The 144,179-nt window shown below is 37.2% G+C and overlaps 1 protein-coding gene across 1 annotated transcript; it reads left to right on the forward strand.

Annotated features, from left to right (window-relative positions):
* The first annotated feature begins 9,361 nt into the window (after positions 1-9,361).
* Positions 9,362-88,546, forward strand: APLF (aprataxin and PNKP like factor). The gene is made up of 10 exons (XM_064363783.1): positions 9,362-9,382; positions 16,153-16,224; positions 33,081-33,253; positions 42,050-42,197; positions 42,517-42,649; positions 52,189-52,370; positions 66,080-66,405; positions 70,964-71,089; positions 86,892-86,938; positions 87,681-88,546. The coding sequence occupies exons 1-10, from the start codon at positions 9,362-9,364 to the stop codon at positions 87,884-87,886; spliced, it is 1,434 nt and encodes a 477-aa protein (XP_064219853.1). The 3' UTR covers positions 87,887-88,546.
* The last annotated feature ends 55,633 nt before the right edge of the window (positions 88,547-144,179 follow it).

A 144,179-nucleotide genomic window follows, 5' to 3' on the forward strand; every position in this document is an offset into this window, starting at 1 on the left:
GCCCACCATGTCCGGGGGCTTCGAGCTGCAGCCGCGGGACGGCGGTCCCCGAGTGGCCCTGGCGCCCGGGGAGACGGTCATTGGCCGCGGGCCGCTGCTGGGAGTAAGTGTGGGCAGGGGCTCCTGAGTTTCCTGAGGACTGGTTCCAGTCTTGCCCCGATTCCCCACAGCGCCGGTCCGCCTGTCTTGATTTTAAAAGTTTGGAGCCGCACGTTTTTCAGTCACCTTTAAGCAATTCATAAACGTTTCTTTATGTTGCTTTTAAAACACCAGGGGTTGGCAAACTAGAGTCTGGGGGCCAAATCCAGCCTGTTTTTGTATGACCCCATGAACTAAGAATGATTCTTAAATTCTAAAATGTAAAATGTAAACAAGAAACCTACTAATTTTTCGGGGAAAATAGTTGCTCCAAGGGTTGAGGGTATTGCGGCATGTCTTGTAAAGCCTAAAATATTTACAGTAGTGTCTGGCCCTTTACAGAGAAGTTTGCCAAACTGTGATATTATGTCCTCTAGGCTAATTTCTTTTAAGTTTTGGTCTCCTTTGCAGGGCTGTGTGGACCTTACTTGTTTATTTATATTATTTATTATTTACAGTAAAATGAGTAACCCTTAATAAGTAATGTGTATAGCATTCAAGTCATTGATCTAAGGAGACTTTACCTACCTATACCAACATCTCTGTTTCAAAACCCTATCAGTTAGGTGTTTTTATTGTTCTTATTGTTCAGATGAGAAAATTCAGCTGTACGTGCGTTATTTAAAGTCCGTGCATAACATTTTGGACACATAATGCCACAAAGCTAAATATGCTCTACCTTCTTTGGGAGGTTTAGGAATGAGAACATTTGCGTATTGCATTCTGGAATTCTATATCTCTCTTCTTAAGAACATCTAGTTTTTTGTTTTTTGTTTTCTTTAACATTCAGCATTTCTTATTTAGTGCTCACTACGTAGAACATTTTTCAGATCCTAGCACTGTGGGGCACACAAAGATGATTGGAACATGGGTCTTTACCCGCTAGTTTTCTCTTGGGACTGGAGAGACAGACCTGTGTCAGTGAGTTAACACCAACGAGTAAGGAGTGTGTACTGTTATCCTGGTTAACTTCCAGAGTCTAAATGGGGCCATTGGTACTTGCCGTAGGTCCCTTGGGAGCAGGGAAAGGAGTGGTAGGTTAAGATTGTATTATGGAAGTTGGTACTAAAGGGGTTTGTGTGTGTGTGTGTGTGTGTGTGTGTATACATGTACGTGTACATGCACATGTGTATGTAGTAAGGTTATTGAGGAAGTAGATGGTCCCTTGCTGTTCATTTTTTTTTTACTGGGCAAGTGATTATTTAAATGTTTAAGTAACATCATTTCTACTTTTTTTCCGTTAATTAGCCTATACAAACACCAGAAGGAACTGTCTGGAGGCTTTCTTTTTCTTTTTTTCTTTTGAATGCATAGGTTAGAAACTTAAGAGTATGTGCTTCATCTAGTAATCATATGTCTGATGACTAACGAGTTTTGACTTGTTTAAGAAGTTGTCACCAGTAGAGTACTGAGTCGGATTAAAAGATGGATGAATTTAGGCCCCTGTTTTAGAAACATGGCAACAGATGGCAGACCCTTTCATTATTTGTAGCTTGCTCTTTGGATTGTCTGCTTGCTAATGTGCGATGAGCCTATTTGATATCTGTTTTTAAAAATGGTAAGGATTAGCTGGGCAATTATCTGGTCAAGATTTTGCTTTTCCTTTTGAAATAATATTCAGTGATGAGATTCTGTTGTGAAAGTTGGCAGGTATCAGAAGTGGTTATGAATGACATCTTAAGTGTATTGAAGGAAAAATTTGGAGAACAAACAAATCACCTTGTGGTTTTTTGATTTTGGAGCTGACAGATGCACTCATTTCTTCTCTTCAGTAGTTAAAACACAACATAAGGGCTTCTGTTTCCAACAACAGCAATTCCAGTGAGATTTATTTTTATATTGTGAGAGAGTGAAGACTGAATTCTAAGTGGAAAACTCAGGAAGTTCGCTGTAAATTGGTATACATTGGAAATGATTAGTATGAATAAGGGTGATTTTGAACTTTCTTACTTAATTGGCCATGTTTTTCTGAGACAAGCTTCGTAAACCTTGATGGCCACACAAACATAAAGGTTTATAATCCCACTGTGTAAAATAGTCTTGGTAGTAAAACGGTTTGACAATGAGAATGTTTTTATATTTTTACAGTGGTAGGAAAACACAGCAGAGAAACCTGTCACAGAGAACAAAGCACAGTGAAATTTAATCTTTCTTGTGCCTTTTGCTTTCATGTGAGTCATCAGCGAACCCCAAGTCTTTGTTTACTAGATTTTGATTCTGCTCCAAGATTGGCATCAGAAGGTTTACAGCAGGATTAACCTTCAGAGAACTTCAGAGTTAAAACAGCCAATCCAAAAGATTACATATTGTATGATTCCATTTATATAACGTTATTAAAATTGCAAAGTTACAAAAATGGAGAACAGATTAGTGGTTGCCGAAGGTTAAAAAATTAGGCAGCAGGGCAGAAGGGAATAAATATGGCAATGAAATAACAACACGAGGGATATTTGTGGTGATAGAAATGTGCTTTGTCTGGACTGTGTCAGTATCAATCTCTTTGGTTAATATATTGTACTATAGTTTTGTAACATGTTACCACTGGGGGAAACTGGATAAATGGTACAAGAGATCTTTCTATATTATATCTTTCAACTATGTGTGAATCTACCATTATCTTAAGAAATTTAATTTAAAATGGTTTTACAGTACAACATGTCAAGCCTTGTTAGGCCAAAAAATTTCCTTTATGGTTTTTCTTTGATTAAAGCTATTACACTCTTAAATGAAATATACTATTTCTGATTTCAAATTTTTCTTATTTTGTTTTGACAACACGGATTATATGACACATTTCTTAATGATCGATTTTTCTTCTAGGGAACAAGATAAGGCAAGATATCTAGTGAGACTTTCTCAATGTCGATGTAATTAAATTGACTGCTTTGATTAAAAAGAGAAGAAACCCCAGTTGGGGGAAGAGAGAAGGTCATAGACTTCATATAGACTCTTCAGGTGACATCAGTTCACCCCTTCTAAAAGTGTTATAAATGTTCTACAAAGTTCACACAAAGTAACCATTCCTGGACCTGGCAGCCCAAGAGTTTAACTGCTTATTGCAGAATCCTCCTGGCTGTCCTGAAATGCTCTTCCTACCTGCTCCAACACAAGTTTCTTCCCTGACACTTGTTTTATTTCTAGATTTGTCCTTCACTCGTTTTAATTATTTAGTCTACAACCAGTGCCTAGTACATAGTAGGCCTTCAACACATGATTTCTTTCTCGCATTCCTTCATCTCAGCCTCTCATTCACTCTACCCTCAAAAGGAACCTAATTGTGACTTAGATATGAAAAAGGGTTTCACTGAGTTTCAAAGCGAATTTAAATATAGTAAAGATGCAGTCCTACCAACTTCTAACCTTAGGAAGTAACATTCATAATGAATTAAGTGTTAACATTTTTCCTATTTGTTGATTGATAATTCACCAAATTCAGGAAATAGTTGATGAACATATACTATAGTTGGGTGGGAGGAAGTATAGGATAAATAAAGATGAATGAGAAACAAATATTTACTCTCAAAAAACTTACAGTTTTGGGTTTGAGAGACGAATAAGTATTAATAACTAAACAAAGCTACAGCCGCACATGGGGACTGGAGCCAGGAGTGAGCGAAGTGGGAGGGAAGAAGAAAAACAACACAGGGACAATGATAAATGACAGCAGTTCTGCCTCAGTGTTGGGAAGGCCACATGGGGAGGGTCTCTATGCAATCCCTGCTACTTTCCCCTATTCCCATCTGGTAACAGTGTCATATTGTTTTTTTAAGAATAGTAAGAAATTTGAATTTTTAGATATAATTCCTGATTTTTAAAATGTCACATTTAATGAAAAGTTTTGGTTAAATACCATGAGCCTGTTGACAAAAAGAGTTAAATTTTATAAACTATTTCAAGAGATTTATTCTGAGGCAAATATGAGTGACCATGGGCCGTGACACACCCCTCAGGAGTCCTGAAAACATGTGTCCATGGTGGTTAGGGTACAGCTTGGTTTTCTATATTTTAGGAAGGCATGAGACATCAATCAAATACATTTAAGAAATATATTGGTTTTGTTCGGAAAGGTGGGACAACTTAACACGGGGGTTGGGGCTGGTGCGGGGAGCTTCCAGGCTATAGGTAAATTTAAACATTTTCTGGTTGACAGTTGGTTAAATTTATCTGAAGACCTGAGGTCAAAGGAAATGTTCAGGTTAAGATAAAGGATTATGGAGACCAAGTTTTGTTATGCAGAGCTCTCAGATAGCAGACTTTAGAGAGAGCAGGTTGTAAAAGTTTCTTATCAGACTTGAAAGGGTACCTGGCTCTTAGTTGATTATCTCCTGCATCTGGAAAGGAAGGAAGGGAAACAAGAGGGAAATGGGATTCTCTGTAGAATGTGGATTTTTTTCCACAAGGGACTTTGCGGGGCAATTCCAAGGTATGGCAAGGAAATATATTTTGGGTTAAAACATTTTGATTTTCTTCCTTGTTATGCCAGTCAGATTGGAAAGTAAGTCACGATATACAGGGTTAAATAACACTCATCTGATGAGAATTTATGATTTGTAGGGCATGACTCCCCAGCTCCCTTAGAAAGGAATTTGGGCAAGATGAAAAAAAAAAAAAAATCAGAGCTTAGTCCTCAAGCCAGAAAGAATGATGTCAACATGGAACAGAGAGATATAAGAAGGAACCTGCATTTAAGAGGTGGGATCAGGGAAAGAAAACTTCATGAACTTGTTAGCATATTGAGCTTGACTGTGTGTGTTTGAACAGTTGGAATTTTGGTAGGTGAAGAGTGAGTGGTGTAGGGAAGGGTTTGTGTGTTTTAAGGCTTTAAGATGTGGCATGTTGGATAATTGGGTAAGTGTTGACCAGACTTGTGGGATGATCACATTATGTCCATGATCCTGTTTATCTTTTACAAACATTGTTTTTTAATATATTAGTTTTTAAAGTAGACTTTATTTTATGGAGGAGTTTTAGGTTCACAGCAAAACAGTGGAAAGTACAGAGAGTTCTCATATATACTCTGCCCTCATACATGTACAGCTTCACCCGATATCAACATTCTACACCAGTGTGGTATGTTTGTTACAATCGATGAATCCACATTGACATGTCATTATTATCCAAAGTTCGTAGTTTACACTAGGGTTAACTCTTGGTATTGTGTATCCTATGGGTTTTGACAAATGCATAATGACATGTATCCACCACTGCAGTATAACACAGAATTGTTCCACTGCCCTAAAATTTTCTGTGCTCTGCCTATTCATCCCCCAGAGGTTCCCCGGGACCCCTGGCAACTACTGGACCTTTTACTTTCTCCATAGTTTTGCCTTTTTCAGAATGTCATAGAGTTGGAGTCATACAGTACATAGCCTTTTCAGGTTTCACTTAGTAATATGCATTTAAGGTTCTTCCATGTCTTTTCATGGCTTGATAGCTCATTTCTCTTTCATGATGAATAATATTCCATTGTCTGGATGTTCCAGTTTATCCATTCACTTACTAAAGGTCATCTTGGTTGCTTTCAAGTTTTAGTGATTGTGGATAATACTACTATAAATATTTGTGTGCATATTTTTGTGTGGACATAGGTCTTTAACTCATTTAGGTAAATACTAAGGAGCACAGTTGCTGGATTGGATAGTAAAGTTGTATAGTAATAGTATGTTTAGTGTTGTAAGAAACTGCCAAACTGCCTTCCAGAGTGGCTGTACTATTTGCATTCCCACCAGCAATGAATGATAGTTCTTGTTGCTGGACATCCTTGTCAACATTTGGTGTTACCCGAGTTTTAAATTTTGATCATTCTAATAGATGTGAGATGAATCACTTTTAAAATATATATTCTGAGTGAATAAAAGTATAACAATCAACACAGAAGACTCCTGTGATTGAATATGTGGTGATTTCTCCCCAACAACAAATAAGCAGTCACTTTTGCAGCAGACATCAACTGGATGTCCTCTAATTCAGTTTAATTCTGGCACCATCTCTCTGGAGATAGCATCAGCTCCCACAGGTTGAGGGCTCAGTTCCCAAGATATCCCCCCATTCTGATGCTAATTGCAAGGCCCAGGTTGTTTTACCTGTGCTTCTGGACCACTGGCTGTAAACTGGGAATCCCATGACCCTTTCCTTGGGCTCTGTTAATTTGCTGGAGCAGCTCTTAAAACTGGTTTGTTATAAGGGATATGACAAAGGATACAGATGAGGAGATGCATAAGATAAGCTATGGGAAAGGATGCAGAGCTTCCAAGCAATTGCTCAGATTTCATCACCACCAGGCCTGCCTTACAAGAGCTCCTGAAAGAAGCACTAAACATAGAAAGGAACAACCACTACCAGCCACTCCAAAAACGTACCAAATGGTAAAGAGCATCGACACAATGAAGAAACTGCCTCAACTAATGGGCAGAACAACCAGCTAGCATCAAAATGGCAGGATCAAATTCACACATAACAATATTAACCTTAAATGTAAATGGGCTAAATGCCCCAATCAAAAGACACAGACTGGCAAATTGGATAAAAAGTCAAAACCTATTGGTGTGCTATATCCAGGAAACCCATCTCATGTGCAAGGATACACATAGGCTCAAAATAAAGGGACGGAGGAAGATTTACCAAGCAAATGTAGAGCAAAAAAAAAGCAGGAATTGCAATCCTACTCTCTGCTAAAATAGACTTTAAACTGACAAAGATCAAAAGAGACAAAGAAGGGCATTACATGATAGTAAAAGGATCAATGCAACAATAAGAGCTAATGATCCTAAATATATACACACCCAATACAGGAGCACCCAGTTACATGAAGCAAGTTCTTAATGCCCTACAAGGAGACTTAGACTCCCATACAATAATCGTGGGAGACTTTAACATTCTACTGTTAATATTAAACAGATCAATGAGACAGAAAATTACCAAGGATATCCAGGACTTGAACTCATATCTGGACCAGCAAACCTAATAGACATCTACAGAACTCTCCACACTAAATCCACAGAATATACATTCTTAGCACCACATCACACCTACTCTAAAATTGACCATATAATTGGAAGTAAATGACTCCTCAGCAAATGCAAAAGAACAGAAATCACAGCAACAGTCTCTCAGACCACAGTGCAATCAAATTAGAGCTTAAGATTAAGAAACTAACTCAGAATCACACAACTTCATGGAAACCGAATAACTGGATCTTGAATGTTGACTGGATAAACAATGAAATGAAGGCAGAAATAAAGATGTTCTTTGAAACCAATGAGAACGAAGACACAATGTACCAGAATCTCTGGGACACATTTAAAGCAGTGTCTAGAGGAAAATTATAGCAATAAATGCCCACATGAGAAGCAAGGAAAGATCTAAAGTTGACACCCTATCGTCAAAATTGAAAAGAGCTAGAGGAGCAAGATCAAAACAGCTCAAAAGCTAGCAGAAGACAAGAAATAACTAAGATCAGAGCAGAACTGAAGGAGATAGAGACACAAAAAACCCTTCAAAAATCAATAAATCCAGGAGCTGCTTTTTGAAAAGATCAACAAAAAAGACCACAAGCCAGATTAGTAAAAAAGAAAAGAGAGAAGAATCAAATAGATACAATAAAAAACAATAAAGGGGATATCACCATAGATTCCACAGAAATACAAACTACAATCAGAGATTACTACAAACAACTCTATGCACATAAACCAGTAAACCTGGAAGAAATGGATACATTCCTGGACATTTGCATCCTCCCAAGCCTAAACCAGGAAGAAGTTGAAACCCTGAATAGACCAATAACAAGGGCTGAAGTTGAGGCAGCAATTAATAGCCTACCAACCAAAAAAAGCCCAGGTCCAGATGGGTTCACAGCTGATGTACAGAGCTGCCTTTCTGTACAACCATTCTTTTGGTTGTACAAAAAGAATGTTCAGAAATGAAAATCCTTTTTCTGAATTGGTTCTATCATTGCTTTGTCACTGCCTTTTAGAACTCTTTTGAAAAATGCCTCTGGCCAGAGTTCAGTAACGAAGATGCTGAAGTGGTCTACTTTCCCCCAAACACAGCATCTCTAATTTAGCTACTAGTTGAGGGAGTCAGAAGGACTTTTAAGGCTCATTATACACAGTACTCTATGGAAAAGATTGTCAGTGGTACAGAAGAGAATCTCCCTAGAGCGAGCATCACGAGTACATGTTTCTTTTGTTCCCGTATTGGTATCTGCTCATCTGGTGGAATAGTTGCCTCTTCTAATTTTATGGAGTAGCTTTCACAGGGAAAGAGCTATTCCTGTAGATTGGTCTTATGGTGTCTGATGGGTAGAGTGTGTTGGCTTAGGTTCTGAGTGAGCACAGTAGTATGGTCTCTGTGCAGTTACTTCAGCTGTAACCCATGTTAGTGATGTTTGCAAGTGCCTCAATGGCCTAGGCTATGGAAGTTTGTGGTGGTGGTGGTGTGACTTTGCCAGAGATGGTGCTTGCCAGGCTGGTTGTTGGGCCAGGGGTATGCATGTACACATAGTGTACCCAGTCAGCTGGGTCACTGGAGGCAGGGCTGCTAGGTTACTTCTCAGGCTGAGGGTGCTGGTGTGCAACTGGTTGGCCAGCTCAGGGACTGGCTTTCTGGGCTGTTTTTCAGACTTAGGGTGCAGATATGTCATGTTTTGGCTGCTCAGGGTTTGGCTCACTGAGGAAAGAGCCACCAGGCTTTTTAATCCAGCTAGAGGTGCATGTGTATAGCAGTTTGGCTGGTTTGTGGAGTATGTCTGCCTAGGGTGGTTCCACCAAACTGTTTGCTCACTTGGGCATATGGACACACAATGACTAGGCCAGTTTGTTGGCATGCCCACTGGGGGTGGTCAGCTGTTTCTCTGGCTGGCGTGTGAGCTCACAGTGGTTTGGCTAGCTTGGGGAAGGATGTACCAGAGGTGGGCTACTGGGCTGTTTCTGCAGCTGGGGGCGCAGGCATGTGGTGGTTTGGCCAGCCTGGGGTTGACTTCCCCATTATGCAGTACCAGAGTCATGGCTGTCCCTCTCAGTAACTGGAGTCATTGCATTACAGTCCTTCATGTGGTCTTTGTGGAATGATGGCAGAACCTCAAAGCTAGAGAGATGTGGTGGCTACTGGCCCCAAAGCAGGACACCCCCCAACAGTGGCTCTGGTTTCAAGAAGGTGCCATGCTGTAGCAGCTTAGGTCATGCAAGGGTGGGGAGTGCATAACACGAGCTCCTACTCTGGAGTAATGTCGCTGCGAAAATTCCAGGTAGCTCTCCAAACACCTCAAGGCTTGTAAGGACTGTGGGATTCTCCTGTGGTAAGGACTGTAAGTGTCTGTCGTTGGGGCCCTGTGCTTACCGTTGCCCTGTAAGAAGATATACCTCCTGGCTCCAAGCCAGTCTCATTGGGAAGATGGGACAGCAGAGGCAGGGTGCCCTGCACCTGCTTTCATGCTGCTTTTGTGCTCCACAGGGATCTTGCCACTCCCTTGCTGCACTTCAGTGCTCCTTCTCAGCCACTCCAGTTGAATTGTAGTTGTCGATTCTGTGTTTTGGTCCCTTTTTGTTGGGCAAGGGCATATGTCAGGCACCTCTAGTCAGCTATCTTTCTGATTTTATTTGTATAAAATAATTTTTATAAAATTAAATTAATGTATAAAGTATTATATAATTTTTAGCTTAACCTTTCCTTTGTAATATAGTTTATGCTGAAAAACAAAAAAATCTTGCCAATTTTCTTATTATTTACAGGAACCAAGTTACATGAGAACACTGAATTAATGTGATATATTATACCTGTCTATGATATTTAGAAACTTCTCTAGAAAACACAAGTTAATTTTACAAAAAATTAACTTGTGTTGCGTATATGTAGGCAAAAAATGAAGTGAAAGGTACCACCCTCTTCTATTTCAGGATCCTGTAGCTTTTCTGCTTTTACTTTATTCAGGTTTGTTCCTTTCATTTTTTAGAATTTTGAGAATTGCAGTCAAACAAACAGATCACAGACTTTGATTCAAAATAAGTATTTCTACTTGTCACATAAGAAAATCTCCATTTTGTTTGACTTCAATAAATATCAAAAATAAGTATTTGATAACAAATAGATCATAAACAGTTCTTTTATTTTTTCATGTCTTTATCTTTTCTTCTGGTATAATCTTCTTATCTTAAAACCAGAGAAGGGACCTGTATGTATATTATAGTGGATGAAGTATCCTATTGATATTTAAAACCAGAAAATCAAATATAAGGGATCCACAAGGTATCAATACAAAAGTGGTATAAGAATAGAGAGATCTGTTCTCATTCAAGAAACAATATTAAGAATTCAGTTTAACACCAGGCACGGTGGCTCATGCCTGTAATCCCAGCATTTTCGGAGGCCGAGGCAGGTGGATCATTTGAAGTCAGGAGTTTGAGACCAACCTGACCAACATGTTGAAACCCTGTCTCCACTAAATACAAAAAAAATTAGCCGGGTTTGGTGGCACATGCCTGTAATCCCAACTACTGGGGAGGCTGAGTCAGGAGAATCGCTTGAATCTGGGAGGCGGCGGTTGCAGTAAGCCGAGATTGTGCCATTGCACTTCAGCCTGGGCAACAGAGTGAAACTCCATCTCAAAAAAAAAAAAAAAAAAGAATTGAGTTTAAGGCCAGACGCAGTGACTTGTGGCTGTAAATCTCAGCACCTTAGGAGGCCCAGGTGGGCGGATCACTTGGGGCCAGGAGTTTGAGACCAGTGGGCCAACATGGCAAAATACCATCTCTAAGCCGCGCGGTGGCTCACGCCTGTAATCCAAGCACTTTGGAGGCCAAGGCGGGCGGATCACCTGAGGTCAGGAGTTCAAAAATACCATCTCTAAAAAAAAAAAAAGGCTCATATCAATGTAACAATTGTTAGAGGAATGTGTATTAATCACAGTTGCTTTTGACTACAAGTAACAGAAATTTGACAAACAGCAATTTAATCAAATAAGGCATTGATTTTTCTTCTATAAAATGTCTTATGTGTGTGTGTGTGTGCACATTTTTTTCTTTCCCCTGAACACAGTTGAACTAAGTACCCTGCAAGCATTATGGCACTTCATCACTAAATATGTCAACTTGTGTCACCTAAGAACAAGGACATTTCTACATAGCTATATTCTGTTGTTATATTCTAGGAATGTGTAACTGTGCCATCAGTTTTAATATTCTATACTCAGTTTTGTTCAATAATGTACATTTTGCATTTTTTTAAAAAATCAGGATCCAGTTAAATATGTTTTAATTTAATCTAGAATGGTTTTCTTGCCTTTTGTCTTTAATGACATCAATGCTTCTGTGGGTCCAGGCCAATTATTTATAGAGTATCCCACAATTTTGATTTGTCTGATTGCTTGCACATAATTTGACTCACATTAGGAAGCATATCTATCAGTTTGTCCTGTTGTGGTGATGTGGTAAGTGTGATCACCTGGGTAAGGTGGTGTTTGCCAGATTTCCCAGTTAAGATATCATTTCCTTTGTCAGTAATCTGTGGAGTGATTGATACTGAGACTTCATAGGTATTTTTTCCCAACAAGCCTTTTTCTGACAGTTAACATCCTTTAATCCTTTCCTAACTTAATTTTTACATTGATAGTTAGAAAATAGTGATTTTTCTGGTTCTACCATTTCTTCTACTTAAGCTGGCATTCTTTTATAAAGAAAAGCATCTCCCCCAGCCTTACCCTCCCATAATACTGGAATACAGCACACTGAATCCCAGAACAGTCTATGATTCAGACTCATGGATTATTTTGGGATTCAATATGTTGTATTCTAGTATTATCACTATTTATTTTGATGCTCAAATCGTTCTAAATTTGGTCAGCAAGAGTTTTTTCTCTATGGTTTCTCTGTCCTTCTGACATGCACCCATCCATTTTTGAGCATTCTTAGTCCTCTGGCACAAGAAGATATCCTAGGTCGACATTATGCTTTTTCTGCCTCAGACCTGTAATATGACATGGGTTTCTTTTAGTGGGGAATGGTATTTAGAAGCCAAGATCTGTACTATTGGATTTATTTTTTCTTCCAAGTGTCCTCCTTCTCCCTGAGAAATGCTGCCTTTTCTGAGCTTGCTATACCTGGTTCCACATATTTTTATGTCACTCTTTTGGATTCTCTATTAGCTTGGCTTCTGCAATGTTGGATCTGAAATGTGTTTTTAGTATTTCCCACTAACAGTGTGACTTAATTTTTCTGGGAGTGATACCAGTGCTTCAGCACCCCTAGATCCTCACTCGCTCTATCCTCTTTTTCTTTGAGTTGCCACCTGCTTTTCTCTGCTCCAGCATAGGTTCTGGGGCTTGATCTTCTGAAATTGGCATTCCTCATCTCTCTTACATATAAGTTAAAACTTTTAGTAATCTCCGTCTCCTAGTTTTGCATTAGATATGGGATGGGATATGTATTGTTTTATTTGCTCTGTTTGTTGATTTCTTTGATTTTTTTTTTGAAGAATATATGTTGTGATTAGAATTTAGGTGGCTATAGTTATTCTTTAAAAATTGGAATTCCTCAATTTAAGTATTTTTATGGCTTTCTAAGATGTGAAATGTCTGACTTTGAGTTGAAGTTTTGATTTAAACTTGTTGACTCTTGGTAAACTTGGGCAAGTCTACAGTATATTTTGAAGTATGTTATGCCGTTTGTCCTACCCTAAATGGCCTCTAGCCAGTGTATTCTGAGTCCTTGGGTTTCTTTGCTTTTTAGTAGCCTTTTTCTTTCCACTTGCAGACCAACATCAGCCATTTTCTCCTATTGTCAGTGTGCTGCCTACAAAACCTTATCTACTTTATGAATAGAGAATTGGGAATTTGGATGACATATCTTGTTAGACTTAGCTATGCCATTACGATCAGCAGGACCAAATGAAAGCCTGAGGGCCTCTTGGAGCTTTATTTAGGATCTGAATCTCCTCTGAAGTCTATTTGATTATTAAATAGCCACTTCTGCCTTGTTTTCAGTTCTTTACTATATTCTAGTTTAGACAGTTACACTGGATAAATAATTTTAAAAACTGAGGTTTTACTTTAGGTTTTGTGTAATAATACTGAGGGATGCAATACAACATTAAGAGCATGGATGGTTCTGGAATCTGATTCATTAGGTTCAGGTCCTGGCCCAACTACTTATTGGTTATGTAACTGAGTAGTTGCTTAAACTCTCTGTATTTCCATTTTCTCACCTATGAAGTGAAGTATAATAATAGTGTTTTCTTCATAGGTTTTGTGAAGACTGAAAAAGATGATACATGACAAGTCTAGAATGGTGCCTTGGTGTTGATAATTTATTGTTATTACAGTTGATATATTAATTAATAAATAATAAAAATGTGTTGGATATTCATTCTGTACAAGGAGCAGTGATAGGCTGTTAAAGCAGATCACCAGATCTTTAGGATAATCTGTATGTTACTTGCTCCCCACCCCTTCTCTGTATATCAATCCTGAAATTAAAATGTTTTAATGATAATTTATTAAACCTTTACACTTCCCATTGAGAAAGTGCAAATGGTTATTTTATAGCATATTCACTATTTAGGGGTTTACTTTAAGAGGAACATTATAAATGTCTGAGTGATGTTACTTGCAAAGACTCTTGATAACATTCTTTTTGTATTCTGTAGAGACACATAGCTTGTAATGAAATTACACTGTTGTAGAGTTATGTGTCCACTAGAGGTCACATTATACTTTTATATTACTTAAAATGTCTTTTATCTTAGTAATGTCAGTGAAGCCTACTTCAAAGAAAGACAGAGATAGGAAAAGTTCATTTATTGCTTCCTGCAAAAATACAGTTTTAAAAAGAAAAGAAAGAAATTTAAGATAGACTGTTACAGGAACCATCTTTATATGCCATAGTTTGATATTTGATAGCTATTACTCTGTTGGTTAGAAAATTGGTTTGTAGTATTGAAGTAACAATGAGATTTTGATACCCAAGCCAGAAATAGGAACTTTTTTACTCTCAGTTACAGAATAATGTGTATTTTTTGAAATTTTTGAATATTACATATAAGTATAGTCTCACTATGTTGCCCAGGCTGGTCTTGAACTCCTGGGCTCAGGCAGTCCTCCCACTTCAGCCTCCCAAAGTGCTGGGATTGCAGCCACCGCACCCTGCCTATTACCTATTTTTATTAAAAAGAGTATGGATTTGGAGTACTGCCTACCTGGAGTGTGACCTACCCAAGTTACTTCTCTGGACTTTCAATTTCTTTGTAAAGTGTGAATAATAGCTGTGGCAATGTTATGTTGAAGCACAACATTTAAGCTAAAATTCTATGTAAATGATGAAATGAGTCAACAGATAACTGCTGTTGTTTTTAGCCTACTAAGGTACATTCTGGGAAAAAGAAAGGAATCTTTAAATTTTTAATAGATTTTTAGTTTGTACTTACTTCTTGGATAGCCATTGTGGCTAACAATAGATTGTAAAAAATTCATTCACGTGATACTCATTCCGGTGCTTGATGTTACTCTCTGTATGTCACAGCCTTGAGTGTGGAACCACTGTCTGGTTAAAAAAGTGAGTACTGACTCCTGGCAGTTGTACATTAAAAAAAAAATTTTTTTTAAATTGCATTTTAGGTTTTGGGGTACATGTGAAGAACATGCAAGATTGTTGCATAGGTGCATACGTGGCAGTGTAATTTGCTGCCTTCCTCCCCTTCACCTATATCTGGCATTTCTCCCCATTCTATCTCTCCTCAACTCCCCACCCCACACTGTTCCTCCCCTATTTCCCCCCAACAGACCCCAGTGTGTAGTGCTCCCCTCCCTGTGTCCATGTGTTCTCATGCAGAAAGCAGAAACTGGACCCCTTCCTGACACCTTACACTAAAATTAACTCCAGATGGATTAAAGACTTGAACATAAGACCTAACACCATAAAAACCATAGAAGAAAATCTAGGGAAAACCATTCAGGACATAGGCGTAGGCAAGGACTTCATGACCAAAACACCAAAAGCATTGGCAACAAAAGTCAAAATAGACAAATGGGACCTGATCAAACTCCACAGCTTCTACATGGCAAAAGAAACAGTCATTAGAGTGAATCGGCAACCAACAGAATGGGAAAAAATTTTTGCAGCTTACCCGTCTGACAAAGGGCTGATACCAGAATTTACAAAGAACTAAGACAGATTTACAAGAAGAAAACAAGCCCATTCAAAAGTGGGCGAGGATATGAACAGATACTTTACAAAAGAAGACATACATGAGGCCAACAAACATGAAAAAATGCTCATCATCACTGGTCATTAGAGAAATGCAAATCAAAACTACATTGAGATATACCATCTCACACCAGTTAGAATGGCAATCATTAAAAAACTGGAGACAACAGATGCTGGAGAGGATGTGGAGAAATAGGAATGCTTTTACACTGTTGGTGGGAGTGTAAATTAGTTCAACCATTGTGGAAGACAATGTGGCGATTCCTCAAGGACCTAGAAATAGAAATTCCATTTGACCCAGCAATCCCATTATTGGGTATATATCCAAAGGATTATAAATCGTTCTACTATAAGGACACATGCACACGAATGTTCATTGCAGCACAGTTTACAATAGCAAAGACTTGGAACCAACCCAAATGCCCATGATGATAAACTGGACAGGGAAAATGTGGCACATATACACCATGGAATATTATGCAACCATCAAAAACGATGAGTTCGCGTCCTTTGTAGGGACGTGGATGAACCTGGACACCATCATTCTCAGCAAACTGACACAAGAACACAAAATCAAACACCGCATGTTCTTACTCATAGGTGGGTGTTGAACAATGAGTTCTACATTTCTTTGTGTGGACTAATAGGTTTAATTGAATTTTGTGTTGACTTGGTCTGTTTTTACTGATAAATTTGGTCCTCATGCAGATAATGCCAAAATTCAAGTGCTAAATACCAAGGTTACCAACAGATGGGTCAGGTAGTTATGTTGTTAGTGAAGTTGGTGCTTAACATGATCTTTTAAATTTTTTTTACTCTATAGATAACAGACAAGAGAGTATCCAGAAGACATGCCATTCTTGAGGTGGTGGGTGGTCAGCTGCGAATCAAACCGGTAAATGTGTTATTAATTATTTATTTTTACTTTTGTCTCTTACTCTTTCGGTTCCCAAGCAGAGGTGCCTATTTTCTAAGGTTATAGGAATAGGGAATTAATGTTAGAATATATCCTTCCCATTGCCAGAAAATAATTGGGAGATAAAGATCTAAACTATGAGAAAAATTATGTATTTTCTCATATGACAATGCTGCATTTACATAATTAGAATTTTAATGAAAGATAACTGCCAGTTCATGTATATGTTATGATTTGGTTTAAAACTGAATATTCCAAATAATATCCAATAAGAAAGCTCATAACTATGTAATGGTTGGTTTTTTGAGCCGGGGTAGTGACCAAAGTCACTTAAATGTTATAGGGTAATATTTTAACACATTCTGTATCACTCTGTGTAGAGTTGAATATTTCTAAAATTTAGACCTTGTTCAACTTTGAGATTTTAAAAATGATTTTAATTTGAAAGTTTTTGTTGAGGGCTAGAATTTTAATTGCTTGCTTTATAGTTTACTGCTGCAAAATCACTGATAATATGCAGGGACAGCCAGTTTCTAAGAATATACATTGTGGTTATTCCTTTTCATTTGCAGAGTCTATTGTGTAGGAGAATGAAATATGTGTATGAGGGTCCATTTATTTTAGACCAGATAGTACAGTGGTAACATTTTATGGAATTAAATTCATTAATTTATAACCTCTTTAAACCAATTTATATTTTCATCTGTTATATACAACTACCTGTTGTATTATTAGTTCTTTCTTTTACATAGCCAGTACTTGCTTTTATTATCCTATATTGAACTGTTTCCAAATTTAGAAAGCATCTTTTTAATTTTAGTACTTGGAAATTTTTTGAATAATGTTGTATTCACCTTATCTCAACGTTGAATAAATAATCTTTAAAAAGGTTTATATCTCATCTTCATTCTGCATTGTCTTAGTGTCTTGAAAGAGTGTTAATAAGTATCTGGAGTCAACACTCCTGAAGGAGCCACTTTATTTACCATCAGTTATTCATCTCTGTATCCTCTCCAGCTGTCTTATTCTTCTGAGATGACATAATGGATCATATGGTCCTCGAGTATAGGAACTTTGACTAATCTTTGTATCCCTAATGTTTAGCATAATGTCTAAGACATAGTAGGTATTTAATTAATATTTGTTGAATGCATGAATAAATGCTGTGGTGAGAATTATTTATGGCATTTCTAGGTGTGAGAACATGATAGATTTTTACAAATGTATGTTTTTCTCTGGTGCCCAATTTCTAACACCCTGCCAATAAACTACTGTGGCCTAAAATAAGTTTTTTGTTGTTACTGAAGCATATTAAAGGAAAGAATAGAGAGAGATCTTGAAATTCTTATCCTGCCTTTTCTTTTTTTTTGTTTTGTTGCGATGAGTCTCACTCTGTCACCTAGGCTGGAGTGCAGTGGTGCGATCTCGGCTCACTGCAACCGCCAGCTCCCGGGTTCAAGTGATTCTTCTGCTTCAGCCTCCCGAATAGCTGGGACTACAAGTGTGCACACAATGCCTGGCTAATTTTTGTATTTTTAGTAGAGATGGGGTTTCATCATATTGGTTAGGCTGGTCTTGAACTCCTGACTTACCTTGTGATCTGCCTGCCTTGGCCTTCCAAAGTGCTGGGATTACAGGCCTGAGCCACGGCGCCTGGCCTTATCCTGCTTTTCTAATAGAACATGTTATCAGTAGACTTACTTTTTTTCAAAATAGCAATTCTAAGTTGTCAAAAAAAGATACTTGAAAAAGCATAAAAAAGATCTACCTTTCTCCCATGTCTAAACATCACGTTTGTGGGAAAGTTTACCTTTTACTTTATTGTGAAGGCAAGCTCTTGATTAATACCTGTAACTCCTGTTACAGCTTTTTTTTTTCAGTACTGTTTTTGCTCCAGTGATATCTGAAAATATATGGTAGCACAGTATTTGTAAATGGTGAATGACTCATTTTAGGAACTCAGCATATTTAGAAATTAATATATTTTATTTTTATAGATTTAGGGGGTATAATGCAGTTTTGTTACATGGTCATATTGTGAAATGGTAAAGTTTGGGCTTTTAGTGTAACCATCACCTGAATAGTGCACATCGTACCCATTAGGTAATTTCTCAACCCTCACTCACTAGTGTCTGTTATTCCACTGTGTCCATGTCAGCACATTTATTTTGGGAGCAAGTTAATTAGTGGAATTGTGAACAACTCAATAGATATCAGGGTTTTTCTTTACACTCTTTATTTACTTAGTGATAAGAAGAAACCCTTCTTGTAACAAGATTGACGTGGCATTAAATTTTTGTATATCAAAAATAAGTCATTAGAAAACCTTCATATTTACTAATGCATGAATATTTTAAACATTTACATTTTTCTCAGTGTTAATCAAGGAAATTTATATTTTAGAAACTAGAATGTTTTACAAATTGGCTTTAATACACGTACTTAGTTGGATTTGTGTCTATACTTGGCTGAAAATTATTCAGATATATTTTGTACTTCTGTGGCTATTCAAAAGAGCACTAATAATGTAAAATAAATATGCCCAAATTAAAGGTGATTTCATTAGTTGAAGATCTTATCTTGAGTTAAATTTTATCCAGTATATAGTGAGCCAAATTTCTATGTGGGATTTTGGCAGTGTTCAGTTAAAAAAAGCCTCCTTTTTGAAAATACTCTTCACCTTTACCGCATCTTTAATTAGATGGTACTCAGATCGTAAAACAACTATGTATGACATTAGCAAGTGTCTTTCGAGCACAAAACTGTAGTAGAAATAATACTAGAAGCTAGAGCAAAATTCCTCATGAGACTATAGATAAATGATTTATTTAAGTTATATCTCTGTTTATGATCTTTTAAATATTATTTAGTGTAATTTTGTAAACTTTCCCATAAATGTAATGTTTAGACATGGGAGAAAGGTAGATATTTTTTATCCTTTTTCAAGTACCTTTTTTTTTTTTTTTTTTGACAACTTAGAATGTCACACTCTTCTGGAGAATGTCTGATCTTAAATAATTTGCAAATTCTAGACAGGGAATTAGAGCCTAGGCTCTTTGAACTCTGTAATATTTTGTTGTTATGTTTCTGAAGTCAGGATTCTCTTGGCATTGGGTGTCTGTTCTTTAAAAAAATTTCTTCAAGTTAAAACTAATTGATGATCTTAACAAGAAGTTTTAGTGCCTTCAGTTGAATAAAATTTTAGAACTGAAAGCAGCCTTAGACTTAGACTTACGTATGTGGAAATTTGATTGGGCCAGGGCTAGCATTATGTATCAGTGGGGAAGAGGAGTTTTTATCAGTGGATGGTACTGGGACAGTTAAATCTTTGGAAAAAAAAAATTAGACGCCTACTGAAGACCCAAAAATCTACTCCAGGTGGATTAAATGTGAGAGTCAAACTATAAAACTCTCAGAATATAATATAGGGGAAACCCCTCATGACTGTAGAGCAGGGAAAGCATGAACCATAGAAACAGTTTTAAAAAGCCAATTAAATTAAAATTCAGAAATTTTATTTCTCAAAAGATACTGTAATGAAAATGATAACTACAACAGGGAGAAGATATTTAAAACACATATAATTGGCAGATGAGTTGTATTAGGCCATTCTTACATTGGTATAAAGAAATACCTGAGACTGGGTAATTTATAAAGAAGAGAGACTTAGGCTGGGTGCAGTGGCTCATGCCTGTAATCTCAGCATTTTGGGACACGGAGACGGGCAGATCACTTAAGGTCAGGAGTTTGAGACCAGCCTAGCCAACATGATGAAACCCTGTCTCTACTTAATATACAAAAATTAGCCAGGTGTGGTGGTGTAATGTTTAGACATGGGCGAAAACTAGATATTGCCTGTATCTTCGTTACTTGGGAGGCCGAGGCAGGAGAATTGCTTGAATCCCAGGGGGACGGAGGTTGCAGTGAACTGAGATCGCACCGTTGCACTCCAGCCTGGGAGACAGAGTGAGACCCTGTCTCAAAAAAACAAAAAAAATTTAATTGCCTCATGGTTCTGCAGACTTTACAGGAAGCATGGTGCTATCATCTGCTACATTTCTGATGAAGCCTTAGGTAGCTTTCAATCATAGCCGAAGGCAAAGGGGGAACAGGCATGTCACATGTCGAAAGAAGGAGCAAGGGAGAGAGAGTGAGGGGAAGGTGTCACACACTTTTTTTTCTTCGACTTTTAAGTTCAGGGATACATGTGCAGGATGTGCAGGTTTATTACATAGGTAATTGTGTGCCATGGTGGTTTGCTGCGCAGATCATTCCATTCTCCAGCTGATAAGCCCAGGATCCATAAGCTGTTCTTCCTGACGTTCTCCCTCCTCCCACCCTCCACTCTTCAGTAGGCCCTAGTGTATGTTGTTCCCCACCATGTGTCTGTGTGTTCTCATCATTCAGCTCCCACTTATAAGTGAGAACATGTGGTGTTTGTTTTTCTGTTTCTGCATTAGATTGCTGAAGATAATGGCTTCCAACTCCATCCGTGTCCCTTCAAAGGACATGATCTTGTTCCTTTTTATGGCTGCATAGTAATTCATGGTGTATATATACCACATTTTCTTTCCAGTCTAGCATTGATGGGCATTTAGTTTGACTCTATGTCTTTGCTATTGTGAATAAGCCACACACTTTTAAACTACCAGGTCTCACGAGAACTCACTCACTATTCCAAAGATAGCACCAAGCCATGAGGGATCCCCACCCCCATGATTAAAATACATCCCACCAGGCCCCACTTCTAGCATTTGTGGATTACAATTCAACATGAGTTTCAGATGAGGACAAATATCCAAACTATATCATTCTGTCCCTGGCCCCTCCCAAATCTCATGTCCTTCTCACATTGCAAGATACAATCATGCCTTCCAATAATCTTCCAAAGTCTTAACTCATTCCAGCATTACCTCAGAAGCCCAAAGTCTCAGCTGAGACAGGGCGAATCTCTTTCATTTATGAGCCTATAAAATCAAAAGTTATTTACTTTCAAGAAATAGTGGGGGTATAGGCATGTGGTAAACATCCCAGTTTCAAAACAAAGGGGGTGTGTAGGACCAGCACAAGTTCAAAACCCATCAGGGCAGTCAGTAAGTCTCAAAGCTCCAAAGTAATCTTTGACTCCATGTCCTTATCCTGGGGCACACTGATGCAAAGGGTGGGCTCCCAAGACCTTTGGCAGCTCCACCCCTCTGGCTTTACAGGGTTCATCCCCTGAGGCTGCTGTCACAGGCTGGAATTGGTAGATCTACTATGTTTGGGTCTGGAGGTTGGTGGCTCTCTTCTCACAGCTCTACTAGGCAGTACCGCAGTGGGGATTCTGTGTGAGGCCTCCCACCCCACATTTCCTCTCTGCATTGCTCTAGTAGAAGTTCTCTTGTGAGGGATTTGCTGCTACAGCAGGCTTCTTCTGCCTGGATACCCAGGCTCTTCCATACATCCTCTGAAGTCTAGGTGGAGGCTGCCAGGAATCCACCACTCTTGCACTCTGTGCACCCACACATTTAGCACCATATGGAAGCTGTCAAGGCTTATGGCTTACATCCTCCAAGGTGGTAGTTTAAGCTGTATGTGGGGTCTTTTGAGCCATAACTGGAGCCAGAACAGTGGGAATGTGAATAGTATTGTCCCAAGGCCATGCGGGGCAACAGGGCCCTGGGACTGTCCCATGAGATCATTCTCCTCTCCTAGGCCTCTGGGCCTATGATAAGAGGTGTTGCCATGAAGGTCTCTGAAATGCATTTGAGGCCTTTTCACCATTGTCTTGGATATTAGAACTTGACTTTTTTTTTCTTTTTTCTTTTTGAGACGGAGTCTTGCTTTGTTGCCCAAGCTGGAGTAGTGGCATAATCTTGGCTCACTACAACCTCTGCCTCCTGGGTTCAAGCAATTCTCCTGCCTCAGCCTCCCAAGTAACTGGGATTACAGGGATGTGCCACCATGCCTGGCTAACTTTTTGTATTTCTAGTAGAGGTGGGGTTTTACCATGTTGGTCAGGCTGGTCTCGAACTCTTGACCTCAGGCTATCAGTCTGCCTCAGCTTCCCAAAGTATTGGGTTTACAGATATGAGCCACTGCACTCAGCCTGGCTTTTTTAAAGTTGTGCATTTATCTCTAGCAAGTGGTTGCTCCACAGCCTGTTTGAATTCCTCTCCTGAAAAAGTTTTTTTTTCTCTGCCATATGACTAGGCTACAAATTTATCAAACTTTTGCACTCTGCTTCCTATTTAAATATGTGTTGCAACTTTAAGTCATTTCTTCACTTATACATTTGAGTGCAGGTTGTTAGAAGCAGCTAGGCCACATCTTGAACACTTTGCTCCTTAGAGGTTTCCTCTGCCGGATCCTCTAAATCATCATTCTTTAGGTCAAAGTTCCATATATCCCTAGGACATCAACTGAATGCAGCCAAGCTCTTTGCTAAGGCTTAACATGCTTGACCTTTGCTTTAGTTCCCAATAATTTCCTCATTTCCATCTTAGACCTCCTCAGCCTGGACTACATTGTCCACATCACTATCAGCATTTTGGTCACAAATTTGCCAGTCATTTGGTCATTTAATCAGTCTCTGAGAAATTCCAAACTTTCTCTCATCTTCCTGTCTTCTTCTCAGCCTTCCAAACTCTTCTAACTTCTGCCTGTTAGTTGGTTCTGAAGTCACTTCCACACTTTTAAGTATCTTCATAGCAATGCCCCGTTTACATTCCCAATTTTCTGTATTACGCCATTCTGGTGTTGCTATGAAGAAATACCCAAGACTGGGTAATTTATAAAAAGAGGTTTAATTGGCTCACAGTTTTGCAGGCTTTACGTGAAGCATGGTGCCGGCATCTGCTTGGCTTCCAGGGAGGCCCCAGGAAGCTTACAATCATGGAAAAAGGCTAAGGGGGAACCAGCATATCACATGTTGAAAGCAGGAGCAAGTGAGAGAGAGTGGGAGGGTGATATGGTTTGCATTTGTGTCCCTGCCCAAATCTCATGTCAAATTGTAATCCCCAGTGTTGGAGGAGGGGCCTGGTGGGAGGTGATTGGATCATGGGGGCATTGAAATTTCCCCCTGCTGTTCTCATGATAGTGAGTGAGTTCTCATGAGATATGGTTGTTTAAAAGTGTGTAGCACCTTCCCCTTCTCTCTCTTTCTCCTGCTCTAGCAATATCAAACTTGCCTGCTTCCCCTTCGTCTTCTACCATGAGTGAAAGTTTCCTGAGGCCTCCCCAGCCATGCTTTCTGTACAGGCTATGGAACTGTGAGTCAACGAAACCTCTTTTCTTTATAAATTACACAGTCAAGATGGCCGCTTAGGAGGAAGTCAGGATTGCAGCTCCGAGGGAAGGCGCAGAGGGTGAGTGGACGCCGCATTTCCAGACGGATTTTTACTGCCCACAGACCAGGAGATTCACAGGAAGAGAAGCCCCATGGGTCGCCAGCGCCGCTGGTTTGAGCGGCGTGGCCACTCAGCCTACGCCCTGGGGCGGGGGGCAGTGGCTTCTTATGCAGCGTGAGAGAGACAGAGTTCCCTCTGAGCCAGCAAGGGGAGCTGAAGCAGGGAGTCAAGCCAGGAGACCCCCGGGCAAGGATGCGCCACGAATCTCAGAGCCGCTGCTTCGGCTGACGCAGTGGCACACAGGGCAGCGGATTTTAACTGCCCACAGACCAGGAGATTCACAGGTGGAGAAGCTCCATGGGTTCCCAGCGCCGCTGGTTGGACCAGAGCAGCTGCTCGGCCTGCACCGGGGGCAGGGAGCAGCGGCTCCTTGAGCAAAGTGAAGGAGACTGTGTCCCCTCTGGGCCAGCAAGGGGAGCTGAGGCAAGGAGGCAAGCCAAGAGATTCCCGGGCAAAGAGGGCCCCACTGGAAACACAGCTGAACCCGGGACAGTCCAGCTCTGTGGGGGAGGGGCATCCTCCATCGGGAAACAACCTGCAGTTCCCGGGGCAATTTGCTGTAACCAAGACAACCCACCACTACAGAGACTCCGTCACTACAGGGGCGGGCCAGCATAGCGGAAGCAGTTCTAACTACACCCATATAAACAGGACTGCAGGGAAGCTCACACGGAAGCTGGGCGGAGCCCACAGCAGCTCAGCAAAGCCTCTGCAGGCTGAGTGTGACTAGATTGCCACCTTGTGGGCAGGGAAAACGGTAGGAACACAGCTGAAAAGCATAAAGCCCTAACCCCCTGGGCCAGAACACCTGGGGGGAAGAAAAGGGGGTTTATGAGTTCAGCTGCTGCAGACTTAAAATTACCAAAATCAGAAAGACAGCAACTACAAAGTCAATAGGTGGATAAATCCACAAAGATGGGAAGAAACCATCACAAAAAGGATGAAAACACCCAAAACCAGAACACCTCTCCTCCTACAAGGCAGCATAACTCCTCACCAGCACGGGAACAAGACTGGACGGAGAATGAGTGTGATGAAATGACAGAATCAGCTTTCAGAAAATGGATAATAAGAAACTTCTGTGAGCTAAAAGAACATGTTCTAACCCAATGCAAAGAAACTAAGAACCTTGAAAAAAGACTTCATGAAATGCTAACGAGAATGGACAACTTAGAGAGGAATATGAGTGAATTGATGGAGCTGAAAAACACAACACGAGAACTTCGCGAAGCATGCACAAGTTTCAACAGCAGAATTGACCAAGCAGAAGAAAGGATATCAGAAGTCGAAGATCAACTCAATGAAATAAAACGAGAAGGGAAGATTAGAGAAAACAAGGTAAAAAGGAATGAACAGAGTCAACAAGAAATATGGGACTATGTGAAAAGACCTAATCTACGTTTGATAGGTGTACCTGAATGTGATGAAGAGAATGCATCCAAGTTGGAAAATACTCTTCAGGATATTATCCAGGAAAACTTCCCCAACCTAGCAAGGCAGGCCAATATTCAAGTCCAGGAAATACAGAGAACACCACAAAGATATTCCTCTAGAAGAGCAACCCCAAGGCACATAATCATCAGATTCACCAGGGTTGAAATGAAGGAGAAAATACTAAGGCAGCCAGAGAGAAAGGTCGGGTTACCCACAAAGGGAAACCCATCAGACTCACAGCAGATCTCTCAGCAGAAATCCTACAGGCCAGAAGAGAGTGGGGGCCGATATTCAACATCCTTAAAGAAAAGAACTTTCAACCCAGAATTTCATATCCAGCCAAACTAAGCTTCATAAGTGAAGGAAAAATAAAATCCTTTGTGAACAAGCAAGTACTCAGAGATTTCATCACCACCAGACCAGCTTTACAAGAGCTCCTGAAGGAGACACTACACATAGAAAAAAACAACCAGCACCAGCCACTCCAAAAACGCACGAAATGGTAAAGAGCATCAACACAATGAAGAATCTGCATCAACCAATGGGCAAAACAACCAGCTAGCATCAAAAATGACAGGATCAAACTCACACATAACAATATTAACCCTAAATGTAAATGGGCTAAATGCCCCAATCAAAAGACACAGACTGGCAAATTGGATAAAAAGCCAAAATCCATCAGTGTGCTGTATCCAGGAAACCCATCTCACATGCAAGGATACACAAAGGCTCAAAATAAAGGGATGGAGGAAGATTTACCAAGCAAATGGAGAGCAAAAAAAAGCAGGAGTTGCAATTCTCATCTCTGATAAAATAGACTTTAAAGCAGCAAAGATCAAAAGAGACAAAGAAGGACATTACATAATGGTAAAAGGATCAATGCAACAAGAAGAGCTAACAATCCTAAATATATTTGCACCTAATACAGGAGCACCCAGATACATAAGGCAAGTTCTTAAAGACTTGCAAAGAGACTTAGACTCCCACACATTAATAGTGGGAGACTTCAACACACCATTGTCAATATTAGACAGATCAAGGAGACAGAAAATTAATAAGGATATCCAGGACTTGAACTCAGACCTGGAACAAGCAAACCTAATAGGCATTTACAGAACTCTCCAGCCCAAATCCACAGAATATACATTCTTCTCAGCACCACATCACACCTACTCTAAAATTGACCACATAATTGGAAGTAAATCACTTCTCAGCAAATGCAAAAGAATGGAAACCATAACAAACAGTCTCTCAGACCACAGTGCAATCAAGTTAGAACTCAGAATTCAGAAGCCAACCCAGAACCGCACAGCCTCATGGAAATTGAACAACTTTCTCCTGAATGTTGACTGGATAAACACTGAAATGAAGGCAGAAATAAAGATGTTCTTCGAAACCAACGAGAACAAAGACACCACATACCAGAATCTCTGGGACACATTTAAAGCAGTCTCTAGAGGAAAATATATAGCAATAAGTGCCCACATGAGAAGAAAGGAGAGAACTAAAATTGACACCCTATCATCAAAATTGAAAGAGCTAGAGGAGCAAGATCAAAAAAAAACTCAAAACCTAGCAGAAGACAAGAAATAACTAAGATCAAAGCAGAATTGAAGGAGATAGAGACACGAAAAACCCTACAAAAAATCAATAAATCCAGGAGCTGGTTTTTTGAAAAGATCAACAAAATAGACAGACCACTATCCAGACTAATAAAAAAGAAAAGAGGGAATAACCAAATAGATGCAATAAAAAATGATAAAGGGGATATCACCACAGATTCCACAGAAATTCAAACCATCATCAGAGATTATTACAAACAACTCTATGCACATAAATTAGAAAACCTGGAAGAAATGGATAAATTCCTGGACAGTTGCCTCCTCCCATGCCTAAACCAGGAAGAAGTCGAAACCCTGAATAGACCAATAACAAGGTCTGAAGTCGAGGCAGTAATTAAGAGCCTACCACCCAAAAAAAGCCCAGGCCCAGATGGTTTCACAGTCGAATTCTACCAGACATACAAAGAGGAACTGGTACCATTCCTACTGAAACTATTCCAAATAATCCAAAAAGAGGGAATCCTTCCCAAATCATTTTATGAGACTAACATCATCCTAATACCAAAACCCGGCAGAGACTCAACAAGAAAAGAAAACTACAGGCCAATATCCATGATGAACATAGATGCAAAAATCTTCAATAAAATACTGGCAAGCCGATTACAACAGCACATCAAAAAGCTTATACACCATAATCATGTAGGATTCATTCCGGGGATGCAAGGCTGGTTAAATATACTCAAGTCTATAAATGTAATTCACCACATAAACAGAACCAAAGACAAAAACCACATGATTATCTCAATTGATGCAGAGAAGGCCTTCGACAAAATTCAACAGCCCTTTATGCTAAAAACCCTCAATAAACGAGGTATCGATGGAACCTATCTCAAAATAATAAAAGCTATTTATGACAAACCGACAGCCAATATCATACTGAATGGGCAAAAACTGGAAGCATTCCCTTTGAAATCGGGCACTAGACAAGGATGCCCTCTCTCACCACTCCTATTCAATATAGTACTGGAAGTTCTAGCCAGAGCAATCAGGCAAGAAAAAAAAATAAAGGGTATTCAATTAGGAAAGGAGGAAGTCAAATTGTCTCTATTTGCAGACGACATGATTGTATATCTAGAAGACCCTATCATCTCAGCCCAAAATCTCCTGAAACTGATAAGCAACTTCAGCAAAGTCTCAGGATACAAAATCAATGTGCAAAAATCACAAGCATTCCTATACACCAATAACACACTTAAAGAGAGCCAAATCAAGAACGAACTGCCATTCACAATTGCAAAAAAGAGAATAAAATACCTAGGAATACAACTAACAAGGAACGTAAAGGACCTCTTCAAGGAGAACTACAAACCACTGCTCAACGAAATAAGAGAGGACACAAACAGATGGAGAAACATTCCATGTTCATGGTTAGGAAGAATTAATATCGTGAAAATGGCCATACTGCCCAAAGTAATTTACAGATTCAATGCTATCCCCATCAAGCTACCAATGACCTTCTTCACAGAACTGGAAAAAACCACCTTAAACTTCATATGGAACCAAAAGAGAGCCCGCATAGCCAAGTCAATTCTAAGCAAAAAGAACAAAGCGGGAGGCATCACACTACCGGACATCAAACTCTACTACATGGCTACAGTAATCAAAACAGCATGGTACTGGTACCAAAACAGAGATATAGACCAATGGAACACAACAGAGGCGTCGGAGGCGACACAACATATCTACAACCACCTGATCTTTGACAAACCTGAAAAAAACAAGCAATGGGGAAAGGATTCCCTGTTCAATAAGTGGTGTTGGGAAAACTGGCTAGCCATATGCAGAAAGCAGAAACTCGACCCCTTCCTGACACCTTACACTAAAATTGACTCCAGATGGATTAAAGACTTAAACATAAGATGTAACACCATAAAAACACTAGAAGGAAACCTAGGCAAAACCATTCAGGACATAGGCGTAGGCAAAGACTTTATGACCAAAACACCAAAAGCATTGGCAACAAAAGCCAAAATAGACAAATGGGACCTAATCAAACTCCACAGCTTCTGCACGGCAAAAGAAACAGTCAATAGAATGAATTGGCAACCAACAGAATGGGAAAAAAATTTTGCAGCCTACCCGTCTGACAAAGGGCTGATATCCAGAATTTACAATGAGCTAAAAAAGATTTACAAGAAAAAAACAAACAAGCCCATTCAAAAATGGGCGAAGGATATGAACAGATACTTTACAAAAGAAGACATACATGAGGCCAACAAACATATGAAAAAATGCTCATCATCACTGGTGATTAGAGAAATGCAAATCAAAACTACATTGAGATACCATCTCACGCCAGTTAGAATGGTGATCATTAAAAAATCTGGAGAAAACAGATGCTGGAGAGGATGTGGAGAAATAGGAACACTTTTACACTGTTGGTGGGAGTGTAAATTAGTTCAACCACTGTGGAAAACAGTGTGGCGATTCCTCAAGGACCTAGAAGTAGAAATCCCATTTGACCCAGCAATCCCATTACTGGGCATATATCCAAAGGATTATAAATTGTTCTACTATCAGGACACATGCACACAAATGTTCATTGCAGCACAGCTTACAATAGCAAAGACCTGGAACCAGCCCAAATGCCCATCGATGATAGACTGGACAGGAAAAATGTGGCACATATACACCATGGAATATTATGCAGCCATTAAAAACGAGGAGTTCACATCCTTCGTAGGGACATGGATGAACCTGGAAACCATCATTCTCAGCAAACTGACACAAGAACACAAAATCAAACACCACATGTTCTCACTCATAGGTGGGTGTTGAACAAGGAGAACACGTGGACACAGGGAGGGGAGCACTATACACGGGGGTCTGTTGGGGGGGGTGGCGGGGACAGTGGGGGGGTGGGGAGTTGGGGAGGGATAGCATGGGGAGAAATGCCAGATATAGGTGAAGGGGAGGGAGGCAGCAAATCATACTGCCACATATGCACCTATGCAACAACCTTGCATGTTTTTCACATGTACCCCAAAACCTAAAATGCAATTAAAAAAAAAAATTACACAGTCTTAGGTAGTTGTTTATAGCAATGCGAAAACAGACTAATACAGAGTGGGAGGTGCCACACACCTTTAAATGACCAGATCTCATGAGAACTCAACTATCTTGAAGGCAGCACCAAGCCGTGAGGCATCTGCCCCTATAATCCAAGCACCTCCTGCCAGGCCCCACTTCCAGCATTGTAGATTGCAATTCACCATGAGATTTGGGCAGTGACAAATAGTCAAGCTCTATCAGGAGTGCTCTCCAAAACATATGACAGTTGCCTTTAATCAGTTAGAAAAAAATAAAAAATCCAGTAGAAAAATGGGCTGAAGACTTGAGTTGCACATTAGAAACCTGACTGGCTAATAAACATGTTTATATTAATATAGTTTTAATAAAAATGCCCATTATCTTGAAATATATTGATGTATTTATTCAGCAACTTATTGTAGCTGCACCTACAAGGTGCAATTTAAATAAATTTAGATAAATTCTATAACTGATTTTAATTGCCAATGGAAGTTTAAAGATCTTGAAAATCAGAAAGATAGACAAGTGACTTTTAGTTCATTCATTTTATCTTAATGTTTGTTAAATATCACTTATTTTCTGTTCCCTCATCAATCACAAATTCTTTGATATACTAAAGCAAATTATATATACAACTGTAATAAAATGTTGAGAGGGAAGTTTTAGTTAAAAATCTATATAAAATTACATAAATTAATATAGCAAATTTTTTATGATGGTCCCTTCTGTATACTGCATAACCCAAATTATATTTAAGTGATTAAATATTTTTTTGCTTTTTTTTAACTTGGAAATCTACCTTATAAACTTACCACCAAATAAAAAAATAGCTTTGACAAAGAGAGTTGAATGAAATTAGGGCAATTACTAATTTGTACTTTTGAGTTGAATGACTTTCTGCCTTTTTTCCCCTCTAATATTTCTCCTACAAAAAATGCTCTAGCTCTCCAGCAGTTCTTGGAAATGGTGCATGAGGAGATGATGCTAGCTCTTGAGGAGATGATGTTAACTTTTTTATGTGTCATTTAAATTTAATCTACAGCCTAGTATCAGCAGGGAGAAAAGACATTATAAAGGCAAACTGAGGATGATGTTCTTTGTAAATGACTGCATCACCAGTGATTGGTTATGCCCTCAGGGTGAATTCATAGCTGTCAGTGCTTTTATTTCATTTTAATAAAATCTTACTCATTTGTGGTCTTGGATGATTGAGACAGTAGCTCTGTAACTACATATAAATTGCAATTTTTCTTTTTTTCTTTTGTTATCGATCCTCAAATATATGTCTTTGGGTGGTTGTGTTTGTTTTATTGCACAAGGTTCCTGAGTTGAGATTGTTTTTCTTTTCATGAAATTAAAAGTATACTTGTGAAATATCTGGAAAATCCTGTAATAGCCTTTTCCCAACTTACTTTGTTTAAAAAAAAGTTTTCCAAATTAAAAAAAAACACTGAAAATAGGTGTTTTTTGGGGGTATACATCTATCATTCTTTAAAATTTAATGATAACTCTAAAAGAAAGCTATAGAAAATTGATTTGTATTTTAGTTCCATTTTTTGCAGGGAAAATGCATCCTTTGCACCACTTCTAAAGTTATAGCATTATCTGTTTGTTTGAATTTATAATCTCATGGATTTGTTAAAAGACACACATGAATAATATGTCTCTCATGTAGGTAGTTATACCTTTTCATCACTGTGGGTTTGGGTTTGCCAAGATTTTGTCTACCCTTCTTTGCTTTTAGAATCAAAGCAAATGAGAAAAATTGTCTCACTGAAGCAATTGGGGATCCTTAACCCTTTCGGTGTCAGGAAGAGTTTGAATATTCAGAAAAATCTTTAAATTCACTGTGGTCTGGATTGAAAAGATTTTTAATGATTTATTGTTCTTTTGAAAAGGTTACAGGTCCAATTCAGTCTCCTTTCTATTTTTTGTTATTGTTATTACTCAGCATATGTCCATTCCCAGGGTGATAATTACTTTGCCGTGATGTCTCCAGAAAAAGTCTCATTTAAACTGATGAAATAGACAGAAGAAAGGGTAATAAAGATAGGTGCTCTATATAAGATTGTACTAAAAAAAAAAACCCAAAGATCTGCATTATGTAGATTGCTTTGTCATATCCTAAAGCTTATTATTTTAAAAAACCCAGTGATATCGATGACAAAAAGGCTATTTGACTTATGGAAATAGCCAATTTTAGCTTGAATCTCATTAGAATATTTAAGGCACTTCATAATAGGTCTTTTTTTCTTTGAAGCAACTCTTGTTACCTTTGCTAACACGGAAATAATGGCAAACACAATGTAAAATAGTGGATATTGTAATCGTTTTAACTTTGAGATTTGTTTGCTACTTGTGATTTGAATGAGGATGATCTTCATAGTGGGAGTTTTATTTAAACAAATAAGATGATTCCTCTTTCGGGTAGAAAGAAAGCTGTATTGTTTGCTTGAGAGATTTGATTAGAATCTTCCTTCCCATATGTCTTAGTTCATTTTGTGCTGCTATAACAGAATACCTGAGGCTGGGTAATTTATAATGAACAGACATTTATTTGGCTCACCATTCTGGAAGCTCGGAAGTCTCAAATGCAGGGGCCGCATCTGGTCAGAGCCTTTTTGCTGCATTATAATGTGGTGAAAGGCATTACATGGAGAGAGAGCATGCATGAGAGAGTGAGCAAGAGAGAGCCAAACTTGCGTTTATGACAAACCCACTCTCAAGATAGCAGACTTGCTCCTGAGATAATGAATCCACTCTGGTGATAATGCCATTAATAAATTCGTGAGGGCATTTCCCTTATGACCTAATTACATGTTAAAGGTCCTACTTGTCAACATTGTTGCATTAGGGTTGGCATTTCCAACACATGGACTTTGGGGGATACATTCAGACCATAGCATTGTAGTTTCTGATTTTTTAGTTGTAGTAAGAAATTAGTAGGAGAAAATAAATGGTAAAGAAACTAGCCGTTGTCAGGGAATTAGTGCATTTTGGATATAGAAGTTGGGGGACTCAGTTTTTCCATACTAAGAATTATTTTTCATGTTTCTCCTTGTGATATCCAGTTGTATCTATTAAGCAAAATAGAAGACTCTTTTAACCAGTTAAGTGATAACTTTGCTTTTTTTCTTTGATTCCTGGAGAAATGGGAGGTATACCATAGCTTCTTTTCTCTTATATAAATAATAATTATGGTACTTATAAGAGTTAGATTTATTAGTCTAAGTTTATGCTTAAATTGTTTTGATACCAAAATTCTGAATTCATAATTAATTGTATTTTTGTCATAATTTTGAGTTACATTATCGTATTGTATTCTTTTTAAATTTAATTATATTCTTTTTAAATTTTTTAGATACACACAAATCCATGTTTTTATCAGTCTTCAGAGAAGAGTCAGCTCGTACCATTGAAGACAAATCTATGGTGCTATTTGAATCCTGGAGATAGTTTTTCTTTGTTAGTTGACAAATACATTTTCCGCATTCTCTCTATACCCTCTGAAGTGGAAATGGAATGTACCTTGAGGTAAGTGCTTGATGAAATGAGAGTAAGGATGCTGTTTTTAATGTAATTCCTCAGATCTCACAAATCCTTTGGTAGGAACCAGTCGAAACCATTAAACTCAATTGGAGATAGAGTAGGTGTGTAATATGTGTGTGTGCATGTGTGTGTTTTGTGCACATGCACATGTGTATCTGTTTCTAGAAAACATTTGACTTTGGAAACTTATATGCCTTGATAGCAGTTGCTCCCATATATGGTGTCTTTTATCATTGTATTCAGAATGTATTTTCAATTGAACAGTATTCAGTTAGTTAATTTGAAATTGACTATCTTTTCCTCATTTTTTTTAGCTTTTTAAATTTTAAGGTATTAATTTCTGACTTACATTACACTTGTATAACTCCTCTTTCTTATAAAAATAGAAAATACAGATCAGGGAAACTGAGGACATGAGGTATTAGAATAAATATACTGGTATCTGACTTACAGTTAAAATTCATACACTAGTTTTTTTTAGTCAGCCTTAGAAGATTATTTGGCTTTGTTTCTGCTTTTAAATTATAGAATGCATAAACTAGACTTAGTAGATGGACAGAATTATGCAGAGTATGTTCTCTGATTGCAATGGTATTGTCAGTAAATCATTAACAATAAAATAGCCATACAAATCTACAAATACTTTGAAATTAAATAACACACTTCTAAATTACCCTTGGGTCAAAAGGAGAAGTCATAGGGAAATTAGAAAACATTTTAAACAGAGTGATATTGAAAACAGCATAAAATATTGTGAGATGCAAGTAAATTAGTCCTTAGGGAGAAGTTTGTAGTTGAATGCCTGTATTAGAAGAGAAGAAAGCTATAAAACCAGTGATCTGTGCTTCTACTTTAGGAGGATAGACAAAAAACTAATTAATCTCAAAGAAAATAGAAAAAAAAAAGAAAATTAAAACTAGAAGTCAATGAAATAAAAAATAGATGAAAAGAAAATCAGTAAAGCTATAGAGTGGTTTGGTGAAAAGCAACCTTTACTACAGTAAAGTAAGTACTTTACTTAGTAAGGCTTACCAAGAAAAAGGTGAGAAAACATGAATTATCAATATCAACAGTAGAAGAGGGGATATCATTACTGATACTACAGACCTTAGAAGAAAAATAAGGAAATATTATGTAAAACTTTATGCCAATAAATTTGGCAGTTAAAATAAATGGGCATATTTCTTAAAAAAAACTGATTCAGGAAAAAATAGAAATCTGATGAATTCCTTATCCATTAAAAAATGAATTCATAATTTAAGGATTTCCCACAAGGATATTCACTAATGAATTCTGTTAAAATTACAAGGAAGAAATAAATGCCAATATTATTCCTTTTTCTCAAAAACAGAAGATGATATAGTTCCTAACTCATTTTATGAAGCTTCTATAATTCAAATACTAAAATCAGAGAAGATTTTACAAAAAAAAAATCCCCAAACTACAGACGGATATTCTTTATAACAAAGTATTTACAAATCAAGTAAAAAGGATAATACTCTATTACAAAGTGGGGCTTGTTGAAGGAATATAAGGTTAGTTTATCATATAAAAATCAAAGCAGTTCAGCATAATAAAGAACTATCATTTTAATAGATGCTCAAAAATAATTTTGACAAAATTCAACACCTGTTCATGATTTTTAAAATTTTTGTGAAAACAAGGAAAAGAAGGAAACTTTTTTTCCTACAAAAAACCTGTTAGTGAAATGTTGAAAGTTCTCTCCCTAAGATTGGGGCTACAACAAAGATAATATATATCAGATTTGAAAGGAAGAAGTAAAACTGTATTTGTTTGGAGATGACATGATTGTATATTTAGAAAATCCTGGGAATCTACCAAAAAGAAAAGCAAGTCACAAACAGTATCTATTATATTATTATATTTATATTAAATTCTGTAAGAAGTAAACTACTCTGTTAAGTAGAAATTTAATCAATGGTTATTTCCAAGGGGATTGACTAGGAAGAAGCTACAAGGGAGCTTTTTGTTTGGCTTTGTTTCAGCTTTTAAACAAATATGGACTTATTCTGTGTCTTGTTAAGGGTGCAGATTAAGTGGGTGTATGCATTTATCAAAACTGATCAAATTTCATACTTCAGATATGTGCATTTTGTATATAAATTAATCTAAAAATGCTTAAATGTAAGTGGAAAAAAAAGGAAGTTGCTTTTTAGTTAAATGAACTTCATTAACTATTGCTTACTACTTTATTTATTTATTTGTTTATTTAGAGATGTAGTCTCACTCTGTTGCCAAGGCTGGAGTGCAGTGGCAGGATCTTGGCTCACTGCAACCTCCACTTCCTGGGTTCAAGTGATTCTCCTGCCTCAGCCTCCCAAGTAGCTGGGACCACAGGCATGTGTCACCTCACCCAGCTAATTTTTGTATTTTTAGTAGAGACCAGGTGTCACCATATTGACCAGGCTGACCACAAACTCCTGACCTTGTGATCTGCCCACCTTGGCCTCCCAAATGCTTACTACTTTAAAGTTCAAGTCTTTTTCTCTTATCATACATGTATGAAGCATGCTGTTTTAAAATAGCTGTCAAAATGAGACATATAAAAAACTGATTTTTTTGTTATAATAATTTCATTATAGAATTATATACTTTTTTCAAAAATTAGGAAAATATGCATCCTTATGAAACAAAGTATGGTCATTGCCTGATAACTTATTTAAAATATTATATGTCTATTTAAATTTTATTTATATTAATTCAAATTAGCTTATTCCCTTAGTGTGAAAGACCAGTGTCTTTAAGGCCAGTGTCACACTTTAAATATATCAGGTTATGGGATTAGTGAATTTTGAATTTTTTCCTATTGATGAAACTGAAAATAAACCCACTTTCACAGCACTATACTTTTCTCAGGCTATTTAAACCTTGGGTTCTGTCATTTTCTGGAAGGGCTTACAGAACTCAGGAACAGTTTACTTACTACTAGATTACTGGTTTATTACAAATGCTATATTATAGTATACAAATTAATGGCCAGATGAGGAGATACATAGGGTAAAGTCTGGAAGGGTCTCCAGCACAGGAGCTTCTGTTCCAGTGGAGTATTGGGGTATACCACTCTCCCAGCACTTGGACATGTTCTTGTTCACCAACCTGGAAGCCCTCTGAACTTTGTCTTTTTGGGTTTTTATGGAGGCTTCATTACAAAGGCATGATTGAGTAAATCATTGGCCAATGAGATTAAGTCAATCTCCAGCCCCTGTTCCCTCCCTGGAGGTGGTGGGTGGTGGTTTGGGAGTTCCTACCCTCTAATCATATAATTGGTTTTCCTGAAAACTAGCCCTTCATCTTTAGAGGCTTTCCAAAAGTCACCTCATTAACATAAATTCAGGTGTGGTTGAAAGGGGCATGTTGTGAATAACAAAAGATGCTCCTTTCACCTGTTTTGGAGTTCCAGCCAGGAACCAGAAGTGAAGACCAACGTATGTGTTTCTTACTATATCACACCATCACAGGCACATTCTTGTGGTTTCTGCCAGTAGCCAGGACCTGTAGTTCTTTAGTGAATATTTAGTTTCCTATTGAAATAAGGACAGTACTTCTCTAGTCAGGTGATGATGAGTTAACTCTGATATTAGATTAGAAGCCATGGGGGAGGTGGGGGCAGATTTTGAATTCGAGTATCATCATGAGAGATGTCTATCTGGAGGAGGCAGCTGCCTGATTTCCAGAGAGGGAGAGCTCAGTCTAGCAAGAAGAAGTGGACTATGTCTTAGATTGGAAGCATTGAAATAAACTTTAGACATTTCTTGATATCATTGGAATTTTCATGTTTTTGAACTAGCTCTCTTTTGCAGTGTCAATCACATAAAAACACTGCTTACTGTTCTACAAGCTTTACATGTATGAATTTTTTAATCTTTATAATAATCTCTATGAGGACTAAGTATTATTAATATCCTTATATTACAGATGAAGAAATTGAGACACAGAAGGTTTAAGGCTTGCCCAAGGTCACAACTTAATACATGGCAGAGGTGGGATCCAAACTCAAGCCTGTTTCCAGAGTTGATGGTCTTACTGATTACCCTCTGCTGTATGAGAATGCTTACTATAGCACTCATTTGAATTGTGAAAACACCTGTAGAAAGGCTAAATAAATTTGGTATAATCCTGTAATTATGTGAAAGAGAATGAACTAAGAGAGAGCTTAGGTTAAAACATGGATAAATCTCCCCTTGTAATGTTGAGGGAAAAACCCCAAAAAGGTTATAAACATATAAAACATATATAATTTCTATAAAATAGTAGATACATACATACAAATAATAAAAGTATAAAGACATGCATGGGAACAATAAAATCAAATTCAGGCTAATGTTTACTTTTGGAGAAGGAATGGGAGAGAGAGGAGCAAGACTGAGGCTGGGCAGGGAGAGGGCTTGAATTATATTTGTAATTCATCTGGAGCAAATATGAGAAAATGTTTCTATTGGGGTGGTGGATACACAAATATTTATATTCTTAGATATGTAGAGAGACTACATATATTCTCTATATATTTTTGCATGTTGAAATATTTAAGAAATTTAAAAAGAATAGAAGAAAATTTACATCCTTTGTAGAAGTTGTTAGGACTCTCTTGCCATGATAATTCTTTTCTTCCAACCAGTTGTAAATTTAAGGAAGGGATCTGAACCACAAAGCAACGACAGAAAAGCTTGTCATTTCTTTAGGTTTTCCTTTTACTCATATTAAAATGTTTTTTACATACAGAATTTAGATTCTGCATAATTAGTCCTACTCATTGCCTACTTTGAAGGAATATATAAGTCTATACATGTCAGTTCTAGTTTATTCATTCTGCACTCTTTTCTCTATATATGTAAGTATGAAATTATTCTGCCTGGAGTATCAAAACCCATGCTTTTATGAGAAGTCAAAGAGAAAGCCAAATAAGAAAAAGAATACTTGTTTTTATATTTTAGTAAATTAAATTATAGCACATTTCACATAGAAGCGCTAATATTAATTCTTCCTCCCCAATAGTAGGTGCTTAGTAAGTGTTGGTTTTTTGAATACATTAATGAAATGTCTGAGGATATTAAATTGAGTGATAATGTGATAAGTATAAAATTTTGTTTTCGTAGCTGAATTTCATTGCTGATAAGGAAGTATGACATCGTCTCTTTAGGGAGATTATTTATTTTAAGACACTTATGAGGAAAGTAAAGTAAATCCTTTGTCATACTGAATTACTTTTTTTTCAAATTGTTGAAAATCTATGTACGTAGATTCCATATAAATAACTACTAATTTTGATTACTGTTATTGAAGAAGCAATAAAATGTTGATGAAAATGTCATGATAGTATGATAATATGCAAGTTTCAAATTCATTTATAATTATTTAAAAATGTATTTTTAGATCCAGGTTATTCATAATAGCATATTTTATATTCAAGATATGAAAATACATAACTTATATTTAAACAACATTTTGAATATATTTGAAAGACTTTAAGAGTAACTTAATTGCCAAAACAATCCTAGAAAAGAAGAAAAAAGTTGGATGATTCACACTTCTTGACTTCAAAACCTACTATGAAGCTACAGTAATCAAGACAGTCCTGGTATAAAGAAAGACATATAGATCAAATATATAGAATTGAGGGTCCAGAAGTAAACCATTACATTTAGGGTCAGTTGGTTTTTGACAAAGACGTCAAGACAATTAAATGGGAGAAAGAATAGTCTTTTCAACAAATGGTGCTGGGACAACTGGATATCCACATGAAAAAGAATGAAATTAGATTCCTGCTGTACACCATATTAAAAATTATCTTAAAATGATCAGAGGCCTAAATATAATATAAGCACTAAAACTCTGAAACTCTTAGAAAAAAACAGGTGTAAATCTTTGTGACCTTACATTAGGCAATGGTTATAACACCAGAAACACAAGCAAACAGAAAAAATAGATAAATTGGACACAGTTAAGAAAGTGAAAAGACAACCACAGAATGAGAGAAAATTTTTGTAAATTACTTATCTCATAACAGACTTATATTCAGAATATTTAAAGAATTCTCAACAACACAAAGGCAAACAATCCAATTTTAAAATGCATAACTGATTTCAATAGACATTTTTCCAAAGAAGGTATACAAATGGTCAATAGAACATGAAAAAATGTTCAACATCATTAGTCACAGGGAAATGCAAATCAAAACCACAATGAGATACCACTGCACATCTACCAGGAAAGCTACAATCAAAAAGATAATAACAAGCATTGGTGAGGTTGTGGAGAAACTGAACTATTATACATTGTGGTGGGATTATAAAATGGTATAGCCTCTTTGGAACATATTCTGGCAGTTCCTCAAAAGTTTAAACATGGAATTACTCAGCATTTCCACTCCTATGTATATACCCAAAAGAATTGAAAACCTATGTCCACATCAAAACTTGTGCATAGATATTCAGCAACATTACTCATAACAGCCAAAAAGTGGAAATAGCCCAGCTGTCCAGCAGCTGTTGAATAGATAAACAAATATTGTGTAGTCATACAGTAGAATATTATTTGGCCATAAAGAGGAATGAAATACTTATATATGCAACAACACAGATGAATCTTGAAACATTGTGCTAAGTGAAAAAGCTAGATATGAAAAACCGCATACTGTATTTCATTTATATGAAATATCTAGAAAATGCAAATTCGTAGAGACAGAAGGTAGATTAATGGTTGCCAGGAGCAGGAGGAAGAGGCAATGGGAAGAGACTGCTAATGCATATGGAATTTCTTTATGAGGTGATGAACGTGTTCTAAAATTAGATATTGATGATGGTTGCACAACTCTGTTAACATTACTAATAACCACTGGATAGTACACTTGAACAGGATGAATTTATCGTTATATGGATTATTTTTCAATAAAGCTATTATAAAAAAGACAATTACCTTTATTAGACCACATTTAACTTTCCAAGTTTTAATTTTTTATTTAAAATATCCTGTAATAATGCTTTATAAATCCTGTGATAGTTGATTGCTTCTAGAAGTATTTGAACATAAAATAAAAATATGTATCACAGTGACAGTGTTTGATATTTAAATAAAGGTATAATAGAACAATTTGTACTTGTACTTTTTTTGAACAAAATATTAAATAGAATTTTGTTCTGAGGTTGTTACTACATTTATTCTGGATAATTGTTAATAAAAGTTGCATATGGACTATAGAGTGTATATGAATTCATCTCAGACTTATGCCAGAATAGAAAATAAACTGGAAATGGAATTGATGATGTTACTTAATTCCTATCACTTGTGAAAAATTATCACACTACTGTTAAATGTTTCTTAATATTTCCATGTTAAATATTAAGAAAACGTGAGAAAAAATTATAATTTGGAAGTACACCTGTAACTTATGAGTAAAATGGATCTGGTATTGTAGTGGAGTGAACTTTTATAGATTTGACAATCATACATTTCCAAGAATTTGTCTCCAGCACCTGGCACAGTGCGTGACACACAGTAGTTTTAAAAATATTGATTGAATGAACAAAAAATGTGATGCTGCATAGTAATTTACTCTAAGTAAATTTTCTCTTTTGGCTGATTCCTACCATTGAAATTCAAGGCTGCCTTTGAAGGAAATTATTCACTGTATAAGAAATACTAAAACAAACAAATAAAACAAGTGGTTAATTAGATTCCTCTCAACTAGACGTAATTCTAAAATCTTATATTTTAGTTTTTAAAAATTCACATTTAATAAGGACAATTTACACACAGTAAAATTCATCCCTTTTAAATGTGCAATTCAATGCACTAAAAATGATAATATAGTCATTTAAAATACTACCAGAGTGAGATATAGAACATTTCTATTTCCCCGCATATTCTCTCATGGCTCTCTGTAGTGTATCCCTTCATTCCACTACAAATCCCTGGCAACCATTAATACGGTTTCTGTCCTTGTAGCTTTGCATTTCAGGATGTTATATAAATGGAGTAATACAATATACCTTTTGTGTCTGGCTTCTTTCACTTAGCAAAATGCCTTTGGGATTCATCTGTATTCATACACACATCAATAGTTCATTCCTTGTTATTTCTGAGTAGTAGTTCGTCTATAGTTTCAAATTTTCAAAAGCAAATTTGTTGGATCATGTCTATGCATACATAAGTAGTAATGACCCAACAACTTTGGATGACCTTACTACATATTGCAGAGAGTATGAGGTAATTGGTTCTGCTAGTATGTCCCACATATGACCATGGATGTTCCTGTGCCAGAATATTTAGCTTGCAGCTATACTGCAGTTTGGGGATATTTCATAAGTAGCTCTATTAATACTTGCCTGAACTTTGGTAGAAGCTATGTGTCAACTGAAACTCAGGATTTTATTTATTTTTTCTCTAAGAGTCTAACTAGCTTAACTGACACCATTGCAGTTTACATGATCTCTCTGGAGGCTGGGTGGTTGTCTTAATTTTTATGAACTATCTGCACAAATATTCAATAAAGAGCTCATAAGCCTTGAGAGAGAAGGCTGCCACACATCTCATAAATAATTGGGGTTTCTAGGCCCATGAATTGGAAAGATTGATGTATTTCATGGCTAGCAGGTAGGAAATAAAGAACATATTCTAGTCTATATATTTTATTCTAGTCTACTATAATCTGCTTTTTTTGTTTTTGCTAAGTCTGAGAAAAGGGATATAACTCAGATATAGTCTGAAGGCAGCAGAAATGTATTACATTTAAAATTTAAGACAAGTTTCTATTTTATCTTATAGAAACAGTCAAATGCTTGATGAAGATAATGTATTGAATGAAACACCAAAATCCCCTGTTATTAATTTACCTCATGAGACTACTGGTGCCTCACAACCGGAAGAAAGTGCAGAAATAGCCAAGACCCAGATGACTACCACAAATAGTGTGGTGAGAAATTTGAGCTCTCATCCATTGATAACATGTTCTTCAAGTTATTATAAAGGCAGAAAAGACAACTGAAATTAGGTCTATTATGACAGTATTGCTAGCATTTATCAACTTTTGCTGGTTTCAAGTTAAGCTCTAGAGAATATGGCAGTAGTCCAACATTTAATAGAAATAATTAATTTCTTTGTTTAAGAAATTTGATTAACTCAGTATACAGTTGCATATGGGTATTTTAATGGTAGCATTTGGCAAAGCAAATATTTTACAAATTCATTAAGGATGTATGATTATTTTTAGTAATTTATAGGTGTCTTTTTAGTCTTTCCTAGGTGAATGTAGAGACTTCAGTAAGCAGCAGCCAGTTCTTGCCGAGAGGAAAAGAATCCTTCCAGCTTGGATGTTAGCAGAACATTTAAGTGATCAAAACCTTTCAGTACCAGCAATCAGTGGAGGTAGGTTTTTGTTTCTACTAATGCTGACTTTCAAAAAAACATTAAACAGAATTTGAAAGTTTTTCTGAAGAAAATCTATGAACTGTCTCTATAGAGAGAGAGTTGTGTAAGTATATAGCTTAGCCTAGTTTTTTTTAGATGTGAACATGAAGTCTAATTTAAAACATAGGCTATTACCATTTATCAAATACCATTTATACCATTTATCAAAACACTTGTTTTCATTTAACAAGTGCTATTATGTGCTAGAATTATATTAATAAAGACTTTCAAAGAAACCTCTTGGTGCTATGTTTAGGATAAAAGGCCAGCACAATAAGAATGTTTAAAATTAATGTTTAAAAATGCCAGATGAATTGATATACCTTCAAGTTTACTGATTGTTTTTTCTGCCATCTCTAATTTGCTGTTAAGTCTATCTAGCAAATTATTCATTTTAGTTACTGTACTTTTTAGTTCTAAAATTCCTATTCAGTTCTTTTTTGTATAGTTTATGCTTCTCTGATAAGATTCCCCATTTATTCAATCTTTTGTATATTTTTCTGTAAGTCTTTGATCATATTTATAATAACTGCATTAAAGTCTGCATCTGTGTACAACTTTGTCATTTCAGACATATTTTTTATTGACTGCTTGTTTTTTATAGGGGTCACATTTTCCTGTGTATTCTGTGCCTAGTGATTTTCTATCGATATTGGATATTGTGGATGATACATTGCTCTTGATTATGTTATATTCCTCAGAAGAAGCATTTTTGTTGTAATAGCAATTAATTTGGCTGGATTCAGAGTCTACACTGTTTCACCTGTTATGGATGACAGCTGCAGTCTCTATGTAGTGCTTTCATTTTCTAGCTGCTACATTTTTCTCTGAGTCCCTGGGGTTGGCCCCATGCAAATGTAGTCTAGCAGTCAACCAAGAATTTGGGTCAAGTTTATAGGTAGATTTTTGCTCTTGCCCCTTCTGAGGCTGCCTTCCCTCCAGGATTTTATCCCTCACCCCCCTCTCTCTCTTCTAGCCTTAAACTCTCTGCTCTGACCATTTAAACCAGTAAAGTTACAGCTTTCTGCCACAAGTGAATTGGAGAATGCCCTCAGGAAAAAAGTCACAAGTTCACAAACCTCATAGGTTATAGTGAATTTCAACATCGACACTTCTTCAACTCTGCCTCTTTGGTCAATCTCCAGTGCCTACAGATGGTTTAAAAAGTATTTTATCCTGAATTTATAATGATTTTATTTGCAGTAATTCGTTTAGTTATGGTATTTTGCCATTTTACCTTAAACATTATTTTATAAAAATTAACAGCACAAACGAATACACATTTTAGTTGGAAAGTTATACTCTTGGTGCTTTGTGTATTTTGCATAGTGGTTATAGAAGTCTTCTAAAGTTTTGGATTAAATATATTATGCACAGAATATATCTTATTTAATGCTAGTTTGGATTATACTAGGATCAAAGTGTTCTCATGGGAAAAGTATAGTTTACAATATGTGTTAAAGGGGACGTGGTTTAATCTGGAGAATTTTCCAATCTAAGCCTAAGAATTTTGCAGTAAGTTTTATTCTAGTACAATTGTTTTCAGTTCTCCCCACCTCCACAATTCATGTTTAATATATATTTTTTTTATCAATAACATCTCTGACTGTATGTGTTGATCCTCAATTTGTAGGAAGGATATGGGGAATGGTAGTGGGGAGGTGCAGGCACTTTCCCTCAGTAGAACAATTTCTCTGATAAAAGAAAGACTTGACCAAAAATTGGACCAATGTGACCTGGTCTCTGCAAACAACTCCTTTTCTTTCAGAGTTGTTTTGTACTGCAACTGCTTCTGTGCTACCACTTATAGTAGTTCAATGTGTATTTTGTTTCAAATACATTTCTTTCACTTGATAGATGTTTCATATAAAATATGAAGCACCTTTTTGGGCACTTCACTTTGAAAATACATATGAGAGTAATTTGACATTGGTCTGGAATATTGCATGTATACAACGTACTTAAAATGCTAAAGCTTCAAAATAAGATAGAAAAGTCTTTGGATTCAGGTAATCTTTTTATAAACTAAGACTGTGGGAGAAGTACGGTATCAGAGCAAGATTAGGTTACCTAATTCCTTTAAAGACAGTTCAGTATTTTAAAACAGTTTAGTACCTGAATCCTGCTAATTAAAAGTTAAAACAATTAGACTTCTTCTGTGGTGCTGTTAATTTTTTAGAAAATTATTTTGCTTGTTTATTAAATGATGGAGATCAATAGGCCAATGTGAGAGATTTTTAAAAATCAATTTGCAGTATGCATTGCGGCTTGTTCAGATATGGCTAACTTTCATATGTCTTTTGCAGCTTTAGGACTATAACTGTGGTTATTGGTCTTTATGTAGATTATCTGAAACTAACTTGATTTTTGGAAACTTTGGAATCATTAGGAACAGAACGAAGAGCATTAATTGATGTTATTTGACTTATTCAAGAGCATATAATAAATGCCAGAGCTATAATTGAGACCTAGCTCTGATTACCTTTAAAGCCCATGTCCTAAGGCATATCATTGTACAGCCACCCAAATTTACTCTTTATATGTTTGGTTTTTGTTTGTTTGCCTTTTTTGATATGCCCTTGCAATCTCTCCTGGATTGTCTCTCAGTTTAACTCTTTGTTTAATCCTTTATATGTAGGGGAATTTTTGCTGTTATCAGGCTTTTTCATTTTTTCAGCCAATATAGTTTTTTATTGTTATCATCATCATTACTATATTTGTTTTATTATTATTATTTTATTTCAGTAGGTTTTTGTGAAACAGGTGGTATTTGGTTACATGGATAACTTCTTTGGTGATGATTTCTAAGATTTTGGTGCACCTACTGCCTGAGCAGTGTACACTGTGCCCAATGTATAGTCTTTTATTCCTCACTCCCTGACCTTTCCTCCCAAGTCCCCGAAGTCCGTTGTGTTATTCTCATGCCTTTGCATCCTCATAGCTTAGCTCCCACTTATAAATGAGAACATACAATGTTTGGTTTTCCATTCCTGAGTTACTTCACTTAGAATAATGGTCTCCAATTCCATCCAGGTTGCTGCAACTGCCATTATTTCATTTCTTTTTGTGGCTGAGTAGTATTCCATGGTGTGTGTATCATGGTGTGTGTGTAATCCACACACACATGGATTAAATATATTTTATATATATCAGTTTCTTTACTCATTGATTGGCATTTGGACTGGCTCCATATTTTTACAGTTGTGAATAGTGCTTTTATAAACATGTGTGTCCAAGTGTCTTTTTCATATAATGACTTCTTTTCTTCTGGGTATATCCCCAGTAGTGCAATTGCTGGATCAAATGGTAGATCTACTTTTAGTTGTTTAAGGACTCTCCACACAGTTTTCTGTAAAGGTTGTACTAGTTTACATTCCCACCAGCAGTGTAAAAGTGTTCCCTTTTCACTACAGCCATACCAACATCTATTATTTTTTTGAATTTTAAATTGTGATCATTCTTGCAGGAGTAGGGTGTCATCACATTGTGGTTTTGATTTACATTTCCCTGATAATTAGTGATGTTGAGCATTTATTTTTGTATGTTTGTTGCCCATTTGTATATCTTCTTTTGAGAATTGTCTATTCATGCCCTTAGCTTACTTCTTGATGGAATTATTTGGTTTTTTTTTCTTGCTGATTTGTTTTTTCTTGTAGATTCTAGATATTAGTCCTTTGTCAGATGCTTAGTTTGTAAAGATTTTCTCCCACTCTGTGGGTTATCTGTTTACACTGCTGATTATCTCTTTTGCTGAGCAGGAACTTTTTAGTTTAATTAAGTCCCATCTATTTATCTTTGTTTTTATTGCATTTTGCTTTTGAGTTCTTGGTCGTGAAGTCTTTGCCTAAGCCAATGCCCAGAAATTTTCTGATATTCTAGAATTTTTATGGTATGAGGTCTTAGATTTAAGTCTTTAATCCATATTGAGTTGTTTTTTGTATAAGGTGAGAGATGAGGATCCAGTTTCATTCTTTTACATGTGGCTTGCCAATTATCCCAGCACCATTTGTTGAATAGGGTGTCTTTTTTCTACTTTGTATTTCTGTTTGCTTTGTCGAAAATCAGTTGGCTATAATTATTTGGCTTTATTTTTGGGTTATCTATTCTGTTCCATTGGTCTATGTGCCTGTTTTTGTACCCTTACCATGCTATTTTACTGGCTGTAGCCTTGTAGTATAGTTTGAAGTAGGGTAATGTGATGCCTCCAGATTTGTTCTTTTTGCTTATTGTTGCTTTGGCTAGACTTGCTTTGGGCTATCTTTTGGTTTCACATGAATTTTGGGATTGTTTTTTCTAGTTCTGTGAAGAATGATGGTAGTATTTTGATGAGAATTTCATTGAATTTGTAGATTACTTTTGGCAGTATAATCATTTTCACAATATTGATTCTACCGATCCATGAGCATGGGATATGTTTCCATTTCTTTGTGTCATTTGTGATTTCTTTTAGCAGTGTTTTATAGTTTTCCTTGTAGAGGTGTTTTACCTCCTTGGTTAAGTATATTCCTAAGTTTTGATTTGCTTTTTTATTTTATTTTTTGCAACTATTGTAAAAGGGATTGAGTTCTTGATTTGATTCTCAAGAACTGTTGATGCATAGCAGTACTAAGGATTTGTGCACACTGGTTTTGTATCCTGAAACGTTACTGAATTTATCAGTTCTAGGAGCTTTTTGGATGTGTCTCTAGAGTTTTCTAGGCATACGGTCATATCATCAGCAAACAATGACAGTTTGACTCATTGACTCTTCACTGATTTGGATGCACTTTATTTTTTCTCTTGTCTGGTTGCTCTGGCTAGGACTTCCAGTGCTATGTTGAATGGAAGTGTTGAAAGTGGACAGCCAATATAGTTCTAATTTATTTTATTTTTTATGTCTCAGGTACTAGCTCTTGGATGTTGTCATGAGTTTCTCAGGCCTGGGCTAAATTTTTTTACATGTCCTTAGTGATTGAGAACTAAATATATTTAGGGAAAGGCTTTCAGAACCTCTCCTTTCTTGAACTCCATTTATCTCTGTTCCTTCAGCCTTCCAGGCTGCAGACTAATCATAACTCTTAGGTTAGGATACTCTTGGTAGATTGAAAAGGGAGCTTTTATATTTTCACTGTTATCATGCCATTCCATAGAGCTCGTCTTCCTCCATCTTCTAAGCTTCCAACATGACGTTGTAAAACGTGGCACATGCTGGTGAAGATTGAACTGGTCCTCATACTGTTTGGTTTGTGTTTAATTTTATACTGTGAGTATTTTCAGTAGGCAATTTGATGCAGATTATAAATATTGAGCTAGCATTATTTTAATTGGACTACAGTTCAAAATGTACTTACATTTATGTAAAGTGCTAGTTATTCTGTTTACTTTGTTTCCAGCAACTTCGCCAAGTTATCTAATTTTAATAGTTTTTTAACCTCATATTTTCTAGCTGTATAATCATATTATCTATAGAATTAGGATAATTTTTGCTCTTCTGATCTACCTACTGCTTTCTTTTCTTGTCTTAGCTTAACCCTATAAACTTTAAATAAAAATGCTTAAAATTGGTCTGTTCTTGTTCCTGATTTTAATAGAAATTCTCTTAGTATTTTGGCATTTTATATGGTTGGTATTAGATTCTGATGAATAGTCATCTCATGTTTAGTATGGTTCATTTTATTTTTACTGTTCTTTCAGGAATAACTGTTGAATTATTTTTAAAATGTTTTGATATAGAAATAGTTCTGCATTTTCATGTGTTAATGTAATTAATGATATTAGTAGATATCCTAATATAATATACTATGCTAGTGTTCCTGGAATAAGTTCAGTCTTATGATAACTTATTATTTTTATACCCTGTTAGATTAAATTTGCTAATGTTCGATTTAGGATATCTCTATTTATAGTTATGGTTAGTCTGTATTTTTCTTTATGTATGCCTTCTATGTGAGATTTTAATGTTAGAGCAGTGAATTGAGAGGTTTTCCTTATATAGTCAGGGACAATTTGAATAATTGAAAAATTATGTTTCTTCACGGAACTCTCCTGATCTGGGCCTGATGCCTGTTTTTAGTAGTTGATAATTCTGGTAGAGGAATAGATAAGTTATTTAGACCAGTTTAAAAAAAAAAAAGAATGAAACACCCAGAAACAGATTTAAAAAACATACATTTAATATATAAATACATATCAGTTCAAACTGATAGAGAAAAGATACATTATTCAACAAATGACATTGAGAAAATTGGCTCTCCATTTGGAAGAAAATAGTGTTAAAGTACTACTTTATACTACATTCAGAAACAAATTTCTATTGAATTAATAGTCTTAATATAAAAATTAAAACAATTAACGCATTTGAAGAAAGTATGGGAAAAAATTTTGATTACTTCTGTACACTTTCTTAAGATCATAGAGAGCCTGAAATCCTAAGGGAAAACCTGATAGATTTACCTAAAAAAAAGGGAAAAATACTTGTATGCAAAAGATACTATAAATAAAGTCAGAGGTAAATAACAGACTGGTAAATGATATACTGAGATATATCTACCACATTTATAAAAGGTTTTTTAAACATTGTCTGTTTAGTAACAAAAATGATAAAACTCAGTAGAAATTTTAGATGTTATATATGACATACTACAGAAGAATAAATACAAATAGTAAATATATGACTTTACGATCAAGTAGGAAAATGTAAATTGAAAGCAACTCATTACCGTTTTTTGTTCATTAACTCATCAACATTTAAGCAATTGATAATATCCAGGGTTGGCAGAAAGGAGTATTATCGAACATTACTTCTCGAGGTATAAATTAGTATAACCTTTCAAAGTCACTTGTAGTATCTCTTAAATTTTTACATATATAATACACTTTGATCCAGAAATTGCAATCCTAGGTATTTAAACCACAGAAATAATAACATTTGTACTTTTAGTACTGTATATGTTTATGCATATGTATTTGTAGATATATTTGCTTAAACACAGGAAAAAATTGAGAAGTATATACATGTAATAGTTAATATAGCTGTTTGGGAGTAGTTCCTCTAAAGGGTAAGATTGGATGGATGTATTTTTAATGATATATATATATATAATCGAGCTATTGTTCATGTAGTGTTAGTATAACAGCTCATGTAAGTGCCATTATTAATAGTTAAAATTAAGCTGTTTTGTATTAATAGTTAATTTCTTTTATATTTCTATCATTTAACTGTACCTATTTTAGATTTCAGAAGAATATTTGTCGTACCAGATATAAAGACTGTTTTGAGCCATTTTAAGCTATTCATTTTTTATATACTCTTTGTGAAGAGCATTTTAATAATATCAAAATGGCTTGTTATGCAAAAAATAAAAAATTAGCCCTAGTCCCTAGAGGGGGTTTGTAGTAAAGAATTTGGAGTTTTGAGTATTTAAAATATATAAATTTTTAATTTTAGAATTTTGGGTACATGTGTGACACTTAGAATATATAGACTACCATTTGAGTAGAAGCTGTGTTTTGTTTAATTTACTATAGTTCTTAGCATAATCAGCAATACCATTAGTTCAATATTTCACTTGGTTTAATTCATAACTGTTACAGCATTTAGTCATTTGGTGTACCAAGCTACACAGACCTATTAAGTCATGTTTATGACAGTTTTCAGAAATGATATGAAATATTTCCTAATTTAGATTCATGATGAATATTTAAATAATTTAGTTAAAGTTTAGTTTTTAGAATAGTTTATTCACAAGTTTCCTGTGATAAATATGTTATTTTTACATTGGTTCAATTGATATTCCTATTTGATAATAAGGACGGTATTCCATTGGCAGTTCTTTCCTCAACTTAAAGAGGGAATGTTATTTCAGGCTACTTGAATGTCCTTTAGAACTGGACTAAGCAAACTACAGCCCATGTGCCAAATTTGGCCCACTGCCTGTTTTTATAAATAAAATTTTGTTGGTACATGGCCATGGTCAGCCATATATGTGTTGTCTGTGACTGCTTTCATGTTACAAGGGCAGAGTTGGGTAGTAGTGACAGACACTGTATGGCCCACGGTGCTTAATATATTTACTCTCTGGCTTTTTACAGAAAACGTCTGCTAATCCCTGCTTTAGAATATTGGACTAATGACTACATATTGCTTTACATACCTATATCCTGGCTCTTAAGAGAATCTTTGGACAAATTGTTTATGTTCATAATTCATTTAGTCAGAAATATTTATTGAACACCAGTTTTGTGCTAGGCACAGTTGCAGATACTAGAGACACAAGGGAGGAACAGTGAACAAGGCATGTAAAGTTTTTGCTTTCATGAAGACATCACTCTCAAGTAGAGGAGAAGGACAATTTGCCATGGACAATTATGAATTTGTTAACAAAATATGATAGTGACTTAGGTTTGCCAACTGCATTAAACTTTGGGTAAGTATTTTATGGGATACAATGTCCATTGTTTTGAGATTTATTTACTTCATGGGCAAAGTTGGTAGAAATCACTCTCCTGTTTGAGTTATGTTGGGTTTGCCTGTAATCCCAGCACTTTGGGAGGCCTAGACGGGCAGATCACCTGAGGTCGGGAGTTCGAGACTAGCCTGGCTAATGTGGTGAAACCCCGTCTCTATTAAAAATACAAAATTCAGCTAGGTATGGTGACACACACCTGTAATCCCAGCTACTTGAGAGGCTGAGGCAAGAGAATTGCTTGAACCTGGGAGGCGAAGGTTGCAGTGAGCTGAGATTGTGCCACTGCACTCCAGCCTGGGTGACAGAGCAAGACTCCATGTCAAAAAAAAAATGAGCTTAATTCCTCACTGTGGGTGTTAGGGTTTAATAAGTATATGTAAAGTTCATTGGATAGCTGTGAGTCAGATTTTCTGTCAGAGAAATTCAATTCTACAATTATAAAAATAACGTGTATCAGGTGCTCTGCTACTTTATATATCTTACTTCATTTACTTCTCCTAATAATTCCATGAATCATAATTCCCATTATCCATGTTATGAAACCAAAGTTGAGAAAGGTAAGATAAAATAGTTAAAGGATGGAGCCCCCATTGGCATCTCAACCTGGTAGAATCCAGGGCTGGAGCCCTTGGCCATTTTGCTGCCTAATACTTTCTGAGATTTGCACATAAGTGTTTTCAAGTTAGCATTACTATAAATGGAACTTTAATTTTATTTGCCCTTTTATCCTTTTTCTTCCCCCTCTCCCTTTTTTTTTTTTTGACAGAGACTCACTCTGTCGCCCAGGCTGGAGTGCAGTGGCATGATCTCAGCTCACTGCAACCTCCACCTCCTGAGTTCAAGTGATTCTCATGCCTCTGTCTCCTGAGAAGTTGGGATTACAGGTGCATGCCACCACTCCCGGCTATCTTTTGTGTTTTTAGTAGAGACCAGGTTTCACCATGTTGGCTGGGCTGGTCTCGAATCCTTTTTCTTTTTTTAGTATGGATTATTGACATTTGAAAATACAGAACATAATTTTCTTCTTCTTTTTCTTTATGCGTTTTTAAGGTAATGTAACCCAGGGAAGTGGAAAAGAAGAAATCTGCAAAGATAACACCCAACTAAGCATAACACAACAAGGAAGAAGGCAATTCATTTCTGCAGGAAGTTCAGAAAATACATCAGCAGAACAAGACACAGGAGAAAAGTGCAAAAATGCTGATCAGGAAGATTCTGTCATTTCAACCAAGGTGATTTTAAAAAATTCATTATTTGATTGTTTCTTTGTTAGGTATTTTAGATAGAAATTAATCGTACGTGGTACAAGGAGAAGCCAAAACTGCCTTTTTTTGTTGAGTCTATGAAGACAAAAACTAGCCCAGTTTTTTCAGACTTACTGAAACGAATCTTTAACATAGTATTTGTTTGCTTTGTAGAAAATAAAACCATGACATTTAGAAATTTTCAGACTGGGAAAAAAAAGTAGAGACCACTTGACTCTGGTCATAATTTGGCACCTCCATTGTGAAACCTGGCTTCTCTTATTCCATTGGTTGTTCTCAGATTGCATTTAGCCACCATTTTCTCACTGAATGTGATGAGAAAAACAAATGATGGAATAGTTCTTAATTACCTGTTGCAGGATCACTTCTGGGCTGACTCACAGTATTTCTAGACCTTCTTTCCTCTTTCAGTTTTTTGCTAACTCACTAGAATGGTTTGACTGAAATATGCATTCTGTAACACTGGGTACTTAAAGAAAATGAGGACTGTTTATTAGAAGTACTTAAAAAGGGAGAGAAAGATAGAGATGGCCCCTGGACAGAAAGTTCAGGCATGCTTCCTCTCTAGTGAGAGGTGGCTTATGATGACAGTTTTCATGATCCTTGTAGTCTTGTGGGTGAGCTCTGTGGATGGATCCCTGTCTTAGTCTCAGAGAAAACCAAAGGAAGAGGATTGGTCATAGAAGACTGTGCACTAAAATGATTGAAATGCCAGCATCCACCTTTGAGGTCAGTCTTGAATATATTCTTCTCACTCTTCCCCTCTCGCCCAGAGAGAGGAACCAGCTTCTCACTGGAGCCTGTCTTCCAGCTAGAGAAGTGGGGCCTGGTCACTATACACTCAATTCCTTTGCTTTACTTATGGAGGCAAGCTTAATAAATGAAAACAAAATGTTTTCTGGCTCACATATATTTGCCATAAAACTTATTAAAATAAATTTTTTTATATAAACACTGAGCCCTCATATACTCTATTCTCTGAACTCTGAACATGACAATTGACATTGCCTTTGTTTTTAAGAGAAATTATTGTATTCTTAAGAAAATCTATAGTATACATGTTTTCCTCTATTTATCCCAACCCATAAAGTTTGATAATCACAAGAAAAACTTTGAGAAACATCTTAATTGATAGATTATAGAGAGGAGCAGATTTAAAATATTCAAGGTATTGTGAGGTTTTGATGACATCAGGAGTATTACAGCCAGGTCCCCAAAATGCCCAAGTTCTATTTGGCTAATTGCTTTTTCTTTCCTTCCTCTGAGGGAGATTTACCTTTTCTAGCACAGGAAAAATAAGGCTTCACTTTGGGAGGCCGAGGCGGGTGGATCACGAGGTCGAGAGATCGAGACCATCCTGGTCAACATTGTGAAACCCCGTCTCTATTAATACAAAAAAATTAGCTGGGCACGGTGGCGCGTGCCTGTAATCCCAGCTACTCAGGAGGCTGAGGCAGGAGAATTGCCTGAACCCAGGAGGCGGAGGTTGCGGTGAGCCGAGATCGCGCCATTGCACTCCAGCCTGGGTAACAAGAGCGAGACTCCGTCTCAAAAAAAAAAAAAAAAAAAAAAAAAAAAGAAAAATAAGGCTTCAGTTTTCATGATCCTTTATGCAGGTAAAGCTGAGGCAGAGCACATGACTTAAACTGAAGATCCCAGCAGGGCTTTTCCAAACCCCACCCTCCATCCCTGACTAGTTTGAGTCCAAACAGTGAACCTTTAGAACAGCTAGTCCTAAAGGGATGGCTATAGTGCAGAGCAGGTGAGAGGAAACAAGAGGCTAGGCTCACCTATCTAGTCTGATGACAGGAGGTTGCCAGCTACAAAAAAACCAGTAACAGTTTAGCCAAGCCTACATTTGGATCAATGTACTTGGAATGAATTACATTCTCTTTTGGAAAAGTAGGAGAAGCAGTGGAAAGAAGGGACAAAAATCACTTTTGCCCAACTAGACCTTGTTTCTGAGATTCTGATTCATTTGGTGTGTGGAGCCTATGCATCAGTGGTATCTTAAACTCTCCCAATTTTAGTGTCCCTTCAAAGTTGAGAGCTACCGATTTACCATCATTGAACGCCTCAGAGGAAACTAAGGCCCAAGTTCACATTGTTAGGAACCTTGGCTTCAAACATAGGTCTTTTCGTTTTGGGTATAATGAATTTTTCTACCATACATATTAAACTATGAAAAGAGTTTTGTGACTCTAGTAACTTCTCTTCATAGGACAATTTTCAGAAATAGTCTGTAGTTTTCATCAGTTCTTGTATGTCTTTCTACAAAATTATGTAACTGTCTAGAAGTGAAAATGAGGGTACTTGAATTGATTAACTTTAGTGAAAAGGATGGTTGCCATTGTTTGAGTGTTTTTGTCTCCTCTAAAGATTTATGTTGAAACTTAATCCTCAGTGCAACAGTACTGGAGGTGGGCCTAATGGGAGGCTGTTTAGGTTATATGCTCCATGCTCATGAATGGATAATGCTGCTGTAAAAAGGGCTTGCAAAGCTGGATGCAGTGCCTATAGTCCCAGCTACTTGGGAAGCTGAAGCAGGAGGATTGCTTAAGCTCAGGAGTTTAAGGTCAGCCTGGGCAACATAAGGAGACCTCATCTCTATAACAAGGTGGACTTGGCTCGTAGGAGTGGGTTTATGCTTTCACTCTTCTGCCATGAATGACACAGCATTCATCCTTTCATGCCCTTCCACCTTCCCTCATATAAGAATACAGTAAAAAGGCCCATACCAGATGCTGGTGTCTTGATCTTGGATTTTCCAGACCCCAGAACTGTGAGAGAATAAATTTCTGTTCTTTATAAATTGCTCAGTTTGTGATATTGTTATCGCAGTTACAAAACAGACTCAGACAATGTATTTCCTTTACATAATCTAATGAGAACTCTTGTAAATGATGGAAGCTTAACTGAAACAATGTAAGTGAAAGTAGTATGGTAAAGTGTTTTAGCTGTCTATTGCTGTGAAACAAGCTACCCCAACACTTAGTGGCTTAACACAACATGATTATATCAGTGATTATGATTATATTCTGTCTTATAATTGTGAGGGTTGGCTGGACTCAGTTGGGCAATCCTTTTATGACACATTTTTGGTATCAGCTGGGCTTCATTCAGCTGAGAAATCAGCTGAAGATGCAGCATCTGTGATAGCTTTACTCATGTGAATGGTGCCTCAGCAAAGGTTGATGAAATGGCTGGGGGCTGGCTGGGCCCACCTCCCTCCGTGTACCATGAAGTAGCCCAGACTGAGCATCTTTACCTGACAGCTGGGCCCCAAGGAAGTGATGTCAAAGCTGTTAGATCTTTTAAGGCCTACAACTGGAATTGTCATTTATGCTGAATTCTTTTGGTCAGAGCAAGTTACCAGACCTCAGATAGATGGCAGTGTGAGATGAGGGTGAAGACAACAGTGTGACCAGTTTATAGAGAGGGGCCCTTGAAATGTTTTCAGTCACAGATATAATCCTGGCAGCTTGCTAGAAGAGAGATTGGAAAAGAACAAGATTAAAGACGTGGAGGTAAGGGAAGATACTGTGAAATTAACACAGTGATGAAATAGAGAATCTAAGCTAGGGCAGTGACTTTAAGGATGGTAAGAAGTATTGGATTATATAAGTATTTAGGAATAAAATTGTAGAACTTCTTGCTTGAATCTGGGGAGAGAGGGCAAGAAGGAGTAAAAGATAGACTTCTACATTTCTGTCTAGCATGAATAGATGAAATGTGTTGACAGAAACTATGCCAGAGAACACAGAGGCAGAATGTCAATTTTGACATTTAGAGTTTGAGGAGCATGGAATATTGAGATAGAAATGTGTAGCTAGTGGTTGAATATATGAGTTTGAAGCTCGAGAGTGAAGTTGGGGCTGGAGATTAGGAGTTTTTAGTCTTGTAGCACATCAGTGTTAATGGAATTGATGCAGGACTTTTAAGGTAATTTATCACCACAGACATTCTTGCCAGGAGCAGTTTGGAAACAACAATAAAATTACTTTATTGAATTTGTTCTAGGTGGAAGTTCTTTATCTTCTCCCTTCTAGTACTTTAACACTCAGATGGTTGAGGGGCAGGAGAAGGGCTTGTTTGATAGGTTAACCGGCTATTTTAATAGCCTTAATAATACCTTCCCACCACTTCCATACACCCAGGTCACCCTCTATCAGCTCCATGCTCTTCAGTGCCTCAGGTCTCTAACATGTATATTTACATTGTAGGGGATCTAGCCACTCTATTCTGAGTTACCAGCCTTCCACATTTAATCCTGTGCATTTTCATCTAATCTAAGAAATAAACAATGTGGGATGCTTAGGAAATAGAGAGCTCTCTGCTTTTCTCCTACTTCTAAGTACAGAGCACCTTCCATCTTTCCTATTCCCTCACTTGCCAGTTCAGTGACTTACTCTAGCTCCTGAGCTTTGTAATTGGCACAGTGCAAATTTCTGTCTCAGCAAACTTACAAATTACTGCATGTAATGGATTTTTGGACCATTTATAAATAATTTAAACTATGAATGTTAAATTCTTGAATGCCAAGGGTGTACTATAAATCAGTATTTCATGGAGTTCATGAAGAGCATTATGATTTCCAGCTTTTGATCCTCTTAAAATATATTTGAGAACCTCTGATCCACAGTATTGGTATTTGGGACTTTAACATTTCTTTCTCTTTTAGAATAAGTTAACATATTAAACAAACTCCTCGTGAGGATTTAAAAATAAAACAAACTCTAATCTTTCATGGAAGTTGATGGAGTTGAAATATGATACTCTACTTTTCATTTCTTTTTCTTTTTTTTTTTTTTTTTTGAGACAGAGTTTCGCTCTTGTTACCCAGGCTGGAGTGCAATGGCATGCAATGGCGTGATCTCGGCTCACCGCAACCTCCGCCTCCTGGGTTCAGGCAATTCTCCTGCCTCACCCTCCTGAGTAGCTGGGATGACAGGCACACGCCACCATGCCCAGCTAATTTTTTGTATTTTTAGTAGAGACGGGGTTTCACCATGTTGACCAGGATGGTCTCGATCTCTCGACCTCGTGATCCACCTGCCTTGGCCTCCCAAAGTGCTGGGATTACAGGCTTGAGTCACCGTGCCCGGCCTACTTTTCATTTCTTATATTTCATTTTGTTGGGTTTTTAATTTTTATTTTTAAATGGCAACATAATACATGTTTATCGTCAAAAATGGAAGTATCGATATTGGGATCCAAGATGGCTGGTTGAGAGGAACTTGGGATCGCAGTTCCGAGAGAAGGCACAGAGGGTGAGTGGACACCGCATTTCCAGACGGATTTTTACTGCCCACAGACCAGGAGATTCACAGGAGGAGGAGCCCCATGGGTCGCCAGCGCCGCTGGTTTCAGCTGCGTGGCCGCTCAGCCTATGCCCTGCGGCAGGGGGCAGCGGCTCCTCCTGCAGAGCAAGAAAGACTGAGTCCCCTCTGAGCCAGCAAGGGGAGCTGAAGCAGGGAGTCAAGCCAGGAGACCCCTGGGCAAGGGCGTGCCACGAATCTCAGAGCCGCTGCTTCAGCTGACGCAGCAGCTCACAGGGCAGCAGATTTTTACTGCCCACAGACCAGGAGATTCATAGGTGGAGGAGCTCCATGGGTTGCCAGCGCCGCTGGTTGGACCGGCGCACTGCTCGGCCTGCCCCCGGGGGCAGGGAGCAGCACCTCCTTGTGCAGAGTGAGCGAGACTGGGTCCCCTCTGGGCCAGCAAGGGGAGCTGAGGCAGGGAGTCAAGCCAAGAGATTCCCGGGCAAAGAGGGCGCCACCGGAAACACGGCTGAACCCAGGACAGTCCAGCTCTGTGGAGGAGGGGCATCCCCCACCGGGAAACACCCTGCAGTTCCCAGGGCAATTTGCCGTAACCAAGACAACCCGCCACTACAGAGATTACGTCACTACAGGGGCGGGCCAGCATAGCGGAAGCAGTTCTAACTACACCCATATAAACAGGACTGCAGGGAAGTTCACACGGAAGCTGGGCGGAGCCCACAGCAGCTCAGTGAAGCCTATGCAGGCTGAGTGTGACTAGGCTGCCACCTTGTGGGCAGGGAAAGTGGTTGCAAGACAGCAGGAAAATCATAAAGCCCTGACTCTCTGGGACAGAACACCTGGGGGGAAGAAAAGGGGGTTTATGAGTTCAGCTACTGCAGACTTAAAATTACCAAAATCAGAAAGACAGCAACTACAAAGTCGATAGGTGGATAAATCCACAAAGATGGGAAGAAACCAGCGCAAAAAGGATGAGAACACCCAAAACCAGAACACCTCTCCTCCTACAAGGGAGCACAACTCCTCACCAGCAAGGGAACAAGACTGGATGGAGAATGAGTGTGATGAAATGACAGAATCAGCTTTCAGAAAGTGGATAATAAGAAACTTCCGTGAGCTAAAAGAACATGTTCTAACCCAATGCAAAGAAACTAAGAACCTTGAAAAAAGACTTGACGAAATGTTAACGAGAATGGACAACTTAGAGAGGAATATGAGTGAATTGATGGAGCTGAAAAACACAACACGAGAACTTCGTGAAGCATGCACAAGTTTCAACAGCTGAATTGACCAAGCAGAAGAAAGGATATCAGAGGTTGAAGATCAACTCAATGAAATAAAACAAGAAGGCAAGATTAGAGAAAACAGGGTAAAAAGGAATGAACAGAGTCAACAAGAAATATGGGACTATGTGAAAAGACCTAATCTACGTTTGATAGGTGTACCTGAATGTAATGAAGAGAATGCATCCAAGCTGGAAAATACTCTTCAGGATATTATCCAGGAAAACTTCCCCAACCTAGCAAGGCAGGCCAATATTCAAGTCCAGGAAATACAGAGAACACCACAAAGATATTCCTCTAGAAGAGCAACCCCAAGGCACATAATCATCAGATTCACCAGGGTTGAAATGAAGGAGAAAATACTAAGGGCAGCCAGAGAGAAAGGTCGGGTTACACACAAAGGGAAGCCCATCAGACTCACAGCAGATCTCTCAGCAGAAACCCTACAGGCCAGAAGAGAGTGGGGGCCGATATTCAACATCCTTAAAGAAAAGAACTTTCAACCCAGAATTTCATATCCAGCCAAACTAAGCTTCATAAGTGAAGGAAAAATAAAATCCTTTGTGAACAAGCAAGTACTCAGAGATTTCATCACCACCAGACCAGCTTTACAAGAGCTCCTGAAGGAGGCACTACACGTAGAAAAGAACAACCAGTACCAGCCACTCCAAAAACACACGAAATGGTAAAGAGCATCAATACAATGAAGAATCTGCATCAACCAATGGGAAAAACAGCCAGCTAGCATCAAAATGACAGGATCAAATTCACACATAACAATATTAACCCTAAATGTAAACGGACTAAATGCCCCAATCAAAAGACACAGACTGGCAAATTGGATAAAAAGCCAAAATCCATCAGTGTGCTGTATCCAGGAAACCCACCTCACATGCAAGGATACACAAAGGCTCAAAATAAAGGGATGGAGGAAGATTTACCAAGCAAATGGAGAGCAAAAAAAAGCAGGAGTTGCAATTCTCATCTCTGATAAAATAGACTTTAAAGAAGCAAAGATCAAAAGAGACAAAGAAGGACATTACATTATGGTAAAAGGATCAATGCAACAAGAAGAGCTAACGATCCTAAATATATATGCACCTAATACAGGAGCACCCAGATACATAAGGCAAGTTCTTAAAGACTTACAAAGAGACCTAGACTCCCACACAATAATAGTGGGAGACTTCAACACACCATTGTCAATATTAGACAGATCAACGAGACAGAAAATTAACAAGGATATCCAGGACTTGAACTCAGACCTGGACCAAGCAAACCTAATAGACATTTACAGAACTCTCCAGCCCAAATCCACAGAATATACATTCTTCTCAGCACCACATCACACCTACTCTAAAATTGACCACATAATTGGAAGTAAATCACTTCTCAGCAAATGCAAAAGAACGGAAACCATAACAAACAGTCTCTCAGACCACAGTGCAATCAAGTTAGAACTCAGAATTCAGAAGCCAACCCAGAACTGCACAACCTCATGGAAAATGAACAACTTTCTCCTGAATGTTGACTGGATAAACACTGAAATGAAGGCAGAAATAAAGATGTTCTTCGAAACCAACGAGAACGAAGATACCACATACCAGAATCTCTGGGACACATTTAAAGCAGTCTCTAGAGGAAAATATATAGCAATAAGTGCCCACATGAGAAGAAAGGAGAGAACTAAAATTGACACCCTATCATCAAAATTGAAAGAGCTAGAGGAGCAAGATCAAAAAAACTCAAAACCTAGCAGAAGACAAGAAATAACTAAGATCAAAGCAGAATTGAAGGAGATAGAGACACGAAAAACCCTACAAAAAATCAATAAATCCAGGAGCTGGTTTTTTGAAAAGATCAACAAAATAGACAGACCACTATCCAGACTAATAAAAAAGAAAAGAGGGAATAACCAAATAGATGCAATAAAAAATGATAAAGGGGATATCACCACAGATGCCACAGAAATTCAAACCATCATCAGAGATTATTACAAACAACTCTATGCACATAAACTAGAAAACCTGGAAGAAATGGATAAATTCCTGGACAGTTGCCTCCTCCCAAGCCTAAGCCAGGAAGAAGTTGAAACCCTGAATAGACCAATAACAAGGTCTGAAGTCGAGGCAGCAATTAAGAGCCTACCACCCCAAAAAAGCCCAGGTCCAGATGGGTTCACAGCCAAATTCTACCAGACATACAAAGAGGAACTGGTACCATTCCTACTGAAACTATTCCAAATAATCCAAAAAGAGGGAATCCTTCCCAAATCATTTTATGAGACTAACATCATCCTAATACCAAAACCCGGCAGAGACTCAACAAGAAAAGAAAATTACAGGCCAATATCCATGATGAACATAGATGCAAAAATCTTCAATAAAATACTGGCAAGCTGATTGCAACAGTACATCAAAAAGCTTATCCACCATCATCAAGTAGGATTCATCCCGGGGATGCAAGGCTGGTTCAATATACGCAAGTCTATAAACGTAATTCACCACATAAACAGAACCAAAGACAAAAACCACATGATTATCTCAATTGATGCAGAGAAGGCCTTCGACAAAATTCAACAGCCCTTTATGCTAAAAACTCTCAATAAACTAGGTATTGATGGAACCTATCTCAAAATAATAAAAGCTATTTATGACAAACCGACAGCCAATATCATACTGAATGGGCAAAAACTGGAAGCATTCCCTTTGAAATCTGGCACTAGACAAGGATGCCCTCTCTCACCACTCCTATTCAATATAGTACTGGAAGTTCTAGCCAGAGCAATCAGGCAAGAAAAAGAAATAAAGGGTATTCAATTAGGAAAGGAGGAAGTCAAATTGTCTCTATTTGCAGACGACATGATTGTATATCTAGAAGACCCTATCATCTCAGCCCAAAATCTCCTGAAACTGATAAGCAACTTCAGCAAAGTCTCAGGATACAAAATCAATGTGCAAAAATCACAAGCATTCCTATACACCAATAACAGACTTAAAGAGAGCCAAATCAAGAACGAACTGCCATTCACAATTGCAAAAAAGAGAATAAAATACCTAGGAATACAACTAACAAGGAACGTAAAGGACCTCTTCAAGGAGAACTACAAACCACTGCTCAACGAAATAAGAGAGGACACAAACAGATGGAGAAACATTCCATGTTCATGGTTAGGAAGAATTAATATCATGAAAATGGCCATACTGCCCAAAGTAATATACAGATTCAATGCTATCCCCATCAAGCTACCAATGACCTTCTTCACAGAACTGGAAAAAACCACCTTAAACTTCATATGGAACCAAAAGAGAGCCCGCATAGCCAAGTCAATTCTAAGCAAAAAGAACAAAGTGGGAGGCATCACACTACCAGACATCAAACTCTACTACAAGGCTACAGTAATCAAAACAGCATGGTACTGGTACCAAAACAGAGATATAGACCAATGGAACACAACAGAGGCGTCGGAGGCGACACAACATATCTACAACCACCTGATCTTTGACAAACCTGAAAAAAACAAGCAATGGGGAAAGGATTCCCTGTTCAATAAGTGGTGTTGGGAAAACTGGCTAGCCATATGCAGAAAGCAGAAACTCGACCCCTTCCTGACACCTTACACTAAAATTGACTCCAGATGGATTAAAGACTTAAACATAAGATGTAACACCATAAAAACACTAGAAGGAAACCTAGGCAAAACCATTCAGGACATAGGCGTAGGCAAGGACTTTATGACCAAAACACCAAAAGCATTGGCAACAAAAGCCAAAATAGACAAATGGGACCTAATCAAACTTCACAGCTTCTGCACGGTGAAAGAAACAGTCAATAGAGTGAATCGGCAACCAACAGAATGGGAAAAAATTTTTGCAGCCTACCCATCTGACAAAGGGCTGATATCCAGAATTTACAACAAGCTAAAACAGATTTACAAGAAAAAACAAACAAGCCCATTCAAAAATGGGCAAAGGATATGAACAGATACTTTACAAAAGAAGACATACATGAGGCCAGCAAACATGAAAAAATGCTCAGCATCACTGGTCATTAGAGAAATGCAAATCAAAACTACATTGAGATATCATCTCACTCCAGTTAGAATGGCGATCATTAAAAAATCTGGAGACAACAGATGCTGGAGAGGATGTGGAGAAATAGGAACACTTGTACACTGTTGGGAGTGTAAATTAGTTCAACCATTGTGGAAGACAGTGTGGCGATTCCTCAAGGACCTAGAAATAGAAATTCCATTTGACCCAGCAATCCCATTACTGGGCATATATCCAAAGGATTATAAATCGTTCTACTATAAGGACACATGCACACGAATGTTCATTGCAGCACAGTTTACAATAGCAAAGACCTGGAATCAACCCAAATGCCCGTTGATGATAGACTGGACAGGAAAAATGTGGCACATATACACCATGGAGTATTATGCAGCCATTAAAAATGAGGAGTTCGCGTCCTTTGTAGGGACATGGATGAACCTGGAAACCATCATTCTCAGCAAACTGACACAAGAACACAAAATCAAACACCACATGTTCTCACTCATAGGCGGGTGTTGAACAAGGAGAACACATGGACACAGGGAGGGGAGCACTATACACAGGGGTCTGTTGGAGGGGAATGGGGGGACAGCAGGGGGGTGGGGAGTTGGGGAGGGATAGCATGGGGAGAAATGCCAGGTATAGGTGAAGGGAAGGAAGGCAGCAAATCACACTGCCACGTGTGCACCTATGCAACAACCTTGCATGTTTTTCACATGTACCCCAAAACCTAAAATGCAATAAGAAAAAAAAAAAAAAAAATGGAAGTATCAGAAGCATTTGAAGAATGAAAACCTCCATTTGCTTCATCCTTCAGTATCATTGCCTTACTAATTTTTTGGTTTATATACTTCTAACTCTTTTCATTTGGATTTACACAGTGAAGGCACACATAGATATATAAGGAATTTTTAAAAAACTAAATGGCATCACAGTATGAATTTTGTTCTTGTTTAGTTAAAACATCTAAAGATGTTTTTATTTAATGTCTGCATAGTGTTCAAAATAAGAATATAATCTAATTTTTTTAACCACTCTCCTAGTTGTGCTTTTTTTTTAAAAAAAAAAAAAATGTGATATGATATTGAATGGAATTGTTTCCCTATTGTCCCAGAACTGCTGCTAAGGCTCAAACTGTGAACAGAAGTACTGATAAAGTATCCCATGTTAAGGGGCCCTCAGCAGTAAAAAGCAGCCCTTTCCCTTAATGCTTTATTTAAATGTACGAAAAGTGACCACCATCCCAACCCCTAGGCTTTATACAAAGAGAATTGAGAGGCCAAAAGATTTTAAGGTTAAGGGAAGTGCAGGGTTTATGGGAGAAATTATTTCTTCCTTTTCTAAAATCAAGAGAAGAGGGATACTCTAGGAGAATTACTTGTGGAGTTTGGAAATGTCAACAGGAACAAGAGATACATTTTATTCAACATCTGTTAGCCAGTGCTACCTGAACAAGGAAAAAGAAAACTGGGAAGAACTGAACGAGCGAGGGACTGCCAAGTAGGGGGCTGGGTTAGGATTGCCCAATTCTCACTCAAGAATTCCAGTTGCTAGCACCGGCCAGTTGGTCCTGTAGTTGGTGGGATGAGATTGGGGTGTAATGGTGCAGCTTGAGAGCAAAGGGCATATGTTTTAGAGAGATATGATATGAATGTTGCAGTAAGGGTCAGCTCCAAGAGATAGCCAAAGGATTGTTTTCCCCATAGGTTATCTGTTACTATAAGAACCGTGATAAGATCTAGGTTTCTTTTTGCAAGGCAGTCAGTCAGTTTGAGTAGCATTGTAAATTTATGTACTGTTTCTTAAAAAATGAAATATCTTCTTAAGAAATTTAAGCTATCAAATATCAGGTAATGTAAAACCAGCTTTTTTTCAGATGGCATCCAGCATACATGAGTCCTTAGTTATAAATGGAAGCAAACATTGATATGTATCTGGTATGTTGTTATCACATCCTAGAAATGGTTACCAGGAGGACTGGGGTTCATTGAGCATTGTTTCTACTCCACAAGAAGTATAAGTAATTAAAAGATCATTTTTAACAGAATAAGACCAGGCTTATTGTTTGTGCTGGTAGTAAGTACAAATTATAAAGGTTCTGCAGTGCTAATGAGAGTGTTTATTTGGTTAAAAGCACTTTCAGTTTGGTTAAACTCAAGCCTTTATTAAGATAAATTTAAAGTTAAGACTTTAAATTTTACATAAAGCTATGTTCTGACCAATTTGGAAAAAGAATCAGATCTTGCAAAATTTTCCTTGGGGGCAAAACAATTTTATCATTTGGCTATGTTAAAAACATGATTATATTTAGAGGGCAGAAATAATGTATTATACATTAATGTAGCTTATAATAAATGATAAGGGGACAGGTGCAGTGGCTTATGCCTGTAATCACAGCACTTTGGGAGGCTGAGGTGGGCGGATCACCTGAGGTAAGCAGTTCAAGACCAGTGTGGCCAACATGGTGAAACCCTAGCTCTATTAAAAATACAAAAATTAGCCAGGCATGGTGGCATGTGCCTGTAATCCCAACTACTTGGGAAACTGAGGTGGAAGAATTGCTTGAATCTGGGAGACAGAGGTTGCAATGAGCAGAGATCATGCCACTGCACTCCAGGCTGTGGGACAGAGCAAGACTCCATCTCAAGAAAAAAAAAAAAAAGAAAGAAATTATAAGGACAGTGCATGTTAAGAACATGACACATTGTTGAACATGACGTATTGTTGAACAGTGACATTTAAAAGATATTAAAGATTACATTTAATGAAAGCAGATGTCTTCTCATATTTTATTGTATTTTCTTGTTATTTTTCACTGAAGATTTGACATGATTGTAAAGGTTTAATACAACTGTAAATTTCTTTTTTAATAACTAAAAAGTTTTAAGTTATTAAACTAAGAACCGAAAAGAGTGGCATTTAATGACTTTAAAATGTTAATCTTGAAGTTTTAAGTTTACATTTTGCATGGATCTTGTAGTTTTGTGCTGATATGCTTGAGTTTCTTTTTAAAGATGTTTCATTTATTTCTGATGTTTTTCATATTTGTTTTATAGGAAATGCCACAATCATTTTCTGCAGTCACATTAAGTAATGCAGAGATGACTAATATTAAGACTAATACACAGAGAAATAAAATTCCAATAGAGGAACTTGGTAAAGTTTCTAAATGTAAAATTGCCACCAAAAGAAAACCACATAAAGAAGATGAGGCAGTGAGCCGTTTTGAGAATTGTTTGAGTGCCCAGGGCGAGTCATTCCGGGATGAGTCTCAAGGGTCTCATCCTGAGTCCACCTCTAATCCCTCCAATTCAGTTCTACAAGATTCTGAAGAAAACAAGGTCAAGAGGACATCCTGCATGTATGGGGCAAACTGCTATAGGTAAAATGAATTTTTTAATAGCATTTTAGTAGCATTTAATTCCATTATTTTGATAGCATGTAACTATGTAGATACATGCTACTGTGTATTAAAAATCTGATAAAACCCACTGGCCTAAAGGTTAGGGGCTTTAATCATGTTTCTACTGTTTGTACCTTCTCAGTGTATTTTCTAGACATGCTTACTAATGTGAAGATTTGAATACTGAGGAATCCAGACATGAAAACTGAATCCCTCAGACCTAAATACCTGTTATTTAATCTCTTCTTAGATATTAGAGAGATGGCTTCCTAAGTAGTTGTTGTATACAGTATAACTATAATTTTAGGTTGTGTTTAGGTGTGTTACTCATACATGTGCATTTTTCTTTATATTTTTCTAATGGTGCTTTGAATCATCATGGTACCCTCTGAAACAACTGAATATAATAATCCTGGATTGATGGTTGTTCCTATACTTGCTTCATTTATTTACGTTGCTCTGTATATTCTAATTTCTTATTTTGAGAATTCAAATTATGATCTCTTAGTTTTAGCTATAATTTCATCCATAGTGTTTACAGCAACATGTTATAATTACATAACCCTATTTCAGAAAGATTTATTTGCCATTCTAACTTGGCAAACCAAAATATTCTAGCAATGCATTCCAGTAGATTATTGTCTTCTGTGTCAATAAGACATTAGTTAGCATGTGTACATATAAAACATTTAATTCCCCCACTGTATCTTAAAAGCCTATAGCAGGATTTTCTAGAAGATGGATATCTTTGTTGCAATAGTATATTTTAGCATATTCTGTTAATTTCACATTCATATTATTTCTCTTTAAAATGTATTGCCATTTTAGCACTTGAATAACTCATATTTTTCAATTTGAATAGTTCTGATTTATGCCTTTTAAAAGGCATAAATATTATATCTTGAAATTTTGCATGAAAGGCAACTGATTCAGTTCAATTTTGGGAGGTAGGGAACAATTCAGTTCATAACAGTTTAAAAGAAAAAATTCATAATGATCATCTCAATGGAGAAAAGCCATTTGATAAAATTCAACATCCCATTTATCAAAAAATTCTTAATAATATAAGAATAGAAAATACTTCTTCAGTTTAATAAAGAATATCTACAGAAACCAGCAGCTAACTTCATGCTTAATAGCGAAATATTAAAGTTTCTCCCATGATATTGGAACTAACCCAGTATGTCTACTATTGCCACTCCTATTCAACATTGCAATAGAGATCATAACCCCACTAAGCATATACTTAGCATACACTAAGGGAAGAAAAAGGAATAACTAATGTAGAGTGGAAAGGAAGATATAAAACTGTAATTATGTACAGATGACATGATTGTATAATTTTGAAAATTCAGAATAATCTCTTTTTAAATTATACATCAAGTTCTGGGATACATGTGCAGAACGTGCAGGTTTATTACACAGGTATACATGTGCTATGGTGGTTTGCTGCACCCATTTAGGTTTTAAGCCCCACATGCATTAGGTATTTCTCCTTATGCTATCCTTCCCCTTGCCCCACACCACCCCGACAGACCCTGGTGTGTAATGCTCCCTTCCCTGTGTCCATGTGTTCTCATTGTTCAACTCCCACTTATGAGTGAGAACATGCAGTGTTTGGTTTTCTGTTCTGTGCTAGTCTGCTGAGAATGATGGTTTTCAGCTTCATCCATGTATTCTATGGTGTATGTGTGTCCCATTTTCTTTGTTTAGTCTATCAGTGATGGGCATTTGGGTTGGTTCCAAGTCTTTGCATTGTGAACAGTGCCTCAATAAACATACATGTGCATGTGTCTTTATAGTGGAATGATTTATAATCCTTTGGGTATATACCAGTTATAAGATTGCTGGGTCAAATGGTATTTCTGATTCTAAATCCTTGCGGAATTGCCACACTGTCTTCTACAATGGTTGAACTAATTATGTTCCCACCAACAGTGTAGAAGTGTAAAAGCATTTCTATTTCTCCACGTCTTCTCCAGCATCTGTTTCCCAACTTTTTAATGATCACCATTCTAACTGGTGTGAGATGGTATTTGTTTAAGTTTCTTGTAGATTCTGGATATTAGCCTTTTGTCAGATGGATAGATTGCAAACATTTTCTCCCATTCTGTAGGTTGCCTGTTCACTCTGATGATAGTTTCTTTTGCTGTGCAGAAGCTCTTTAGTTTAATGAGATCCCATTTGACAATTTTGGCTTTTGTTGCCATTGCTTTTGGTGTTTTAGTCATGAAGTCTTTACCCGTGCCTGTGTCCTGAATGGTATTGCCTAGGTTTTCTTCTAGGGTTTTTATGGTTTTAGATCTTAAATTTAAGTCTTTAATCCATCTCGAGTTAATTTTTGTATAAGGTGTAAGGAAGAGGTCCAGTTTCAGTTTTCTGCATATGGCTAGCCAGTTTTCCCAACACCATGTATTAAATAGGGAATCCTTTCCCCATTGCTTATTTTTGTCAGGTTTGTCAAAGATCAGATGGTTGTAGATGTGTGGTGTTATTTCTGAGGCCTCTCTTCTGTTCCGTTGGTCTATATATGTTTTGGTACCAGTACCATTCTGTTTTGGTTACATTAGCCTTATGATATAGTTTGAAGTCGGGTAGTGTGATGCCTCTAGCTTTGCTCTTTTTGCTTAGATTGTCTTGCCTATACAGGCTCTGTTTTTGGTTTCATATGAAATTTAAAGTAGTTTTTTTAATAATTCTGTCAATGATAGCTTGATGGGAATAGCATTGAATCTATAAATTACTTTGGGCAGTATGGTCATTTTCACAATATTGATTCTTCCCCTCCATGTACATGAAATAAGAGAAAATTCAGAATAATCTTAAGATAAACTAAATTAATAAATGAAGTTAAGACAGTCATTCAATTCAAAATGAACATTTAAAAATAAATATATTTTTGTATCCCAGTAACAAATATCCCTGGGAAAATGTGTATAGATGTGCATCAAAAGGCTTATACTAGAATGCTCATTGCAGTATTATTTATAAAAGTCAATACCTGAAATGAACTCAAAAGTTTATCAGTAGTAAAATGGGTAAAGTATAATAGCATTGTCAAATGAATGATGATATTACTACATAGTAATGAAAGTGTACTTAACTGCTACATGTAACATCAGAAATTAATCATATAAACATAAAAGGGCAGGTTCAAAGAAATGCATACTAGTGTATATTTTCATTTAAGTTCAAAGGCAGACAATACTGATCTGTTGTTTTATAATATCACTTCTTAAAGTATGATCCAGAGAACCCTGGAAGTCCCCAGAACACTTTTAAGAAATCTATTAGGTCAAAAGTATTTTCTTTTCTTTTTTTTTTCATTTTTTTGAGATGGAGTCTTGTTCTGTTGCCCAGGCTGGAGTGCAGGGGTGCAATCTTGGCTCACTGCAACCTCTGCCTCCCAAGTTCAAGCGATTCTCCTGTTTCAGCCTCCCGAGTAGCTGGGATTACAGGCATGTGCCACCACACGAGCTAGTTGTTGTATTTTTAGTAGAGGTGGGGTTTCACTATGTTGACCAGGCTGGTCTTGAACTCCTGACCTCAAGTGATCTACCCGTCTTGGCCTCCCAAAGTGCTGGGATTATAGGTGTGAGCCACCACAACCGACACAAACATATTTTCATAATAGTACTGTGACTTTTCGTGAATGCCTTTTTTTACTGTAATTTACTCTTTCACAGTTGTACGGTGGAGTTTCCCAGAGGCCACATGGTATGTGTTGTTGTTAATGGATTGAATGCAGAAGCAGGCATGAGAAGCCAAATGTCTTCTCTAAAGCAGAGATTAAATAAATTTCCATAATATAAAACAACATTGCCATGAATTTTTTCTTGAAAATTAAGAATTATTTATGTTAAGATATGTTATTATGATCGTATGTAAAGGGTTTATTATTTTTCTATTTAAGTCAATAAATGTATTTTTTTCAATTTCTCATTTTTAATTTCTAATAGGGTAAATATCCTATGTAAACAAAGGCTCTCTGGAGTTTTAATCATTTTTTGAGTATAAAAGAGTCGTGAGACTGAAAAGTTTGAAAAACACATTTAGAAGTTAGTATGGTTACCTTTGTGTAGTAAAATGGGTTTAGTGATTGGAAGAGGGGACATGGGACCTTTCTAGGATGTTGGAAATGTTCTGTTTTTTATCTTAGCAAAGGTTACAATGTGTGTGTTCATTTTATCAAAAGTTTTGAAAAGCTATATATGCTTATGATATTTATATTATATGCTACATACATATGTGTTCTATATATAATAATGTTTGCAAGTTGTCTACTGATATTCATGTCTTATCACATGACACCAGAAATGTATTATGTTACTGTAAGAATCCTGTACTGAGCTGATATCATCAACTTTATGTCATCAATTTAACATGTTGCTATAATGTATGCTTATGTCATTAATGTAGCATGTTGGTTTATGTTCAGGAATAGCCAGATGTGGATTGCCTGGTTTTCTGCTATATCCACTATAAATCTAGACTGTTCTATTTATTTTTTCTGAAAGTTTGTTTGTTGCCCTCCTAGGATGAATCCTGTTCATTTTCAATGTTTTAGTCATCCTGGTGATAGTGATTATGGAGGTGTACAAATTGTGGGCCAAGATGAGACTGATGACCGGCCTGAATGTCCCTACGGACCATCCTGTTATAGGTATAGAAACTGAAATGTTTGCCTATACTCCTTTTCTTTCTTATCTCTGTTATTTATCTGGGAGAAACTGACAGCAGCTTGTTATGTCAAGCCTTTTAATTTTCATTTTTAAACTTCTGTAGATTACAGGTTTTCATTTTGGTAATGGGTAGGATTATCTTTCTTTTGGATAATTCTAAATTACTGAAGTTACACATCTTACAAATGCCTGAAATTTTTTCTTATTTCTTACTTTCTAAAATGCAAATTAGATCACTTAAGAGCTGTTGATGCTACCCCAACATACACTCTATTCACTCTACATGTCCTAAGTGTGACACATAAATCCATTTTGTATGTTATCTCTGCATCCCTCTGCTTCCTCAACTTTTATTACTACACTATTCTTGCCAACTCATAAAATACAATTCTAAAAGAAGAGTAAGAATACCTCTCCTCTCAGTTTTCATGGCATCTTGTCCATGTCTTTATCATGCACAGAGTAGGATTTATTTCATGAGATTATGTTTCTTTCTTTATCAGAAACGTCTCTTCCTACAGGTAGCAAGTATCTTGACAGCAAGGACTCTTATCCTTGTATCTTGCAACTTTGCTTAATAAATGAATGAACTTGAAATGAAACAGACTACCAAAGAAAGAATTAGTGATTTCAGCTTTAGAGAGCTTTAATTCCAGATAGCCATATTTCTTAGATATTTTTAAATACAAATTGCTGAACCTACTGGGCTATTTGAAGTTGTTGCTATTTCTATGATTGTGGTATTCAATGAGAAGACAAAGTAAGTTTCTGGGACCAGAAAGGAAAAAGGCTTACACTTTTTTAGAAAGGTAAGTGTTCATTATGATCAACTGTACTAATAAACTTGAAAATTTTTGGAGAAATTAACAAATTCTTAGAAAAGTACAACTTTAAGAAACATATACAAGAAAAAATTGAAAATAGAGTTAATGTAAGAGAAATTGAATACATGATTTAAAGCTTTCCACCAAAGAAATGATAGATCTGTTTGGTTTTAATGGCAAGTTCTAACAAACATTTAAAGAGGAAGCACTTCATTTTTACACAAACTACTCCAAAGAAACTAAAAGAGTGTGTATTTCCCAGTTCATGATGTGAGACCAGTACAAGCTTGATACCAAAACCTAGCAAGAATAATATAAGAATAAAAAATTACAGGATAAGCTTACTTTTGAACATAGTTGTAAACATCCTGAGAGGGGAGAAATGTTATGAGAATCAAGCAATAAATAAAAAGGAAAATATAATATGACCAACTGTGGTTTATCTAAGGAATGCATGTTTTGACATTAAAAAATAATATCATTTACCATGTCATCAGAGTAAGTAGAAAAGTCATCTCCATAGATGATTGGAAAGAAAAAACCTGACAAACCAAAATCAGCATTCATTTATGAAAAAAACTTTTTACGAAGTAGGAATAGAAGGGAACTTCATTATCAAAAAGAATATCTACAAAAAACTTATAGCAAATATTATACTTAAAGTAAAATATTAAAAATTTCCCTTCTGAAATCAGAAATGATACAGGAATGCCTGTTATTACCACTTCTGTTCATCATTATATGGAGATTCAAGACAGTATACTAAAATAAGAAAAGGAAAATGTATAAGGATTGCAAAGGAAGAAATAAAATTTTGTGTTAACAGATGGCATTATTGTATATGCAGTAAAGACAAACTGGCCCACTGATGAATTATAAACTTAATAAGTGCTTAGGAAGGTTATTGGATAGAAAAATCAATATACAAAACCAATTATATTTCTATAGTCCAACATTAACCAGTAAGAAAATAAAAATTTAAAAAGATTATAACAACATCAAAAAGTAAGAAGTCCTTAGGAATAAATATAAAAGCTATAGAGTCCTCTATGAAGAAAGCTATAAAACTTTAAATGTAAAATGAGAAAATATTTTTTAGAAAGAGCTAAATAATTATGAAGATCAAAATGTTCATGATTGAATTATCCACTAGTGTCAAAATACCAATTTTCCTCAATGGATGTGTATACAAACTGATTCAAAATCATAATAGCTTTTATATAGAAATTCCAAATGTGATTCTAAAATTTATATGGATTACAAAGGATAAAAATAGCTATGACAATCATACATAATGAAGAATAGGTGGCAGGATGTGTTATACTTTATAGTTACTAAGGCAGTGTGGTATGGGCACAAAGATCAAGTAACATGACCAGAACAGAATGGTACTTCAAAATAGACTTATACATATAAGGTGACATAATTATGAAAAGGGACATTGCAGGTATTGAGAAAAATGAATTTTTTCAATTAATTATGAGGGGATAAGTAATATTCATCTGAAGAAAAAATAAAACTGGATCCTTATATCACATCATAGTCAAAAACTGAATTTCAAATGACTCATAGTACTAAATGTAAAAAACAAAATAATAAAGCTTTAAAAATAAATAGAAGGGAATTGTTTCATGATCTCAGAGAAGGGATTATTTTCTAAAATAAGAAACAAAAAAGCGGTAATTAAAATGGAAAACATTTAATTATTTGACTACATTAAAAGTAAGGTGTTTTTAATGCATCAGTCCACCACATTAAGAGAGTAAAAACAAAGCACAGAGTAAGAAAAAATATGTTTACAACCCACATAACTGACAGTAGCATATATCTAGAGCAATGAAACAATATTTTAACTTGCTATTGCTTTTGCTTAGTAATATACATAGGTTTTTTGCCCAAAAGCAAATCCAAATATTAATAACATATGAAAAAGTACTCAGTTTCATTAATCAGGGAAATTACACACACATCCATACACATGTAAAAATATCACCTTGAAGTAACTGTTTTCTCCTATTTATTTATTCAAAAAATATTTTCCAAAGAATCAAGTGCCAAGTATTGATAAAACAATGTTGAGATGTACTTGTAGAACAAACATATTTGTATATATTTTTTATATATTTGGAACAAAGCCACCTTTGATAGCTCATATTGTACGTAATTTATGGCACAGTGGTGATGTGCCTTTTCATTTGTTTAGAAAAAAAACTTTTGTAATGGAGAATTTTATCCATAAATACAAGTGAAGAGAATGTAGAATAAGTTCCAGTGAAGCCACCACCGAGTTTGTGCAGTTGCCAACTCATGGCCAATATTGTCTCATCTACCCCCTAAACTACTTGCTACCCCATTCCTGTATTATTTTGAAGCAAATACCTAACCTTGTATCTTTTTATCCCATTTTATCTATGAGTATCTTAGTGTGTATCTGTAAATATACTGTCTAAAAACATACCATAACACTGTTATTAAATAAATCTTTAATATTATTCAGTATCCTGTCAGATATCTATATTTCCCTATAGTGTCTTTTTTTTTTTTTTTTACAGTTTATCTGAATTAGCATCTGCTTAAGTTCTATATGGCAAAAGGTGGCCATGTCTCATAATTTATTTAATCAGTAGGTTTCTCTTTATTTTTTTCCTTGCTATATATTTGTTGAAGAAAGCTAATCATTTGTTCTGAAGAGGATTCCATCATTCACACTTTGTTGATTGTATTTTCAGGATGTATTCAGGTTCTCCTGTATTTCCTAAAAATTTATAGTTTGAACTAGAGAGTTGATCAGATATCAGTTCTAAAAATTGTTTATAATGTAACTACCCCAGGTTATGTGGTTAGTGTTTGTGTAATATCTTTTTTAATCCTTTTAGTTTTAACATGTGTTCTTATATTTAAAACATGTCTCTTATAAAGAGCATATAGTTGGTTCATTGGTTTTTCTTTTTCATCCAGTCTGGTAGTCTTTGCCTTTTAGGTGGAGTACTTAGTCCATTTACATTTTTTTTGAGATGGAGTTTTGCTCTGTTGCCCAGGCTGGAGTGCAGTGTTGCAATCTCAGCTCACTGCAGCCTCCACTTCCTGGGTTCAAGTGATTCTCCTGCCTCAGCCTCCTGAATAGCTGGGATTACAGGCATGCGCCACCATGCCTAGCTAATTTTTGTATTTTTAGTAGAGATGGGGTTTCACATGTTGGTCAGGCTGGTCTCAAACTCCTGACCTCGTGATCTGCCTGTCACATATATACATATGTGTGTGTGTGTGCATATATATGTATATGTGTGTGTGTGTATATGTGTGTGTGTATATATATATGAATACAACTCAACCATAAAAAGGAATGAATTAATGGCATTTGCAGCGACCTGGGTGAGACTGGAGACTATTATTCTAAGTGAAGTAACTCAGGAATGGAAAACCAAACATTGTATGTTCTCACTCATATGTGGGAGCTAAGCTATGAGGATGCAAAGGCATAAGAAAGACACAATGGGCTTTGGGATCTCAGGGAGAGAGGGTGGGAAGGGTGTGGGGAATAAAAGACCACAAATTAGGTGCAGTGTATACTGCTTGGGTGATGGGTACACCAAAATCTCACAAATCACCACTAAAGAACCTACTCATGTAACTGAATACTACTAGTTCCACAATAACCTATGGAAATAAAAAAATTTAATTAAAAAATGAAGTGTCTTGCCTGTCAACGAATTTATTCTTTTTGTGCTGTCCACTGCTGTTTGTCAGAATACTCACTCAGTTTAATGGATTTCATTAGTTTAAGGCACTTGTCTGAACTAGAACATTAGATACTTAACGTCCAGTGATTGCTCTTCCTACCTCTGACTCATTTAGTTCCTCTGATGAATAATAGGATTTTATGCAGTGTGTATTCCTGTTCTTATTTTTTGAAGTAAGCACATACCTTAGAATATAAACACACTGATATGAATAGAGTCTGTTTTCAACCAACTTGGAGTAAGAATGTAAAGTCAAACTCATGTACATTGCCTTGGATTACAAAACCTTAGGCTGCCATGTGTCATGCAAATAAAATGTTGGTGTCTTGATGTCTTTCAGAAGCTAGTGTCTTATATATTTTTAAATTATAATGTCTTCTAAGAGGGATGACTTAAGGAGGTGTGTCAGTTATCAGCTATAAGTTCTCTCAGTGTAATATTAAATCTGTAACGTGGCCTGTGTTGTGTGAAAAACACAATGTTTTGCCACAAGCACATATATATGATAATGAGTAAATTAATTATTTTTTGTTATTTGCTGATCCTGGTATGACCTAAAATTTTTTGCTAGTTCCTCTTTTATTTTTGAGAAGTTTTCCAAGTTGTCGTAATGTTATCTTAATTGACAGAAAGTACAGACTGTCTTTGGTATCTGCGGGGGATTGGTTCCAGGACCCCAGGGCATACCAAAATCTGGGGATGCTCAAGTCCCTTGTGTACAATAGTATGATATTTGCATATATCCTACATACATCCTTCCATGTACTTTAAATAATCCCTAGATTCCTTATAATTCTTAACAAAATGTAAATACTATGTAAATAGTTATTGTACTGTATTGTTTAGGAAATAATAACAAGAAGCAAAAGTCTATACATGTTCAGTAAGGATGCCACCATTGTAGGCCTAACTACATTTTCAATCTGCAGTTGGTTGAATCTGCAGATGCTGAATCCCACTATGAGGGCTGAGTATATCTGTAGATGTATACTTCAAGCTGCAAGATAATGATTTTTAGAAACCACTTAACAAAAAATAAGAACGTGTGTTGTTTAGTGTAAATCCACATTATATTTCATTAGCAAAAATAGATAGATCTTCATAAGGAGGCCTCTAGTTGTCAGGTAGTTAAGATTTTCAGAATCAGTCATGTGATGCTATCAATTTATTTATAGTTAAGAATAGTCAAAGTTTGCTGGGCATGGTGGCTTACACCTGTAATGCCAGCATTTTGGGAGGCCAAGGCGGGCAGATCACGAGGTCAAGAGATTGAGACCGTCCTGGCCAACATGGTGAAACCCTGTCTCTACTAAAATATTAAAAAATTAGCTGGGCGTGGTGGTGCACGCCTGTAGTCCCAGCTACTCGGGAGGCTGAGGCAAGAGAATTGCTTGAACCTGGGAGGCGGAGCTTGCAGTGAGCCGAGGTCACGCCACTGCACTCCAGCCTGGCGCCTGGTGACGGAGTGAGACTCTGTCTCAAGAAAAAAAAATACAAAAATTAATCAGTGTGGTGATGTACCCCTGCAGTACCAGCTACTTGGGAGGCTGAGGCAGGAGAATCACTTGAACCCAGGAGGCGGAGGTTACAGTGAGCTGAGATTGCACCAGCACACTCCAGCCTGGGCAACAAAACGAGACTCCATCTAAAAAAAAAAAAGAATAGTCAAAGTTGGTAGCACCTGAATCCATTTTTATAGGTTCTGCATATATAGAAAGTAACTTACCATCATTTGCCATGCTTACAGTTCTTTAATTGTGTATAAGAATATGATCTTGGAAAAAATTATCTTAAATATTAATTACTTGCTTCACAGTTTTATATAAGACTTGGCTATAATATTGTTTAAACTCCATTTAGAAATTACTGTAACAGCATCAATTATATTCATGTAGCCTTGACAAAATGTACTGGAATGTCTTCTGTGGTTTTGTTTTTCTTTTTCATTTATTTAAATGAGCAATTATTTTCATAATAATAAATTTGTTCTTTGTTATATTTACTGTTAATTATACATATACAAAAATTTTCACAGTTCTTTTGGCATACTTAGTAAATTGTAGTGATTATCCGGTAACAAAGTGAGTACTTTTCACTATTTTATGCTGGTTTACTTGTTTAATATTAATAAAGACAATATTTAAACATTTTTCTTTTTCTCCTAGATTTTGAGACCTAGATAATTGATAATAAGGGATTTGTGGTTTTGTTTCAGGTTTTAAAATAGAAATTGAATTTCAAAAATGCAAGATAACCTATTTTGTTTTGATAGGACAAAAATATGGTATGTTCATTTCTTCACTTGGTAAATATTGAGCATCTCAAATGTGCTATTTACTGATCTAGGAGCTGATGTAAAACAGTTCTTTTTTTTTTCTCTTCAGCTGTTATTTTAAGTTCTGGGATACATGTGCAGGATGTGCAGGTTTGTTACATAGGTAAACATTTGCCATGATGGTTTGCTGCACAGATTAACCCATCACCTAGGTATTAAGCCCAGCATCCATTAGCTCTTCCTCCTGATGCTCTCCCTTCGCCTGCACCCCTACCACCCGCCACCGACAAGACCCAGTGTTTGTTGTTTCCCCCAATGTGTCCATGTGTTCTCATTGTTCAGCTCCCACTTGTGAGAACATATGGTGTTTGGTTTTCAAACAGTTTTTTAGGTTCATTTAAAACCATGATGTTAAGTTAGCAAAACTTTGGAAGTAAATAAAACTAAAAACTATTATTCTGTTATTGCTACCACTGTCTAGTTAATCTTTAGGTACTTCTTTACGATGAAATGATGGTGTTTTTAAATTAGCAGACTTAGGTTCTAGTGATGGTTATGCTAATTCTGTAGCATGACTGCATCAGCTAGTTGTTTTTCCTGGGTTTCAGTTTCTTGTGAAAACATAAAAAGCACAGAGTTGGATTGCTCTAGAGATCTTGATTCACTGTGGAGAAATCTAGAGCAGAGAGCTGTATCTTCATATTCATAAAGTCAGCTCAGTTATATGCCTGGCTACCCTTCCTTAGCCGCCTTTGCTGTCTCTTCTTCTTCTTCCCTGTTTGTAAATATTATAGAGCCACAGGACTCAGTTGTCAGATCTCTTTCTTTCTGTTTTTATTTCTTAGGTGAGCTAATTCAATTTAATGGTTCCAGATTCATATGTTTAAATGCCTCTACTTGATTGTATAATAGGTAGCTCAAACTTACCACCTCTAAGTCAGAACTCTTGATTTTTCTTATGAAAACAACTCTTTCTCAAGTGTTCTTTACCTCTATAAATGAATGACTCCACCATTCACATAGTATTCAGGCGCACTAGCAAGAACCACCCATTCTTCTCTTTCCTTCATATCCCTCATTCAATCTATCAATATTTCTTGCCATTTCAACCTTTAAAATATATTAGGAACCTGATCATTTCTTAGGTCCTCTTCCTTTGCCCTCTAACACCTCAGTCATAACTACCATCCTCTCTTGCCTGGAATACTGTAGTAGTTTCCCAATATCTCTGTTTTATCTTTTGTCCTCCTGTAGTTAATTCTCTACATAGCAACCAGAGCACTTCTTTAAATGTGTCATTTCATGTTATCTTCTTACTCATAACTTTCCAGTGGCTTCCTATAATATGTTTTTTTTTTTTTTTACCCAGTACCCTAGCTTGTTAGGGGCCTTAGCAAATGTAAAGACATTTGCTGTTTCCTCTTCCTGGAGTATTCTTCCTTTAGGTATGTATGTGATATACTTCCTCGGAAATGCCCTTCTCTGACCTCTCTACCTAAATACGTCCAGTCACTATATCCCTTGCTTAATTTTTCTTTATAACAATCACTTCCAGAAATTATAAATATATATTTGTTTCCCTGTCTTATCCACCAGCTTATAAACCCCATGATGAAAGCAGAGACTGTCTGCTTGTTTACTACTGACTGAGTCTCTGGAACCTAGAACAGTGCTTGGCATATAGTAGATATTCAGTGAATTTTTATTGATAGGCAATTTGAGTGAAATGGATGGTAATATGACTGTTTTATTTACTTCTATTTAAACATTGTTTGTAGGAACATCATCAGGAAATATTAGAAAGGGTCAAATTTTCCATGGTTCATTATAATTACAAATATTTATAACTGTCATAATGGAAAAATTTATGAACTACTGTGTTCCTTTTACAGTTTTACCTAAAGTTTTTGTTATTTATGCAACTGCATCATTAAAATCAGAATATTGTTTTTGAAAATACATATTTTAAAATGTAACAGCTCACAAAACTCTGATGTGGTATGGTTGTATAGCTTTATGTTTAGATCTCAAACTGTTAATAATTAACAACGATGAAAAAAACAAAAAGGATTTTGAGACCAGCTGAGTTACAGAAAATGCCATTTGAGAAAAAGGCAGATGTAAATCTTTTATGAATGAGCTCTGATTAAGTAATCCCCTTCATTGTTAGGAAAAAGATCTGGTGGAATTTGGCATTGCCCTTGAAAGTTATTTCAAATGCTCATATTTTCCCAATGAGTTGTACAGAGTTGCCATTTAGCTGTGACTTAGGGTTACATGCAAAAGATATTTTTCCTTATTATGAAATAACTGATTTCTGAAAATGGAATATGCATAGTCAGATGTTAGAAAATCTTATATAAAGGTGTGAGATATGACAAGGAAAAATATTCAGTAGGAAATTTTATTATTGAAGGAAAAATTCAGCTATTTAATTTGACAGTGACTCTTACTAGCATGTAGGATTTCTAGCCATTGTTGATTATCTTAAAGTAAAATTGATTTTTATGCCTATCTGAATAACTGATATCTGTAAAATGCTTAATAGCCTACTGATTTTTATACACACTACTTTATCTAACCCTTGGAACAATCTTATATGAGGTAGACAGTGTTATCCCTTCTTTTCAGATGAGGAAAGAGAGTTGGTTCAAAGGAGTTGCCCTAACTTGTACAACCAATAAAAAGTGTAGTTTGAATTTAGGCTCAGCTCTTCTGATCCTAAAATCTGAGCTCCTTCCACAACATAATGCTAATGATCCAAAGTTTAAATTGCCAGATGAGAACAAGCCCAAGACACTGTGGCATCTTATGTCTTAAGTGTTTCTGGTTGACCTGAGTGATTGATTGACTAGAGCTAAGTGTATTACAATGCTGAGCAATCTGTGTCTCAGGAACCTGATTACAATAGAATCTGATTAATATGAGTGTCAGATTTTCATTGTTTCCCAAGGAAGTGATATGCATTGTTAATGGCAGGAAATTCTGACATATTTTAGTCTTGGCTTTGTGTAAGAAGATTCAATGAGTACTTTGATTATTAACTTTATAGGTGTGAGTGCAGAGCAATTTCAGTACATTGACAGTCTCTTCGACCTAATGAGAATAGCCATTCTCTGGAATATATCCCACAGAAAAACTGTTTTTCAAAGGGTAGATTTCTGAAAATCATTAGAATCTATAGATTTGGTTTTACTAAAAATAAAAAATTAGAAGTGTTAGCATTAACTCAAGAAAGTTTTAGTCCAGAAACTATTAGATACTCTTTTTTGTACTTTAACCAATGAGAATTTTAAACTTCTGCTTTGTGTTGCAAATGATGGAATCCATGTAAGTGTCCATCAGTGGATAAAGGGATAAAGAAAATGTATATATATACACAACGGAATACAATTCAGCCTTAAAACAGAAGGAAATGATATTGTTTGTGATAAGGTAGATGAACCTAGAGAACATTATGTTAAATGAAATATGCCAGGTACAGAAAAGCAAATACCACATGGTATCACTTATATGTGGAATCTAAGAACTTCCCACTCATAGAAGCAGAGAGTAGAATGGTGGTTACTAAAGGCTGGGAGGGGGCGAGGGTTGGAGAGGTATTGGTCAAAGGATACAAAACTCATTTTGAAAACTCGTGTAAGCTTAACTTAAAAAATACATTCACGAAGCACAAAGGTCTATTGTATTCTAGTAGATGATCTATGAAAAATGTAATTGAAAACCAGCTGGAGAAAGGCACTTTTGTAGGTGCTATGAAAGATATTAAAAAGTTTAAGAAAACTCTTATGCTCTCCAGCCACTTATTTGACAGATGATCGAGATAATGCATACATGTGCAAGTGTATGTTTGTGTGTGTGCTGAAAATTTAGATGACAGAACAAGAAATGACGTGGTAGGTACCAAGTGGTAAATATAGACAATACATTCTGGATCTGTTTTCCAGTATTATCAAAGTTACTTTCATGAAAGAGATATGATTTGAACTTAGGTAGTAGTACAGAGTTAGAAGAATATACTTCCAAAAAAGCTATGAACAGATTCCTATGAATGGGGAAAAATCACAACATACTCCCCAAGAGTGGAAACAAAAGATTGAGCTGCTAATAAAGAGTGACATTGAGATTATGAAGGACCTTGAAGGAAAAGATAATTTAAGAATTTAGCATTCAGAAGACTCAATTTAGTGTTTAAATTTTTATGTAAACCAAACGTATCTAAAATTTGTTTTCGAGTGTGTGCTTTTGCATGTGATAAACTATCTTTTCTGTTTGGGCTCATTTTCTTGTTAAAGTCCATCTATTCTGTGAGTTCTGTTTATCATCAAAGAGAATAAATACCCCAACAGGAAACTTTGGGGCCTATCATAGATATTCTTTTCCTTCAGTTTCAGTGAAATAGCTAGCAAAATTTTATTGATATTAATTATTTTGCTTTAGGTTGGAAGGTCAGTGTCCAATTGAAAAACACCCCCTCAGCTAGTTTCTTCTGTTCTGCATTACAGTCTTTTACCTGTCTTTATGAAAAGAGTAAGTTCTAGGAAAGGATGGAAGATCCTCAAAGAAACAACTTTTACCTTCTAAGGCGGATGAAAACCTGTATGTGGGTCTGAAATTTTTTTCCCATTTTTAAATATAAAATTTCACATTACATTTTCTGCTCTTCCTTTTTGGAATAATTAAATGTAACACTTCTTTCATAGTTATTTGTTCATTTATTCTGAAATGGCTTGCTGTTTCCTAAGTAGGAGGTTGGAGGATGTCGATGGTGCATGTGAGTGCAACCGTGAATGTGTTCCAAGATAATAGAGAATGAGGAACTACCTTCTGAAACTTTAAGATTGAACCCCACTCCCCCACTTTGTGATACCCTGTCTTTACTTTCTCTTTTTAAAAAGTTGCTCTCCTTTTTAATCTTTCTAGCCTGACAACTGATGTCAGCAGTCTCTCAATCAGTATTTGGTGCTTAAATCATACTTGAGTCTCAAACTCCCTAGGTTTCATTACTGTACTTTTTTTAAAAAAAGCCTGCAGTTTAGTTAACCTGAGCATTTCTAAAGCAGCGTTGAAGGAGGCTCTAGTAGCAAACAATTAAGGCCATATTTAACTTTTCAATAATCCTACTTAACTCTTAAGGGCAAAGCAAGAAAAGAGGACTGCTTGGTACCTGAAGCAAACATATATTAAAAGAAGGAGAAAAAGCCATAATCTGAAATGATTATACATAGATAATAACAATAAGACACCCATGTAGAATGTTAACACTTTCTTGATGAAGTTATATGGAATTTCAGTGTACTAGTCTTACCTGCTTTTTAAAGTAGGTGTGAAATTTTTTCAAAATAAAATGTTACTGAAAAGATTCACAAATGACTAGTAACTTTTTTTTTTTTTTTTTGAGATGGAGTCTCGCTCTGTCACCCAGGCTGGAGTGCAATGGTGTGATCTCGGCTCACTGCAACCTCCTCCTCCTGGGTTCAAGCGATTCTCCTGCCTCAGCCTCCTGAGTAGCTGGCATTACAGGCATATGCCACCACACCTGGCTAACTTATTTTGTATTTTTAGTAGAGATGGGGTTTCACCATGTTGGTTAGGCTGGTCTTGAACTCCTAACCTCAAATAATCCACCTACCTCGGCCTCCCAAAGTGCTGGGATTACAGGCACAAGCCGCCATGCCCAGCCAGTAACTTTTTTCCTAAAGTAAAGATGAAGAATATCTTTGGTATTAATATTCCCCATTTTTATCTTTCTCTGTTCCTGATGCCCAGCATTAATTATATTTAACAAAGACTGAACTTAAGTCAGTGACCTGCACTAGCATGGTCAGTAGGAAAGATCTTCCCACAAATCATCACCATAGCTTTGTTCGTTAGCAACTGTCTTCATCACAGCTAAACTGTCCAGTTTTTGGTTTTTTTGTTTGTTTGTTTGTTTGAATTTCTTTTTCATCGAAAGGTCAAATTTGGGTTAATTATGCTAAACACACAATCTTGTATAGAATCTTTTTTCCACTTTTCAAAGCTGTTGAATTAGGACCTTAATTAACTGTGCAGTTACACTTTTGCACTGTGTTTAATGCTCACATTGTAGGAAAAGAAGAGAGATTAGGGATGAGTGTCACACCTGACACAAGGCCTGACATGTAATAAGTATTCTATGACTGTTTCTTAAACTAATAATGAATGGATCAAAGGCTAACATTATTTATTTACCACCTGCCAAGCCCTTAGATTAAAGACTTATTATGCATTATCTCATGAATCCTCAAAACAGCTTCATGTGAGTATGGGTTCTGTTGTTATCCCCCTTTTACAAATGGGAAAACTGAAGCTTAGACAACATACAGGGAGGTGGCTGAGTTAGGATTCTAATGTCTTTCTGACTGTAGTCACTGACCTCATATTTTCAATAATGCCATTTCTACCTATAAAATATTTACCTTGTTTGAGGATTACTTCTTAAGAAAGAGGGTGTTTGTTTGTTGGTTTTGAGAGGATTAATTGTAATTAATCTTGGCTGGGGAGAGAGCATCTCCCTTTTCTTGATTTTTGAAATAAAACTGTTGTCCAGTATGATAGCCACTAGCCACATGTGGCTGTTTACATTTAAATCTGGATTAAGTAAATAAAATTTAGAATTCATTTCCTCAGCTTTATTACCCATATTTCAAGGGCTTAACAGTCACATACAGTTAGTGGCTCTATATTGGACAACACAGAGCAAATTTCCCTCATTATAAAAAATTCTATTGGATAGCATTACAGACTCCAGGGTTATCAGCTGAAACTCTTGAAAGTAACACTAATTAAAACCTATCTTGGAAAATAGATTTCATGATTACCACAGGTTTTAAAAGTAACACAATTTTTCTTGGTTTTATCAAGTAATTTAAATTTATGTATTTATAATTACTCCCTATTGCCCAACAAATTATGATGGAGATACAGGAAATTAGGATGGGCTCAGTGACTCATACCTGCAGTCCTAGCTGTACTCAAGAGGCTGAAGTGGGAGGATCACCTGAACTCAAGAGTTTGAGGCTGCAGTGAGCTATAATTGTGCCCTGCACTCTAGCCTGAGTAACAGAGTATAAGACCTGTCTCTAAGATGGATGGATGGATGGATGGATGGATGGATGGATAGATAGATAGATAGATAGATAAAGGAAGTCAGTATTTGGAGCAAGTATAAGATAGTAGGCAATGCTGGGAACAAGAAAACAAATATTTTTCAAGCAGATGCTTCTATGTGATTAGAAAGTATTTATTTTCCTTTGTTTCTAATATCACAATAGTGTCAAAGGCACAGGGAAAAAAGTACAATATTTTTAAAGTATAATTTTTATTATAAAATATTTTAAAAACAGTGTATACTTTTTTAAATGATGAAAAAGAGCAATTGGATACTTTTTTTTACAATAGACTCATAAAGGAATTTATAAGTGGAACATTTAATCCCCTGATTATTGCAGAGATATTTTAAGAATTTAGTTCATAATTTTGCCTGGACCTCTGTCTTAATATAATCATTACCCAAGTTGGAAAGCACAAACCCTGGGCATGAACTTCATCTCCTTAGGCTCACATTGCTCATCTGTCACCTGGAGGAGGTGGAGTAACTACTCTGAGATCATTCCTAGTACATATTTACATTCTATGACTCACAGACTAGGTTTGGGGCTAGAGAGTCACTTCCTGAGACTGGCCATTTTTCTCTGTTGCAGTAGATGTGGAATTATAAAGTTGAATGGGAGGACTTATAGAAAAAATTAAAGTGATATTTTACCTAAGTTATATAATTTTTTTAAAAATTGCTTTATTTGCCCTATTGAAAAGGAAAAAAAAAGAAGAACAAATGTTATTTAGCCTGAGAAAGAGAAGATTTAAGGCTTGACTTAGTTTCTGTGTCCTAAAAGATATATTATAATGAGTATTTCCTATCTTCACAGAGGATATTCTTATTTTTCAATGAAGAAAATGCTTCTTTAATGTGTGTCTTGCTCCTGCCCCGAGACTGTGTCTCTTTAGGGGCAAGAATGTGTATCTGGTTAAATATTTTATCCTCGGTGCCTGTTTAGAGCCAGAATATAGTGAAATATTCAGCCAATACTTGCTGAATGAACAAATGAATATTTGTTATGTAAAAATAATCACTTATGACACAGGCATATTTGAAAATTGTCACCTCAGCACATATCTATTGTTAGTGTACCCCAGCCCTGCTTTGTCAGTTCTCTCAGGGAGGGATATCAGTCAGTTTGGTCATGATGAACCTGTTGACTTAGATTTTACTGCTGGGACATTTGGAGAATGTCTTGTACATATAGGGTGCCCAAACATTTGTTTAACTAACAAAATAACAGAAGGTACCATAAGTACATATAATTAAAAATAGATCTTTAAACACTAATTCCTGTTTGACTTCAGAATATGTTATCTGAATTTCTCAACAAAATTAACTTTTGTGTTTTTTTTCATAACAAATGATTGGTGTTCTTTTGAGAGAATACTGTTTTCTTTAGATTCAATGAGAGCCTTAGAATTTTTAAATACTGTACACACACACATACTTATATACATATTTGATATTTGTGTCATGAGTTTTGGATTCTATTTTATATTATATTTTTATATGTGTGACACATCACAGTTTAAAAGTATATATTTTGGAAATACATATTTTATCTTTTCCATCTTTCTAGGGTGTAAGTTCTTGAAGTAAGAACTTCGTCTTGTTCATCACTCTATCTTTGCATCCAGAAATGCACTTGGCATGGCGTAGGCACAAAGGAAATATTGTAATTAAACAACAAATGCTTTTTCATAAGAGGCCTATTGGGTCCTAAGTTTATTTGTAAGTTATTCAGTATTGTAGTTTAGTGTAAATAGTCATGAATTTTTAGTAATTGGAAGACTAGCTCTTATTTTTGCATTCTTCTTTCAGGAAGAATCCCCAGCACAAGATAGAATACAGACATAGTATGCTTCCAGGTAAGTAATTTTACTTTAGGAAACTCAAAATGAAAACTTTAAATGATTCTCCCATTAAACCTGGATACAGTTTCCACTTATTATGAATTTTATTTTTTAAGTCTCTGCTGTGAATTTGTTGAATTGCTGATTTTAATTATTTTTCTTATATTAAAAAATAAACACAACTGTGAACCTTTTATATAGTAAGTGCTTTCCCCATTGTCCACAATATATATTTGCCCTTGTATCTCTTAGGATTCTTTTGTTTGCAAGTACCTGAAAACAAAATCTCAAACTGGCCTAAATGATAATTGGCTTCTGTAACTAAAATGTCCAGAGCTAGGGCTGGATTTAGATAAGCTATATTGCTTTGGCTCATTAATAATGTCAATAGTGTCCCCAAAGACCCAATTTTTTTTCCTCATTCTGTCTTTAGAGGGGTCATTACCATCCTAAGGCTGTTTCCTCTTCCAATGAGGGGCCACATGGGAAAATGGGATGTTGTGAATGTGATTATGATATTAAGGAACTATTGTTATTAATATCATGGGCCATTTTAGTTTCAGGAGCCTCATGGTAGGTAAAGTTAGAATAATAAAAAGCAATGCATCATTTTAGTGCCCTTCAGAAATTTGTAGTAGTAAGCTATACATTAGTAAAATTAATTCTCTGGATGCAGGAAAACATTTTATAGTTAGATGTCTATCATCCCAGGTTGAGTGGTGATTGCTGTGTTGTGTACCAGTCTTCTGTTTTTCAGTGAGAAATGTTTTAGATGAAGATAATGATAGTGTTGAGCAACCCAATGAGTATGACCTGAATGACAGCTTTCTAGATGATGAGGAAGAAGACTATGAGCCAACAGATGAAGATTCTGACTGGGAACCAGGAAAAGAAGATGAAGAGAAGGAAGACATGGAAGAGCTTTTGAAAGAAGCAAAAAAGTTTATGAAAAGAAAAAAATAACTCATTTCTGTAGTCATATGTACCTTACATTTACTTCTTCTTTCTGGGAAAACATTTATGAACTAAGGAGGTACTTAAGCGACAGTTATTCTCCTTTTTTTGATAATGACTTTTACTACTGACTCTTTACAAATGAGACATTGAAATGTCAGCCTTCAGTATAGTGGATGGAGTTTATTTTGTTGCCTTGCCCTTTTTTTTTCCTACTTAAAGCATATGGAAATAGGAAGACAGAGAAGGTAGAGTAAAAATGGATGCTTTTAATGTGCTTTGTATATTGGTAATAAAAAGTAAAAGCCATAGGTTGTACAAAACTTTGGTTGTTTTAAAATTTTTTCCAAAGATTATCTTTATGGAGTGCTCTGCAAGTATAACCAGGCAAATTACATGAAAACATATGTCTTTCATTGTTACTAAAGTAATTCTTTAAGCAGAACCAGGCTTTTAAAAATGCAGCCAGGAGGGAGGATCCAAGATGGCTGAATAGGAACAGCTCTGGATTGTAGTTCCCAGCGAAAATGCAGAGGGGTGAGTGATCACCGCATTTCCAAATAAATTTTTACTGCCCACAGACCAGGAGATTCCCGGGTGTAAAAGTAACATGAATCTCCAGTGTGTGGGCACAGCTTGTGCAGTGGGTCTCTGCACAAAAACTCACACAAATCTGGGCGCTGTTTCAACTCGTGACTGGAACGCCTGGGAGACAGAGTCGCCTGTTCAACTGAAAAAATGGGGGCTGAAACAGGGAGCCAGGTGAACTGGCTTTGCTGGTCCCACCCCCACAAAGACCAGCAATCTGAAATGCTCTGGATTGAGAGTTTCAGAGCAAGCACAGCTGGTCCCGGGACAGTCCAGCTCTGTGGGAGGAAGGGCATCCACTATTACCAAGACAGTCCACCACTACTGAGGCAGTCTGCCATTACAGAGACACTCCGCCATTACTGAGGCAGACCACCATTACTGAGGCAGTTCTCACTATACCCCTATAAACAAAACTGCAAGGAAGTTCACACAGCAGCTGGGGAGAGCCCATAGCAGCTCAACAATGCCTCTGCTGGCAGACTGTGACTAGGCTACCTCCTCGCTGGGCAGGACATCTCTGAAAAAAGGCAGCAGCACGACAGGAACTTATAAATAAAGCCCCACCTTCCCAGGACAGAGCACCTGGGAAAAAAAGGCAGTTATGAGTTCCACTGCAGCAGACTTAAACATACCTGCCCAGCAGCTCTTAATGGAACAACAGAGCTCACAGATCAGCACTTGAGCTCCTATAAGGGACAGACTGTCTCCTCAGGCAGCTCCCCAGTGCCCCATATATCCAAAGAGACACCTCATAAAGGAAAGCTCAGGCTGACATCTGGCGGGTATCCTTTGGGACAAAGATAACAGAAAAAGAAACTGGCAGCAACCCTTACTGTTCTGCAGCCACTGCAGGTGATCCCCAGGCATGCAGGGTCTGGAGTGGACCTCCAGCAGTCCTACAGCAGAGGGGCCTGTTAGAAGGAAAACTAAGAAACAGAAATAACTTCATCATCAACAAAAAGGATGTCCACTCAGAGACCCCATCTGAAAGTCACCAACTACAAAGACCACAGGTAGATAAATCCACAAAGTTGGGAAGAAACCAGCACAAAAAGGATGAAAACACCCAAAACCAGAAACTTCTCCTCTTCCAAAGGATCCCAACTCCTCACCAGCAAAGGAACAGGGCTGGATGGAGAATGAGTCAGATGAATTGACAGAAACAGGCTTCAGAAGGTGGGTAATAACAAACTTCTCTGAGCTAAAAGAATATGTTCTAACCCAATGCAAAGAAACTAAGAACCTCGAAAAAGGTTTGATGAAATGATAACAAGAATAAACAGCTTAGAGAGGAATATAAATGAATTGATGGAGCTGAAAAACACAACATGAGAACTTTGCAAAGTATACACAAGTTTCAATAGCCAAACTGACCAAGCAGAAGAAAGGATATCAGAGATTGAAGATCAACTCAATGAAATAAAATGGAAAGGCAAGATTAGAGAAGAAAGTAAAAAGAAATGAACAAAGCCTCCAAGAAATATGAGATTATGTGAAAAGACCTAATCTTTGTTTGATAGGTATACCTGAATGTGACAGAGAGAATGAATCCAAGCTGGAAAACACTCTTCAGGATACTATCCAGGAGAACTTCCCAAACCTAGCAAGGCAGGCCAATATTCAAGTCCAGAAAATACAGAGAACACCACAAAGATATTCCTCAACAAGAGCAACCGCAAGCCACATAATAGTCAGATTGATCAGGGTTGAAATGAAGGAAAAGATGCTAAGGGCAGCCAGAGAGAAAGGTCGGGTTACCCACAAAGAGAAGCCCATCAGACGTACAGCAGGTCTCTTAGCAGAAACCCTACAAGCCAGAAGAGAGTAGGGGCCAATATTCAACATCATTAAAGAAAAGAACTTTCAACCTAGAATTTCATATCCAGTCAAACTAAGCTTCATAAGCGAAGGAGAAATAAAATCCTTTATGAACAAGCAGTTGCTCAGAGATTTTATCACCACCAGGCCTGCTTTACAAGAGCTCCTAAAATAAACACTAAACATAGAAAGGAACAATCAGTACCAGCCACTCCAAGAAAGTATCAAACAGTAAAGAGCATTGACACAATGAAGAAACTGTGTCAACTAATAGGCAAAACAACCAGCTAGCATCAAAGTGGCAGGATCAAATTCACACATAACAATATTAACATTAAATACAAATGGGCTAAATGCCCCAATCAAAAGACATAGACTGGCAAATTGGATAAAAAGTCAAAACCCATTGGTGTGCTGTATCCAGGAAACCAATCTCACATGCAAGGATATACATAGGCTCAAAATAAAGGGATGGAGGAAGATTTACCAAGGAAATAGCAAAAAAAAGCATGAGTTGGAATCCTAGTCTCTGATAAAATAGACTTTAAACCAACAAAGATCAAAAGAGACAATGAAGGACATTACATAATGGTAAAAGGATCAATGCAACAAGAAGAGCTAATGATCCTAAATATATAGGCACCCAATACAGGAGCACTCAGTTACATAAAGCAAATTCTAAATGACCTACAAAGAGACTTAGACTCCCACACAATAATAAGTGAGAGACTTTAACACTCCACCATCAATATTAGACAGATCAATGAGACAGAAAATTACCAAGGATATGCAGGACTTGAACTCAGACTTGGACCAAGCAAACCTAATAGACATGTACAGAACTCTCCACACCAAATTGACAGAATATACAATCTTCTCAGCACCAAATCACACCTACTTGAAAATTGACCACATAATTGGAAGTAAATCACTCCTCAACAAATGCAAAAGAACGAAAATCATAACAAACAGTCTCTCAGACCACAGTGCAATCAAATCAGAACTCAGAATTCAGAAACTAACTCAGAACCGCAGAACTTCATGGAAACTGAACAACTGGCACTTGAATGTTGATAACATTCAAGTTATCAACATTTTATACATTTCATTGTATAAACAATGAAATGAGGGCAAAATAAAGATGTTCATTGAAACCAATGAGAACAAAGGCACAACGTACCAGAATCTGTGGGACACATTTAAAGCAGTGTCTAGAGGACAATTTATAGCAATAAGTACCCACATGAGAAATAAGGAAAGTTCTAAAATCGACACCATATCGTCATAATTGAAAGAGCTAGAGGAGCAAGATCAAAACAACTCAAAACCTAGCAGAAGACAAATAACTAAGATCAGAGCAGAACTGAAGGAGATAGAGACACAAAAATCCCTTCAAAACATCAATAAATCCAGGAGCTCATTTTTTTGAAAATATCAACAAAATAGACCACTAGCCAGATTAATAAAAAAGAAAAGAGAGAATAACCAAATAGATGCAATAAAAAACGATAAAGGGGATATCACCACAGATTCCACAGAAATACACCACCATCAGAGATTACTACAAATAACTCTATGCACATAAACCAGTAAACCTGGAAGAAATGGATAAATTCCTGGACACTTGCACCCTCCCAAGCCTAAACCAGGAAGACGTCAAAATCCTAAATAGACCAATTACAAGGGCTGAAGTTGAGGGAGCAATTAATAGCCTACTAACCAAAAAAAAGCCCAGGTACAGATGAGTTCACAGCTGAATTCTACCAGACATACAAAGAGGAGCTGGTACCACTCTTTCTGAAACTGTTGCAAGCAATCCAAAAAGAGGGAATCCTTCCCAAATCATTTTATGAGACCAACATCATCCTGATACCAAAACCCGGCGGAGACTCAACAAGAAAAGAAACATCAGGCCAATATCCATGATGAACATAGATGCAAAAATCTTCAATACAATACTGACAAACTGATTGCAACAACACATCAAAAAGCTTATCCATCACAGTCAAGTAGGCTTCATCCCAGGGATGCAAGGTTGGTTCAACATATGCAAGTCTATAAACGTAATTCACCACATAAACAGAACCAAAGACAAAAACCACATGATTATCTCAATAGATGCAGAGAAGGCCTTCGACAAAACTCAACAGCGCTTTATGCTAAAAATTCTCAATAAACTAGGTATTGATGGCATGTATCTCAAAATAATAAAAGCTATTTATGACAAACCCACAGCCAATATCATACTGAATGGGCAAAAACTGGAAGCATTCCCTTTGAAATCTGGCACTAGACAAGGGTGCCCTCTCTCACCTCCTATTCAATATAGTATTGGAAATTTTAGCCACAGCAATCAGGCAAGAAAAAGAAATAAAGGGTATTCAATTAGGAAAGGAGGAAGTCAAATTGTCTCTATTTACAGACGACATGATTGTATATCTAGAAGACCCCATCATCTCAGCCCAAAATCTCCTGAAACTGATAAGCAACTTCAGCAAAGTCTCAGGATACAAAATCAATGTGCAGAAATCACAAGCATTCCTATACACCAATAACAGACTTAAAGAGAGCCAAATCAAGAATGAACTGTCATTCACAATTGCTACAAAGAGAATAAAATACCTAGGAATACAACTAACAAAGGGTGTAAAGGACCTCTTCAAGGAGAACTACAAACCATTGCTCAATGAAATAAGAGAGGACACAAACAGATGGAGAAACATTCCATGCTCATGGTTAGGAAGAATCAATATCGTGAAAATGGCCAAAGTGCCCAAAGTAGTTTATAGATTCCATGCTACCCCATCAAGCTACCAATGACCTTCTTCACAGAACTGAAAAAAAACACCTTTAACTTCATATGGAACCGAAAGGGAGCCTACATAGCCAAGTCAATTCTAAGCAAAAAGAACAAAGCTGGAGGTATCACACTACCTGACTTCAAACTCTACTACAAGGCTACAGTAATCAAAACAGCATGGTACTGGTACCAAAACAGGATATAAACCAATGGAACAGAACAGAGGCCTCGGAGATAATGCCACACATCTACAACCATCTCATCTTTGAGAAACCTGACAAAAACAAGCAATGGGGAAAGGATTCCCTGTTTAATAAATGGTGTTGTGAAAACTGGCTAGCCATGTGCAGAAAGCAGAAACTGGACCCCTTCCTGACACCTTACACTAGAATTAACTCCAGATGGATTAAAGACTTAAACATAATACCTAACACCATAAAAACCCTAGAAGAAAACGTAGGCAAAACCATTCAGGACATAGGCATAGGCAAGGACTTCATGACTAAAACACTAAAAACATTGGCAACAAAAGCCAAAATAGACAAATGGGATCTAATTAAACTCCAGAGCTTCTGCACAGTAAAAGAAACACTCATTAGAGTGAACCAGCAAGCAACAGAATGGGAAAAAGTTTTTGCAATCTACTTATCTGACAGAGGACTTATATACAGAATCTACAAAGAACTAAAACAGATTTGCAAGAAACAAACCCATTAAAAACTGGGTGAAGGATATGAACAGACACTTTTCAAAAGAAGACATATATGAGGCCAACAAACATATGAAAAAATGCTCATCATCACTGGTCATTAGAGAAATGAAAATCAAAACTACATTGAGATCCATCTCTTGCCAGTTAGAATGGTGATCATCAAAAAATTTGGAGACAACAGATGCTGGAGAGGATGTGGAGAAATAGGAACACTGTTACACTGTAGTCTGAATTGGTTCAACCATTGTAGAAGACAGTGTAGCGATTCCTCAAGGACCTAGAAATAGAAATTCCATTTGACTCGGCAATCGCATTACTGGGTATATACCCAAAGGATTCTAAATCGTTCTACTATAAAGACACATGCACGCGTATATTCATTGTAGCACTGTTTACATAGCAAAGAATTGGAACCTACCCAAATGCCCATCAATGATAGACTGGACAGGGAAAATGTGGCACATATACACCATGGAATACTATGCAGCCGTAAAAAAACGATGAGTTCGTGTCCTCTGTAGGGACATGGGTGAACCTGGAAACGATTCTCAGCAGACTGACACAAGAACAGAAAATCAAACACCACATGTTCTCACTCATAGGTGGGTGTTGAACAATGAGAACATAGGGACACAGGGAGGGGAGCATCACACACTGAGGTGTGTGTGGGGGACTAAGGGAGGGATAACATGGGGAGAAATGCCAGATATAGGTGAAGGGGATGGAGGCAGCAAACCACATTGCCATGTGTGTACCTATGCAACAATCCAGCACGTTCTTCGCATGTACCCCAGAAGCTAAAATGCAATTATATATATATACACACACACACATACACATAAAAAATAATAATGTGCCTTGGAGGTGGGGAGGGGTTGGGAGGAAAAGAAAAAATGAAAATAAAAATAATGTGCCTTGAGAAACAAGAAAAAAAATTAATAAAAATTCAGCCATTGCATAATGGCTATTTTTTTCTAGTATCCTAGATGTGAGCTTTGCAATTTCACTTACTACTTTTATCTTTCAAAACTTGGGAAGATTGTGACCGACAAGATGGCTGAATGGGAACAGCTCTGGTCTGCAGCTCCCAGCGAGATCAATTCACAAGGTGGGTGATTTCTGTATTTTCAACTGAGGTACCTTTCTCATCTTATTGGGACTGGTTAGACAGTGGATGCAGCCCACAGAAGGTGAGCTGAAGCAGGGTAGGAGGTCGTCTCACCTGGGAAGCACAAGGGGTTGGTGAACTCCCTTCCCTAGGCCAAGGGAAGCCGTGAGGGACTGTGCCATGAGAAATGGTGCACTGTGGCCCAGATACTACGCCTTTCCCATGGTCTTTGTAACCCACAGACCAGGAGATTCCCTCAGGTGCCTACACCACCAGGGCCTGGGATTTCAGGCACAAAACTGGGCAGCCATTTGGGCAGACACCAAGCTAGCTGCAGAAGATTTTTTTTCTTAACCCAGTGGTGCCTGGAATGCCAGCAAGACAGAACCATTGACTCCCCTGGAAAGCAGGCTGAAGCTAGGAAGCCAAGTGGCCTAGCTCAGCAGATCCCACCCACACAGAGCCCAGCAAGCTAAGATCCACTGGCTTGAAATTCTCACTGCCAGCACAGCAGTCTGAAGTTGACCTGGGACACTCAAGCTTAGGGGGAGGGGCATTCACCATTACTCAGGCTTGTGTAGGCATTTTTACTCCCACAGTGTAAACAAAACCACTGGGAAGTTCAAACTTGGCAGAGCCCACCACAGCTTGACAAATCCTCTATAGCTAGACTGCCTCTCTGGATTTCTCCTCTCTGGGAAGGGCATCTCTGAAAGAAAGGCAGCAGCCCCAGTCAGGGGCTTATAGATAAAACTCCTATCCTCCTGGGACAGAGCACCTGGGGAAGGGGCGGCTGTGGACACAGTTTCAGCAGACTTAAATGTTCCTGCCTGCCGGCTCTGAAGAGAGCAATGGATCTCCCAGCACAGCACTCAAGCTCTGCTAAGGGTGAGACTGCCTCCTCAAATGGGTCCCTACCTCCTGTGCCTCCTGACTGGGAGATACCCTCCAGCAGAGGTCGACAGACCCCTCATACAGGAGAGCTCCAGCTGGCATCTGGTGAGTGCCTCTCTGGGACAAAGCTTCCAGAGGAAGGAACAGGTAGCAATCTTTGCAGTTCTGCAGCATCTGCTGGTGATACCCAGGCAAACAGGGTCGTCTGGAGTGGACCTCTGGCAGACTCCAGCAGACCTGCAGCAGAGTGGCTTGACTGTTAGAAGGAAAACTAACAAACAGAAAGGAATAGCATCAACATCAACAAAGAGGATGTTCACACAGAAACCCCATACAAAGGTTGCCAACATCAAAGACCAAAGGTAGATAACGCCATGAAGATGAGGAAAAACCAGTGCAAAAAGGCTGAAAATTCCAAAAACCAGAAGGCATCTTCTCCTCCAATGGATCACAAATTCCTCCCCAACAAAGGAACAAAACTGGCAGAGAATGAGTTTGACGAATTGACAGAAGCTTCAGAAGGTGAGTAATAACAAACTCTTCCAAGCTACAGGAGCATGTTCTAACCCAATGCAAGAAAGCTAAGAACCTTGAAAAAAGGTTAGATGAATTGCTAACTAGAATAACCAGTTTAGAAAAGAATATAAATGAGCTGATGGAGCTGAAAAACACAGCACGAGAACTTTGTGAAGCATACACAAATATCAATAGCCAAATCAATGAAGTGGAAGAAAGGATATCAGAGATTGAAAATCAACTTAATGAAATAAAGCATGAAGACAAGATTAGAGAAAAAAGAATGAAAAGAACAAAGCCTCCACGAAATACAGGACTATGTGAAAAGACCAAACCTACATTTCATTGGTGTACCTGAAAGTGATGAGGAGGATGGAACCAAGTTGGAAAATACTGCTAGGATATTATCCAAGAGAATTTCCCCAACCTAGCAACACTGGCTGACATTCAAATTTAGGAAATAGAACACCACAAAGATACTCCTTGAGAAGAGCAACCCCAAACACATGATTGTCAGATTCACCAAGATTGAAATGAAGAAAAAAATATGAAGGGCAGCCAGAGACAAAAGGTCAGGTTACTGACAAAGGGAAGCCCATCAGACTAATATCGGATCTCTCTGCAGAAACTCTAGAAGCCAGAAGGGGGTAGGGGCCAATATTCAACATTCTTAAAGAAAGAATTTTTGACCCACATTTTCATGTCCAGCCAAACTAAGATTTATAAGCAAAGGAGAAATAAAATCCTTTACTGACAAACAAATTCTGAGAGATTTTGTCACCATCAGGCCTGCCTTACAAGAGCTTCTGAAGGAAGGACTAAGTATGGAAAGGAAAAACTGATACCAGTCACTGCAAAAACATACCAAATTGTAAAGACCATTGACACTATGAAGAAACTGCATCAACTAACGGGCAAAATAACCAGCTAGCATCGTAATGACAGGATTAAATACACACATAACAATATTAACCTTAAATGTAAATGGGCTAAATGCCCCAGTTAAAATACAGACTGGCAAATTGCATAAAGAGTCAAGACCCATTGGTGTGTTGCATTCAAGAGACCCACCTCACGTGCAAAGACACAATAGACTCGAAATAAAGGGATGGAGGAATATTTACTAAGCAAATGGAAAGGAAAAAAAAGCTAGGTGGCAATCCTAGTCTCTGGTAAAACAGACTTTGTATCAACAAAGATAAAAAAGACAAGGGCATTACATAATGGTAAAGGTATCAATGCAACAAGAAGAGCTAACTCTCCTAAATATGTATGCACCCAATACAGGAGCACCCAGATTCATAAAACAAGTTCTTAGAGACCTACAAAGAGACTTGGACTCCCACACAATAATAGTCGGAGGCTTTAACATCCCTCTGTCACTATTAGATCAATGACACAGAAAATTAACAAGGATATTCAGGACTTAAATTCAGTTCTGGGCCAAGCAGACCTAATAGACATCTATAGAACTCTCCATCCCAAATCAACTGAATTGCATTCTTCTCAGCACCACATTGTACTTATTCTAAAATTGACCACATAATTGGAAGTAAAACACTCCTCAGCAAATGCAAAAGAATGGAAATCATAACAAACAGTCTCTCAGACCACTGTGCAATCAGATTAGAACTCAGGATTAAGAAACTCACTCAAAACTGCACAACTACATGGAAACTGAACAACCTGCTCCTGAATGGTTATTGGGTAAATAATGAAATTAAGGATCCAGGAGCTGGTTTTTTGAAAAGATTAACAAAATAGATAGAGTGCTAGTCAGACTAATAAAGAAGAAAAGAGAGAAGAATCAAACAGATACAATAAAAAATGATAAAAGGGATATTACCACTGATCCCACAGAGATACAAACTGCCAACAGAGAATACTATAAACACCTCTACACAAAAAAGAGAATACTATAAACACCTCTACTCAAATAAACTAGAAAATCTAGAGAAATGGTTAAATTTCTGGACACATACACTCTCCCAAGTCTAAACCAGGAAGAAGTTGAATCCCTGAATACAACAAGTTCTGAAATTGAGGCAGTAATTAATGGCCTACCAACCAAAAAAAGCCCAGGACCAGACAGATTCACAGCTGAATTCTACCAGAGGTGCAAAGAGGAGCTGGTACCATTCCTTCTGAAACTATTCCAAACAGTAGAAAAAGAGGGACTCTTCTCTAACTCATTTTATGAGGCCAGCATCATCCTGTTACCAAAACTTGGCAGAGACACAACAAAAAAAATTTCAGGCCAATATTCCTGATGAATATTGATGCGAAAATTCTCAATAAAATACTGGCAAATCAAATCCAGCAGCACATCCAAAATCTTATCCACCACGATCAAGTTGGCTTCATCCCTGGGAGGCAAGGCTGGTTCCACATATGCAAATCAATAATCATAATCCATCACATAAACAAAACCAATGACAAAAACCATGATTATTTCAATAGATGCAGAAAAGCCTTTGATAAAATTCAACACAACTTGTACCAAAAACTCAGTAAACTAGGTATTGATGGAATATATCTCAAAATAATAAAAGTTATTTACAACAAACCCACAGCCAATATCATACTGAGTGGGCAAAAGCTGGAAGCATTCCCTTTGAAAACCAGCACAAGACAAGGATGCCCTCTCTCACCACTCCTATTCAACATAGTACTGGAAGCTCTGGCCAGGGCAATCAGGCAAGAGAAAGAAAGAAAGTGTATTCAAATAGAAGGGAGGAAATCAGATTGCCTCTGTTTGCAGATGACATGATTGTATATTTAGAAAACCCCATCATCTCAGCCCAAAATCTCCTAAAGCTGGTAAGCAAATTTAGCAAAGTCTCAGGATACAAAATCAACATGCAAAAATTATAAGCATTCCTATACACAAATAATAGACAGAGAACCAAATCATGAGGGAATTCCCATTCACAATTGCTACAACAAGAATAAAATACTAACCTTTTGAGGGGTGATGGATTTTCTAGGACCCTGGGAAACTGGACACCTGAAGAGTTTCAGGACACTTAAACACTGACTTCGGTTTTTTTTTCCCCCAGATTGAGGATGACCCTATTGATACTGAGTTTCTAGAATGAGAGGATCCTAAGCATTCATTGCAATGAAAGCAGATATATTGTGAGTATAATTCTTCCAGAATGTTGATGTAAAGCTGATAATAAATGGATAGTTTCTTACAACTAATTGTTCAGTGTCACCAACACATCTCACTGAGGGGGAAACTGTCCACCAGCATGCTTCATCCAGCCCTGCTCTGTGAGACCACCTCATTCCCATTCAGTTCTCTTTGTTGGCTAGGAGTCCATAATGGTATGTGCATGTCAGGGAGGGGAATCTTTTCCTGCCAATCTGCAAACCTAGCCTACAAAGCTGCACCTTTACAATATGTACTGAAAGTAAAGTGATAAAGAATAATTATGATTGAGATTATTATTGACCACACTAATATAATGTACAAAATAAACTTTACCATCATAAACAACCACAGTTATACTCTATTGTGCTCAAGATACTGCCTTAGGTATCTGCAATTCAAAGAATAACATAGAGTCCCTATTTTCAATGTGCTTACTATCTATTCTGGACAATAGGATATTTACTCATTCGGTAATAGTGACTACTAAATACCATGAAACATACAAGGAAGAAAAAGAAATGGTATCTACAATAAAAGATTTTACAAAGGCAATGAGGCAAGCATTCAAATAACGTAGTGGATAGAACAGGACCAGTCAGAGAAGGGGATGCTGGAGTATAATTGAAATAATCCTCCAGCTGTATCCTGAAGTTTATACAGTCTCAGTCATGAGAAAAATATTTGAGTGATTGAGTTGCAGGGTGAACTAACAGATTTTTTTATGGAACAAAATTTTTACTTGAAAGAATGACTGGCAGACATACTATGATTATTCAAACTTGAGTATTTGGCCGACATTTTATCAAACATAAACTAATGAGCCTCTTTTTTCAAGGAAAACAACCAATGGTATTAGTTGTAATGCTGAAATTTGAGCTTTTAAGCAAAAGTCAGAATTTTGGGAAAACTTGGATTCACTACCATTAGCTTGATAGCTTTTCAAAACTCAATGATATTGTAGGTGATATGATATAATAAAATGTATCAATATTTGGAAGATCTGCAAAACTCAGTGAGCCAACATTTCCCACATAACCAGTGTATGATGTTATAAAACCAGGCATGGGTAAGAGATCCAGTGAAAGTGTAAGATGAAGCAATGGAGCTTAATGTAACAGAATCTGTAAAGTTCATTAATACGGTTTCAGATTCCATATTTCAACTAATTTTTCAGAAACTGCCATTTGTCTATTTTTGTCTATTTTTGTGACATAACAAGAAGAATATCCACCATAATCTGAAAAACCTATTAAAATACTCCTTCCTTTTCAACTACATATCAGTGTAAGGCCTGATTTTCTCCATGTACTTCAAGCAAAATAACATATGAGAGCAGATAGGGGAATCTACCTGTCTTCTACAGAAGGCAGACATTAAAGAGGTTTTCAAAAATGTAAAACAATGCCACTCATCTCACTAAATTTTTTAAAATATATAATTATTTTGTATAAAACATATGTTTGTGATAGTGTGTAATAGGTTTACTGTTCCTTTTAAGTGAATAAATATTTTAAAAATTTCCCAATTATAATCTCCAGTATGGTAACTATGTACAAATATGACCCTCATAAACAAAAGCTTTTTGGGTTTCTTAGTAATTTTTAAGAGTGAAAAGAGTCCTGAGGCTCTACATTTTGAGAACCACTCCAGTAGGTCACTGTACCATTCAGTTAGACTAGTTATGTTAGGATAGCCCCAAAATCTCAGTGCCTTAACACAAGGAAAGTTTTCTTATACCAAGATTTTCTGTGTTGGGTGACTCTCTAGGACATTGTCTTCCATGTAGCAACTCAGCATTCCAGCTTTTTAGAGTCTCCACCTTCTTGTAGTCGTGTCATCTGGATCATGAGACCTTCTTAATCATGACTGCAAAGGGAAGAGAGAAAGTAGAGGGTCATAGTGTGGTAATTAAAGGCTTCAGGCTGAAGTGACATCACTCCTGGTTGCAGCCCATTGGCCAGAAGTAGTTACATGGCTTTATCCACTAGAAGGGACTTGGGAAGTACAGACTTATGGGTGTCAAGAAAAGATGAGAAACAGAGTGAACACTAGTAATGTCTACCACAGTCGCTAAAGGAGTAAGTGGTAGAAGAGAGTTGAGGACAAGATCTTAAGTATCATCATTTAAGGGATAGGAAGATAAATAAAAAGATTCTTCAGAGGAATTGCAAGAAGAGGAATTTAGGAACTTTCTGTGTCACAGAAGCTAAAAGTACAATCAATTTTAAGAAGGAAGAAGTAGTCAATATTGTCAGTTGCTACAGAATGGTTACACACCCAAGAACTGAGATTAGATTTGGCTTCTTACATCACTGAGATAATTGAAGCTATTGGATGAGAACTTTTACAAACACTCATCTGCATCTACCCACCTACCAGCTATTCTCAAATTCCTTATCTTCTCCCCTCGTATTATAGATAAATTGTTTATGATTTTATTTAAAACTGTTTCCCTAGATCCAGGCATCCCTTACATGCTCAAGGACATTTAACTGGTAATTTCTCCCCCTCTCCCATCTCATCGGTTTTTTTCCTATGTACTGATTCATTCCCATCACCATGTAAACTTAATGATATTTCTTCGATCTTAAAGAGAAACAACAACAAAAAACTTTCCTTAATTCACTCCCCTCAACAGCTTTACTACCCCATTTATCTTCTCTCCTTAACAACAAAACTCCTTAAAAGTGTTGTCTGTTCTTGCTGTCACCAATGCCTCTCCTTTAGATCCTTCAAAAGAACTAACATAACTAATTCCATTTTTGTTTAAGGGGCCTTTACCCATTGCTACACATGGGCTAGGATAATTTTTGAGCACTGCAATTAAATGCAAAAACTTGAATCATGTAGTTTTTGAAACTAATTCTGGGATTATAGAGGAAGTATGTAAACAACTATGTTTTATTAAAGATTTATAGGTGCACTGTGACCTGAACAAGGACAAAGAAGTTCTGAACCTTCTTGGACTCTTGCTGGTGTCCAGATATTTGTATTCATTGGTCACCTCTTGGTCCCAACCCCCTCCTCTTCCTTTTTTCCTTAACATAAAAACAGCCTGAAATTTGCTCTGATTTAAGATGGTACTTTAGGACATTAATCTGCCGTCTTCTTGGTTTACTAGCTTTGCAAAAGTTGTCTTCCTTGCTTCAACTCCTTGTCTCTCTACTCATTGGCTGTTGTGTGGTGAGCAGGACGATTTTGAACTTGGTTACAAAATCAAGCTTTTTCCACCACCTTTACACTGAAACTGCTTTTGTCAGGTGCATTAATGATTTCCACTCCCCTGAATCCTATGGTCAATTCTCAGCCCTCATCCTTCTCCACCTTTCTGCAACATTTGAAACAAGAGGTCATTCCCACCTTCCTGGAACATTTCCTTCATTGACTTCCAGGAAATTAGGATATCTTCAGTCTTCTACCCACCTTACTCCCAGTGTTCTTTGCTTGGTATTTTTTTCCATTAACACTTAGAGTGTTCCAGGGCAGAGTTCTTGGTCCTCAGTTCCTTTTCCTCTCTCATTTCCTTGGTGATTTTATGCAATCATGTGGCTCTTTTCTATATGATGATAATGCCTAAATTCGGATCTCAAGCACAGACCTTTTCCCTAAGCTCCAGGTTTTATATATCCAACTGCCTCCCCAACATTTTCACTTGAATGTGGGATAAACACCTCAAACTTCACATATTTAATGCTGAATTCTAATTGTCCTTCTAAAACTGCCCTAGCTCAGGCCACAAAACCTTTAAAAATATTTATTCTTCAGTCCCACTTCCTTCTATAGTCAGCAAAATCTTGTTGATTCTACTTTCAAAATATATCCAGAATCTGATATATTTCTGCACTTCACCTGCTATCAACTTTGGCTCCCTGATCCAACCTTTGATCCTCTGTAAGTTTATTCAGAGCACAGCAGTCAGAGTAATACTATTATAGCTTAAGTCAAATCATATTACATCCTTGCCCCAAACCCTCCAGTGGTCCCCTCACTCACGCCAAAGCCAGAGTCTTTATTATGTTCTTTATTATCTCCCAACTTCACCTACTACTTTTTTCACTTTCCTCGCTCCAACTGGATTGGCCTCCTAATTTTTTCTCCCATATGTTCCTGACTTCAGGTCTATGGCCTGGCTGTTCATTCTGCCTCAAATGCTCATTCCCGAGATAATCATATGGATCAGATCATCACCTCCTTCAAGGGTTTTTCCCCTTGAGGGAAATGTCTAAGCCTTCCTTGGTCACCCTATTTGACATTTCTGCTTCCTCCACTCCATCCCCACATACACACTTCTGATCTCCCATACCTAGCTCTATTTTTTTCATAATATATATTTTCAAAGTACTGTGTAATTTATCTCTGTTCATTTTTTTTCTCACTTTATTAGAATGTAAGCTCCATCAAGATAAGGGTATTTGTCCATTGCTTTCACTGCCACATTTCCAGCGTTAAAAACAGTGCCTAGAACATAACTGGCACTCAATATGTATTTGTTCAATGGATAAATGACTGTTTGGATATTAGCGATGATGACCAAACGAGTAGCATGGGCAGAAGCCAGATGTCAAGGTGTTCGGGAAGAAATGGTGGAGAGGAAATAAAAACATTGATTGCAGTCACTCTGGGGAAGTTTAGAAATGATAAAATCAGTGGAGGTTTGTTTTGTGTGGTATTGTTTTTATAGTGGGAACACAGCATGTTTTACAGGCAGAAAGAAGAAATCTGCAGAGAGAGAGGTAACAATGTTGTAGAAGTTAAGGAATAGGTACTTGTACTTCTGTTAGCATTTTTGTATTTAGTTAAAATTTATTAATACAGTGATCCTTAACCTAGCTGTTCATCAGAATCTTCTGTGAAGTTCTTTTAAAAAAAAATAGGTGCTGGGTTCCATGAGAGACCTACTATGTCAGAATCTCACAGATGGGGCACTAGTATTAGTATTAAACACACACACACACTGTACTTTCTGGTTCATGGATAAGATGCTGTTGAAGGCCAGCTTTGGAAAGCAAGCAGTATAAGCCCACTTCCATGTATCTCTAATGAGCAGTTCAGTCCAGCCCCAACAATGAAAAACAAGCAGAGTTTTCGACACCTCAAAAGAAAATTAATCATTCTGAAGTCTGGTATTAATCTGTGAGACTTTCATTTTTCATAAAGCATAAAAGATGGAAAGTCAAGAATATGAGTAGCCAATACTCTTTGAAACCATAAAATTATACACAGTAATTGCATCAGCATCACCCATTATTCTTGAGATTTTAAACTTCATTAGCTGTGAGTTTAGCAGCTCATATTGGTGCTAACTACACTGTCAGAAAACTTCCTTGTATGTGCCATGAGTGTCATTTTGTCTGTGGAGCCCACAGCGGAAATCTCCTATGGTGTAATGAAATTAGAAACAACCAAAGAAGAGGAAAAATAAATCTAATAGATGTGATGTTTTAATCCATCATTCTGAATAGATTAAAATCATACTTCAGAAAAAAAAAGACATCTTGTTGAACTTGTAAACTGTTTAAAAATAAGCAACAATTAGAGTATTATGTTACTATTATGTAGCATGTAAGATATTTGAAGAAAAATAATATTGCCTTAAATGTATATATTAGAAAAAAGATTAATAATAAATCAACTAAGTATTTTAGAGCTAGACAAAAGCAGAGCATCAAAATTAGCCAAAAACAGGACAGAATTAATTAATAAGTAAAATCTTGAGATTAAAGACTAAAAAAAGAAAACCCAACAGACTTGATCAATAAGACAACAATAGAGACAACTCTTAGCAAAAAAAGACAAACATTAAAAATGAAAAGGGTTAGAACTATAAATATGGATGTTTTAAAACTCTGTAAGACAGCATGTATAGCTTCATGTCAATTTGTAAATCTAGATAAATATATGATTTTCTAAAAAAAAAAAAGTAACTTTCCAAAGTGTACTTTAAAAGATATTAAAAAGTGTGAACAGACCAGGCACTGTGGCTCAGGCTTATAATCCCAGCACTTTTGGAGGCTGAGGTGGGCAGATCACAAGGTCAACATGGTAAAACCCCGTCTATACTAAAAATACAAAAATTAGCTGGGCGTGGTGGCATGCACCTGTAGTCCCAGCTACTGGGGAAGCTGAGGCAGGAGAATCACTTGAACCCAGGAGGCAGAGGTTGCAGTGAGCCAAGATTGCACCACTGCACTCCAGTCTGGTGACAGAGTGAGACTCCATCTCAAAAAAAAAAAAAGTGTGAACAGATTAATAGCCGCAAAGGAAATTGAAAGTATTCACATTTCTACTCCTAGAATGGTACTAAATATTGTGTATTACAGATTAATTATATCAGATTTTTATTCAGCAAATAATTTCCCTGTTATGAGAATTCTTATAGAATATGGAAAAACATGGAAACTTTCCAATTCTTTACATTAGCCAAAGAAAACTTTTAAAGTAACCTCAATATAAACATAGACATTAAAATCCTAAGTAACTACTCATTGACTTTAACAGTGCATTAATATATCCTGACCTGGAAGGATTTCTGCTGAGAGTATAAGGGTAGTTCTGTATCAATAAATCTATTACTACAGTTCATCACATCAGCAAATTAAAGGAATAACTTAATTATCTCATGAAAGGCTGAAAAAAAAAGTACTGATAATTCTTCATTGTCCCCCTTCAAAATACAAACTAATAAAAAGAAAATTCATGGTAAGATAGGAGTAGAATGAAACTGTTTTGACTTGATGAGTACCTGTTAGAAACCCACAGTAAGCTTCTAAGTTCACAGGGAAACATTAGTAGTGTTCCCAGTGAAGTGTGACACAAGACACAGTGTCCACTATCACCTCTACTCTTCTGTGTTCTTCTGAAATCCTTTCTTAAGAAATTATGTATTGAATAGGAAAACAAAAAAAGAACCTGGTACTATACATAACATGTTTAACTATTTAAGAAACACAAGAATATCAACTGAAAAATTATTAAAACTAATATGATTTTTTTTTTAAATTGGCTAAAAACAAGGTCAGCCAAAATTAAGTTTCCCTACATATCAGCAATAAACAGTCAGAAAAATGTAAAGAATAAAGATCTTATATAGAAGATCAACAACCCAAAATACCTAGTAATAAATCTAACATAATTGCATTACCAGTGGAGAGTGTCCAGGTTCTTGGCACTTTGAACAAAGAATTGGATCAAACGCATAAACAAAGCAAGGAAAGAATGAAGCAACAAAAGCAGAGATTAGTTGAAAATGAAAGTATGTTCCACAGTGTGGGAGCTGGCTGAGCAGCAGGCTCAAGGGCCCCAGATACAGAATCTTCTCTGGTCCAAATACTCCCCTAGAGGTTTCCCATTGGCCCCTTGGTGTTCATATCATGCAAATGAAATGATGGGCCTGCAATTAGTCTGATTGGTTATGGAAAGCAACCGATCAGAAGCTGAGGTAAAGTTACAAAGATTATACTCCTATGCAAACTCCTATGCAAACACTGATTGATTCTCGCAACCAATCAGAGGCTAAAGTGAAGTTAAAAAGTTGCACTTCTATGCAAAGACTTGGCTAGCAATCAATCTGATTGACTGTGGACAGCAGGCATTAGTCTGATTGGTTGCTGGACTAATCAGACTGATGCCTGCTGTCCACAATCAATCAGACTGATTGCAGACAGTGAAATTACAATGTTACACTCTTATGCAAATGTCACATTGGTTGCTTTATGCAGAAAAAGACAATTGCTTTATGTTATGGAACCAATCAGAGATTCTTTCAATTTTCCATTTGCTGCCAGAAAAGGTGGGGGTTTGCAAAGAGTGTAGCCTCTGGTCCTTTTGTTACTTAGACATAAAGTTGGGATTTTTCTTTTGATTTAGTTCTAGGAAATCAATGTGAATTGGCCTTAGGTTCCCTGTCTCCAGACCCTGTTCTCCTGCCTCAATTGTACAATATCTATACAATTAAAACTTCAAAACTTTAAGGGACATGAGGGCCTGACACAAATGGAGATGCACACACCATATTTGTAGATAGAAAAATGCAATGTTGAAAGATATAAATTCTCCCCAAATTGTAAATTTCATGAAGTCCAAATGGATTATTTATATATGAAGTTTTACAATCTAATTCTAAAGTTCATTTTAAAGAATATTGCATTAGGTGAATCAATAATTTTTGAACAAGAACAGTGGGGAGATTTGCCTACCATGTTAAAATGTCTACATCAAAACAATAGAGTTACATGTGCTTTTTTTTTTTTAAAGTGATATTGGTGCAGAAAAAGACAATTAAATAAATAAAACAAGAGAGACTCCAGAAACATCCAGGTCTATATAGGAATTTAATTTATGATAAAAATGCGATTTTAAACCAAGTGGAACAATTCAAAAATAATGAAATTATACTCCTGCCTCATGTTCTGAAAAATAAAATTTAGGTGAATTGAAAAGCAAACATGGGGAAAAATTAAAATATAGGATGGAAATGTAAAGTGCTCCCTAAACTTATGTTGAGGAAAGTGCTTTTAAGTAAAGCCTACACCTCAAAATCTATAAAGAAAAAAAATTAGCCAGGTGTGGTGACTCACACTTGCAATCCCAGTAATTTGGGAGGCCCAAGGGGATGGATCCCTTGAGTCCAGGAGTTTGAGACCAGCCTGGGCAACATAGTGAGGTCTCCTCTCCATAGAATAAAAATTAAAAGAAAAAACATTATCCAGGCATGGCAGCGTACACCTGTAGTTTTAACTACTTGGGTAGCTGACGCTGGAGGATCACTTAAGCCTGGGAGGTTGAGGCTGCAGTGAGACATTGTTATGCCACTTCTTTTTAGCCTGGGTGACAGAGTGAGAACTTGTCTCAAAAAAACAAGAAGAAGAAGAAGGAAAAGGAACTTATTTCATTTATAAAAATTAAGAAACTTTGGTTTTAATGAAGCAACAGACTGGGAGAAAATATTTGCAGCACACATAATATATACATATAAAAAGCTCCTAAAAATGTAAAAGAAAAATGGATGAGAGGTAATTTTTCTCTTTTCATAGAACAATTCATAGAAGCTAAACAGTTTGCCAGTGTATATATAAAAACATGTTCAGCTACTCTTGTAACCATAGGTAAAAATTAAAATGAAGAAATATTTCTTGACCAAATTCAGAAATCTAAAATGTTTATAATTTTCAGTGATAACAAGGAAGTGTTCATTGGTCAAGCCTTTCTGGAAGGTAACCGAGACACAGCTATCAATATTGAAGATGCGTGCCCTTTGACTTGGTTGTTTCTATTTTAGGAAACTGTCCTATAGAAACATTTGTGAATCAGTGTAAAGCTGTATATATTGGAAGTCCAGCTCTATCTGTAATAAGAGGAGAAAGAAAAATAAAAAAACAAACCAAAGAAAATAACCCAGATTTCCATCATGGGGAAGTAGTTAAATATATTGCATCCATACTGTGGAATATTGTGCCATCCTGAAGAAAAATGATGTTGACTTATATGCTAATGTGAAAAGATTGGCAAGAAACACATTTTTTAAAAAAAGGAAATCAGAGACTTCCGCCAAGATGGCTGAATAGGAACAGCTCTGGAGCGCAGCTCCCAGGGAGAGAGATGCAGAAAATGAGTGAACTTGAATTTCCAACTTAGGTACCAGGTTCATTTCAATGGGACTGGTTGGACAGTGGGTGTAGCCCAGGGAGGGCAAATTGAGGCAGGGCGGGGTGCTGCCCCACCCAGGAAGTGCAACTGACTGGAGGATCAGGGACTTTACCCCTCTCAGCACTCTGATTCAGATACTGTGCTTCTCTCATTCCCTTTGAACCCACAGTCTGGGAAAACACCACCAGGCTGAGAAGCACCATGAGTTGCCAGTGCAGATGTGAGCAACAGCTCCAGCCGGCCTGGTGCTGCGAGTTGTCAGCACAGAACTGGATGGAGGTTTTGGCTAGCACCTACATTGCCTGTGGGATGGATCTACCCACCCCCCAGAAAAAGAGAGAGCTGAAAGCAGGGAGACAGGTGATATGGCTTGGCAGGTCCCACCCCCACAAAGAGCAGCAAACTGAAATCCTCTTGCTTGAGAGTTTTGCAGCCAGCACATCAGTTCGAGCTTGACCCAGGACAATCCAGCTCGGTGAGGGGAAGGGCATCCACCATTGTGAAAGCAGGTCTAATCTCACCTGCATAAACAAAAGCCAGGGGAAGCCTACACAGCAGCCAGGCTGAGTCAGAGGCAGCCCAGCAGCACCTCTACAGGCCGACAAGCGACAGACTGCCTCCCTAAGTGGCTTCCTGACCCCTGTATAACCAAAAAAAACCAAACAAACAAACAAAAAAACCCTCATACAGCAGGAGGGGCCTGACAGTTAGAAGGAAAACTAAAAAACAAAAAGAAATCACTTCAACATCAACAGAAAGGATGTCCACTCAGAGACCCCATCTGAAATCACCAACTTCAAAGATCAAAGGTAGATAAACCCACAAAGATGGAAAGAAACCAGCACAAAAAGGATGAAATCATCAAAGACTAGAATATCTCTCCTCCTCCAAGGGCTCACAACTCCTCACCAGCAAGGGAACAAAACAGGTTGGAGAATGAGTTTGACAAATTGACAGAAGCAGGCTTAAGAAGGTGGGTAATAACAAACTTCTCTGAGCTAAAGGAACATGTTCTAACCCAATGCAAAGAAACTAAAAACCTTGAGAAAAGATTAGACAAAATGCTAACTAGAATAACCAGCTTAGAGAAGAACATAAACGACTTGACGGAGCTGAAAAACACAGCACGAGAACTTCGCGAAGCATACACAAGTTTCAATAGCTGAATCGATCAAGCAGAAGAAAGGATATCAGAGATTGAAGATCAACTCAGTGAAATAAAATGAGAAGGCTGGAACAGAGAAAAAAGAGTGAAGAGAAATGAACAAAGCCTCCAAGAAATATGGGATTATGTGAAAAGACCTAATCTATCCTTGATCAGTGTACTTGAATGTGACAGGGAGAATGAATCCAAGCTGGAAAACACTCTTCAGGATATTATCCAGGAGAACTTCCCTAACCTAGCAAGGCAGGCCAACATTCAAATACAGGAGATCACCACAAAGATACTCCTCAAGAAGAGCAACCTCAAGGCACATAATCATCAGATTCACCAGGGTTGAAACGAAGGAAAAATGCTAAGGGCAGCCAGAGCGAAAGGTTGGGTCACCCACAAAGGGAAGCCCAGCAGACTCACAGCGGATTTCTCAGCAGAAACCCTACAAGCCAGAAAAGAATGGGGCCAATATTCAATATCCTTAAAGAAAAGAACTTTCAACTCAGAATTTCATATCCAGCCAAACTAAGCTTCATAAGTGAAGGAGAAATAAAATTCTTTATGGACAAGCAATTGCTGAGAGATTTTGTCACCACTAGCCCTGCGTTAGGAGAGCTCCTGAAGGAAGCACTAAACATGGAGAGGAACAACCAGTACCAGCCACTGCAAAAACATACCAAGTGGTAAAGACAAATGTCATAATGAAGAAACTGTGTCAACTAATGAGCAAAACAACCAGCCAGTAACAAAATGGCAGGATCAAATTCACACATAACAATATTAACATTAAATGTAAATGACCTAAAGGCCCCAATCAAAAGACACAGACTGGCAAACTGGATAAAAAGTCAAGACCCATCGGTGTGCAGTATTCAAGAGACCTATCTCATGTGCAGACACACATAGACTCAAAGGGATGGAAGAAGATTTACCAAGCAAATGGAGAGCAAAAAAAAAGCAGGGGTTGCAATCCTAGTCTCTGATAAAATGGACTGATAAAACCAACAAAGATCAAAAGAGACAAAGAAGGGCATTACATAGTGGTAAAAGGATCAATGCAACAAGAAGAGCTAACTATCCTAAATATATGTGCACCCAATGCAGGAGCACCCAGATACATAAAGCAAGTTCTTAATGACCTACAAAGAGACTTAGACTCCCACACAATAATAATGAGAGACTTTGACACTCTACTCTCAATATTCGACAGATCAGAGACAGAAAATCAACAAGGATATCCAGGACTTGAATACAGATCTGGACCAATTGGACCTAATAGACATCTACAGAACTCTCCATCCCAAATCCACAGAATATACATTCTTCTCAGAGCCACATCACACTTACTCTAAAATTGACCACATGATTGGAAGTAAATCACTCCTCAGTAAATGCAAAAGAATGGAAATCATAATAAACAGTCTCTCAGATCACAGTACAATCAAATTAGAACTCAGAATTAAGACACTCACTCAAAACCACACAACTACATAGAAACTGAACAACTGGCTCCTGAATGATGACTGAATAAACAAAGAAATGAAGGCAGAAATAAAGATGTTCTTCGAAACCAATGAGAACAAATACACAACGTACCAGAAACTCTGGGACACATTTAAAGATTCACATGCCTGCTACATGTAAACAGCATTCTCTGTCTCCTTGGTATTCTGTAGGCATAGGCTATAGTTATTTTTGTTTTCTCTTTACCAATTAAAACAAGGCTTTTCCTCAATAAGGCATATTGTTATTTTAAAACTTATGGACCCTATGAATTTTACAACTGACTTTCTCCTTTGTTGGGTAAGATTGAGAGCTGGATTTGATCCTCTATAGAATGGTGTATGAGCTATGAGGCAATGAATACATGAGGCCACCAGACTCAGCTTCTGAGCCCAAGTCAGACCTGAGACTCAGTATGGGTCATGTGTTAAAGAGAGTGCAGCCAGGTCCCAGTGAGGGGTAGATCACAGATAACTTCCATCAGAGTTCCCGTAAAGAATTAGCTGACTCCACCCTTGCCAAAAATGTTACCCTGAATCTAATTAAGCCTTTAAACCTAACTCAGGATACAAGTAAAAATGGTAAAAAGCAGCAAGTTGAAGAGGCAAGGGATTTACCTTCATTCTCCTAACAGTAGCTTCCAACCCTTATATCTTACCATAAGAAGGGGAGTTTTATATTGGAGGAGGCTGGAACTAGGGCATGACTGGGTACTGCTGTACTGGAGGTTCCTGTCACCCATGTGAGACAAGCATGGGTGACACATTGCTCACCTCAATGTAGCTCTTTTGTAACAAAGTCTCCTGAGTGGTCACCAGCAGATAGACTTTCTCTTCTCTTAAGTCAACCCCAGATTCCCAGTGCCCAGACTCCTGAGAGTGGATTCTGTTCTGGCCTACAACAGAAATTAGGAAATTAGAGAAGGGAGAAAGGGAAGGAAGTAGGGGACTATCCAGAGCTCAAGAGATGTTATTCTCCTTTAAACTTTCATCAACAGTTTTCAGTTGCCAACAGCAATCTTTACCAAATGGAATTCTGATTCTATAGATATTTATAGGTGAGGCTCAAAAAGGGTACAGCGATGAAATGAATTTTGAAATGTGGAATTAAATGGGTTTGTTGCTTTGAGACTTGACATAGCCTTGCATAAGCAGATTTGTCCTGTGAGTCGTTAAAACTGAGTTTATAGTATCTGCAGTTTCTAAAACTTACATAATCATAGTTTTTTTCTAGGGCATTCTGAAAATTCTGAAACATTTTCCTGATGGAAGAAGCCTTAGAATTCATTGAGAAGCAATGTAGACTGTAGACAAATATTCACTAAAATTTGAGTCAATGATGAATTACTTCCCCTATTGTAAACCCATGTGTAAAAATGGGATTTGCATCAAAAAATTCATCAGTAGCTAGTGCATAACTCAGTCTTAAGGAAATTTTAATGTATAAAAATCAAAGAATATTTAAATTTCATAACATGCTTTAAATTTCATTTCAGAAAAACCAGAGAAAATAGACAAGCAGAAAGAACAGCATAAAAATCACACATAACCACCATCACCTTCAGACCATTACTAGTAAATTCCGTTTTGAGCATCCTATTCCTGTTTTACAACTGGCAAATTAAAGATTCGAGAGTTTAAGTGAATTCACCAAAGTTACAGAGGAAAACTTAGTTGCAGTGGTGGTTCTAGAGGCGATGGCAGGTGATTGAGGCCTCTTCCTCACTCACTCTGAATCGATTCAAGTACTTCCTTCCCGTGTACCAATCTTGATTTCTCACCACACACCTCTTTAATTTTTGAAGTCACTGCTATTTGGTAGTGGTGGAGTCAAGGGATAGAACCCAGTTCTTCTGTCTGGATCAGTCACTCTCATGCCTAAACTTATAAACAAAATTAATTGCCATTGGTATCTCATATTTTGATCTTGCTTCAGGGCACTACTTTAGAATGTGGACAGTTCATGACAAATTAATACAATTATTAACCCTACTGAAATCCATCAAATCTTAGTAAACTAAGGTCTTGTTTGCTAGATTTGCTATTAAAAAAAAAAATGAAAACAAGGTACAGTAAGGGAATAAAATAGATGCCAAGTTGGCATTATTTTTTCAGTGATAAATAAAATATTCTGACAGACGAGTTCCTGATTAAAGATGCAAGGACCCTGTCATGCTAACTGTAGCTGATTTCCTGACTTGAAATTTCTTCCTGCTTGTGTCACTGCCAGTGACTGACAGCTGGCTTAATAATTAAATTCAAGAAGTGTTTGGTTTTCTTGACCTTTACTGAGAAACAAATTTTCAAGCTCTGGACATGAGTAGAGTGTTTTAATTTGGGGAGAATAATGTGTTTGCATCATTTCCAGTAACCTATGTCTGTGATTACCTGTGTTATTTCACATTCCACTTCACAGTGGACTTCTAGAGGATGGCTGGTAGTTGAAGTCACTCAGTAATTAATATCCAGCTTTGGCTCTCAGCACATGTGTCACCCAAAAGAAGGCATATTTGTTTCTGGTAGACGTAATAAGAGTTCTAGCAGCCCACTGTTCTCAAGCGTATCCAAAGCCAATTTATTTCGAACATGTAGGTTTTTCATAGTTGGTAAAGGTCTTTAGTCATTCTTGCTTATAAGAACAGTTCTTTTTCTCCAGTTGTACCCTTGATTTATTTGCCTTTCTTTACCTTTTCTCTTTCCTTTTGTTTTCTTATATGCTCTCCATTGCCCTCTACTGAGGCAGACAGGGTGGTGTAGCAGCAAAGAGCACCCAGCCCTGGGTGAGCTTCAGATTTTTATCTGGAAACTGGGGATAACACACCCATCTTGTAGAAGTGTTGAAGGATGAGGAGAAAAGATGTATGTAATGTGTCCATCAAGTGCTTAGCACGTGGTGTGGTAAGCACTGAATACATGAAACTGCAGCTGTTATTTTCTTTTGCTCTGTTTTTCAAAGTTCATCAGCATTTATTTATTTATTTATTTTTATTTCTCAACTTTTAAGTTGTAGGGTACATGTGTGGGATGTGCAGGTTTGTCACATAGGTAAACATGTCCCATGGTGGTTTGCTGCACACATCAACCCATCACCTAGATATTAAGCCCAACACCCATTCCCTGTTATTCCTGATGCTCTCCCTCTTGACAGGCCCCAGTGTGTGTTGTTCCCCACCCACCCCATGTGTCCATGTGTTCTCATCTTTCAGCTCCCACTTATAAGTGAGAATATGTGGTGTTTGGTTTTCTGTTCCTGTGTTAGTTTTCTGGGGATAACAGCTTCCAGCTCTATCCATGGCCCTGCAAAGGACATGATCTCATTCCTTTTTATGGCTGCATAGTATTACATGGTGTATATATGTCACATTTTCTTTATCCAGTCTATCATTGATGGGCATTTGGGTTGATTCCATGTCTTTGCTATTGTGAATAGTGCAGCTGTTATTTTCCTATGGATCCAAAGACTTCTTTGTGACCTTTCTTTCCCCTGCTTTGTGGGCTCTACAGGTTGCCCTCTTCTTTGAAATCCCAGCATCCTTTTCTCAAATATTCAAAGAGAACCAATTGCTTGGGAGAAAACTTCCCTTCCTTATCAGGATCAGTTTGGCTATTGCAGAACATGCTGGGGTTCTTTCTGTCTGGTTGGTACCTACCTTGGATTTTCTCCAGTCCTCCCATGTTAGTGGAGGGTGCAACCTTCAAGCATACAGCTGCCTATTGGAGGCAGCATCATCTTTAAATAAAATTTCTGAGTCCAAGAACAAGTAAGGACAAGTCTTTGTTTAGCCTATGTTTAGGGATGTCTAGATATGTTGTGTATAGACAGGGTGACCATATAATTCAACACCACATTGGAACACTTCTGAAAACGAAAGAGAACACTAAAATCTTTTAAAATGATTTAAAAATATTTATTTATTAAACAAAAAATTGAAAATTTTTTTGTTGTATTAGCAGACCTACAAAATAGTTTTATTCAAATTATTTTTCAAAAATGAATTTAAAAACATAAATGAATCTGTGTATATTTAACCACAATTTAAAATTGTATTATGTTTTAAAATTTTTAAAAATAACATAAGCAGAATATTTATTATTCATACATATTCTTGTATTTGGATCAGTTTCTTAAGCATATTTGTCTCCAATTCTGTGACACTAGTATTTTACTAAAGAATGTATTTTTAAAACTGTGATCTTATTTTTATTATTTTCATAAAATTAACTGAAGTCTTGTTCACAAGTATCATTTATGGTTAATCAGTTTGAAATTGTTTGTGCCTTCATTTGTCTCTTCTCTGCAGAACATAATTTTGTTAATGGAAAAAATACTCTCACTATATGTACTGAGGTACCCAGTCAGCTTAAAGCAAATTCTTCTAATTGGAGGATATCCCCAAATCCATTTGGTTTTATATTGAAATGAAACAATATGTCAACCCCAACATTTTCAGAGATACTGTCTTTTATCTCTATTCAGAATATCTTTTCTTAATGAATGTTTTTACATAAGAGACAGATCAAATATAAGTTGTCTGTATAAGCCTTTGGAGTCTTTCAGCAGATTTCCAGATGTTATGAAAATCATAGGTCTATTCAATTTCATTTCATTCCAGCACAGAATGTACAATTATCTAATTATAAGTAGGGACTCCATCAGGAAATTCTTTTCTGAGGGACCAAAAAACATACAGAAAACAATGAACAAAATGGCAGTAGTAAATTTTTCTTTGTCCATAATTATATTGAATGTAAGTGAATGTAAGTGGTTAAACTCTCCAATCAAAACACATAGATTGGCTGCTGAATAAATAACAAATCATGATTCTACTATATGCTGTCTCACTTTAGAGACAAAAAGACTTATTTTAGATTTAAGGACATGCATAGGTTGAAATTAAACACATGGAAAAAGATATTCCATCCAAATTGTAACCAAGAGTGATGGAATAGCATACTAATAATATCACACAGAATAGACTTTAAGTCAAAGATGTTATAAGAGAGAAAAAGAACATTATTAATGATAAAAAGATTAATTTACCAAGAGGATATAACAATTATAAATATATATGCACTAACATTAGAACTCCTAAATATATAAAAGAAACATTGAAAGAATTGAAAGGAGAAATAGATCTACAATAGTAGTAGGAAATTTCAATACTTCACTTTCAGTGATGGATAGAACAGCTTATAAAAGATCAATAAGCAAACTAAAGGACATGAACAACACTATGGAGCTGTTGGTACTAACAGACATATACAGACCATCTACCCACAAGAGGAAGATACATTTTTCTCAGGTATGCATTCCCCACAATAGACCATATGTTAGTCCACAAAATAAGTCTTAACAAATTTAAGAAAATGTAAGTCATACAAAGTATCTTTTCCAATTACAGTGGAATGAAATTAGAAATTAATAGCAGAAGGACAAAACTTCAGCTTAACTAAGACAAAAAGAGAGAAGACTTAACTAAAATAAAAAATAAAACAGGGACGATTACAGCCAATTTTACAAGAAGAAGGATTATTGGATAACACTATAAACACTTGTACTTAAACAAATTTGGTAACCTAGATGAAATGAGTAAGTTCCTAGAAGCACACAGCCTACCAAGACTGAATCATGAAGAAACAGAAATTGTGAACCAACTTATAACTAGTAAAGAGATTGAGTCAGTAATAAAAAACCCACCAACAAAGAAAACCCCAGGACCAGATGGTTTCACTGGTGAATTCTACCAAACATTTAAAGAATTGACACCAATTCTCCTCAACCTCCTCCAATACTTTGAAGAGGAGGGGCCACTTTCAAACTCATTTTGATACCAAAGCCAGACAAAGACACTACAAGAGAATAAAACTACAGCCTAAGATCCCTGATGAAGGCTGATGCAGAAAAAGTATTTGACAAAATTAAACACCCTTTAATGAACAAAACACTCAACAAAATAGGCACAGAAGAAAACTACCTCAACATATAAACATTGTAAGTGAAAACCACACAGCTAACATCATACTCAGTGGTGAAAGACTGAAAGCTTTTCCTCTAAGAACAGGAACAAAATAAAAATACCTGTTTTTAGTACTTCTGTAGCATAGTACTGGAAGTCCTAGCTTGAGTAATGAGACCAGTTTTTAAAAAAGCATCAAAATTGGAAAGAAAGAAGAAGCAAAATTATCTCTGTTTACGGTCAACATGACCTTACATACAGGAAACCCTAAAGATGCCACAAAAGCTATTAGAATTAATAAGTAAGTTTAGCAAAGTTGTAGGATATAAAATCAACACACTAAAGTCAGCTGTATTTCTGTAAACTACAATAAACAATATGAAAACAAAATTAAAACAATTTCATTTACAATAGTATCAAAAAGAATAAAATATTTAAGAATAAAGTTAAACAAGGAAGTAAAAGACTTACACACTGAAAACTATAAACACTGCTGAGAAAAATTAAAGAGGACAAAAACAAATGGGAAAATATTCTGTGTTCATGGATTGGAAGACTTAATATCACAAAGATGCCAATACTCTCAAAGGGATCTACAAAATTAGTGCAATCGTTGTCAAAATACCAATGACATTTTTTGCAGAAATAGAAAAATCCATCCTAAAATTAATATACTTTAATTCTCAAAGCATCTCAAATAGCCAAAACAATCTTGAAAAAGATCAAGGCTGGAGGTCTCACACTTTCTGATTTCAAAACTTTTTACAAAGCTACAGTAATCCAAACAGCACGGTACTGGCATAACAGAGACATATAGACCACTGGAATAGACTAGAGAGCTGAGAAATAAATTCTTGTATATATGGTCATATTATTTTCAAACAATAGTGTCAAGACAATTCAATGGAGAAAGAATAGTTTTTTCAAGAAATCGTGCTGGGAAAATACAAAAGAATGAAGTAGGATGCCTACTTCATACTATATTTCAAAAATTAACTTAAAATGATTCAAGGAACCTAAACATAAAACCTGCAGCTATAAAACATAAGGACAAAACTTCATGCCATTTGATTTGGGAATAATTTCTTGAATTTGATACCAAAGCACAGGCAACAAAAGTAAAAATAGACAAATTGGACTGCATCAAAATGAAAAACTTCTGCGCATGAAAGGGTATAAGGAATAGAACAAAAACAGAAACCTATAGAATGGTAGAAAATGTTTGCAAATCTTATATCTGATAAAGGTTTAATATCCAGAATGTATAAAGGATGCCAACAAAATAAACACTTCACTAGAGAAAATATACGAATGATCAATGGGCATATAAAAAATGCTTAGAATCACTACTCATTAGAGAAATGCAAATCAAAACCTCACATCTATTAGGATGGCTACTATCAAAACAAAATAAAACAGAAAATAATAAGTGTTTATGAGGATGTGGAAAAATTGGAACCTCTGTGCACTGTTGATAGGAAAGTAAGATGGTGCAGCCACTGTGGAAAATAGTATGTTATAAAAAAGTTTCTCAAAAAATTAAAAATGAAATTATTATATTTCATTTTTCAAAAGTATTGAAAGCAGGATCTCAAAGAGATATTTGTACACTCATGTTTATAGCATCACTATTCATTATAGCCAAGAAGTGGAAGCAGCTTGTGTTCATTGACAGATGATTGGATAAACAACATGACATATACATTTGATGGAATATTATTCAGCCTCAAAACAAAAGAAATTCTGACACATGCTACAATATAAATAACCCTCGAAGACATCATGCTATGTACAATAAGCCAGTCACAAAACAATTGCATAATTCTACTTATGTAGTCAAATTCAAAAAGAATAGTAGTTTCAAAGGCTGAGGCTAGTGGGAAAATGGGGAGCTGTTTAAAGAGTATGGAGTTTCAGTTTTGCAAAATGAAACAGTTCTAGAGATTAGATGCAAAAACAATTTGAATATACTTAACATTACTGAAATGCACACTTAAACATTGTTAAGATGGTAAATTTTATTTTGTGTTTTTTCAACAGTTAAAAATAAAAAGATTCTTCTCACATGTAGAGATATTCCAAAGCATTATCAGAGTTCAAGCTCTCATTTAATTTTTCCATTTCTCCAGCTTTGAAAAAAATAAATTTCATCATTTCTGTTTAGGAGCTTTGTTTTCAATAATTGTAATTTTCTGAAAGTTTCAAAATTTAAGTTGTTTTGGTGTTATTGAATAATTGGAGACTTTAAATGGCTTATGTTCAAAATACAATCAAAATTTAGAGAAAGTATTAAAAATTCTAATACATTTCTGAGACAAATTGATTTACAAAGTAATTTTTCAAAGGCACAAACATGTCTAAAATCTGAGTAATAGCAGAAAGCAAAGAGAAAATGTACCTGCTGCCAACCTTACGAGTTTTTTTTAAATGTAATGATATTACCAATGTAAAGATGTTGTACTTATGTTGTTCTGTGTATATATGTAATATTTATAAATGGTGCCAACCATGGCTTCTATTTGGTTTTTAAAATATTGCAAGTTTGAAAATAATTATGAATTTGTGTGTAAAAAACTAATTTTGTATGTTTCTGCTTCATAAGTTTCTTAATAAGAACATTGTTTTACCATAATACTATGCTTCATTAAAATTCAGATGCACAGACGCAATAGTACTTTTTTTCAGTGTTGAACTTATTTCTTGGATTTATAATAGCATTTACAATAATGTCAAATGTTTTCCTTTGCTAGAATAAACTTCCAAAAGCTTTACTATCTTTCTGAATGTTGAAAAAAAAAAAAGAAAGATTAAACCTTTGTTAGAATCAGCTCAATTGAATTTCAGTTGGACTCATTTGAAGACACCAATATAAAATGTTTATATATAATTTTTCTTTTATAAATGGAGCCAATACATTAATAGCTATTGCTTTTTTTTGCACACACCAAAAAACCTTTGAATTAAAGCAGAGTTTAATTAACTTAAAAGAATGGTTATTTGATCTAAATTAAAAGTATACCTCGTAGAGTAATAAGTAAATGCATCTTCTATCATTGGTTATGGCAAATTGAACACAGTCTTCTTAAAATAACTTCTCCCTCTGGTAGTAGATTTTTTTTTTTTTTTTTTTGAGACGGAGTTTCACTCTTGTTACCCAGGCTGGAGTGCAATGGCGCGATCTCGGCTCACTGCAAGCTCAGCCTCCTGGGTTCAGGCAATTCTCCTGCCTCAGCCTCCTGAGTAGCTGGGATTACAGGCACGCGCCACCATGCCCAGCTGATTTTTTGTATTAGTAGAGACAGGGTTTCACCATGTTGACCAGGATGGTCTTGATCTCTTGACCTCGTGATCCACCCACCTCGGCCTCCCAAAGTGCTGGGATTACAGGCTTGAGCCACCGCGCCCGGCCTTCTGGTAGTAGATTTTAACGCTTTTCCAGCAGATTTGTATCTTCTTGTTTTCCTGTAGTCAGTGATGTCACTGTGGCCCCAACATCAATTATCATCAACTTCCGTAAGTTACTTAGAGCATTTTGCAGGCCACAGCATGGGCCATGGAACAACTGGCTGGTTTATTAATTAATCACCATAGACACTAACACTAAATACTTCTACCCTCACTGGCAGACCTGAGGCATTAGATAAACCTCAAGTCTAGTTATCTCTTACAGCTTAACTTATTTACATTACCTTCTAGGCAGACACTTGCAACTACTGGTTCTAAAATGTTTTATGGCATCCAGACTTGTTAAGGTGAATATTTGTTTCTAGTCTTTGGATTTCTCTAGATGATTTCAAATACCTCTAATATACACCCACTTTCTCAAGTACCTGTAATGAAAGCAAAGTGATGCTCCCCTTCCTGCAGTGGAAGCTGAAAGTGCTAAATGACAGCATAGAATTTGGACCTACATTTGTCTGACTCCAATGCTCATGTTCTGTTCAAGTCCCCAGACATCTTCCTTTTGTGCCTAAGCACTGGTGAAAAAACAAATGATGGATGATAATAAGAGTTGCTGTTTATTGAGAGCTGCCAGGTCCTGTAGCAAGCACTTTAGGTTCTGAAGCACTTCAAAGTTTCAAAGTGGTTTTGAGATGCTAGGGTTGGATAATTTTTATGCAGTAATCAATAATTAATACATAATTATAAACATTCATTCTTTCAATCAACCCACTAACCTTATTCAGCTTCCACTGCTGCCCAAGTAACTTACACAGGGAGAACGGATGATTCATGGGCATCTGTGTATTCAAGATCCCATGAAAGTTAGAGTTCTCTCTAACTCTACTTTAAATTTGTAAATGTAAATGTTGGTTTTATTTTCTAAGTCTTGTGCTTGACTGATATGAGTCCAACTCTAAGAGATGGATCAGTCCTTGTTTGAACACAAAATCATGTTGTTGAGCCTGCAAGGCTGAAGGCCAGGTGGTTGTTGAGCACAGGAAGTTAATGATTGATTGCCCATGAGAGTAAGACAAGCTTCTGGAGACTTCTTCGGTGAATTCACCTATTTTTCCACATAAAACTCCTCAACATGGCTATCTGGAAGTAACAGTAGAAGCCCTCATGGAATCTTGAATATGAAGAGCCCCCTGACTGATTTATTCTCTCTGTTTATATTTATTGGGCCACAATGGAAGCTGGATAATGTTGAAGGGATAGCTGGTTAAAGGAACTGAATGCTTATGGTTGTGTGAATTATTGATTGCTGCATAAAAATTATCTGAACTTAGCAGCTTAAAACAACAAACATTTATTATCCCATGGGTCAGGAATCTGGGCATATTTTAGCAGAAGGCCTCTGGCTTCGGATCTCTCACAAGACTGCAATCAAAGTGTCATATAGGGTTGAGGTTATGTAAGGCTCAAGTGGGTGAGGATCACTTGTGGGTGGTGGCAGGCCTCAAGTCCTTGCCATTCGGGTCTTTCCATAAGGCAGCTCACAACGTGATAGCGTGCTGGCTCTAAATCAAATGAAAGAGGATGCCCAAGTCTTTGGGTGCCATAGTCTTTTAGTAACCTAATCTCAGGAGTGATATATCATTTTTGTCATATGTATTCATCATAGGAATACAGATTGTTTTGTAGGGTCAAACCATCTCAAAGGGAGGGGATTACACAAGGGCATGAATAGTAGGAGGCAGAGATAATTGGAGACCCTATTAGAAACTACCTGTTCTAACCTTTCTTGATCTTTTTCAAAATTGTCATGGTTATTCTTAAAGAGTACCTTTGGAATAAATTGGTCAGATTTAATAAGAAATTTTATTCAAATTTTTAGTGGGAATGAATTAAATGTACAATTTAATTTGGGAAATGCTGATATATTTATAAAATTTATTCTCAACCAGGAACAGGAGACCTTCCATCTATTCAGTTGTTTTTTCATGTCCAATCTCATCACGGTGTTCTTGTCTTGCACATTTCTTGTTACTCTTATTTTTAAGTACTTTATAATTATTTTTACCTTTGTGAATAAAACATTTTCTAATTAGTTATTGCTTTTGCTATGAATAAGAAAACAACTTAATTTTCCTATGCTGACATTTTATTGGGCCATTAAATAAACTGCCTTAAGATTTTAATATGCATTTTAATATTATTAGAGACTTCCTTTTTTATAATTTCAGCTTTTATTTTAGATTTGGGGGTATGTGTGTGGATTTATTGATTGGTATATTGTGTGATGCTGAGGTCTGGGGTGTGAATGATCCTGTCACTCAAGTAGTGAGCTTGGTATAATACATAGTTTTTCAACCTTTGCTCCCTTCCCTCTCTCCCTCTTCTAGTAGTCCTCAGTGTCTGTTGTTTTGTCCATGTAGATCCAGTGTTTAGGGGTCACTTACAAGTGAGAACATGTGGTATTTTTATTTTGGCTTCTGTGTTAATTTGCTTAGGATATGGCCTCCAGCTATATCCATGTTCATATAAAAAACATAATCTCATTCATTTTTATTGCTGTGTATATTTCATGGTATATGGAAATAAATATGTACCACATTTTCTTTATCAAATCCACTGTTGGTGGGCACCAAGGCTGACCCCATGTCTTTGCTATTGTGAATAGTACTGCAATGAACACACAAGTGTATGTGTATGTTTGGTGGAATGATTTATTTTCTTTTGAGTATATACCCAGTAATGGGACTGCTGGGTTGAATGGTAGTTTTGTTATAAGCTCTTCAAGAAATCTTCAAACTTCTTTCCACAACTACTGAACATTTACATTCCCACCAATGGTATGTAAGTGTTCCCTTTTTTCTACAGTCTCATTGCATATGTTGTTTTTTGACTTTTTAATAATAGGCATTCTGACTGGTGTGAGATGATATCTTATTGTGTTTTCAATTTGCATTTGTCAGATGATTAGTGGTGATCAGCATTTTAAAATATATTTATTGGCCACTTGTATGTCTTCTATGAGAAGTAACTGTTCATGTCTTTTGCACATTTTTAAATGGGGTTGTTTTTTCCTTGTATTTAAGTTCCTTATAGATTCTGAATATTCCACCTTTGTCAGATGCATAGTTTGCAAATAATTTCTCCCATTATGTGGGTTGTCTATTTGTTCTGTTGATAGTTTCTTTTGCTATACAGAAGCTCTTTAATTTAACTGTCAATTTTTTGTTTCGTTGCAACTGCTTTTGAGGACTTAGCGCGTCATAAATTCTTTTCCAAAGCCCACGTTCAGAATGGTGTTTCCTAGGTTTTCTTCTAGAATTTTTATAGTTTGAGGTCTTATACTTACACCATTAATCCATCTTGAGTTTATTTTTGTATATGGTGAAAGGTAAGTGTCCAGTTTCATTCTTCTGCATATGGCTATCCAGCTATCCCAGCACTATTTATTGAATGGGAAGTCCTTTCCCCATTGTTTATTTTTGTCAGCTTTGTCAAAGATTATATGGCTGTAGGTATGTAGCTTTATTATTGGGTTCTCTATTTCATTTGAGATCTTTCTACTACTTAATGTAAGCATTTAGCACTATAAACTTCTCTCTTAACACTGTTTTTGTTGCATTCCAGATATTTTGGTAGTTTATGTGTCTGTTTTGTACCAGCACCATGCTGTTTTGGTTTCTATAGCCTTATTATATACTTTGAAGTGGAGTAATGTGATGCCTTCAGCTTTGTTCTTTTTGCTTAGGATTGTCTTGACTATTGAGTCTCTTTTTTGGTTCCATGTGAATTTTAGATAGTTTTCTCTAATTCTGTGAAAAATAACATTGGCAGTTTGATAGGAATAGCGTTGAATCTGTAGATTGCTTTGTGCAGTTGGACCATTTTAATTATATTCTTTCAATCCATGAGCATGGACTGTCTTTCAGTTTGATAACGTCATCTGTGATTTCTTTCAGCAGTGGTTTGTAGTTCTTCTTGTAGATACCTTTTATCTCCTTGGTTAGATGTAATTCTAGGTATTTTATTTTTGTGTGGCTATTGTAAATGAGATTACATTCTTTATTTGTCTCTCAGCTTGAACATTTTTGATGTCTAGAAATGCTAATAATTGTCAAACATTGATTTTGTAGCCTGAAACTTTACTGAAGTCATTTATCAGTTCTAGGAGCCTTTCAGTGGAATCTCTAGGGTTTTCTAGATATATAATCATATTATCAGCAAAGAGACATGTTTTGACTTCTTTTGCTATTTGGATGCTTTTATTTCTTTCTCTTGCCTTACTGCTCTGGCTAGGACTTCTGTTACTATGTTGAATAGGAGTGGCAAGAGTGGACATCCTTGTCTTGCTCCTGTTCTTAAGGGGAATTGTTCCAGGTTTTGTCTATTCAGTATGATGTTGGCTGTGGGTTCATCATAGATGGCTCCAATTATTTTAAAATATGTTCCTTTGATGCCTAGTTTCTTGAGCATTCTTATTATGAAGGGATGTTGGATTTTATCAAAAACTTTTCAGATAATCATATGATTTTGTTTTTAATTTTCTTTATGTGATGAATCATATTTATTAATTTTCACGTTAAACCTACCTGGCATCCCAGGAGTAAAGCCTGCTTGATCATAGTGAATTAACTTTTTGATGTGCTGCTGGATTCAATATGCTAATATTTTGTTGAAGATTTTTGCCTCTATGTTCATCAGGGATATTGGCATGTAGTTTTCTTTGTCATTGTGTGTTTTCAGATTTTGGTATCAGAGTGACACTGGCTTCATAGAGTAAGCTAGGGAGTCATCCCTTCAACTCAATTTTTTGGAATAGTTTTAGTAGAAAACTATTCTACTCCAGCTCTTCTTTGTATTTCTGGTAGAATTCACCTGTGAATCTATCTGGGCCAGGACTTTTCTTTGTTAGTACTTAAAAAAAAATTTACACAAGTACAGTACTCAACATTGGTCTGTTCAGGGTTTCCATTTCTTCCTGATTAAATCTTGGGAGGTTGTATGTTTCTCGGAATTTTTCCATTCCCTCTAGATTTCCTAGTTTATGTGCATAGAGAGGCTCATAATAGATTCCAAGGATCTTTTGTATTTCTGTGGGACTGGCTGCAGTGTCACCCTTATTTCTGATTGTGCTTATTTGCATCTTTTCTCTTTTTTCCTTTTTAAATCTAGCTAGCCATTGATCTTGTTTATCCTTTCAAAGAACCACCTTTTGGTTACATTGAACCTTTGATGGATTTTTGGGTCTCAATTTCATTCAGTTCTACTTTAATTTTAATTTTTCGCTTTTCTTCTGCTAGCTTTAGAGTTAGTCTGTTCTTGATTTTCTAGTTCCTCTAGGTGTGATGTTAGATCATTAATTTGAGATCTTTCTAACTTCTTGATATAAGCATTTAGCTCTATATACTTCCCTCTTAGCACTGCTTTTGCTGCATTCTAGATATTTTGGTATCTTGTATCTTTATTTTCATTTATTTCAAATGATTTTTTAATTTTTTTCTTGTGAATTTTAGCTCCAGATCAACTACAAGAACAAACCAGCAACCCTGAGAGGACCCACAGACCCTCTGAAAAAAGTGGACTGCTCCTGAAAGACCCAGGAGACCCCCCAAAACTGTGAGTGCCCCAACTGTGCAAGTGGGAAAGGGAGACCCTTCTCTCCCGAACATATTCCCCCACTGGAGAAGCAAAGGTCTGTTTGTGGGAGAAGTTTCCAACGTTATCTGGAGCTGAGTCAATTTGGAGAGCCAAGTGAAATACAGGGGTAAAGGAAGCAGCAGAGAGGTCCTGGGAGCTCTCTGGGTCCCCTAGCAGGCCATTCCTGCCTGGCAACACAGGGATCCACTGGGAAAGGAGCAGTGGGTAAAACTACACAGGGAGAAGTAAATCTCTAGTCGGTCTTTGTAACAATTTGAATGGGGTGAGAAGCCTCCTAAGCAGAACTCAGGGGAGGGTGCAAATCCAGTGTGCAGACTCCACAGGCCCGGGAAGAATCAAGCCCTTTTCTTTCACAGCTGGGAGGCGGACAGCCTGGGGCAGGCTTTCAAGCTTGGTGGGAGTGAGACTGACCCTTTGGTTTGGGTGGGAGCTAGGTGAGGCCTGTGCCTGCTGGCTTTCCCTGACTTCCCTGACAACCTGCATGACTCAGCAGAGGCAGCCATAATCCTAGGTACACAACTCCAGTGACCTGGCAATCTCACACCTAGCTCCCACAGAAGCTGCAGCAAGACCCGCCCAAGGAGAGTCTGAGCTCAGACACACTTACCCATGCCCCCACCTGATGGTCCTTCCCTACCCACCCTGGTAGCAGAAGACAAAGGGCATATAAACTTGGAAGTTCTATGGCCCCGCCCACCACTGTTTCCTCCCCATAAAAACACAGCTGATGCTCTCTGCAAAGCACCACCTCCTGGCAGGAGGCCAACCAGCCCAAAATTTGAACATTAAATCACCAAAGCTAAGAACCCTTATGGAGTCCATTGCATCCCCTTTCACCTCCACCAGAACAGGTGCTGGTATCTATGGCTGAGACACCCATAGATGGTTCACATCACAGGATGCTGTGCAGACAACCCCCAGTACCAGCCCAGAGCCAGGTAGACTTGCTGGGTGGCGAGACCCAGAAGAGAGACAACAATCACTGCAGTTCGACTCATAGGAAGCTACATCCATAGGAAAAGGGGGAGAGTACTACATCAAGGGAATACCCCGAGGGACAAAAGAATCTGAACAACAGCCTTCAGCCCTAGACCTAGACCTCCCCTCTGACAGAGCCTACCCAAATGAGAAGAAGCCAGAAAAACCAACCCTGGTAATATGACAAAACAAGGCTCTTCAACACCCCCCAAAAATCACACCAGTTCACCAGCAGTGGATCCAAACCAAGAAGAAATACCTGATTTATCTGAAAAATAATTCAGGAGGTTATTTATTAAGCTAACCAGGGAGGGATCAGAGAAAGGTGAAGCCCAGTGCAAGGAAATTTAAAAAACTGATATAAGAAGTAAAGGGAGAAATATTCAAGAAAATAGATAGCTTAAATAAAAAACAATAAAAAATTCAGGAAACTCTGCATACACTTTTAGAAATGCAAAATGCTCTGGAAAGTCTCAGCAACAGAATTGAACACATAGAAAAAAGAAGTTCAGAGCTCAAAGACAAGGTCCTCTAATTAACCAAATCCAATAAAGACAAAAAAAAAAAAAGAAAAGAAAAGAAAAGAAAATATGAACAAAGCCTCCAAGAAGTCTGGGATTATGTTAAATGAACAAACCTAAGAATAATCAGTGTTCCTGAGGAAGAAAAGAATTCTAAAAGCTTGGAAAACATATTTGGGGGAATAATTGAGGGAAACTTCCCTGGCCTTGCTAGAGACCTAGACATCCAAATACAAGAAGCACAAAGAACATCCAGGATATTCATTGCAAAGAGATCTTCACCTGGGCACATTGTCATCAGGGTATCCAAAGTTAAGACAAAGGAAAGAATCTTAAGAGCTATGAGACAGAAGTGCCAGGTAATATATAAGGGAAAACCTATCAGATTAACAGCAGATTTCTCAGCAGAAACACTACAAACTAGAAGGCAGTGGGGCTCTATCTTCAACCTCTTCAAGCAAAACAATTATCAGCCAATAGTTTTGTATCCAGTGAAACTAAGCATCATATATGAAGGAAAGATGCAATCTTTTTCAGACAAACAAATGCTTAGAGAATTCGCCATTACCAAGCCACCACTATAACAACTGCTAAACAGAGCTCTAAATCTTGAAACAAATCCTGGAAACATCAAAACAGAACATCCTTAAATCATAAATCACACAGGACCTATAAAACAAAAATACAAGTTAAAAAGCAAAAAAAAAAAAAAAACCAAACAGACAAAAAAAAGTACACAGGCAACAAAGAGCATGATGAATGCAAGGGTACCTCACATTTCAATACTAACATTGAATGTAAATGGCCTAAATGCTCCACTTAAAAGATACAGAACCACAGAATATGTAAGAACTCACCAACTAACTATCTGCTGTCTTCAGGAGACTCACCTAGCACATAAGAACTCACATAAACTTAGAGTAAAGGGGGACTGGGGGGAAGAGTGGGAGGGGAGTAAGAAATAGAAGATGACAAATATGGTGCAGTGTATACTGCTCAGGTGATGGGTGCACCAAAATCTTACAAATCACCACTAAAGAACTTACTCATGAAACCAAATAATGCCTATACTCCAATAAACTTACGGAAAAAAATAAATTAAAATAAATAAAATAAATAAAATTTATTTTTAAAAAAAGTCAATTTACCCCAGGAGATAGGGAAACAGAAATAAAAATGTACTTAATAACTGTATTTGGAATAAATAAATAAATAAATAAATGACCTAACTTCAATCTAGTAGAACCTTTCTGAACAATCACTTTCTTTTTCTGTAGTGAAAAAAAAAAGCTATTCCCTTTTCCTGAAATGCTCTCCCTGCCTCTGTCTCCCTTTTCCTTCTTTCAAGACTTACACTGCCTAGCATGGGGCTTTGCATATGTCAAGTAGTCAATAAATCGTTAAATTTTTGGTTGAATTTAACCTTTTCTTCTTGATTTGAGTTTTAAAAACCTCAGCTTTTCAAATGGCAAGCATTCAAAAGACTGACTGAATTGAATTGATGATGGGAAAAAAAAAAAACCCAGTTCTTTAAATATAACTGTTGATTGACACCTAGACAACCATTCCTGATTCAAGAAATTATGAACAAAATAACAAAATGCCATCCCATTGAGATGTTCTAACATCTTCAAGATCCAATAACTTAGTCCTAAATTAATTAACATATATCTTTTTTTATTCAATATATTTCTTTTTTTTATTCGATGTATTTCTTTTGAGCTTAATTAATCTTCTCACTATTTTATTTGGTATTTGATATCTTTTCTAGAAATTAAAAAAAGCTTACAAGAAAATTATTTTCTTGCTACCAGAACTACCAGGTGGTCAATCCCAGGCATATGTGTAATGAAAACATTCCTCAGGTGATACTGAGGCACAACTCATTAAAAATCATATTTCTAGTGGTAACAGAATAAACCCTCAGGGACACTGTTGGTCCTGTAGGGAAGTGAAAGATGGCTTCCATCCATCCTTCTTGGTTCTTTGGCTGAGCTGTGAAGTAAATTGACATAAGACAGATGCACAGAAGAAAAGGTACACAAATTCAATATGGGCAGAGGTGGGGCGGAGGCATCACATGAAAGAAAAAAGAATACCCAAAAGTCGGTGGGATCTGGAAGCTTATATACCCTCTTCAGAGGTGTGAGGGGATGTAGGCAACTTAGACGGGAGTAAATGAATTTTGAGGAAGGTGAATGGGCCATCAGAAGCATAGGTGCAGTCTGTGACAAAGTTTGTCTGGGCATAGTTTGTGAACCCCAGTCTCCTCTGCTGTGATATGAGCCAATCTTCCCTGGTTGATGACAACTGAGTTCCTTCTGGAGGATCTGTCTGTAGGCAGGTAAGGAGAGCAGATAAAGGGAGCTTAGAGACAGCCCCTCCCTGCATTTGCTGTTCTCTAAGTACCCCTCCGTGTGAAGTAATCAGCATACGAAAAGTGGCATTTTTTGAGATGGCATTTCCTGCTCTCAGGTAATAAAAGTTGTTTTTGAGCATCCCTCTTCCTGATTCAGGTACTTTATTAATGTAGATTTCCTTTGTAGATGTAAATTTATTTTGCAAAAGAACAGCTTTTCAAGGACTCTTGTGACTGCAGTTTCTCAGAATAACCACTTTGAAATATGTCAAAGTAGTATATTTTCAGGTGGCTTATTCTGGTCTCCTATAGTCATATTTTGGGGTAGTGTGTCTTAAGTCCCAGCAGTTTCCCATAACAAAGCTGAGAATTGGGAAGCCACGTTCAGTCCTGTTTTTAATCCTGTTCTTCAAATTCCTGCTTCATTTACCTCACCAAAATGAAAAGGGTATAAGTTTCAAGTTATAGAACCATGAGTTCAGTTTCTGGTACTGCTGTTTACTACCTTTGTGACTATGAGACATTACTCTCTCTTTTTAGGATAAACTGGAGCTAATGAAAGGATTGTGTTAGTCCATTTTGCATTGCTATAAAGGAATGCCTGAGACTGGGTAATTAATAAAGAAAAGAGGTTTATTTGGCTCATGGTTCTGTGGGCTGTAACAAGCATGGCATCAGCATCTGCTCAGCTTCTGGTGAGGCCACAGGAAGCTTTCACTCATGGCAGAGGGTGGAGGGGGAGCAAGGGTGTCACATGGTGAGAGAGAGCAGGGCAGGAAATGCCAGCCTCCTTTAAAATATCATTCTCGCTTGAACTAATACAATGAGAACTCACCATTAGCACAGCGAGGGTACCAAACCATTCATGAGGGATCTGCCCTCATGACCCAAACACCTCCCAGTAGGCCCCACCTCCAACATTGGGGATCACATTTCAACACGAGATATAAAAGGGACAAGCATCCAAACTATATCAAGGATCTACCTCCTAAAGTTGTGATGAGTACAAAATGAATGATGTACATACAGTGCCAGCACATAGCAGGTGCTCAGTAACATTTCCTCCTTTTCTTGTTCCTTGGCAGAGAACAGTGTCTGGACTCAGAGAATAACTGGGTTTTGAAGGAAGGAAGATAAATCTTTAGAAGAACATGGATTCTCCCCATTGGTAGTTAGTCGTTCCTTCTATATCCAGAAATAACTTGAACATGTTAGGTAAAGCCACTGTGCATAGATAATTTTTGACTATCTATGCTCCAACTCGATGCAAAATATTTCATGTTGACTGTTTTTAAAATCTGTAAAGCCTATGAGGCAGAGAGTGTGACACTGACTGATTAAGATTATGTTACTGGAAACAGGTCCCAATCAAGACCCCAAAAGAGTGTTCTTGGATCTCACACAAGAAAGAATTTGAGGTGAATTCATACAGTAAAGTGAAAGCAAGCTTATTAAGAAGGTAGAGAAATAAAATAATGGCGGCTGGACATGGTGGCTCATGCCTGTAATCTCAGCACTTTGGGAGACCAACGTGGGCAGATCACCTGAGGCGAGAAGTTCAAGACCAGCCTGGCCAGCATGGTAAACCCCTTCTGTACTAAAAATTCAAAAGATTAGCCAGGCGTTGTGATGGGCACCTGTAATCCTATCTACTTGGGAAGTTGAGGCACAAGAATCTCTTGAACCTAGGAGGCAAAGGCTGCAGTGAGCTGAGATTGCGTCTCTGCACTCCAGCCTGGGCAACAGAGTGAGACTTCATCACCCCCCACAAAAGAGAGGGAGAGCTTGAGCTAAGTTGTCTAATATTCAGTCATCTAAGCAGCATTACCAGGGCTTCTAAGTGAAGGCAGATACTTCTTGATTATGTGCTAAATGACAGTGGATTAATGAGTTTTCCAAGAAAGGGATGGGAAATTTCCAGAACTGAGGGTTCCTTCCCTTTTTAGACCATGTAGAGTAACTTCCTGATATTGCCATGGCATTTGTAAACTGTCATTGTGCTAGTTGGAGTGTCTTTTAGCATGCCAGTGTATTATAATTAGTGTATAACAAGCCACGAGGATGACAGAGGTCACTTTCATTGTCATCTTGGTTCTAGTGGGTTTTGACTGGTTTATTTACTGCCACCTGTTTATCAGCAAGGTCTTTATGACCTGAATGTATCTTGTGCTGACCTCCTATTTCACCCTGTGACTTAGAATGCCTAACCTCCTGGGAAAACTGCCCAATAGGTCTCAGCCTTTTTTTTACCCAGCCTCTATACAAGATGGAGTCACTCTGGCTTAAATGCCTTTGACAGTTACATAGGGTTGTTTTTTTTAAAACCACTAGCTACTCTTGCTGGAGATTTTTCTGAAATTGCTGACCTTTGAGCTGGGTCTCCTTCCTTTCCATAAAGGTTACATGGAGCAGGCCTTTGTGTCCCATGAAAATGCTAGGGAGCCTGGCCATGCTCTGTAACCAAAACCCCTACCCAAGGTCTGGACAGGATCTGGCATGTGTGATAGAATCTAAGTGTTCATTTTCTGAGAAGTAAGACCACAGAAAAGGAAATAACAAATGGTTCAACATGTTAATTTCTTTTTCTTTTCTTTTTTTTGAGACCAAGTCTCACTGTTGCCCAGGCTGGAGTAAACCACTGCGCCCTATGAATTCCCAATGGGAATTCAAATACAGTCGGACCTCTACATGTATGGGCTCTGCATCCACGTCTACATCCAGGGATTCAACTGACTTTGGATTAAAAATAGTTGAGAGAAAAAAAGAACTATTTTATCTGTCCTGAAAATGTACAAACTTTTTCTTGTCATTATTCCTTAAATAATATAGTATAGCAAGTATTTACATAGCATTACATTGCATTAGGTATTATAAGCAATCTAGAGATTGTTTAAGGTATATGGGAGGATGTATATAAGTTATATGCAAATACTATATTATTTTATATTGGAGACTTGAGCATCTGTAAAGTTTGGTACCTGTGAGGGTCCTGGAACCAATCCTCTATGGATACCGAGGTACAACTGTGTAACTCAATATGTAAACCCTTCTTTTTCACAGGAGAAGCAGGACTATAAAGATCTATGAATATGGGGAATATAGCATTAGGTAATAATTCGTTTCTAAAAAACAGCAGTGACATTATCAATAGTCTAGACCAGAAGAGTTTAGTAAGATGTCCTGCCCTACACTTTTGTTTTTTCATGTTTAAACTCAGTTTTAATTTTAAACAAACCAATTTTTCAAATTATGTGGAGGCTTCTGTTTAATCTTTATTTTGCAAATTTAAAATTGATGTATGAATTCTTAAAAGAAGATACACAAATGGCCAACAAATATATGAAAAAATGCTCAACATCACTAATGGTCAGGGAAATGCTAATCAAAACTTCAATGAGATACCACTTTACTCCTGCAAGAAAGACCATAATCAGAAAAATAAAAGAACAGTAGATGTTGGTGTGGATGTGGTGATCAGAGAATACTTCTACATTGCTGGTGGGAATGTAAATTAGTACAACAACTACAGAAAACAGTGTGGAGATTCCTTAAAGAATTTAAAAGTAGAACTACCATTTGATCCAGCAATCCCGCTACTGAGTACCCAGAGGAAAAGAAGTCATTATGTAAAAAAGATACTTTACATACATTTCTAGCAGCACAATTAGCAATTGCAAAATTGTGGAACCAACCCAAATGCCCATCAACCAACGAGTGGATAAAGAAACTGTGGTATACGTATGTTCATTGCAGCCCTGTGTACAATAGCAAAGACCTGGAACCAACCCAAATGCCCATCAATGATAGACTGGACAAAGAAAATGTGGCACATATACACCATGGAATACTAAGCAGCCGTAAAAAAATGATGAGTTTGTGTCCTTTGTAGGGACTCGGATGAATCTGGAAGCCATCATTCTCAGCAAACTGACACAAGAACAGAAGACCAAACACTGCATGTTCTCACTCATAGGTGGGTGTTGAACAATGAGAACACGTGGACTCAAGGAGGGGAGCATCACAACTGGGGGCAGTTGGGGAGGTAGGGGAGGGCCAGTGGGGGGTGGGGAGGGTGGGGAGGGATAACATGGGGAGAAATGCTGGATATAGTATACACCTAAAGTAAAATAAATAAATAAATAATAAATAAAAAGAAACTGTGGTGTATCTATATATGATGGAATACTACTTAGCCATAGAAAGGAATTAATTAATGGCATTTGCAGCAACCTGGATGAGACTGGAGATTGTTATTCTAAGTGAAGTAACTCAGAAATGGAAAACTAAATATTGTGTTTTAATATTGTGTTTCTGAAAACACTATATTTAGTTTTCTATTCCTGAGTTACTTCACTTAGAATAATAATCTTCTCACTGATTAGAAACATTAGAAAGTAATGTTCTCGCTGATACATGGAAGCAAAGCTATGAGGATGCAATGGCATGAGAATGATGCAATGGACTTTGAGAGCTCAAGGGGAGAGGGTGGTGGGAAGGGGGTGAGGGACAAAAGACCACAAATTGGGTATAGTGTGTACTACTCAGGTGATGGGTGCACCAAAGTCTCACAAAGCACCACTAAAGAATTTACTCATGTAACCAAATACCACCTGTACCCCATAACCTATGGAATAAATAAATAAGTAAATATAAATAAATAAATTCCAGATGGGAATTCCAGACACCTCTTAAAAATAAAATTAAAAAAAATAGATGTATAATCCACATAACATAAAATTAGCCACTATAAAATAAACAATTCAGTGGCATTTAGTACATTCACAATGTTGTGCAACCACCAATTATATCAAGTTCCAAAACATTTTCATCATCCCCCCCAAAAAAAACCCTGCACTCGTTAAGCAGTGTCTTAGTCATCTTTCACTGCTGTAACAAAATACCATAGACTGGGTGATGTAAATGACAGGCATTTATTTCTCACAGTTCTGGAGATTGGGAAGTTCAAGACCAGGGTGCTGGTGTGGTAAGGTTCCTGCTGAAGGCTGTCTTCCTGGCTTGCAGATGGCTGCCTTCTTGCTGTACGGGAGGAAAAATAATTTTCTCCTCCACCCTTTTTAAGTTCTTAGCTGGAATCTGTAAAAAAGATAGATTAACAAGAGAAAAACAAAGTTTAATAACATGTGTACCTCCTGTATACTTTCGAGCTGACCTAGAATGATAAGTAAATCTCTAGAGAATATCTCAAAAGTTGTCTTAGACTTTAGGCCTAAATGCCATCCTTCTCTGAGATAAAGAAAGAAGGATGTGGGACTGGGTGCAGTGACTCATGTCTGTAATCTCAACATTTTGGGAGGCTGAGGCTGGAGGACCGCTTGAGCTGAGGAGTTTGGGATCAGCCTGGGCAACATACGGAGACCCTGTTTCTACAAAAAAAAATTTAAAAATATATTAGCCAGGCTTGATGGCACATGCCTGTGGTCCCAGCTACTCAGGAGGCTGAGGTGAGAGAGTTGCTTGTGCCCAGGAGGTTGAGGCTGCAGTGAGCCATGATCATGCCACTACACTCCAGTCTGGGCAACAGAATGAGACCTTGTCTCAATAAAAAGAAGGAAGGAGGGAAGGAAGGAAGGCAGGGAGGGAGGGAGGGAGGGAGGGAGGAATGCCTCATTAAGAGATGGCCAAAAAAGCATCTTAAAACAAAAGATTTCTTACTCAGATTTAAGTCAATGCCTTCTCCATTGATTGAGTCTCTAATGGTTTAGTCTAGTTATCTTTTTCCTGATACAGAGAGGGAAATGCCCTTATCAATGGAGATTTCCTTTATACATGAAAACTTCTTATAAAAGGGTAACTTTTCAGAACTTCTCTTGCATCTAGTTTCTCAAAATAACCAGTCCATATAATCCTATGCCAAAAGTACGTATTCTTATCTCCTGCAGTCATATTGTGGGATGGCATGTCCTGAACCCCATATTGCTATGTCTTCATATGGCAAAGGGAAAGCAAATGCCACTCTCTTCTTAATCTTACAGGGACACTAAGCCAATCATAAGGGCCTGCTCTGGACTGAATGTTTGTGTCCTTCCAAAATTCATATGTTGAAACCCTAATTCCCAGTGTGATGATATTTGGAGGTGGAGGAGGTAATTAGGTCATCAAGGTGGAGCCCTCATGGATGAGATTAGCACCCTTAGAAGAAGAAACACAAGAGAAATGATCTCTGTCTCTACCATGTGAGGATACTGTGAGAGAACCATCTGCACCAGACACTAAATATGCCAGCACCCTTACCTTGCACTTCACAACCGCCAGAACAGTTGGTTGTTTAAGCCACTCAGTCTATGGTAATTTGTTATAGCCATCCTAGCAATTAAGAAAGGACTGCCCTCATGTCCTCATCTAAACCTCATTATCTCTGAAAGGCCCCATCTCCAAATACCATCACATAGGGGGCTAAGGCTTCAACATACGGATTTTAGGGGGACACAGACATTCAGTATATAGCAAACAGTCATTCCCCATTCTCCCTCACCCCAGCAACCACCATTTGCTTTTTTTCATCTATGGATTTTCCTACTCTGGATATTTAATAAAAAAGGAATCATACACTATATGGCCTTTGTGACTGGCTTCTTTCACTTAGCATAATGTTTTTAAGGTTTATCCTTGTTGTAGCATGTATCTGTAGTTCATACTTTTCATTGCCAAATAATATTCCATTCTTTCAGTTCATCCATTCATCATTAGTTGATAGGCACTTTGATGTTTTTGGCTATTGTGAATAATGTAGTTATGAATATTCATGTACAAATTGAGTGTACATATATTTTTATTTCTCTTGGGTATATATATAGAAATGAAATTTCTGGGTCATATAATTCTATATTTAACTAGTTGAGAAACTGCCAAACTGTTTTCCTCAATGCCAAAATGGTTGTACCATTTTACATTCTTGCCATCAGTGTATTATGAAGAGTTCAGTTTCTTTACATCCTCACCAATTGTTGTTAGTCTCTCTCTCTCTCTATATATATATATATATATGTGTGTGTGTGTGTGTGTGTGTGTGTGTGTATATATATATGGCTATTCTCATGCATATAAAGTGGTATCTATTGAGGTTTTGAGTTGCATTTCCTTGCTTTTTTTTTCTTTTTTGAGATAGGGTCTTGCTCTGTTGCCCAGGCTGGTCTTGAACTCCAGATCTCAAGCAATCCTCCTGCCATGGCCTCCCAAAGTGCTGGGATTACAGGCATGAGGCTCTGCATTTCCCTTTAGCTAATGGTGTTAAGTATGTTTTTATGTGATTATTGGCCATTTGTATATCTCCCTTGGAGAAATGTCTATTCAAATCACATGGGGATTTAAAAATAGGGTTATTTGTCATCTTGTTGTTGAAGAATTCTCTCCATATTTTATTTTACTTTTATTCAAAAATTTTTTTAGAGACAGGGCCTCATTCTGTCACCCAGGCTCAAGTGCAGTGGCACGATTATAGCTCACTGCAGCCTCAAACTCCTGGACTCAAAGGATTGTCCCACCTCAGCTTCCTGAGTAACTAGGAGTGCAGGTACATGCCACCACATACCCAACTAATTTTTATTTTTTTTGTAGATATAAGACCTTTCTGTGTTGTCCAGGCTAGTCTGAAACTCCTGGCCTAAAGTGATTCTTCTGACTTGGTCTCCCGTAATGCTGGGATTACATGTGTGAGTCACTGTGCCTGGCTCAAAACATTTTGGATGCTAGACCCCTATTAGATATATGATTTGCAAATGTTTGTCCCCATTCTGTGGGTTGTCTTTTCACTTTCTTAGATAGTACCCTTTGATGTACAAAAGTTTTAATTTGATAAAGTCCAACCTATGTGTATTTTTTCTTTGGTTGCTTAGATGACTTGCTTTTGCTTCTTCTTGTACTTTGGGCTTTTTAAGTGACTTTTCTGAACTAATTCTGTAATGTTTGTATTCTTTATGTGTGGTAACTGAAGTTTCTGTTCTATGAGCCTAATGGTCACCTAATGATTGGACAGAGATTTTCTTAAACACCTGGAACTAGAAATTCTTACATTTTTTTCTAAGGAACTCTGTGTGTGTTGAGGCATGCCTTCAAAACTCAGCCTAGCAGCTTTACAACTCTGCCTTAGGCTTCGCTTTCTTTTTGTACAGAGTCTCAAGGTCAGCCAAAAGTAAGAGTGTAGAGCCTTTTTACATCTTTCTTGAGCATGTGCACAGCTCTGGGCAAACATGTGGCTTTCTAGATTCCCAGAAATATGTAGAAGCTTTTTAAAGTTTTCATTCCCCATTCTTTCTTTTCAAGTTTTGAGACTAGTCTGTTGTTTGCCCAACTATTATTCATTGCCTCGGGCAATAGTGATGAAAATGTTTGTCTATAAATATTTTTGACAAATGCCCCCCTGGTTAGCAGCTTTAACAGTGGGTAAGTATTGAGTTAAGTAAGATGAAGAGAAGCCTTTCAAGCAGTCTTCCAGGAATCCACCTGATAGGTTAAATAATGACAAATTTTTTGTGAATGAAGTTTATCCACTTCCCCTGGTGCTGGGAATATAGGCTGTTATTTCCAAGACTACCGCTGAACTGGGGAGAAGGGCTTGCACTAGAGTAAATTGAAACACCACAATGTTCATTGTTCTTACATAGTTTTTTTGAATAAGTTCTTATATCACTCAATTTCTGGTTAATTTCCAGAGTTCCAAAAAAGTAAATTTTGAAATATTTTGACAGTTTACTTTTTGTTGCTTTCATAGAGGAGCAAAACTTCTGAGTTTCTTCCTCTGCCATTTTTCCTGATGTTCTATTTAATCTTGAATAATCATACCCACACTGGATTTTTGAGGGTGTTCTGTTCTGCAGTATTTCAAACACTTTCATATCCATCTTCTCATTTTATTTTCATAATAAACTTTAGAGCTGAGAAGTGAACATCCTTTTTATGGAGGAGAAAGGTAAGGTGTCCTGCAGGCAGTCGCTCTGTCTTCTGTGTGCCCCAGCTTCTCTGTCATATCATCCTATTAATTTAGATTAATTTTTTATAGCTAGACAATAAACTCCAAGACAGAATAGATAATGTTATTGTGTCCTTGAATCCAAGCACATAGCATAACTTTTATCATAGAACAAAGTACATGTTTTGGAATTTAAAAACGAATGAAGAATAAAGTTTAATGTTTCAGACGACTTTCCTGATGAAATAATTTGTGTCCTGCTGTGTTAGACCTGGAAGTGTCCTCAGGGGCTACATGAGGAGGAAATAGATTGCACAGGACTTAGCTTCCTGTCCCAGTGTTTCAACAGAACCATTCCCCCTTTAGTCTCCTCTTCCTAATGTTCATTTAACAAATATTAAAGGAGCTCCTACTATGAATCTGGCCTGATAAAAGGAGTTACAAAGGGAAATCAGGAAAGCAGAGTTCTTGTGATGGAATTTACAATGATGAGACAGAAAGTAAAAATGAAAAAACATACAATTTCAAGTGGAAATAAATGCTAAAAAAAAAAAAAGAAAAGAAAAAGAAAGCAGAACAAGGTAGGAAAGCATTGGAGAACACAAAATGATTTTAGATAGGGTTATCAGAGATGTCTTCTCTGAGATGATATTTAGGCAAAGAGATGAATGAAATGAAGGTCAGGTCATCTGAAGACACAGGGGATATGTTCAAAGCAGAGGGAGCAGCAGGTGGCAAGACCCTGAGTTGGGAGTGAGGTTAGCATGATTCAGGAGGAATGACAAGACCACAGTGGCAGGGGTGGGATGAACAAAGGCAGAGTGCCATAGGAGAGAGTGGTAGAGTTTCTCAGGGTTGGGCCATGCTATGTTTTGCAGGTCAATGCTGCTACATTAGATTTATGTTAAACAAATCATGTTTTGGCTAAAGTAAAAGTTTGAAAAATACAAATTTTATGTTAAAATTTATTAAATATTTACTTGCTCCTTTCTTCCCTCCCTCTCACCTTCCCTCGCTCCCTCCCTTCCTCCCTCCCTCCCTCCCTCATTCACTCATGTTCTTTTCTTTCCTTTTGTTCATCTTCCCTACCAACAGAGTCTGGATCATGTCTTCTTTACCTGTGATTAACATAGGACCTGGCATATAGAGGGTACTCAAATGGTATTTTTCTGAATAAGTGAGAAAATTGAGACCCAGAAAGGCCAAGTAGCATTTTTAAGGCTACGCAGATAGTGACAGAACCAAAGCCAGATCTATTTTTAGCTCATCTTCTGCCACTTCACCACATCAGTAGCATGGAATCAAAAACAGATCCAAAGAATTTTACAATTAGTGTACGTGCCTCATTTTCTGTTACTGACTCCAAGTATAATCTATTCACGCAATCACACAGCTAAGACATTAGTGAAAGACTGCTTATTGTTTCATTGGGTTAAGGAGAAAAGTTTCCTGGTGACAGTTAGCATCGAAGATATACTGTGTTGTAAAGAACGACGGGGTGTGATTGGGTGCTGGAGACCCCAAGAATGTGGGACGTGACCTACTCAATATACCTTTGGAGGCTATATGAGTAAACAGCAAACTTCTCAGGAAAGCAAACTGACAAACTGTGTCTGCCGCCAGTAGACAGTCACTTCCCAGGTCCTGTGCTCCTTGTATCTGTGCTCCTTGAGGTTATCTACCTTAACATCTGGAACCTGTTGAACAAGGAAAGCAGTCCTGTGAACCTGTGATAAATCAAGTAGCTGACTGCCAATCACCTCCTTCTTCCTATTCACTGTACTTAATAAATAAAAAGGGCTGTAAAAGCTCAGGGCCTTTGTTCACTAGAAGCAAAGAGTCCCCTGACCCGTTCTTTCAAACAGAACCTTTTGTCTTTGTCTTCAATTCTGCATCAGTCCTCCTTCGTTCATGAGATAACTACAGCAATTGGGGTAGGATGGAGGGATTGCTCTATTGGTACAGTGTCTTGTGTCAGGGAGGGATAGTTTGGTTACAATCCTTCCTTCATTAGAGGAGAGATAAGGGAAAATATCATCAAGAAAACAATAAGTTTTCTTTTTTTTTTTTTTTTTTTTGAGACGGAGTTTCGCTCTTGATACCCAGGCTGGAGTGCAATGGCGCGATCTCGGCTCACCGCAACCTCCGCCTCCTGGGTTCAGGCAATTCTCCTACCTCAGCCTCCTGAGTAGCTGGGATTACAGGCACGCGCCACCGTGCCCAGCTAATTTTTTGTATTAGTAGAGACGGGGTTTCACCATGTTGACCAGGATGGTCTCGATCTCTTGACCTCGTGATCCACCCGCCTCGGCCTCCCAAAGTGCTGGGATTACAGGCTTGAGCCACCGCGCCCGGCCGAAAACAATAAGTTTTCAAAGTAGAAAATGCCACATTTTCTAGTTGCAGATGCAAAGGCTAGGAAGCAGACAAAGTCAGAAAACAAATTGTCTAGAATGACCCACAGTGCTGTGGAGTACTTTAATGAGATTGGCCAAGGCTTGAAGCATCTCTTCTGGCAGCAGCCCAGGAAGTCATCCATATCTCCACATGATGTGCAGAAAACTCAGGCAGATCTAGAACCTGAAATAGATCTAGGAAGCCAGAACACATGCTGATTGAGAGTAGCCCCATCCCTCACCCAAAAGCTCTGAATCAGTTCCTGCAACGAATCCAAGTACGACTCAAGATGAAGACAAGACCAATTTTTATGACAGGCAGAGCAAGCCAGAGGCCTGAAAGGCAAGTCCCCAAATCAGTAGGCAATACAGCCAGGAGACAGCAGCTGTCAAGCAGTCAAGCCAGCCTAGGTCTTCTTCATCTGTGACTAACGCTCCTACCAGCTCAGCTGTGGTGGAAATAGCTTGTGCTGCTCCTACATGTCAACCAGGAGAGGAGGCAACTGCAGAACAGATGGAGCGTTTGGAAGTAAGCACTCCTGCTCAGACCTCTAGTGCAGTGTCCACCAACACTGATGGCAACATCCACACAGACCTGATTGGTGGAATGCCAGATGCTCAGTGCACAAAAACTGCTAGTTCTGCCCTGCAAGAGGAGATCCTGAAGCTTACAGAGTAGATTGACATTGTACCGACAGCCCAAAGGATGATGTTGACAAGTACTTGAAGCTTGCCAACAGTGCTGGCAAGCAACAGGTGGTCCACATCAAACAGGTCTCTGAGAAGAACCTGAAATCTTCCCAAACCATCTTTCAGCTACAAAACAAGCTTGAGGACTACCGTTGGAAGTTCCAGAAGGTGGAGCAGCAACCAAAGGACATCTTCAGGGATATGCACCAGGGTCTGAAGGCTTATGGGAGCAAAGCTAATTGGCTTCAGTGAGAGTGTGGTCGACGATGTCAAAGTAGACTTTCTGGCTTCTCCTAGGCCACTCATTCAGTGATATGGGCTGTGGTCTTAAACCCCGGGGAGCACACTCCATTGATTTGGAACACATTTGGCAGTGCAGGAGACAGCTCTAACCTGATGTCACAAAGAATCATGCAGCTTTAGAGCTGGAAGGGACCTTAGAGAGGATGCCAAAGCTGAATCCAAGAGAAAATAAGCAAGTTTCACACCATCATACAGATAACAGCAGAGTAGAAATGTGAACTGTGTATTCTAGCCTTTTAACTGAATATAGAATGGTGGACTCTAAAATGAGATGTCAATGATCAACTGGCAAGCTGAATTGATAAAGCAAAGACTTTAAAATAAGGCCAAGGAGTGATCCAGTGGATGAAATCTGGGCCACTGCTAGTGCTTAATATGCCTCTGCACAAACTAGAAAAGATGCCTCTTCTACTACATGGACTCAGGTCACAGAAAGGCTATCAGTGCGGCAGGAGGCACATGGGCTGAGCTTCAGTCCCCACTCATCTCCTTGTCTGGGTTTTATATGGGCTACACTCTGCACTGCCTCACCTAGCAGACTGGTGGAGTGAAGAGTTGCTTCAGGGAAGCCTGAGCAGACTGGAGGAGAGTGCAGAGTAGTTCATTAGCAAGGAGTTAACTAGTTTTCCAATTTCTGTGACTCCAGGAAAAGATCAGTCTCTTCCCCAAATATCTCTCCCACTCACCATCAGGCTGCTAAAATTCTACTATGGGTCAATCCTAAGGCTTATAGCTTTATCACCATAATAAATGAAAAACATGCTTTGTAAAACAACTGGTAATCTTCTCTAAATAGTGTTAGAGAAGATGAGATATGGAGTCACAGTCTATAATCTTTAAAAACTGGAAGCAAATAAATATTTACCAGTAGGTAAGAAATTGTGGTATATCCATATAATGGAACACTAAATTGAGCAACCAAAAAGGATGAGGTAAATCCATTATATATGCAATGGTATAGACAGAATATCACACTGATAAGTAGATAAAGCAAACTGCAGAAAAGGCTATAACTTATATATTTATTTAAAACATGGTCTTGCTCTGTTGCTTGGGCTGGGGTACAGTGGCACGATCAAGGCTTACTGCAGTCCCAACCTCCCACGCTCAAGCAATCCTTCCACCTTAGCCTCCCAAGTAGCTAGTTTTTATTTTTAGTAGAGACAAGGTTTTTTCTATGTTGCCCAGGCTGTTCTCAAACCCCTGGGCTAAAGCA

This window comes from Aotus nancymaae, unplaced genomic scaffold (genome assembly GCF_030222135.1).
Source record: "Aotus nancymaae isolate 86718 unplaced genomic scaffold, 86718_ANA_hifiasm-v0.15.2.pri h1tg000057l, whole genome shotgun sequence".
Lineage (NCBI taxonomy): Eukaryota > Metazoa > Chordata > Mammalia > Primates > Aotidae > Aotus > Aotus nancymaae.

Bases quoted from the DNA above. Each gene is read 5' to 3' on its own strand.
- APLF (XM_064363783.1), top strand. From the start codon at position 9,362: ATGTCGCTGCGAAAATTCCAG. The intron at 52,371-66,079 runs GTGATTTTAAAA...TTTGTTTTATAG, and splicing joins ATTCTGTCATTTCAACCAAG to GAAATGCCACAATCATTTTC. The intron at 71,090-86,891 runs GTATAGAAACTG...TTCTTCTTTCAG, and splicing joins TACGGACCATCCTGTTATAG to GAAGAATCCCCAGCACAAGA.